The 137,011-nt window shown below is 37.1% G+C and overlaps 5 protein-coding genes, 1 long non-coding RNA gene and 2 other non-coding genes across 12 annotated transcripts; 6 read left to right on the plus strand and 2 right to left on the minus strand.

Annotated features, from left to right (window-relative positions):
- Positions 1-635: 635 nt before the first annotated feature.
- LOC149075826 (uncharacterized) lies at positions 636-24,422 on the plus strand. Its single transcript, XM_089243343.1, has 13 exons — positions 636-814; positions 3,685-3,911; positions 10,048-10,247; positions 11,289-11,522; positions 14,441-14,521; positions 15,611-15,694; positions 16,557-16,732; positions 19,357-19,497; positions 19,618-19,720; positions 19,841-20,029; positions 21,538-21,620; positions 21,780-21,891; positions 22,092-24,422. Exons 2-13 carry the CDS (start codon positions 3,686-3,688, stop codon positions 22,191-22,193), a joined length of 1,731 nt encoding a protein of 576 aa, XP_089099469.1. The 5' UTR covers positions 636-814; position 3,685; the 3' UTR covers positions 22,194-24,422.
- Positions 24,423-27,800: 3,378 nt separating this feature from the next.
- LOC149075827 (acid-sensing ion channel 1A-like) lies at positions 27,801-52,448 on the plus strand. Its single transcript, XM_089242146.1, has 12 exons — positions 27,801-28,141; positions 34,895-34,955; positions 37,013-37,158; positions 38,374-38,489; positions 40,309-40,475; positions 40,613-40,711; positions 42,566-42,686; positions 45,743-45,818; positions 47,624-47,678; positions 49,987-50,042; positions 50,153-50,228; positions 52,122-52,448. The coding sequence occupies exons 1-12, from the start codon at positions 27,801-27,803 to the stop codon at positions 52,416-52,418; spliced, it is 1,611 nt and encodes a 536-aa protein (XP_089098272.1). The 3' UTR covers positions 52,419-52,448.
- A 6,408-nt stretch (positions 52,449-58,856) lies between these two features.
- On the plus strand, positions 58,857-77,751 carry LOC149075828 (acid-sensing ion channel 4-A-like). Its single transcript, XM_089242149.1, has 9 exons — positions 58,857-59,332; positions 59,482-59,545; positions 61,447-61,533; positions 62,250-62,401; positions 62,562-62,677; positions 65,080-65,240; positions 68,418-68,516; positions 75,051-75,165; positions 77,672-77,751. Exons 1-9 carry the CDS (start codon positions 58,857-58,859, stop codon positions 77,749-77,751), a joined length of 1,350 nt encoding a protein of 449 aa, XP_089098275.1.
- A 1,042-nt stretch (positions 77,752-78,793) lies between these two features.
- LOC149075829 (uncharacterized) lies at positions 78,794-82,180 on the plus strand. Its single transcript, XR_016194196.1, has 4 exons — positions 78,794-78,844; positions 79,226-79,275; positions 79,667-79,742; positions 81,407-82,180. It is a non-coding gene; the product is annotated as an uncharacterized LOC149075829 (long non-coding RNA).
- An 8,728-nt stretch (positions 82,181-90,908) lies between these two features.
- Positions 90,909-108,240, plus strand: LOC149075830 (uncharacterized). 4 transcript variants are annotated; one of them, XM_089243345.1, is made up of 5 exons: positions 90,909-91,503; positions 101,984-102,028; positions 104,941-105,273; positions 106,580-106,717; positions 107,019-108,240. In XM_089243345.1, the coding sequence occupies exons 2-5, from the start codon at positions 101,990-101,992 to the stop codon at positions 108,075-108,077; spliced, it is 1,569 nt and encodes a 522-aa protein (XP_089099471.1). In that variant the 5' UTR covers positions 90,909-91,503; positions 101,984-101,989; the 3' UTR covers positions 108,078-108,240. The 4 variants fall into 4 exon arrangements, with proteins under 4 accessions (XP_089099471.1, XP_089099473.1, XP_089099474.1 ...); XM_089243347.1 differs by having other exon boundaries at positions 106,580-106,684; XM_089243348.1 differs by lacking the exon at positions 90,909-91,503 and adding an exon at positions 96,132-96,441 and having other exon boundaries at positions 106,580-106,684.
- A 1,940-nt stretch (positions 108,241-110,180) lies between these two features.
- LOC149075831 (uncharacterized) lies at positions 110,181-117,646 on the plus strand. 2 transcript variants are annotated; one of them, XM_089243350.1, is made up of 3 exons: positions 110,181-110,284; positions 116,174-117,522; positions 117,555-117,646. In XM_089243350.1, the coding sequence occupies exons 2-3, from the start codon at positions 116,270-116,272 to the stop codon at positions 117,556-117,558; spliced, it is 1,257 nt and encodes a 418-aa protein (XP_089099476.1). In that variant the 5' UTR covers positions 110,181-110,284; positions 116,174-116,269; the 3' UTR covers positions 117,559-117,646. The 2 variants fall into 2 exon arrangements, with proteins under 2 accessions (XP_089099476.1, XP_089099475.1); XM_089243349.1 differs by having other exon boundaries at positions 110,182-110,284; positions 116,174-117,646.
- Positions 117,647-134,216: 16,570 nt separating this feature from the next.
- Positions 134,217-134,290, minus strand: TRNAT-GGU (transfer RNA threonine (anticodon GGU)). The gene has a single exon. It is a non-coding gene; the product is annotated as a tRNA-Thr (tRNA).
- Positions 134,291-134,774: 484 nt separating this feature from the next.
- Positions 134,775-134,848, minus strand: TRNAT-GGU (transfer RNA threonine (anticodon GGU)). Its single transcript has one exon. It is a non-coding gene; the product is annotated as a tRNA-Thr (tRNA).
- Between the last annotated feature and the right edge of the window lie 2,163 nt (positions 134,849-137,011).

Here is a 137,011-nt window from a genome sequence, read left to right on the forward strand (position 1 = left end):
ATTCCAAATACGGGAAAATACGGGACATTGCCAATTATCGTTGCTAAGTTGCTAAATATTGTTGAAATTACGGAAAATCAAAATGGCGGGAATTGAACCATTACTGCAAATTAAAGTGGATTAAAATGAATTCCACGAAGAAAAACGTTCACCAAGACTAGGCTGACCATATTTCTTCGACTTCGAGAGAAATACGGGAAATTGGAAATTCCAAGTACTTTAAGACGGGACATCGCTAATTATCGCCAAGAACAACGCCAAAAGTTCAACAAGCTGCCAAATATTGCTGGAATTACGGAAAAATCGCAATGGCGGAAAATGAAGCGTTACTGCAAATTGCAGTGGATTAAAATGAATTCGACAAAATAAAACATTCAACAAATTAAATGTGGGAAATTAAAGTTCTTATTTGTAGCTGTAATTATCATAACATAGTTTATGAGTTGAAAAATAAATTCAATCTTTGACTTCAATAAAGAATTAAAATCCAAGTAGGCGTCACGTAAAAAGCGGGGAAAACCGGGACACTTTTGCCAAAAAGTCAGGACGACCAAAAAAACAGAAAATACCGGTATTGCCCCAGGAAATACAGGACGTATGGTCATCTTATATATCATCATCAGCAGCGATTCGTCACAATCACGGGATCTTTCAAGGTTTCGTCATTGAGTGACAGAAACCGGATTGTTTATTGTTGTGGTATTCATGCTGGTTTTTTTTTCCCCCTTTGTCTCAATCATTGAAGGTCCTTTCGTTTCTTGTTAAACAACTTTTATTATTCTGGTTGTTTCCGTTCGAGAATTTATCCTAGCAGGTAAGCAGTCGCATTTAAGTCAATCCATGTTATAAAAAATTATAGACTCTAATTGGTTTTTATTTTATCAATAATGTGTAGAATAAGGAAGAGTTTGGTACAGTTTTTCTAAACAATATACAGTCTGCCGCCCCCGGTATTCGCGGTCCCAGTTTTCTGGAAAACACTGTTGCAGTCAGGACCCCCACATCCACTATGGTGGAAGAGGTTTAGTATGTCAGCAAATACAGTACATGTTAGTTGATTGTAAACATGTAGTGACCTTGTGGTAAGGCAGCACTCGACAACAGTGTATGCAGGAAAACACATCGGAGGTTTAATTCATTAATGTGAACTTATTAATACATTAGAAACTAATCACAGTGCATTTAAAACGTACAGCACGTGAACACACATAAGCATCACCGCGGAAGACATAATGAAGAACAAGCAAAACAGTGTGCGAGAGAGTAAGCACAACAACCCCACAACACAGTTACACAGGATATATATACACATACAAAAATTCCAGTGGCGCCACCTAAGCGTTTAAACATAAATATGCAACATTCCCGGGTTGCTTAAAAAAAAAAAAAGTTTGCACTATAATGTCAAGTAGTGTCCTCTATTCCAAGTCTCTGCGGAGCTCTACGTATACGCGATCTTCTTCTAGGCACAAACACTGAAGAATTCGGAACATTGGAAATTCCCCTTACCTATCAAAGAAAAGATGTACTATTTTAGGTGAGAAATGTAATGCAAAATTCTCCATGGAATATCTTGCAATGAATGGTTTTTCTTTTCGCACTCTCATAAGAGCAAAATCATTGGTAATTTCATCAAAATCTAATTTCTCGGTTATCTCGGATTCAATACACAGTAAAGCTAAAGATGACAGTTTTTCCTGTAAAGAGACTTGAGTGAACTACTACTACTCAACCGTACATGCACCTCGCACACATACCTCTAAAGTAGCGGTTCTCAACTCGCGGAGCCCTTTCAAGTAAAAAAATTCTATGGCGGAGCCCTTTAAAGTAAAAAAATTCTATGGTGGAGCCCGTAGGCCAATTTTTTAATTATTTATCAAAGTTACTGATTTATTTACGCTATTTAAAAATATTTACAATTATTTTTTTAAAAATTTTCTTCGAGCGGCCGCGGAGTCCCTGGAGAGTGCACAAGGAGCACCGGTTGAGAACCGCTGCTCTAAGGAATTGGTACATATCAGCATGTCCATGTTGTGAACCTAGGGTGAAGTTTTTGTTTATGTTTTAATGCTTGTTATGTGTAATGCTGACATCTGCCATCAAATTTTCCCAACTATGAGTGAAATGTAATGATTGAATAAGTACCGTTGTAGGCCTGTCACTCTCTCTGCTGGGGGGAAACTTTTTAATGACTTGAGTGAGCTGATGATTTTATCGTTTATAATAATAAGAAGAATGAGCTTTCTCTCAAACAGTTTGATACTGGTGATGATGTCAATGATTCAATGCTATCTCAATATTTGGAAACATCTCCTCTAAACCTCTAGCGTTATTTAACATTTGTGGCATTGTGCCACCAACCTAAACAAAGGATGAAAAGTTTTTGTTAAAGTTCATCTGAAAAGAGTGTTTGCAAGATTGGATGCATCAAGTTTTGCATTGCAAATATACAGAATCTTTATGAACATTTGAGGATTCAGCATTCTAATTAAACACTTTGTGCAAATTGCATCCAAGTATTGAAATCATCCTGATTTCATGCATTCGTCTGTTAAACTTGCCGTAAAGGTGCTCTTGTTTTGATGATAGGTACAGACAGTGTTCACAACCAGGAAGAGGAGCAAATGCAGGAAAAGTCAGTCTTGGATGAATTTCACAGGTCTAATTACTGTTATATCTACAGCTGTGGAATGCTATAAATAGGGAAATAGTCATCTCGAATTGGAAAAATTTTTGGCCATAATATGTCCCTGAGGACAGATCCATTTCTACAAAGCCATCCGAAAAGTTAATGAAGAACATTGTTTCACAGCAAAACAGGTGGATTGGAAAGGGTTTAATGATGTGGATGTGGTAGAAGTTGGATAATTAATTACTTGATTAATTAATTCAGAAATTGACAGATTCAGAATAGATAGAACAAGCTGCTCCTGAAACTGAAGCAATACTTCATGAAGATGAATCAAAGTCATGAAATGTGTGTGGGGAAGGAAAGTTCATTATGAGCAACATGGCGCAAGAACTTTGTAAGTGTAAATTAACAATGGATTATTTCCACGACACAGAATCACCTGTGGCACATTTTCTGCATAAAGAAAAATTGGCAAAGGAAGCCTTGTTACAATACTCGAACGTATTAAATGAAATGAAGAAGAAACGGCTGACAGACATAATAATATTTTCAGAAAACAGCAGTGAGAATCACTGAACCATAAGCGTACGTAGAATTTTCTCAAGGAGGGGGGGGGGGGTTTCAATTTTTTTTACTTCTAAAGTGGGGGGGGGAGAGGTTTACCTTTTTTTCCCTTCAAAATGAAACAACCCAAACCCCTCTTTACATACGCTAATGCACTGCATGTCCCCTTCCACTCCTGCCACACAAAACAGATATGAAAATGTCCAAAAAACAAAAGTTTATGGTTTGTGTTATTTTTAGATTTTCCATATTCGTGGTTACCCTTGGAGCATGACCCCTGCTACTACGGGGGGGGGGGGGGTGGAACTGTATAGCTTATGTAATTTTCACATAATCTGTGATATTTTTATTTCCCTATGCAATGATTGAAGGTATCCATATCCTTTGTGGCTGCCTTGTATATTCACATGTAAGCTTGTTTATTGCATAGATTTTGTAAAGTACACAGTATACGTATACAAACATTGTATTTTTGTGGATTTTTCTAGTATGGTTAGCATGACATCTTTCGAGATAATTCCACCTCCTGAAAGTCCTACAGGAAACCAAGGAGTTCAATCTCCAAGTCTCTGCGAGACTTCCATATTATCTGAAGCTTATGAAAATGGTACACAAACAAGCATCAATTCGTTGCTGTCGTTATCTTTTGATAGCAGAGCTGAAGAAATGCAGAAGCAAGTCAATGACTTGATACAAGAAAACAATTTATTGAAAGGTAAGCTTGAAATTTATTTTGAAATGTTCACAAATCACTGTGATTGTACTCTTGCAGATGAGAAAAATGTACAGTGATACTTCGGATAATCAAGACAATTTGTTTCCGAATCACATTCTGTAGCCAAAATGCAATTTCCCATAAGTTTCAAATACAAGGCCCCAACGAGGTGGCTGAAAAATTGCTAATTTGTTGTAAGAATTCTCCAAAATTTGAAGATAAGTTTCATTATGCAGTAAAACACTGTAAAAAATAGAACTGCTATAGTATAATCCCTTTTGGTGATGTGTTTGGTGATTTTTTTGACAAGAAGAATGCCAAAAAGCACAAGAAGTTGCCAAGAGTTAAACAAAGTCATGCTTTTCGACGTCTTTCATGCCAAAGGAAAACATTGCCAACACATCACCAAAAAGGAACAATACTATGGCCATTAAAAAATATGACAGTAAAAAACGAAGAACAAAAACAATAACAAAACAACATTCTTTGAAAAAATAAGGAATCGAAATTAAAAATATAATATCCTTAACCAGATACGGGATTGAAAATAATCAAAACTTTGTCTTAAATATTACAACTATCCCTCGTGATATGTAAAGGTAATTCTCACGAAATTAGTCTAAATCGTGTCCTTAGCAGATTACGCATTAAATATATTTGACACAATTTTTTAGCCCCTCACTTTCTATTTATATTCCAGTTTGTGTAAAGTTGCCACTATGTTTTTAATTTTTTCATCAGTAGATTTTTAAAATTTGCTCGAACAAATTTACATTTGTTTAGGAAATGTCCTGGCTGTCCCCAGCTGATTTTTTTTTCAAATTTTAAAGTAACTTTGTATCCTAAAACAAAAGTACATTGATTTTTTTCAATAATATAAATTTTTAGGGCCAGTACATAAATACAAATACAACGCCACAACAGGCAAACTGCCCAACGAGGTGGCTGACTTACATAGCTGACTACATATTTTTTATTTTATTTTTATTGGACACAACACATAAACCATACAATCAAACTGAGAAAAACACAAAACAATAAACTCCACAAAAAGTGACATTACGATGACACAGACACTCTGTGACCCCAAGGGACTGATAGTCCTTCCAGTAGGTCAATATAAATTAAATTATATATACATATATATAAAGAGTTAATTGAATTCTGCAACAGCCTTGTTACAATACTAATTGGTTAATATTTTATGAAGTCAGATATATATTTAGATACTTTTTAACTGAACAAAGAAAAAAAAATTTAAATATAAACACATAAAATTAGTCATTTGACCAACACAGAATTCACGTACGATGTGTATTCACATGTATTTTTAAGTTGATCAGAGCTGCAACTAGAAGCTTGATCAGCAGGGGCAAGCATGCATTTTGGTGCCGCCCCCTTGCAATGTTGAAAGAGAGGTAAAAGTGTGAAATTTGCGCCCCTTCTGGTCCAGCGCCAGGGACGGCAGACCCGCCTGCTCCCCCCCCCCCCAGTTGTGGCCCTGAAGTTGATTATACAGAAATGGTTCTATTTTTTTTAGAACAAATTATTTTAATTGTGTTGTTTTATGATCCATTATTGTTGTAGTATATGGATTCTAAACTATTGTTTATTAAGAACTAGCTGATACCCGGCGACGTTGCTAAAAAAATTATATACTTTTAGCTTATTAATTATTTCTTAATCAAAAAAAATTCTGCATCAAGTAAGAAAAAATTACTTTATTTTAAATATTTTAATTAAAAACTGGAGGAAATCGCTGTGGATACACAATACTTTTTGTTTTCCCATCTGGTGTGTAGATGTACAAATTTTTGGGATTACCAACACGCGAACAGGCGACGAAAAGCTGTCCATGAGAAATACCCTGCCACTGCTAACAACTGGCCTTGCGCTTTGTTGATTGTCATGACAAAAGTTAAACGAACCGGGAACTGTAATCGCTTTAAAGTTGAATGGCATTTCTTCAGTGATAATTGGGATAGGGGCCATTCAAGTATTACGTAAGCAGATTTTCAGCCATTTTTGACCCCCTCCCTTCCCTTGTCAACACTGACCCCCCTCCTTTTGTCAGCAAAATTTCGTCAGCAGCTTAGAATATTCCATATCTTTAACTTTAAAAAGAGGTGGTTCATGATGTAAGCAACCTTCAAACCCCCCCCCCCCCGTCATCAAAAGTCAGCAAATTCAAAACCCCCTCCCCCCCCCCTCGATGCTGACATAATACTTGAATGACCCCATACCTGGAATGAAGACGTCTTTTCCTTTGGCACATCCAGTTAGAATCGGTACTTCGATGATGTAATTGTGCAATTTCTTCACGCAGAGTCTGCTGCCATTGCAGAGTCTCTGTGTCCTTAAATTTCTTAAAAGCGTTATTGGTGCTCCGACTTTGAGGGTCAAATTGTGTGGTGGCACACCCGGAATATCCAAAGAGTTCAGAAATTTTGCAGAACACAGAACTGTCTGCTCTGTGTCTGTGACAGTGTCAACCAATTTGTAAGATGTGGAGTCTCCCGGAATAATTTTTATGATTTTTTCGTTGATCTCGTTCACACTGTCATTTTTCGGTGCCAGAATCTCTCTCTCACAAAACCACTCATGGTTTTGGTGATTTGTTCAATGTTTCGGAAGACTTTGTCTGCAAGTTCTTGAACTTAGTTTAACAATTGGAAAAATCCATTTGGGAACGTAATGAGTCCAGTGCTTGGGGTCTCTATGGGAATTCTTCCATTGCCAAGTTTGATCAACTGATGTGAAAATGATAGAAGTGCTGAGTCATTTTTCAGTTGAACTCGCATGTTAGTGGATAATGATAATTTTTTAACTTCATGCCAGAGTGTTGATGATTTGAGGCAAGCATTGAGTTCATCAGCTGAATGAATGAACGCCAGGAGCTCTGCCACCGGACTTATCCCGTTGCAGAGATCTCTTCCAGCCCAACTTCGTGGCAGAGTCTGGTACAAAGTGTAGTAACACTAGCTACATGCTCACCTAACAGTCTGAGTGTGTAGCTAGTGTTTTGTTTGATATTTCAGTGCTGCCATCTATACTTCAAATTAGGAGTGAAGTGTAATGATTGAATATTTGTAACGTTGTAGGCCTGTTGCTCTGTGGCGAGACTTTTTAACGGGGTGATCGGCTCACATTCGTGCCTTGAAGCTGGAAACCACAGAAAACCAACTTCAGCCGACCACCACTGTGGCGCCGGTGGGGCTCGAATCCAGTTCCTCGCTATGTGCCTCGGTCACTACGACCACCATGGCGGCTGAGTTCATCAGCTGGCGTTAAACATTTTTATTCCCAATTTTGTCGTTGTAGTTGTTGTTCTCTGTTGTTAGCGACGTCATACGTCCAGCTTGTGCAGCGAATATTATTCAAACGCCTTTTAAGCATTTTTTAAATTGAAACTATACCTCTATGATGGGCGGTTGATGAGATAAAGGCCGCATTATCACTTACAGGATATCCTGTATATAGGCTAGCAGAAATACCCGGCGCTCTTCCTGGGTTTTCTTCAATTACTGGGAGGATTGGAAGAGTTAGTTACCGTTATAAAGGAATAAACTGTTATAATAACAGAATTAAAAGTGTGACAAACCATTGTAAAGGCATATATACACGTCTGAAATGCATTGTTGGAAACCACAGTAACCAAAGTAAACGTTCTGAAAGTAATTGTTGAGGCCCCAAAACCATTGTTGCCAGACAGTTTTCCGCCCATTTCGGGCATTTGCCCAGCTTTGATGAACTTTTAAAGTAGCCTATGGTTCAATCCCAGTCCTGTTTGATATATATGCAAAATCTGGTGACGATCTGCCTAAAACTGTAGATTTGTATAAGGAACAGACATACATACAGACACACAGACAGACATACTTTCACATTTATATATAAGATATAAATATATTGTGATTGGATCTTATGTTATTATTTGTATGATTAATTCCATGGTATTGGTTCATTATTTTCGGGGCAGTATATCTATAACTCTTTTGGAATAATGTTTTATTTGTTTTTGGCACTTGATATAAGTTATTAAATCTAGAAGAGGTTCTATTTTGTTTTGTTTCTAACTATTTATTTATTAATCTATAAATATAGTTTTGTTTTATAGTTAATTTGTGACATTCTGTTACGTAATTGTTTGCTGTAATCGTTATTTGGGATCTTATTTTATTATATATATAATCTAGTTTTTGTATATTTGTTTAATAAGCACCTCCCCAAGCAGTGATTCCATATGTTGCTATTGAGTATATCCAAGCATAAAGCTTGCACAAACATATCAGCATTTTTGCATTTCATCTTTTTTATAATTTTAAATATTTTCTATCAATAATTTATAGCCAAATGAAAATTTTTCTCCAGCTTTTTTTCTCCATTCGTGACATTTGAAAAACATTGGTTTAAATACAATACCAGTTGCCATCTATCCAATTTTGTATTGAAAAAGTTAAGAAGAATGTAACCATCACTTGAACCTCCTTTTAAATCAATTAAAATTGTAAATTAATTCACAAATTAGATTTATTTGGGGAAGAAAAGTGAGTGATTTTATTAAATAACTATTTTCTGGCTTTTTTATATATTTTTTTATGAGAAATATATAATTGAAAATTATTTTCACTTTACCGCGTGTTTCAGTTTAGAGACATCTATTTCTGAAAAACACGATTTCAACATGCTTGGTTTTTATTCAGGTTTCAAAACATATAAAAATATCTTTCTCCTGGCATTAAGTAATCAGAAAAAGGAAGGTTTGATCATAAGTTAAGGAGAAAAAGAAAATTCTAACTTCTTGACTGCAACATTAGCTGCAGTAATGTTTCATCTAAAGAGTTTGATTCGAGAGTGTCTCTCGTGCTCTATGAAAACAAAGATAAATTAGAAATCTGTTGTACCCATAAACTTGATGAAAAGGAGCAAGAAAGACAAATAACAAAACTTTTTCAGAGTATCAGTGTTTATCCAAGTTGAAAATGATCTACCAAAATAGATGGAATGTGTTGCGATGGTCAACCATAAATATCAAGTCAACTGCTGAAACAAGTAAAATGCCTCATGGGAAATTTGTCTATCTCTAACATGGTTAAATTATTTTTTTTTTCACAATAAATTTTTGACAAACATTGTTGCTGACTATAATTCATTTATTAGCAGGTAAGGAACTGACCCTAAGAATGTTTTTTAGATTTTTTTGGTAGACTTTTTTTTTTATAACCTTTTTTCCATTTTTAGTCTGATTTTGTGAAAGAATGACCCATAAAATAAATATTCTCTGGAATAGAAAGGAAAACAATATATATAATATGATGTATCAACAAACAAAAAAAAGCTCTTAAATGCTAATGGACTTGATTCAAATGTGATGCTACGTTGAAAAAACCTATTATTACTAACGACCTTTGACATCACCTTCACAAAATAACCAATAGCCTAAAAGGAAATGGTAACCTAGGAAGCCGAAGGATTAGTAATACAGTCGAATCCTGTTTTAACAAATACCGTTATAGGTTTCAATATAATATTTATTCTGAGCTTTTACGTGAGAAATACAGTAAAATCTCTCTAAAGAAAATCACATCTCGAAGAGAGAAAAAATTCTAAAGCGTGCAGTACTAAATCAATGCATTTTCAATTCTTTGTCTCCATGCATTTCTTTTAAAATCTTTTTATATCTTGTGAATCTGTCTTTTTTTTCTTGTGAAAGTAAAGGAAATACATTATTTTAAATACATTGTTTTAACAAATACCGTTATAGGGGGAAAAACAGTTTAACTAACACTTTTCTAATCCCCCAGATAAGTTTGCATAGAATCAATGCAAAAACTCGGAATTCCCTTATAACAAAATTTTGTTTCTACAAAGGGATTTCTTCAGTCTCTTTCAATTTGTTGTAACAGGATTCGACTGTAATAGCAGACAGAAAACACTCACACACACACACTTAAGAAAATGGAGGAATTACTCACTTATCACTGGAAATTACTTATCACTTATTAATCACTTATCACTGGAGGAATTACTTATCACTGTCGTTTTATAACTGCAAAACAAATAATGAATTTTAATATGTGTAATCTAACATACTGAACAGTTTTAATGTCAACCATTTGTTTTATTTGCTTATTAGATAAGGTCAAGAAGAGCAATATAGTGATGCTTGAGCAGCTGAATACAATCTCATCATGTAGCAAGGAGATAAAAGAGTATAAGATGAAACAGAATTTACTTCTGGAAGAGCAGCAAAACTCAATTGACAATCTAAAGAAAGAAAAAGAGGACCTGCTAAAGAAAATAGAGCAGTTGGAAGAGTCTGTGAAAGTTAATGATGTATGTGGTTCTGATTCTCTTTCATTTCCATATTTGAATCAATGTCCACTTCACAAAACTGAAAACTCAATCATTTTCAAGCGATTAGTGGAGCAAAATTAACTTTTTAAAATAATTTTTTCATATTCCTATTTTTTTATATTTTTGCAAGTATCAAATCATGTAATGATTCATGATGCAGGACTGCTGTAATATGTCTTTAAAACCAGCTTTGCTTTTTTATACATATTGCCTTGTGTCAGAATAACCCAGGGCTTGGACAAATCCCTGGCACCAGGTCGCCATGGCAATTAAAAACTTATTGGTGCCTAAAATTTTATTCGTGTAGTTACTAAATTGCAGGCTGAGAGCAGCAAAAAATGTTTGGAATTTATAGCAGTGTATCTGCCAACATGAAAGAGGGTCACTATGCCCTGAAAAAGTCAAAAGAAACATTATTTGGGACCTTTTTCCTCCGGGTAAAATTTTTTTTCTGGTGCTTAGGTTTCTTTGTGATTTGTCCAGCCCTGTAATAAACTAGCAGGGCTTGGCAAGTTATGTACCCATCATGGTTGAAGAAATATTATTTAGGACTGTTTTGCTTTAATAAATTATAATTTGTGCCTAATTTTTTTTGTAAATCCCTGCTGGTCAATTAATTATTGGGACGACCATTAGTATGCCTTTTCAAATTGCTGAGATTTAGAGTGCTTTTCATGTAGTCTGTCTCCAATTTATGTTATTTATAATTCAAATGGCATTGCTGAAATCACAAGCTAGACATGGGGAAAGGGTGTGCTTTATGTAGTTGGGGGAGTTGCTTTACATTGTATAATTGAGAATTTGTGTGTGTGTGTGTGTGGGGGGGGAAACATTTCAGCATCCTCATAATATTTAATGGGGGGGGGGGTATTCAAGTCATGTTCTGAAACTTGTGATCCGTGAATGAATTTACAAGACAAGTTAGGAAAATTCTAGGAATATTTCTTGAGATGTGAGTTTGTGTTGAAATTTTTCTTAGAATGCCAAGTCTCATTCCTAATTATTTTTTCACTTATTTAGAAAACTTTGTCAGAGGAAACACATGCACATGCTGAAGTTTTGGTGAAAGAGCAGACATTAAATAAAGAGCTAGTTATACAGAAGGAAGAATTAGAAGGAATAATCCACAGTTTAAATGAAGAGCTGGATAAAGTATGCAGTAAGTTCAAGGCATTGGAAATGGAGAACAAGGATTTGAGGGAGATCAGCAATTCCTTGTTTAATGATATTTCTCAGATGGAAAAAAGTCCTGTGGTGAGTTTAGTTAAATTTTGTTCTTTCTATGTTATTAAATTTTGTATAGATCGTCATTTCTCAAACCAAGATAGAGAGATAAACCCAGAGATGGTAGGGTAGTCAGTTGCAGGTAGACTGAGTAGACTCAAAGATTTAATTATAATTAAAATGAAAAGTTCCACAAATAAAAATGATATCCACAAATAGGTTCAAATGAAAGATTAGACCTATATACAGTAAGTTAATGGTTTTTTGAACTGTTTCATCGGTCTTCTGATTCAGAAAGTTTTACCTGTGTGGGGATAAGAATAGGGCAGTGTATGGTTGGTTAAGTAATTTTTTTGTAGCTTACTTTTTTGTATCTTTAACCCTCCCATAGGGAGATGGTTGACAGGGCTCCAGTGTAGAGGCTTGGGATATTTATAAATTAATACAATTTTAGTCTATGTCTTTGTTAAGCAGTTTAATGTCAAAATGAAATGCAGGCGATCAGTTTTATCCCTTCTTTGGAGATAGTGTAATCTCACCATTCTCACCAGTGTTAGTCCGAACTTCAGACTCCAAACCTGATTGAAATTATCAATAACCTATGACAGCTATGCTGCCCTGGGTCTAATGTTTTAAAAGTGTCTCACAGATGTAATAGATGCCCTTTACAATAGGGTTGAATGTGTAATTTCCATCAGTTGCTATCAGGGTTGTTTGGTTTAAACCAAGTGGTTTTTTTAAAAAACCAGTCTGGTTTTTTTTCAAAAAATCAAATAATCAAATAAAAATCATTCATTCCGATCACATTTTATATTCTTGGGGTATATTCTGATGGTACATCTGTAAATGGTGTAAGATGATATAAGCGGTTTTTTTTTCAAAAAAAAAAAATCTCATAAAAGTGGCCTGAATATAATTTTTTTTATATTAAGTATCTTTGTAGCTTAAAGTTATATATAGAAGCTAAAATTTCTCATTCTTGCCCATTTTCTAACTATTGGCTACATTCTGATTATCTTTAGCAAATTCATGAATAAGAATTGCATTACACATCTTGATGTAATTGTGTATTATCTCACAAGGTTGTTTTTTTTCCTTCAGAAAGGAACAGCAACAGTAGTGACATCATTATGCTAAGGACACACACACACACACACACACACAGGTGGCCTTATAATCCAATAAAGACACCAGCTTCCCCTAAAGCACAAAGACCAGTGTACTAGTAATTACATTACCTCATACACATTTTCATTTTATTTCCCATAAGAAGTAGCACATCTCACACTGTATGTCACCCAGCCTTAATATTCAATAGTTTTTTTTATTTTTTCACCATTAAGCCCAGTTAATCGAGGTTCAGTAGTAACAGCTTAATGGAAAATAATCAGCTATATAGAGGGTGATTATAATTAAAGTTTTGATTTCAAACTCTACAATAAGAGCTACTGGTCAGAATGACTTAAAAATTTGCATGGGACTCTGGAAATTTCTTTGGGAAAAGAAAAAAGTGCAAAATGTGCAAGTAGATGATGCTGTACTTGGCGAGCAATGTAATCTGTTTTGTGCAACAACATCATTTTGACAGTTCAACAGCATCAGTGTGTGGATAGCACCAGTGCTGTCTTAAGGCGTGAGCCCACCTGGGCCTCAAGTGAAGAGGGGCCTCACAAAAATGAGATTGGTTGAAATTTTTGAGAATTTGTTTGGTAGGGCTTCAGACAAATCATTTGGTCTGGGGGCCCATGATACTCTTAAGACGGCCCTGGATAGCACAACTTTTATCAAGATGCACATCACAATACCAGCAAAGCAGGTGCTGAAGACCCATTTAGACAATAACGGGATGGCATGACACCTGGCCGGCCGCAGTTCACCTGACCTTAACCCTTGCAACTTTTGGCTGTGGTGGTGGGGGGGGGGGGTACTTCAAAATGTTATGAACAGAAGTCAAATTTCAAACATTGGTGAATTGCAAGAACATCCACATCATGACCATGGCATAGTCTGATCTGTTGTTGAACAAGAATTTTTGTGCTTTCATCTCATTGCCAGATTACGATGTGGACATTATATCTAACATTTCTTGAGTAAGTTGTAGTTATTTGTTCAATTACTTCATTTTTTTTGTGATGTTTCCATGAATTATGAAATCGTGCAAATAATTAAGTTATCATTTTGCCCTGAATGGCCATCGTTCCCATTATGCATGCAAATTTGAGTTGGATGAGTAATGTTGCTAATTTTCCATTTTTAAGTATTTTTTTCCCTTTGCCATATAAAATTCCATTGCTTCAGGAATATTCATGTAAATTTTCAAGTCATTCTGACCATGGCTCTTCTTCTACAGTGTTTTAAATTGGAACTTCAGTTATAATCACAGCCTGTATATCATAAATCATCACTAATTGATCTGCATTATTTATGCTTCATTAAATACATTATATTCACCTAATTTTTATCACAGTTTTTGTAAAATAGCTTCCTAATTAAGCATACTGAAAGTAACTGGAGAAAACACCCCTTTATATTATAGTTAATAGTAACATTAACAATTTTCAAACACAGTAATTCATTGAGTTCAGCAAAAAAATAATTAAATTGCAAAAGTTGGTTTTTATTAAAATGTAAGAAATATTTGTAGATTAATTAATATGGGAATTGTGTTAATTGCATTAATAAACATTTTATTTCAGTTAATTATATATTAGAAGTCTGAATGATTTTTCAAAAATTTTATTGTTTTTAATGTTAATGCTATTTAAACCAAAAGAACCCGGTTTTTTCAACCAACCCTGGTTGCTATTTTAGGGGCCTCACAAATAATCCTTGGGGCCATCTCTAAATTAACATTACCTTTTTTGTTGAAATAAAGTTAGCAATTTAACTTGTAGTAAATGTTAAATTACACTTTATTTCACACTTTGCCATCATTTTTGATTCCCCAGAAAACTAAAGAAAGATCGTTTGCCTCTGTTTTTAATGATGATGAATCCGGTTATGCTATTGTGTTCAAAGAGGATCAGCTGGTAGGTATTCCTAGAAATGTGTTCTTGTATCAATTTTATCAGACTTAGAATGTTTTTTATTTAGTCACATTTATTTATTTTTTATTACTTGAATTACTCACATTTATCATTTTATTTTTTTACCTGTTTGCTTCATGAATTTTCATGAATTCTACTTTAAAGTCGTAAGTAATGTAATTTCCTGCATGTAATCTGCAGATCATGTGCTGGAAATATTGGAATCTAATCTCTTAGTGCAGATCATGGGCCCCTGCAGCTTTTTTTTTTTTTGAATGATTAGAATAAAAATACAGTAAACAATGCTTGATGTGATATCTGGAAGTCTTATTATAATTCAAAATGTAATAGTCAGCCCCTCGTATTCGCAGGGGTTACATTCTGGGGGTGTAAACCGAAACCATAGGTTTTTTATATATATATATATCTTTATTGAACATCATGAGAAAGAGCAGGGTGACACAGAGGTAGAAGGGAATGTAAAAGAGGATGAGGCAATTTTTGGCGATGTTTTCTGAAAGAACAGTGTGATTTCTGTTTGTCGTTTCTTCTTCATATCATCAAGTATTTATACCATTCTCAAATCTGTCCCACTTCAACATGCCGACTTCTTCTTACTTATCCCATATTCTTTTTCACAGTTTTTTTGAAATCCCATGCTGTGGTCTCCGGCCCTTATGTGCCACTGGGCTCACGTGCAATTCTTCTCTCTAGTCATTGGGTTCAGCTATCCATTTTAGTCAAATGGCTTGTACCCGAGAAACACATGGATCCCATAGGCGTTGTTTGGATTTCAGATTCCTTTTTCTTTTGATATATCTTACCGTAGATGATTCCGTAATAGCGGGCCACAGCAGCAATTGACTTACTTTAAGCATAGTTAGCATACTGAAACCGTGAATATGGAAACCGCGAATACGGGGGGTCGACTGTATTTACTTAAACTAATTCTAGTAAATACTACTAGATTGCTTTGAACAGATTGTATAAAGATCATAAATAGAAAATATGTTGTGTTTTCTAGCAAACCGAAATCAGTTTTTATACTTATGATTGAATTGATATATTGATATATTAATTATTCTCATCTAGGATAACATTTCAGCCCAAGAACTTCATGAATTGACTGCAAAATATATTCAGCTGCAAGCCGACTTTGATGACGAGAAAATGAAGGTATATATATGGTTTTTTTAATTATTTAGTTATTGCAGGCCAATGTAAAGAGGTTTGTGACATAATAATAATGAAATATTATACTCAGCTTATGATGTAAATCAAAGTCTTAATATCACTTAAGTAAGCAAACTTTAATGCAGATTGTATAAATCAAGTAAGAGGCCATTGAAGTATTGCGTCAGCGTTGATAGGTGGAGGGGGTGAAATTTGCTGACTTTTGATGACGGGGAGGGGATGGGGTCTGAATGATGCTTACGTCACAAACGACCCTTTATAAAGATATAATGCTCTGCACTTATGGGGGGGGGGGATACCAGCTAAACTGTTCTGTGTCCACTCAGCACGTCACATGCATTGTCCTTGGGTGATTTACTGGACTCCAGTGTATAAGCATAACTCTTTAAATGGGGGAATGACATTCATAGAAGGTGTGCATGGTGATCGAGGGAAATTGTCTACTTTCACCTGCCGCTTATGATAGTGATATAATTTTTTTTGAATGGTGGATCGTCACCCCCTTCTAATTATTGAAATGGTTGTTTTTTAGCAATCATCTTGCCATTGACTGATCAACATCTCTTGAATTTAAAGAAACCATGATGAAAAGGACTAGATCTCAATGCTCAAAACTTTACACTAACTAGCAATGGCAATCACTTGTTGTGTGCCACTCTTTTAATTAAAATCCTCTGGTCTCTAACAATATGTGATTTCTTTGCAGTTCTTTCCCAGTTATGATCTTTCCATTTTATGAACTAATTGTTCAAGTCTGTTCTAGTTTGTAAACGATAAGAATTGATTGTACTATGAATTTTTGAATTCTAATGTGCACTGATTTTTGAAATTTGTTTTGATGCAGCGTGTTGATCTGGAAAAGAAACTTGAAGAGAAGAACAAACAAATCGGACATATTACTGAGAAGAGAACCAAGAAAAAAAGACATGATAAATCTGAACAGGCCAATGCCGAAGATTATGAACAACTTTTAATGGCATTTATGGCTAAAACAGATCTTATTAGCCATTATGAGAGCAGGTAATGACTGAAAAACAGAATTTCACATATATTAAATTTACTTTTTTCCTGTAATTATGCAATATAATGAAATTATCTGTATTACTAGGGTTGTCAGATTTGCTGCTCAGGTAGATACCCATTTTCCTAGCTAAGCTGGAGACTTGGGGACGGGGTGGATTTTTTAGAATAAAATTGTATTTGTTTTTTAATGCATACAAAGGGGATTGTAGTGACCTTATGTTCTTCGAATAGTGAGCACTCATCATGACAAACATAAATAGAAATTTATTAACAAAAATATTAGAACAATAACATACACATGAGATGACGACGCTACTCGATCATTCTCAGATGCCCTTCCCACCTCTGTTTATTTTTGAATGAATCAATTTTGTTTTTGCAATCTTCCGTCTCCTGAGGCTTTTCTTCTTCTTGTGCTCTGGAGTCTTATACCATACTGTTACGTCGAGGTTTTCAACTGAGAGACGTGCTACAGAACACTACAGGGATTTTAGTAGTTTTGTTTTGAAAGCAAAAATTCAATAATACATTTGTATAAAGATTTCACAAAATTTAAATGTTTGGGTATCAGTTTGAAATATTAATGATAATATACAATGTGGGCAAAAGTCTTGCAGACATTTTAGAAATGAATAAAAATCAACCGATTGACATAAAAAAAAAGTGTGATTTGGTCCAAAATACTAAGGCGTCAGAATTTTTTTCATAAATAAAAGTTCAAAATTTCATTCACAGATGGCGCTGTAGTACAAAAGCTCAATTAACACATCAAATGTGACACAAACAGTGGGTAACTAATGTTCATTATGATTTGTGTCACCACATGAAACTAATAAATTTCAACAACAGCACCCTTTCACCCATCTAGCCTGAGCTGAAAAGGGCACTCATATTGAAATGTGATAGTTTTATGTAACAAAATTCATGTTGCAAACATGACTTATGCTCTGTTTGTTTCACATTTAATGTTTTCATGTTGATTTTTTTGTGATACAGTAACATGTGTGAGTAAAATTTTGAATTTTTTTTATGAAAACCATGTACTTTGGTGAAAACCACTATTTTGGTGAAACCCACACTTTTCTTCTGTTGGCTGATTTTTAAAATTTTTTTGTAAATGTATCTCAGACTTTTTGCCCACTCTGTATTACAAGAAATCATGTGTTATGAAAAATTGGGAATAGAATATTTATTCTGAACTTTTACGTGACAAATACAGTAAAATATCTGTAAAGAAAATCACATCTCGAAGAGAGAAAAAATTCTAAAGCATGCAGTAATAAATCAATGCATTTTCAATTCTTTGTCTCCATGCATTTCTTTTAAAATCTTTTTATATCTTGTGAATTTGTCTTTTTTTTTCTTGTGAAAGTAAAGGAAATACATTATTCTTCCTTAATGATAATGGATGTTGTCATTCGTAGCTACACAAAATTTGTAAAGTAGAGGCGGAATACAAAGCACATATATTGAGATTAACATTGAGAGTAGGATACAAACCGAGTTTAAGAAGTGTGATTCCACCTTCAGGCACAGAAGAAATCAGAGCCACGTTTTCGTGAAAGGAGGAGCGAGAACGAAAACATTGCCGAGGTTTATTCCTTTAGGATCATGGGCGAAATATCTCATCCAAACATCAGTGGAATAAATTCATTTTAGCTGTCTGTTTTTGTGACCTCTTTCCTCATCATTTCTTTTTTTCCTTTTCCCCTTCTTCCTTTTTTAATGTGCGAGCAAGGTTACCAGATTTATCGCTGATACTTCCAATAGAGATCATCCAAATTTTTTGCCAAAAGCCTGCACATGGTGTTAATTATTTAGTTAATTATGAAAAAAATGCTAGAATCAACCATTGTTTCTTATGTATATGTTACTGCCAAAGCCAGAAGTTCGCGAAGTGACCTGTCAGATTGCGAATTGGCCAATTTCGTTAAAAATTGTCCTGGCCAATGTTCAAGATTTGAACATTGACCAGCCAGTTCATGAGTGGTGCCGTGGTAAGATGCTTGTCTTCCACTATGAAGGTTCCTATCAAGGTCCATGGGTTTGAATCCGGGCATAGAACATTGGAAGCAAGTTCTTTACCTATCAAACCTGGGACGACCACTGATGGATGGAGCCTTCATTTCCCACCCAACTCCTCTGGTTAGAAATTGCAATATGTCGATATATGACTGGAGTTGGTGTGCGGTAAAGTAAAGTAGCCAGTTTACAAAGTGGGTGAGCTTCCCGGCGAAAGTGCAATAAAAAAAGAAATTTCTGAAAACCAGACTTTGGCCAATTCACAAAATGGCTGGCCACTTCCTGAATTGGCCACACTTCAGGCTTTGGCAGTAACATATACAACTCTAAATATTGTTTCACTGCATGTAAATGCATGAGCTATCAAGAAATTCGTTAAGTCAACTGTTACCATGTTACGTACTCAACTCTTGGACACCTCAAAAGTTAAAATACCATTGTACTTAGTTTGATTAATTGTGCTTATAGGTTTAAGGAAAGTTTTAATTATTCTTTCATATATTTATGGTCAAAATGCAAATAATTTTCTAGAAGGCGCGAAATTACTTTCTATCAGATTAAATGATGGTAGGTGGTTATTGTATTGATTTTTTTTATAGAGCTGAAGAGCTTGAAAAAGAGATGGAAATTGTAAAAGCTGCATTAGAGCTTAAAAAAGCGGAAAATGTGGCCATAACTGCTCAACTGGAAGCTGTCAATGAGTCTCTGAAGCGAGAAGAATACTCCAGCGGACTTCAACGGTTTGTATACTTTATTGTAGGGTTTGACTGCACTTACCCCCATAGTTTTACCATAATTTCTCTATGTGTATTAAAAAAAATCTTTTGATTTAATTCTTAAAAATTTTTTTTTGCTTTCAGAAAATCTTTGGTAGAAACGGAGAAGAACCTGAAGGATTTGAGCGAGATGCATCAAAGAGCCATGACATTGCTAAATGCCCAAGAGGAAAGAGAAATGATGAAAGTAAGAACGACATCAAATACAAGATGGCTAATTGGTTCATATTCCATTATTCCTGCATTTCTTTACTGAATGTTTGTGATCTGTGTATGAATCATGATCTATTATTTTTTGATTCCACAGAGTGAACAGATGAGCACTTTCAAAGATATATCTGAGCGATATCATCTTGAAAAGGTAGACATTCTTACAGCCAAGTTACTCAATACAGAGCAGTTGTTAAATATAGAGATAACTAAGAATGGAGTACTGCAGAAAGAACTGGATTCATTGAAACAAGTGCAAGGAGAAATACCAGTTCTCAACTCTGAAGTAAGCGATGAAGGGACTTTCATGACTATGGCATAATTAAAAGTGATTAGTTAGTAATAATGTGTATTATAAGGAAATCTTGGTGTATAAACATATTCTACTTATAAGAACAATTTTCTCATTAACTAATTTTTGTTGTATGATATCCTCATGAATCCTTTTAAAAAATGAATGTCAGCTTCATACAGAAAACTACTGTCTCAGATGTTGCAAAAAAAAACCTGCCATATGGAGTTTTTAGGAGAAAAAAAATTAAACGCAAATTTTGGGTTCTGATTTTCAATCCCAAAAGTAGATTCCACTTCTCCCACAAAAACAGAACTAACTTTGCAGCATCGTGGGGGGGGGGGGGGGGGGTTTCCCTGAACCGAGCCCTGGAAGTTTCACCAATTGATTATTAGTCTTGTGTTGGCCTAATAAAGTGGAGGAGAAAGAAGGAATGTGGAAGGTTTTGATTATAGTTTTTCATTGTAACTTATGTGTGTAATTTTTGGGAGTTGGTTTATATCATGGAGATTTTAAATTTTCTGCTTTCTTGAGAGATGGTTTGATGATGATGGTTTCTTGAGAGAAGGTAACTTAAATGCAAATGGGCTTATACATGAGCATACTACATCTTCCCCTTCATTCTAGAAACACGAATGTGCAATGTCTTAGGAAAAAATTAACATGAGTTTCAATAGGGATACACATTCACATTTCAGGCAATACTTAGGTAGCAAAATGAGCTACCCAACCAACTGATTAAAAAAAGTGCAAGTTTGCAGATTTGTTCTAGCGGGGGGAGGGGGGTGATGTGGTAAACCTATAAGTGTTTTGAATCATCATAATCATTCTTTATGGCATTATTTCTCGGTTTATGTTGTTGATAGATTGAAGTGCCTTTTGTAGGGCTTGTTTGATTCCAGGCACCATGTTGATATTGTGGCTAGAAAAAATTGACATTGGTGCCTAAAATTTTCTATGCTGTAATCACTAAGTTGAAAGTCAAGTTAACACAAAATTTTTGAAATTCATGCAGCCTACTAATATGGGAAAGGGGTTTCTCTCTCCAAGTCCTAGGAGGAAAACAAGTTATTTATGACGTTTAAAGGAAAAAAATGAAAATGTCTGGAAAAAAATGCTTGGTTGCTGAGAAGTTTGGCTGGTTTCCATATTTTTAAAGATATGTTGAGCTCTGTCGTACTGGTAGGCAGGGCCGTAACTCTTTTTGTCCCCCCCTCCCGGGGCAAACATTATTGTGGCCCCCCCCACAACTTTAAAATTTGATAGTTTTATAAGTGTTCTTTGTTCCCACTTAAAACTGCCGCCCGGGGCAGTTTCCCTCCTTCCACCCCCCTCTTGTTCTGGCCCTGCTGGCAGGTTAAAAAATTGAGTCTAAAAGAACGTACTGGTTTTAGTGTTGCAATTGCTTTTCCCTTTTTTTTCGCATTCATTTGATCAGTTGCAAACTGAATTATAAACAAATTAGTTATAAGGTTACGATTTTCTTTATTCTCTTCTCAAAGGTAACACAGACTGAATGCAAAAGGCCAGTAGAACAACAGAAAAAGCTGAAGAAAACAATTGTGGAATCTCTTAAAGGGCACAAGTGAGTTTTTAAATTTGTTGAGAGCGTTGTTGAAAATGTTTCCTCTCTTATCTTAGTCAAAGTCAGTTACATAAAGTGCTATGGCGATAAAGTGATACTTGAAGTTGTAATCTTCTACCAGCTTTTAAGTCCATTTTATGTCTCTTTTAAACCATGCAGGCGGCACTCCAGACATCACCATCACCCAAAAGGTCGCAGGGATCGCAATGGTACAAATACATCTGATCATGTTAGCAATAGTTCAGAAGATGCTGAAGAATCCCATGTTAAGGTATGTATTTGAAGAACAATGTTTTGATTGAAAATTGGTTCTGAATTTTAAGTATTTTGTTAGTTATTAAGTAAATTGGTTAGATTGAGTAAATACTGTATTTTCCCCTTTGTTTTGCCTATATAATCCGGATGATTCTGAGCATTTTATTGTGTTAGAATTGGTATATTAATTTTTTTTACTTCAATCTCAAATTCTAGGGTGAACTAGAATGTCCTCATTGCCTGATGTTGTTTCACGACATTGATTCCTTGCAAAGCCACATTGAGTTATGCATGAACGATGATATTTTTTGTGTTTGATTAGTTTGGATTGGTTATCATGAAGCATTTATTCTAGAAAGTGTATATCAAGAGTGAAATACATTATGTGAATTGTACAAATTCAACCACTGATTAACTAGTATATATTCTTTTTTTTTACATTATGAAGTAGTGTAATTTTCTATGAGTTAATTATTTTTAGTAATCACACCATAGACAATTAAATAGTCAAAATGGCATTTTTTGTTGTTGTAATATTTGCTATTAATACTGTTTCAGCATTCAGAAACATATGGAGGGCTGAAGCCAATCAGTGTAAGGCAATAAACATTAAGAATGATATAAAAGAATCTTTTAAAAGATCTTTTTGTTCCATTGTCATTATAAGTGGCACTATCTGCTGTTGAAATATAAAGATAAGGACTTGAATGTTTTGACAACTGAAAGTTTTTACAGTGAAGAGGCACTTGTAATGCAAAAGTTATTTTCTGAAAATTGACTGACACTGATTTGCTTTTGAGCCCTCCATAAACAGGGTGTTTCTAAATTCATGGGATAAACTTTAAGAGATATAAGATTCCTAAACAAGCATTTTTGATCATAAAATGTGTAACTGAATCACAATAGCAAAAGTGGTAGAGGGTGCTTTTAGAAAGTACACAACAGCACTTCACCGAAAGCAAATATCATATTTTTAAGATAGACTTGTTGCGATAAGTGCAACCTACCATTGGAGGATGTGGGGGGGGGGGGGTTCGTCATGTGGTAGGCATATACTCATGGTGCGACCTGGGTAACACAAATTCTACCACAAATCATTGTACTGCTTGGTCATTGCTTGGCATAGCGTAACCTTTATGGTCCTTGCACTAATAAGAAACAAACTCCAATACAATTTGAAAGTGCATATGCACTCTGGAATATTTGTCAGCATGTATCGCAGCAAATTCATTGAGAAAATATGATTTTTGTTTTTGTGAAGTGTTGCTGAACACTCCCTAAAAACCACCCTCTACTGTTTCTGATATTGTGATTTGACTGCACATGCTATGATCAAAAATGTGTGTTTAGATGTCTTACTTATATCACCTCTTAAAGTTTGCCCCATGAATTTAGAATCACCTTGTATATCATATTTGCCTGGCTATGAGACAATTTTTTTTATTTTCATTGCCATATTTAGGGGGAAGGCTGTGGTTGGTCTTGAATAAAAGTTAAAAAAACTATTTTATTACGATAATACATTTTTTCACATTCCGTGTTGGATAGATATTTCTGTTGTCCTCTATCAGGTGAATAGGGTTTATATTTGATTTCAATTTCAACCAGGATTTGAATGACTTTCACCAATTTGTGATGATATGTCAAAATTTTTATAAATTCAGGTGTTTTGGTTTAAGAAATTACATTAGTTTTGAATATTGTAGTAAAAACATTGGCATGGCTAAATAATTTTTGTGTGCTGCATTAGTTGCCTGAGCCAGTTCTGTTGGGTAAAATGTGCCATAGTAAGGTCAGTGAAAAATTTGTGTGCCATCTCACATTCTTTTTTTCCTTTATTCTGCCTCATAATCTCTCGATTTCATATCAAAGAATTGGACCAAATCTTTCAAATAGGTGCAATTGAAACTTGAGCTTCTAGATTGTTTTCCTTTTGAATTTATTAAAAGTTTTTCCCCTCTAAATTAATCTTCTCATTAAAATTTTGTGACAGTATAGTATTTTAAAATGAAATCCTAAGAAAAATTTGTTTTGTTGTAATGTTGGCTATTATGACTGAAGAGTTTTTAAGAAAACTTGTTACACAGGTATGAACTCTAATTAATGTGTGGCATTATGGAATCCAGTTATTCTATTTTTGTGTGTGAAAAAAAAATCAATTTTACACAAGGAAATGTATTGAAATATAACTGAATGTGATCACGGAGACATGAACGACTACAACTTCTTCAAGCGCTAAAATTTTTCTGTATTCTATGGCAATTTGAGTTTTGTTCACAAATATTTTGAATATTTTAGTAGATGTTTTGTGTTGTGCGTGTATTGAGAAAGAGATGGGAAACTAGAAGTTATTGGATCTCATGAGAAAGTTTTAAAAAAAAGGAAGTTTGTTTTCTTTCTATTTTAAGAGAAAATTTGGATATATATATATAATATATACTGCGATGTTGTCCATTTGATTATATGCATTTCATACATTATGTATTATCATAAGATTTGTTTGTGTTTAGCAATGAATAAATATATACTGTTCTTTCCTACAGTGCTATATATATTTCTCAATATTTTTTGTATTGAAGAAAATTTTTAAGTAATATTAACTCATGCGTGGATCCAGAGTAAAGGTTAGGAAGGGGTAATTTATTGTGTATCAATGGTTCTTCCCTGGATCCGCGCCTGCATTAACTGGACAGCAACGATGGGTCTGTGATCCCGCAACTAGTGTACCTTTAGGGCTTAAATGCTTTTTCTATTTTAAAAGACCCGTTGTTTTTAGGGCATTGCTGAAGCATAGGTGCCAATGCTTCCGATTTTTCAGCCTTATTAAAATCTTCCGGTCAGAAATCTAATTCTTCCTTTTATCTAATTCTGTCTTCATAGAAAATCCCCAAAAGTCTTCAAGTTGAGCTTTATTTGAATGGAAAATCCCTGAAGAAATTACTCTTTCAGAGTCCTTGCAATTTCATGCTGACCCCGTTTTCTTAGGAAAAATATGGGGAGTACGATTTCAAGTACGAAAAAGCAGTAGTTGTAGCCAAATACGATACCAAAAGCAAGCGAAGTGGCTAATTATAGCTAAAAAAATGCGTCTAGGAAAAACGGGATTTATATATTGTCATTCAGTGAAATTTCAAAAAAAGTGTCCGAGTTTTCTCTTTTATTTATTTGACATGTTTTCTTTTATGCGGAATGTATCCATCAAGTGATAAACTACAGATTTTTCAAGTCCGTGAATTGGCATGTATGCTAAAGTTCTTCGAGGTCGGGCAGGGCTTCTCACAAGTTATTTTAACCACTTCACGTACGAATTTGAATTGTCTCTATTTGACGAATCAGCGATAAATCTGATAACCTCGTCTTAACCTAACCGCACGTTAGAAAAAGGAATGGGGAAAAGGAAAAAATATAAAGAAAAGTATAAATGAAGTAGATAAGAGAGCTTTTCTTTAGAGTTCTATTTTCACCCTCTCACACACAACCCCTACGCGTGTTTTTATTATTTTTTCAATAAAATTTTTTTAATCAAGATAAATTTCGAGATATTTTCGATTGTGCCATTTCACAATATGGCAGGGGCTTCTTCAATGCCTGGCCCTCGGAGCTTTTTGTCATGGCCGCTGACCATTTTGCGGTCATAGTTACTTAACATTGAGAGACGATAAAAAAAAAACCTATAATAAAAGGTATTATAGGTTTTTTTTAGAGAGCTATATATTGCACTATTTAGAACTGTGAGATGCTTCCAGATTCTCCAGTAACGGTGCGTTTTTTATACGTCACCAGGGCCAGTTGAATAGGGGGGGGGGGGGGGTCAAACAATTTCAAGGTAATTTATTTCACATATTTCAGGATACTAAAAACGGCGGTATCTAAAAAGGTAGAGATTTTCACGAACTTTACAGAAATGGTAGAAAACATTTTAATCAATGAAAGAAGTAATTTTTTTTTACATTAATAATATATACAGGGTGATTATAAAAAAACTATCCCGACATATGGGCCCCTAACTATCATACCATTCACAGAAACTGAATGAAATTTTGGCATAAGGTATTTTGATGTATGCGCTCAAGAATGATATGGAAAACAACAGTGTCACTCTAACAGTTACGGTTACAGTGAGAAAATTTCGAAAATATCAAATGGCAACACCAAGTTTTTTGTATTGGAATGTGATCTCCATTGTGAAAAACCCTAAATAGCGTTCGAACGGCAACTGTAGCATGAAAATCACCGGCGGTAGATAGGCTAAAAGTGAGGACAACCAATAAGGACACAGAAGCGGCATAAAATAAAGCATTTTATTGTGTTTCACAAATTTTCCTGACCTTGTGGAGGACTAATCAGGCTGGGATCTCAGCCGAAGAAACGGTGTGACGAATGAAACGAACATTAATGCTCTGGTGCACGGCAAAGTCCTTTTTACTTTTTCCTTGCCTAGCTCCGGGAATTTTCGTGCTACAGGTGCCATTCCAACGCTATTTAGTGTTTTTCAGTATGGAGATCGCATTCCAATACAAAAAACTTGGTGTTGCCATTTGATATTTTCGAAATTTTCTCGCTGTAACCGTAACTGTTAGAGTGACACTGTTGTTTTCCATATCATTCTTGAGCGCATACCTCAAAATACCTTATGCCAAAATTTCATTCAGTTTCTGTGAATGGTATGATAGTTAGGGGCCCATATGTTGGGATAGTTTTTTTATAATCACCCCGTATATATGAATGTAAGAATCACGCACAAGGAAAAATGTGATGAATTTTACCGAGAGGAATAATTTGAGAATAAATATATTAGTCTTCAATAAATTTGGGCCCACCACTGGTATGTAACTAAGGGGGGGGGGGAAACTGCCCCGGGTGGTAAAATTTAGGGGGGGGGTGGCAATTTTAGGTGGGAACGAAGACCACAGTTACAAAATTATCGAATTTTAAAATTGTGAGGGCGACAAAATAATGTTTGGCCCTGGCGGCCGAATCACGTTTGCCCCGGGCGGCAAAAATCCTAGTTAAGACTCTGGCTCCCCGTTCAACTTAGGGCACGTCGTCCCATCCGTTAAGACTCCATATGGTGCATTACGAGTACTTACGAACCTGGATTAATTCTAATTACCACAGTATAATTTGGTGGACCGCGGGCCTCACGGAACGTTTTATTTAGGCTCGCGTTGTCAGGAGAGTTGAATACCCTTGCCCTAGGCCCCCCAGAGTATTGCGGTGGGGCGGTAAAAGCTACGGGTATAACAGGATCCTATGGGTTAGATTGCGATGGGAGAAAAAAATTTCTGAAGAAGGGGGCGATGGGACAAAAAAAAGTTTGGTAAACACTGATCTAGTGTGTCACGAAGCGTTCAGGACGCCTCGAGATTGAGCGCGTAGGCCGTGACGTGCATGAAATTCTAATTTTATTCACCACGAAGGGTAAGAAGTTTGGTAATCTCTGCCCTATAAAAACGAACCTCTCAAAATATACAGTTTTTTGTCAACATTTCACATCGTGAACGCGATTTTTTCCATTTGCCGTCGACAGGAATCATGAGTAGCTCATGTCAGGGGAAAAGCATTAGCGGTGAAATCAATGTCTGATCGATACGATGAACACTATACCAAATACTATATACCTTTATATCGTATGTAAATGAAAGTCATCTGTGAAGACATATTCAAAGCGATGAGGTCTGATTTCGTGTTCACACAATTGACTAGGATACGAAGTAGGCGTGTCCCGCACGACAGTCATGATTTTGATGACCATCGATGATTTGCATTTAAAAAAGACAAAATCTGTTGCTTTTTTTTCTCTCGCTATCAAAAATCATATCGGATTCAATGACAAAAAAAACGTGAAACGTTTCATTCATCTGTCCCGGAATTCAACACGCCTTTACGAATCTGTTCAGTCATATCGCGAGTCGTATTCCGAAGATGTACGGTATCAATGAGATGTCTGGCATCGATAATCTGCAACACTATCACAACGCAAGAAGAGATCTACATCAAAACAGGGAACAAATATCGGTGCTGAGGTTCGCTAAGCAGATTTTCAGGGTCTATTTCGTTAATGGAATCAGCCATATTGCCTTAGCTCGATCAAACTGTAGGAGGTTCATTTGGACGTGTTTCTTTACTTTGAGCTTTTGCGGCTGGCTCTATCAGACCACCTCGTTGCTGGAATATTACTTCCAGTATCCGACCCAAGTCGACATCAACGTCGTGAAACAGACGAATGCCGACTTTCCGGCCGTTACTATATGTAACGTCAACAGGTAAGCGAATTCCAGTTCAAGTAGCTCACATCGTCTGTACAAAAATTTCCCGAACTCAATTTTTTTCCCTTTTTTCTGTTACGCCATCTGTTAAACATCAATGGCACTTAATACTAGGGGACATTCAAGTTATGTCAGCATCGATGGGGGAAGGGGTTTGAGATTTGATGACAAGAGAGCGGGGTGAATGATGCTTACGTCATCAACAACCCTTTATAAAAACAAGAAATATTCTTAATGACATCTTTACTCTGAGAATGCCAGATACGAGAAAAACTTTTCCATAGTTTATGGGCACCTTAACTAACATCCCCCAATTGATAAGTATTCTATAGACCTCCTTCTCTAATATACCTCAATAGGGCCCCCGTCTTATCTCACATATAGGAAGGTGGGTCAGCTAACCTATTTTGTGTCCACTCAGCGAGTCACATGCTGGCCCCCGTACATAAGCGGATACATGTTCTTGAAAAGGAGGATGTGGTTGACCGAGGGCGTGTATGGTGATCGGGAAGAATTGTCCCTAAATCACTATTTGCAATGAAAAACTTTATGCACCTGAACTTGCAAACACTTTTTCAGACGAGCTGCAACAATTTTCATCCTTGGTTCAGGTTGTCGACGAAATGCCACAAAAGCTAAATAACACTAGAGGTTTAGAAGAGACGTTTACGAATGTTGAGACAGCATTGAATTATTATTGACAACATAAGGAATGCCATGTTCTAGAGCAGCGTTTCCCAAAGTGGGCAATATCGCCCGCTGGTGGGCGATGGAATGGTCCAAGGGAGCGATAGAACCTACTGATTTAACATAGGATCCTATGGGTTTACTTGAGTTGGGGGGCGATGAGAGGAAAAAAATTCTGATGAAGGGGCGATGGAACAAAAAGTTTGGGAGACTATGTTGTAGAGTATGGGTTTCTAACTTGTGTTCTGCGGAACCCTGGGGGTTCTGTGACAAGTTTTTTGGGGGTTACATTTGATCAAACGCTAAGGAACCCCTAAAAATCCTGGAATCCGGGTAGCTGTCAAAGAAGAAAGCTTTCTTGTCTCAATTCTCTTTGAATTTTAACGAGATGAGTGTCTTATATATATTTATATACAACCCTTTGCAACATGAATGATGTATCTGAATTCTACACGTTATATGAACAATTTTATAATTGAAAGTATGCCTCGAAAATAAAAGGTTTGCTAGCAAAAAATGCTGGGGGAATTGAGTAATTAATCATCCTGAATATATATCATATCACATGAATGTCGCTCTCCACTTGTTAATACAAGATATACAGAAGACTGGATGTTGTGAAGATATTTATTATTTGAGATGTTAATTTTTTTTTTTTTTTTTTTAAGGAAGGAGAGGCAGAGATGAGTTTTTTCCTTCCTTTTATATATATAAAAAAAAAAAAAAAAAAAAAAAAAAAAAATATTAACATCTCAAATAATAAATATCTTCACAACATCCAGTCTTCTGTATATCTTGTATATATCATATGTAAGAAACATCACTGAACTAGAACTGCTGCCGTCACCTATCGGGTAAAAAAATACAATTGTTGTGATTCTTCGATTGAAATTGAGATGACCGGTATTTGATTAATGTGCCTCATATAAAAAGTCAATGTAGCATAATATTTATAAATATTTTTTGAGCAATAATATCAATTGGTTATCGCATTTGATTTAAAAATTTTAACAGTTGATTTTTGTGTGCGGTAAACTAATATTAGTAAAATGCGCAAAACTTTTAGTAATTGCGAACGAAAAATATATACAAGTACAAATACAACGCCACAACAGGCAAAATGCCCAACGAGGTGGCTGAGAAAAAGATGCCCTTAAAAATATGAATGTGATATATTTAAAAAAAAACAACAGCAACCCAAATAAAAATGCAATTAACACAAATTATAAACAATATATATACATGACAAAATATTATACAATGCCCATAAAGAATACTTATGGTTGTCTTATTCTAAGAATGGATAGCTTCTCGATTTACCCCAACATGTTTATCATATTTTTTTTTAAACGTGTCAATTGTGTTACAATTTACTACCTCCGGGGGTAAGCTATTCCATTTATTAACAACTCTGTTAGAGAAAAATTTCCTGCGACACCATAACCTTGCATTGTCCCTCACCAATCGATACTGGTGTCCCCTTGTAAAAGCAGTCGATTGGCGGTGTACTAAAAGTTCATGGTCCATCCTATCCATCCCATTGAAAATTTGGAACACTTCGATCATATCTCCTCGACACCTGCTTTCATCCAATGTAAACACATTCAAAAAATGAAGTCCCTCTTCATAACTCAAGCCCTGTGTGCCAATAAGGACACGCATAGCTCTTCTCTGCACCCCTTCAACCAAGTCTATGTCCCCCTGTACCCCTGTAGGTATGGTCCCCAAAACCTTACAGCATACTCCAGTCCAGGACGAACTAATCCTCGAAAAAGCGGAAGAATGACTTTCGGAGAACGCGAAGAGACCTTTTTGAAAATGAGACCAAGCATTCTATTCAATTTTTTGACCACCGCTGAACAATGTTCAGAAAACCTAAGTCGCTCGTCAATGAGAATTCCCAAATCGGTGACCCTAGTTGCATCCGGGATAGTGACACCATTCAACTCGTAAGAGAACCGAGGGTTGTTCGAACCAAAATGAGCGACCATGCACTTATCAACGCTAAACGTCATGCTCCATTCATTTGCCCATGCTGCAATCCTGTTTAAGTTGGTCTGGAGCAACTCCCTATCGCTTTCATTCCCGATTACCCCCATTAGCTTCACATCATCTGTGAATTTGCTAGTAATCCCATCGATACCCTGATCGAGTTTATCGATAAAAAGTGAAAAAAGTATGGGGCCAAGGACACTTCCTTGAGGAACTCCACTTGTGACGTCTGTCCAACCAGAGAATTCCCCGTTCACCATAACTCGTTGCGACCTATCTCTTAACCACGATTCTATCCAATTCAGCAAGTTGCCCTCAATTCCAATCTCGTGTAAACGCTTCAAGAGTTTGCCATGTTGGACCCGATCGAATGCCTTCTGGAAATCAAGGTAAACAACGTTTACATTTTTGCTCTTACCCAAAGCCTTAGTCACGTGATCATAGAAGCAAAGGAGGTTAGTTACACATGACTTCCCCTTCCTGAACCCATGCTGATTATCCGACAATACATTATTCTCGTCTATCCACTTCACAAACTGCCTTTTGATGATAATTTCCAAAATTTTCGAGAGGGAGCTCGTCAAACTCACTGGACGATAATTTGACACCGCTTCTCTACTACCCTTCTTAAATATTGGAACAACATTAGCAAGTTTCCAATCCCTTGGGACGATACCCTCAGCAACACTACTCCTGTATATCTGTGCGACTGGCCCCAACAATTCATTAGCACATTTCCTGAGGACCCGTGGGATAGATATCATCTGGTCTTGGTGCTTTGCTTGCACATACATTTCTTAGAAGATTTAGGACCTCCACGTCTTCTACTTGAATATCGTTGAGGGTTTTATTACCCCATGCAACACCCGTATATCGAATATCATTATCTCCATTAACAACCTACGCGAAAAAGTCATTGAAAGCATTACACATGCCAACATTGCTCTCTAACCTAGAGCCTCCTATCCAGAGGAGGCCAACTGCCCCCTTACATCCATTATTGACACATCGAAAAAATGATTTAGAGCCAATGTTATCTGCCAACCTAGATTCAACTTCCTTTTCACTATCCCTTATCGCTTTCTTCAACAGTCTTCTTTTATCAGTAAACAATGATAGGTCACCTCTTCCACTTTTATACTCTCTGAATGCCCTTTTCTTTTCAAGATAAAGGTTCCGCACGTTATCCTTGAACCATAGTGGGTGCGATGTACAAACATGCTTTTTTCGAACAAAGGGTATGACGTCGTGCAAAACAGAGGACAGCTTCGTACTAAATTCTTCCCATTGACTTACCACCCCTACTGATTCCAACCAGTCTTTGAAAACTTCCGCTAACCTTCCTCTCAAAATATCAAAGTTAGTTCTCCGAAAACAAGGAACCAATCTTTTGTTATCAACCTTACCCGAGGAAAAGTTATAGTGAAATCTGGCGATACGATGATCACTGGAAGAAAACTCTTCCCCCACTGAAACATGTTCAACTAGATCCTCAGAACTAGTAAGAACGAAATCCAAAATAGCAGTACCCCTAGTGGCTTCTGATACAAAAAATTCTCGAGCACCAACTTAAAAAAGATATAAACCAGAATTAATTGAATCTTACTTTTGCGCATCTTAGATGTTAATTTACCACATACATACAGCAATTGCTAAAATTTCGAAGCAAACTTGACAATTCAACTGATATATTATTGCTCAAATAATATTTATCAATATTATGCTATATTGACTATTTCTATGTGGCGCAACAATCAAAAACCGGGCAACTCAATTCCAATCGAAGAATCACAAGAGTTGTATTTTTTAGTTGATAGGTGACAGCAGTAGTTCCATGTAAATGACGTTTTGCATGCAATAAAATATACGAAGTCGGCAAAAAGTCCGTAGAAACTTTAAAAATTCATAAAAACCGGAAAAATAACCGAAGTAAAAACAGTTTGCAGGGTTAGCATCGCCATGTCACGGGAATTTATTTAAGATAGGAAAAAAAAGCTAAACAAACAGCCGATAGGTGGCGCTGACGTACACAAGTCGAAGAAAAGGTATGCAAATAACGAACAGAATGCCTCCAAATCGTTTATTACAGCAGTATGTGTTCTACATTGCCGCTACCACCACAGGGAATCACGCATTGCAGGCGAGTCACAAATCCAATAACGGCAGAGTGCAGCAGGTCCGAATGTATACATGACACCTCTCAGCGGATAACATCTTTCAATTCCGACAGATTGGATGGACCGGATCGATACACCCAGGATTCAAATACCCCCATAGTCAGAAGTCTGCCGGCGTGAAATCTGGAGACCGAGGAGGCCATGGGAACCTGCAAAGCCTGCTAATGATTTTGTCTTTCTCGAACGTCCTTATCAGGAATGCCTTGACCGGAGTAGCAGTGTGACCAGTTGTTCCATCTTGCATAAACGTGACGGTAGAAAGCGCATCTCTTTCACGCAAACATGACACGACCTTCTCGGGCCCAAGCGTTAAATAACGCTGCGCATTCACCGCAGCCGTTTTCCACCCATTTATTGGACACTGCTTTATTGGACACAAAGAAGAAGGGTCCTATGATGAACGAACCTGTAAGCCCACAACACTGCCACTTTTAGGGAATACAATAGTTTCTGAATGAACTCACGTGGATTAGACGTCGCCCAGATGTGACAGTTATGGGTATTAACGTCGCCATGAAGCGAAAAATGAGCTTTATCTGTCCACAAGATGTTAAAGACCCAGGTGGGATTCTGTTCGATTCTGGAGAAAGCCCACCTCGCAAATGCTTCCCTCTGTACGGTATCCGCTGGTAAAAGTTCATGGCACGACTGTAATCTGTATGGGTACAGATCAAGGATTCCATTAAGGATATTACGTATCGAGGATTGTGGTAAGCCCATGCGTCTGGCAGCTTCACGAGCACTGCTGGTCACTGCGGCTGATTCGGTCGCTAACGCTTCCATTTCGGCTGCAACACGCGGCGAACGTGCCTTCCTTAAACATAGTGGTCCGCTCTTACACGATCCTACAGCGTTCCAGTGTCCTCAAGCCGCTAAACAAGCTTTATGAGGCCTGTCGCTGTTAAAGGCCCTTTTCCAGTCCTCACATTCTTCTCAACTCGGAATTTACGCCAGGCAATGGTCGCTGATTCCTGGTTCAAGTAAAACAGCTTCACCAACAAAGCTTCATACTTTGCACTCAGCATCCTTGTTCACATACACGGTTAACAACGGTGAACTGGTTGTGGATTAGGAGCGCTTTCTTATAAAGTTCTTATAACCGTCTCATCTACATGTTTCCACTGAAGTCGCTCGTACCAGTGCCACCTATCGGCTGTTTTTTTCCTGTCTTAAACAAATTCCCGTGACCTAGCGATGCTAACCCTGCAAACCGTTTTTTATTTCGGTTATTTTTCCGGTTTTTATGAATTTTTAAAGCTTTTACGGACTTTTTCCCACCCTATAATATACAATATATATATATATACTGTAGGCCGCACACTTATATTTAATATTTTCCAGAAGGCACATTATTATTGATAAAATTCTATTTTATCCGTTTATAGGTTATGAACAAAAGTAACAAAAAAAAAATTCATTTTTTCCTGGTGAATAAGTTTGTAAAGTAAGGACGTTTAGAGTCTGAAAGTGAGTGAGAATGCTTCCCTGCACAGAGATTTTGCCGAGCAGAGAGAAAAAATTTCGTATATTGTATGAAGTAGCATTTTATTATCATTATCGTGCAGATATCGAGATATCAAAATTCTGTGCACAGAGAAATAAAAGAGAATGCGATCACTATCTGAGAAAAAGAAAAAAGTTAGAGGGCATTTTTAAAATGCAGGAATAACGTTTTTCCTTTCTCCGTTAGAAGCGAGAATTTCGGTGCTTACCCCACCCCCAACAACCTAGAGCCAGGCTTCCTGGTTTGAGATATTTAGTGGGACTTCCTCCATAATGATTTTATAGGATTACTCATACCCTTTTGCGGGGGGGGGGGATTATGGTACTCACATAAACCATTGACGATGTATGCTTGATTTCCACTAACAATCAGTTTATTCTTCTTTCACAGGATCAGAAAGTCGTCTTATTGTGCAGAATTTCCCGAAAAATGCGAAAATGTGGACAGAATCGTAAGTATGGTATCTCCTAGGGTGGCCAGATCATGCAACTGCGAAACCGGGACAAATCTTGATAACAACCGAGAAATCTTGTAAAATATTTCCAGAAAATACATTGACGAATTGTACAGAAATGGGTGAAACTGCCTATTGGTGATGAAGCCCGATCCTTGTCTCACACACATACAACACCCACTGTAAATAATAACAAATCTACAGGAGTTATTGGTCTTGTGTACGCTTGCGCGTTTTATTCAGCTCAGTATCGGATTGTAAATCTACAATGCAGTAGAAATATTGTGCAATTACTTTGTATAGGCATTATGTTGTTGAGACGAATAAAAAAAACAGCGTTCGAGTTTGAGCAAAGCCAAATGGAAAGTATGAATTGAAAAATAATTTTTTTTATTAAAGCAAGACGCAAGACGACTTTAATAAATTTTTTTATTAAAGCTGCTCTAAAACCATGAAAACGTTTAGAGTATTTTGAATAATGTAACGAATTATATCGAAAATAATCTTTTCCATGAATCAATCCGCGATTATTTTCGCACTGGGTCCCACTTCTAATCGGAGCAGCCCTGAGTTTGAGTACAAAGTTGGCCTCTCTATACCATTACGATGCGTAACCTGAACTTTTCATCAAAACTTGCGGCTGTGTTGATGAAAGTCCACTAGATTCAAAGCTTAGAAAAAAAGGTGGGTATATACACTGAAGAGCCAAAAAAACTGGTCACCTGCCTAATATCGTGTAGGGCACTCTTCTGAACAGCACATTGCAAGGCATCCCAGATATGTTCAATAATGTTCATGTCTGGGGATTTAGGTGGCCAGCGGAAGTGTCTAAAGTCAGAAGAGTGTTCCTGGAGCCACTTTGTAGCAATTCTGGACGTGTGGGGTGTCGCATTGTCCTGCTGAAATTGTCCAAGTCCGTCGGAATGCACAATGGACATGCATGGGTGCAGGTGATCAGACAGGATGCTTACGTACCTGTCACCTGTCAGAGTCGTATCTAGACGTATCAGGGGTCCCATATCACGGCAACTGTACACGCCCCATACCATCACAGAGCCTCCACCAGCTTGAACAGTCCCCTGTTGACATGTAGGGTCCATGGATTCATGAGGTTGTCTCCATACCCGTACACGTCCATCAGCTCGAAGCAATTAGAACCGAGACTCGTCAGACCAGGCAACGTGTTTCCAGTCCTCAACAGTCCAATGTCGGTGTTGTCGGGCCCAGGCGTGGCGTAAAGCTTTGTGTCCTGCAGTCATCAAGGGTACACGAGTGGGCCTTCGGCTCCGAAAGCCCATATCGATGATGTTTCGTTGAATGGTTCGCATGCTGACACTTGTTGATGGCCCAGCATTGAAATCTGCAGCAATTTGCGGAAGGGTTGCACGTCTGTCACGTTTAATGATTCTCGTCAGTCGTCGTTGGTCCCGTTCTTGCATGATCTTTTTCCGGCCGTTAATTTTTTACCGATTCCCGATATTCACAGTACACTCGTGAAATGGTCGTACGTGAAAATCCAAATTTCATCGCTACCTCGGAGATGCTATGTCTCATCTCTCGTGCGCCGACTACAACACCACGTTCAAACTCACTTAAATCTCGATAACCTGCCATTGTAGCAGCAGTAACCGATCTAACAACTATGCCAGACAGTTGTTGTGTTATATAGGCGTTGCCGACCGCAGCGCCGTACTCTGATTGGTTCCATATCTTTTTATTTGCATACGCATGCCTGTACCAGTTTTTTTGACTCTTCAGTTTATATATATAAATGTAATTTGAAATTTTGTAACACAAAACAGTTCCACTAACTAAATATTGAAAAATGATTCAATTTATTTAATCTTCGACCAAGCAAATTTAAAACCTGGGAAAAACAGGCACTTTTCGGGACAATACGCTTTTTATCAAAAAAACCGGGACATCTGGTTACCCTTGTCTCTCACTGAAAAAGAAACAAAACCAAAAAACAAACATGCAAAATGCTTTCTAGGTGAATTGTCTCCACTTATGTGAAAAGCTACTGTATAAATATTTAAATTAATTTCTCCTAGGAACTGTCTGAAGATGAAATATTCAACATCTCGATAGAGTTCATGAAACACAGGAGGAAAAGGAGACTCGGGCACCAAATCAACGACATGATCATCAAATGCCAGTTCAACGGAGAGCCTCACCTCGAGACTACAGACTGCTTGAAGTGAGTTTTTTTTTTTCCATTTATGAAGACGATATCATGTTGAAAAGTTTTTTTTTTTAATTCGCCATTCACACATAATATTTGCGATCCAATCAGGCGCGGATTCAGGACGAAGTGACGGGAGGTGCGAATCGCGTAAATTCATTCGATCGTTCCGTATTTTACGGGATAGCCAAATTATCTCATATTATTCTCGGGTATTCTCTCGGCCGTTTTCATCGTCCCCTCCCCCTAGATCCGCGCTTGAGCGAAGGCAAACGTCTTGAGTTACGAATAAACACAGACATCTTCAGCTCAAATTGAGCGGAGACCTTAAGATTCGAATGGAGCAGGTTGAAAGCTTTAGCTACGATTGAAGCCGAGAAAAGCATCTTCAGCTACGATTGAAGCCGAGACAAGTATCTTCAGCTGTGAATGGAGCAGAGCTAGACAAGTTCAGATTTGAATGGGGAGAAGGTGGACATCAGCTGTGATTGAAGTGGAGGCAAAAAACATCTGCAGCTGCGAATAGAGCGGAGGCAAAAAACATCTGCAGCTGCGAATAGAGCGGAGGCAAACATCTGCAGCTGCGAATGAAGCCAAAGCAGAGCCAGACAACTTCAAATTTTAGTGGAGAGAAGGCAGGCATCTTCAGCTGCGAATGGAGTGGAGGCAGGTGGATCCAGGGTGATGTGATGCTTATTGTGTACGTGCATCGGATCCTCCTGTATTTTACAGGACAGACAAATTTCCCCCATATTGAGACAAGCATCTTCAGCTACGATTGAAGCCGAGAAAAGCATCTTCAGCTGTGAATGGAGTGGAGGCAGACATCTTCAGCTGCGAATAGAGCGAAGGCAAACATCTGCAGCTGCGAATGGAGTGGAGGCAGGTAGATCTAGGGTGATGTGTTGCTTATTGTGTACGTGCATCGGATCCTCCTGTATTTTACAGGACAGACAAATTTCCCCCATATTGTTCGGCTCTCCGATCTTCGGGGATCCGAAGATCCTCTCTGGCTCTTCGGAGGGAGGCTCTTCGGATCGTCCCCTCAGCCCCCCCCCCCGGATCCACACATGGATGCAATTTGGGTTCTATCATGAAACATATACGTATCTATTTGTAGTTTGGATTCGCCAAGAGCTAAGATGTCGATTCACATTCTCAAAAACGGACGTTGAACATGTTCTTCAGTTGTTAGAGTAGTTAGTTCATGGTATTTTTCCCTCCGCACAGGCATTTCTCATATTTTTACGATCCGAAATTGGGCAATTGCTTTTCTCTGGTCTCTGGAGGAGAAAAGGAACGTGTTCTCCGCGTTACTGAACCTGACGCCTGGCAGGACGTAAAAGGTACTTTTAAAAATAATATTTATTCCATATATTATCAACCGTTGAAACTGTTCGAGGAATATTCCGCGAATTTTTATTGTCCCCTCATCAGCAAGCACGGAATTGTCTGCAAATTGTTAATTATCCTTATCACCGAAAGAAGAATGATCCACTCGCGTCCTGGTTCTCCACAGACAAGCTTGCATCGAGAATCAGTAGTTAGGCTGAACCGAGACCCACTGCCTGTCTCCCAACATCAGAGAAAGAAACCAATACGGTCGCGGAGATTTGATGGTTCCGGCAGGCATCGTGTTGGATGGGCGCACTCACGGTCGCAATTGAAAGGAGCCGGCGGGTCTGGCGCCCCGGCGCTGGACTAAAGGGGGGTGTCGAATTCACCCTTTATATACAGGGGATGCAAAAAGTGCGTAGAAACTATAAAAATTCATAAAAACCGGAAAAATAACCGAAGTAAAAAGCAGTTTGCAGGGTTAGTATCACTAGGTCACGGGAATTTTTTAAGACAGGAAAAAAACGAAACAAACAGCCGATAGGTGGCGCTGACGTACACAAGTCAAAGAAAAGATATGCAAATAACGAATAGAATGCCTCCAAATCGTTTATTGCAGCAGTATGTGTTCCACATGACCACCACCACCACAGGGAACAACATATTGCAGGTGAGTCACAAATCGGTATAGAACGGTGAACTGGTTGTGGATTAAGAGCGCAAGTTCTTATAACCGTCTCATTTGCGTATTTCCACCGAAGTCTCTCGTACCAGCGCCACCTACCGGCTGTTTTTTAGGGTTTTTTCCCCCCCTGCCCTAAAAAAAATTCCCGTGACCTAGCGATGCTAACCCTGCAAACCGTTTTTTATTTCGGTTATTTTTCCGGTTTTTATTCATTTTTAAAGTTTCTACGGACTTTTTGCCCAGCCTGTATATAACTGCACCTTCTATATTACAAGAGAGCGCTAAAATTTGTGTTTGACAGGGCTGATAAAGTATCTTTATTAGGCGGGCCTGGGCCCACAGACCTCCATGTTTTTACCAAAGAATCTGCTGCAACTGCCAGTCATAGGGATGGCATCTTGAAGCCCTATGTTGGCTTTTCCCGAAGTGCAGTTGCCGCTGATTTAATTCTAATAGACGGCAACATGCGTTTATATAGGACTGATATGGTCGACGAATTTCTGGAAAGTGAAGATATTCACCGAATGGAGTGGCGAGCCGTATGTTAAGACCTAAACCCTATTGAACGTAATTACTACACTAAGGAGAGTAATTTGTACAGCTCGTCACCCCCCACCCCCAAGACCCCAGGAGCTGAAAATCTTTTCGCTGGAGCAGCAGAATTGACTGCCACAATAGAGACCCCCTAAAGAGTTTGATTTCCAGTATGAATTAACGTTGTACGACCTGTATAAGACCATACCCGTCCCCTTATTCGATTTTTTAAGCTCTGTGTTAGACTATTTGGCACTGATCACTTACGCAAGATCGTGCTTGTGTGCAATAACTGTTGTAGACCTATATTGTTTGTGCTATTATCAAACTATGTGCATACCAAATTTCATTAAAATTTGTCCAGAAGTTCCGGAGAAAATCGATCAAAAGTGAAAATTCTCTTAATTTTGAACACCGGCAAGTTTACGTACCTACTGTAGTTCCGTACACTGTTTTTTCACCAAATCCCACCATTATCTGTATAATACTGTCACATAAAAAACCAGTTTCGTTATCATACAATATATTTACTAGGTTTGTAATTTGTTTCATAAATTGAAGTCAAAATTTTTAAATCATTATTATTTCTCTATTCTACATGCTCATTCGAGACATGGATTTGGTGCTGAATGTGGAACATGACGAGTACTTGAGCTTGGTAGGTCATAGTATCCCCGGAATAATAGTGACGGTCCACGAAGATATGACTTATCCGGATCCTTTCTCGAGCGGTATTCACGTCTACGCTGACCACTCGTACAATATCGCCGTCGACAAGGTTATGCGTTGATTCAAATTAAATTTTCTGTCAAAAATTTTACTTTCGACAACAATTACAAAATTTTCAACATTTTACTAAAAATTTAGTTGTCATAAAATTTGTGAATGAAAGATTCACATTTCTGTCGTCTCCAGATCTCAGTGTTACTGATGAAACCACCTTATCAAACGAATTGCACGGAATTCGAAGAACTGCCTTTCTATCAGCGAGGAAAATTCCGTTATAGTCCAAGGGTAAGTCATTCGTTGTAATCAAATTTCGGTACAAATCACTTCCAATCACAAAATCAATGGCATACACATTAAAAGAAAAATTACAAAGTGTTCCATACAAATCTTCCGATACATGAAATCTGTTAAACGTTTATGTGAAGGTTGTTATATTTTCTAATCCATATTATGGTTGATCTTTCGTTCCCTTTGTGTACTGCGTAAACTATGAGTATCCACAAACTTTGACCCTTGGAGGGGGGGGGGAAGGCAATCCATGTTTTATATTCGTATTCGGCACTAGAGGAAGTAGTTAAAGGAGGGGGGTTTTCCACTGATGTCATTATTTTTTCCAAACGCGTTTGAGGTTTGCGGTGCATTTGGGGATAGATTTACGCCACCTTCCGTAAACGTCGATTTTTCTCACATCGTCACTATCGATGTTCGTTATCCTTATCGCTGTCAGGGGTCAGGTAACGAGGATTGAAAAGCAGTCGTTGAGGTCACGTTACTGAAATAAGCATGTCCACTCGCGCGTACATTTTTCGACGAAGACAAAAGCAACGGAGACAAATTAGCAGAGTCGAAAATTGTTATTCATTATTAATTTATCAAGTTGCGCCCATTAATTAACATGATTCGGAAACATAATTATCGTTGATACTTAAAATATTATCTAACTACACATACAGATTAAAAAAAATATTCACAGTGAAACCTCGCTACAAAGGCACTCAATCATACGATAAATCCCTCTACAACAATTTTTTTTTTGAACCTTGTTCAGAAATGTCTTTATTCTAATGTTGAACTCATCTCAATGCAACGATATTATTTTACTGGTAAATTTCTCTATCGTGATATATAAGGAGGGGAACAAAGTTCTTGCCAGAAATTTATTTTTTGAAGAAAAGGGATACAGCAAAAAAGAAGTAAGAGATATCTTCTCAGAAATAATCCCCATCATTATTTATAGCATTCAACCCCATCTCTGTTTCAAGTTTTGGGAAGCTCGTTCAAAAACAATCGTTACTGCGTTTAAAAAAATCATTACCACAGAAGTGTTACTGGTTGAAATTTGGACCCGCTACCGACTGAAGTTAATGCACATTCGCAGTCGTTTCGGTAAAGGCTTTCGCGACCGTTGCTAGTTGTTGCGAGTTTCTCAGGGTAAAAAGCCGTCGTCGATATACGAGTTAATTTTTTTTCTCACTTTTTCTCCAACACTAATGGTTAGCGCCATCAGATGTCTAAATGGCCACGAACAAAACTTTCGCTACAGCTAATTTCATAACTCGATGCTTCTTGCCAAGCAGAGCCATTTAGATATACGGATGACGCTCATTGAGACATTAAGTTAAGCAACACCTGAAAAGCTGAGAAAGCATTCAATCAGTGAGCCGTTGATAACTGTTTGACTTGTGGCTGCAAACGAATCTTCCAATTCAGTATCCAGTAATACATCTTGGACTAGCTCTTCCACGCATAGGCTCACCCGGGCACGGCCCGTGGCCTTAAGAAAACGGGATTTGGTTGAGAACGTTCGACAGTAAGCACGTAGATTGGTAAACAGGCATTTCCATCCAGGTGAGGGCTTCAGAAAAATCACTTTGGGGGAAGATGATGGCTGTGCGCCTCAAGATACTCTTTTTCGATCAAAGTCGTATTTTTACACAATCCATGAGTAAATGTGAAATGTATTAATTTATTATTAAACAATATTATTTGAGAACTTTGAATTCGATGAAAAAAATGGCAGTTACTTTTTAGAGTATACATACAATGCAAAAATAACAATAATGAACAATTTTCAGCAAACAAGGATTGTTGATGTTAAACCCTAGGATACGTAACCATCTTTCTACTTTTCCCCGACAGATGTGTGAAGTGGATTGCATGATATATCTTCAGACCACGAAATGCAAACATCAGTATGTAACGGATAACATGGTTCTCTTCTCCAAGACATTTCCTTACGATGCCGATGACATTACCGAAGGTGAGATGAATAGTTACTTGGTATATACTTTAGATTCATTTGACTTTCTAGCTTCGAACGTCCCGCAAAATAACTAATGCGATGTTTTCTGGCTAATGGGTTGTTGCAAATGAAACAGACAATAGTGAGGAAGATTTGGAAAATTTTGTTTCTAATTTCTTGTTTCGTGAATGGGTGAAGTGTCGCAGAAAATGGTATTCTATAAATGAAATCTATTATGAAATGTATGGGGGATGGGGCATAAAATTCCGTATCTGAAGTTGCTGTACGGGTGACACTTTGACATTCAGTTCCCTCCTCCTCCTTGGCGAGATGAAAAATTTTCACTAGTTCGTATTCATAGGTCGCTACATTGGCGTACGCAAGGGAGTTTTTGGGGTTCTACCCCCTCCCCCCCCCCGCCAGTCAAGATTCTAGTGTTATTGTACAAGAAAAAAAGTAAACCCCCTCAGAAGGAAAAAAATTGGAAAAACCCTCCTCGAGAAAATTCTGCGTACGCCTATAGGTCGTTATATACAGAGTGTCCTGTAGGTCATGATCCGGCCTTTTTATCTAGTCAACCGTTCGCCGTAGCAGTATGGTTCTAATTTAAAATATGCTCAAAATGTGAATAAAAATCACTATGTACTAGTTTGGGGAGTGAAAATACAGTGTGTCATAAAATAAAAATCTAAATTTTCATTTGCCCCCCCCCCTCTCCCCAAACACCCAACTAACACGTTAATTGCGGGGCCTAATAGACAACTTTCTATCCCTACTGCTAGCTTTTGTACCTAAGATTAAAACTAGTTTTGTACATGACGCTACCATGGCGTCATTAGCAGTGAACGTGTTAAAGAGTTGTTTACCCTCTCTTCTGAGGAAAAAAAACGTTTATAAGTGCAATATTCACGGTATCGTCCAACTTTATGGATATTGTTTTTTTCGTTTGGCGAAGGGGGAAAAAATTCTTAAAAATTTACCGATAAGTGGCGCATTGGAAATTCGTTCGCAGAATGGAAACAATAGTCAGAAAGGGCTCAACTAACGTCCTGAAATTTCACGATCGGTACACACAGCACCCGAAGCCTTAGCTAGTTTGGGAACTCGCAGTATTTATCAGCTCAAGAGAATCTCCCAGACCATTTGTTTGAGCAATCGTAGGAGAATATGTTTTTTTCTTCCATTTCCACAATATTGTACAAAAAAATAAAAAGGATTACAAAAAGAAGAAGAAGATAATCGTCGGATCGCTTTATGAGACAAATCGTCACCTTACAATGAAAACCAGTAAACATGAATTTTTTTTTCTTTTCAAAAATGACTTTTTGACAGTTTCAGAATGAGAACATTATATTAAAGCTTTTGAAAAGAAAAAGAAATCGGCAACGATCTGCTCTCCATAAGAAAGAAATGAACACCTTTTTTGTGTTATTCATGGGACATCTCATGCTTTTCTGCTCTTAATGTAAAGTTTGGAATTTTTGATGTACGGGTTTTCATTATAAAAGGTGACGAAACATTATTTTCTCTAGTTCCTTACAATATTTTTATTTTCACAAAAATTTTCATAGTTGAATTACAACCATCTCGTTTCATTACATGTATCCTCGCTTTGAGCGATTTCACTATAACACGGATATGGACTTGCAAATTAAAGATATATAACATAGTTTTAAATTCTCTGATTTGATGATATAGCTGAGACAAATGTGAGAGAAATTCTCAGATACAACTCACCAGATCTCATTGATGAACAACGTTTGGTAGCACATTTACAACGCCTGGAGAAATGTATTCGAAAAAAAGCGGTTCCAGTGAAACTGTAATTTTCATATTTGCAAGAAATACGCGCTATTCTCTGTATGTGTGGCTTTGCTACTGAAATTTTTTATGAGACGAAAAATGTGCTGCTTGCCAGCCGAATCTCGACTGTATCATTAAAAAGAGGGGCCCGGTAGCCCATGTCGGTAAGATACTCGACTAAAGTACCAACGGATGTTTAGAGGTGTCACGAGTTCGATACCCGGTTCATCCTTGTCAGAAAACTTTCCTGACCCAGGGGTACAACAGAAACGGCTACATAACCACAGAAAAAATGCTACCACAGGGAGTCCCCCATCGAGAAGATAACGCATCAACCTCGGGATGAGTATAAAAAAAAAAAACAAGCCTGCCGTTCGGAATCGGCAATAAATTGTAGGTCCCGGTCCAATTAGCCCTCGTGTGCAGAAAATGGCCGTGGGGCGACGAAAATGATCCAGAATGATGATCATTAAAAAGAGTTATCAGCTTGTATGCATACTAGATTCTTCATGAAGGAAAACATCCTCACTCACTAGAATCAATCAGTAGTAAGTAGTGAAGACAGAAAAAGTATTAATTTCATTTATTGACTAAATTCACGGGATTTGTTCATAAGTTGAATAATCGATTCATTAAAGCAAGTCCCTTCTCTATTGGGTTAAATTTTTTTTGAATGAAATCAACCTCCCACCCTCCCTCCATCCCTATCTTCTTCATGGTCAATTCAACTCACTTAACCCTATTTTGGCTTACGTGACTATTTTGCGGAACCAATTAATCAAGGGACACCTGTATTACTTAATTAATTTAAAATTAATATTCTTTGTAACAACAAACCAATGGAGAGTGGATTTCCCATCAGTTGTTTCTCCACCGAATGCTTGTTAACGTTTCTAATATTGCTGCGGAATTTCCAAAAAATAAGTTCCTAATTTTCAAATTTAAATGGTATACCATAACGTAAAGGTATAGCGACCTTAACTGTGCAGGTTCCTTGATCGATTTGATGTCGGTAGCATTTTAGCATTTAATTCTCACAGAGCAACAACAATTGCATCACCTCCGTGTGACATTGTCACATGACATAAAAACTTTTCATAAACCTCAGCGCTCTTGCCTTTCTTAAGCAATAAGTGACGTCATTCAAATGAAATTTCTTTTGCAACGATCCAATATTTTCGATGGAATTTGGATATTTTTCTTACTGACCGAGAACTATTAATAACTAATTACATATTACGTTTTTCACCTGTTCTATTTCATATTTTCAGAAGACATAGCTTGCGCAGAAGGATTTCTGGAAAATTCCACTGATTATTGCAATTCACTGTGCAACATACCCTGTCGGTATGTTTATAATGCCTTTGATTTTGAAAAGTTTCGTTTCTTTTATTGATGCATCCTCATGGAAATTCAGTTATATATGCCTGATGTAAGAAGATCACACTTCATGCTGTAATATTGATTGCATTTGAGCAGCGTTTCGTAACAAGGAGGGCCCCACAGACCCCTTGTAGGTCCTTGTGCGTATTTCAGTTAGTTCATGAGCTTGAATGAGAAAATTATTGTGCATTGAGTCTTACGGTATTCATTGAAAGGGTCCGTGACCTATTGGTAAGAAGGTTACTAATAGTCCCCTATTGGTAAAAAGTGTTCCGGCCTTCGTCTTACCGGTATAAAGGGTCTGTGGAACACAGAAGGTTAAGAACCTCTGCATCAGAGATTTGACGGACGCCATCAGTTTCTTTTTTTTTTTGCCTTTGCAGAACTCTCTCTCGAAGTATGAAACTCTAAAAATTAATGTTTTATACCTCTCACATTAAAAAAAAATGTTCTCGGTGTTCCCCTATCTAAAACTATTAAACTAACCCATGAATCCTATTTACAGCTTCTCTGTTTCTTTTTCATACAGCACGCTCAAGGGGCGATATCATCCACTTTAGCGGACACTGCCAACAAGTGTTATGTGGAATCCTGGGGTTCCGTAAGAGCCTCTCAGGGATTTCGTGGTATCAAAAGCTGTAAAATTTTTCATTGGCGTTTTAATACAAGTACTTACACATATTGGAAAAATATTTATGTTCGATTGAGTTCTACAGAGTTTCGTAATTATCGAGGGTTCCGTGTAACAGTCCCATAATCATCCATTTTGGATTATGGACTTGGCCGTCGTTCGGTTGGCCAGTCTCATAATTGTCCAGAGTTCCCCGTAACAGTCTTGTAATCATATAAAGGGTTCTCTGTAACAGTCTTGCAATCATCGAGGGTTCCCTGTAACAGTCTTATAATCATCGAGGGTTCCATGAAATAGTCCCGTATTCATTCAGGGTCCTATAAAACAGACTCTTAGTCATCCAGGGTCCTATAAAACAGCCTCTTAGTCATCCAAGGTTGGATTAAACCGTCTCGTTAATCATCCACGGTTGGATGAAACCGTCTTCTTAATCATCCACGGTTCCACAGAAAACTATGTAACCATCTAGGATACAGTATAACAGTCATGTAATCATTCGGGAGTTCCGTGTAACAGTCCCGTAATCACCCAGGGTTCCATAGAACAGTTTCGCAATCATCCAAAGGTTCTATAAAACAGTCTCTTAATCATCCAAGTTCCACAGAACAGTTTTTAGTAAGTACCAAGGGGCCTACGCAAACTAAAACTTTAAAAACCTCTACTACAGAAGAATGAAAGAATTGTTTGATGACTTCTATCATAGTTTCTCCGTCCATAAAACGCCATCTTGACCACATTCCAGAGACTATGCATATCTAGGCTATGTGTATTAGAGACTATGAATGTGTATCAGTCACTGGTTATGATAATTTTATTCATGGTAATCAGTTCAGCAGAAATGAAAGCTGTTGCAGCTACCGATGAAGTCAGTGAGAAATTTTCCTTATCTCAGGAATGATGTAATTCGATTTTTTGACGTAATGAGCGAAAAATGTGCGGTTTGCGAGAAGAAAGTCCTTGCTGGTCCTACAGGGTTCGAATGAGTGAAAAAAAACCACCACCACATGAGTCGTTGAACCTTGTTTTCTTTATAATTTATTGAGAACTCGTTTATTTCATTTTATGAGTTTAATCAGACTGTAGTTGATATTTTTAGGTATGAAACAACCTGTGACGTTGACTTTTTTTTCCATTTCAGCGACGTGATGTTCTCCCTGAACATCGATTCTTCGCCGACTTCCGAACACAAATTGGTAATTATTATTCGGAATATAATACACTTTTTTCAGCACTATACTTGATTGCAATCGGCTTACGAAAACTCAATTGGTCAATAATACGGTCACTCACTCAATCACTGATACGGTCACTCGATCATTCACATGGTCATTCACTCAACCATGCAGTAACTCATACTCACACGGTCAATCGGTCACTCATACAATCACGCACTTAGTCACTCACGTGGTCATTCATTCAACCATGCAGGCATTCACACTCGCATACTGATAAGATTACTTACTTGGTCATTCATACGGTCAATCACTGAACCATTCAGTCACACACACTCACATACTCATATGGTCACTCACTTGATCATTAATTCAGTCACTCGGTTAATCATGTGATCACTCACTTGGTCACTAATACGGTCACTCATACTCATTCGCACACTCACACAGTCACTCACCTAATAACTTGGTCACTCACACAGTCAGTCAATCATACGGTCAGGGCAAGCGAAATGTCAGGTGTGAGTGAAATTTCCAGGGGTGAAACTTAACGGGGCGAAATGTCAAGGGTGGAATTTCCCTGGACGAAACTGCCAGGGGCGAAATGTCGGAGGCGAAATTTCCGGATCCCATTAAAAGCATAGACAACTAATTACGAAGACACACTCTCTCTCTCTAACAATAACTTATAATAACTTATTAAGTGGCATGAGCCACTTGCGTATTCATTGATACGTAAACTTTTAAACATGGAGATACTATTTGGGATGATTTATTTCATGCACAGTTTAAGAACAAAATTGCTTCTCCGAGAGTCAAATATGGATAAATTACATCACACATACAATTTCAACGTACAGTAAATTCTTGTCAATGAGCCCCTGGGACGTATAAGCCGCAGTAAGAAAAATAACCGAGAGAGAAAAGAAAGTTTTCGCCCCCCCCCTTTTTTCCCAGAAACGCTGCTCTTTTGTTTTGATCCCGCAGCTTCGCATATAAGTCAGGAGTCTTCAACCTATGGCCCGCGGACCAAATGCGGCCCTCGGAGCTTTTTGCCGTGACTTTACTAAGCAACAATGACTTTTGGAATGTTTACTTTGGTTACCGTAGTTCCCGAACAATGCGTTTCACATACATTTTTGTTCCTTTACAATAGTTTGTAACTGCTTTAGTGCTTCCAGTACACAGAGAAAACTCGAGCAGCTCCCGGTATTATAACTATGGGTTGAATTATGAGTAGATCGTTTTCTAATCCAAGTTCAGGAGCCCAATAAGCACGGAAAACGATGAAATAATCGGTTCAAGTGAAGATGAGTTCGATTTTTCGTTGATGAAAACGAAATTACGTCTATACAGCGACTAACGAGAGGAAAAAAGGAAAGCAGTGATGAAGATAGCGATGAAGTAAGAGGTGTAAGAAGGCGAAAAATCAGGGTGATAGATAATGAATGTGAAAACGACAGTGATTTCGCAGAAGAGACAGAAAATTCAGAATGGATAACGTGCACAGAATTCGAAGAAATACCGCAAAGAATACCGTTTGTATCCGGCAGAAGAGCCGCAGGATCGTCAGTATCTTCAGACATAAAGAAAGAACCATTAGATATTTCTTTAAGTTATTTTTTATTTATTTATTTGAAGTATAAAGATATATAAAATGTTAAAATATGAAAGTTTTAAACATTAAATTCTATGTGAAATCATTTTAAGTTAGCTATAAGAAATTTACCAAATATGTGGAAAATCGTCTCGAGTTGCTGGTTCGCCCGAGCGAAAAAGGCCTCGAGTGCAAACGGTTAAAAAACTGGTAATTAAAAGATTTTTATTGCCATGATACTGACAATCAAAACCAATGAAATATTCTATTTTAATATGTATTACAGAAGCAGAAGTTTTTAATTTATGCGAAAATTCCAATGAATTTAGTTTTTAAAATTAGTTTTTTGTGCTTAGATTTACACACATATTCGGCTGAATGCCGAAGCATTACTCGGCCAAATCGAATATTCGGCAAAAGGGCCGAATAGCGGTCGAATATTCGTTCCCATCTCTCAAGATTTCTTGAACGTGTCTATTGTGAGGAAGATATTTTGAGCATTTTTTCATGTGACCAATGCCCTAGTTAAGCACTGTATTTTCCCAACCTTTTCTGTGTACCGGGTACGACGTCAATCAATTTTTAAATTTCACTAAAAAATCTTATGAGTCGTAAAAGTCGGTTGTCACTTTCATCTACACCAAGTGAAACATTCTTGTTTTGTAGAGTATTTTTTTTTACGGCACACGTTTTTTGTGTAAATTTTTTTCGTTTGTTGATGTTTTTCCTTAGGTAATCGATAAGGAGGATATTGAAGCATATTGGGAACGGACTTCACGAAACAGGAGGTTTGTCTGGCAACATTCGCCATTTGCTGGTTCTTATTCGTAATCGCATACGTATTATTCAGAGCTTTGGTCGTTTCACATTCTAATTCTAGCTCTTTTGTGTACTGCAGCGTCTATCCTGCTGATGTTCGAATTCATTATAAAAGTATGGACCACCGGATGTACATTCATACTCCAAAATTCAATGTAAGAGAACACTTATTATATTCATATATCATGGATACTCAATTTTGGTTAATCTGAGATGTGATATCATATGTAGTTTTAGGGCGCGAACGTAGTGTACGCCGGTTTCTCTCTCTCCGATTCTGCGAGTTGGAATGCTACGGATCGGTAGCAATTTTATCAATCTTTACGCAGGGGGAGGGGGAGGGCTCGTTCCTTTCCCCCCACCCCCTCCTCCACTTCTGATACGAAACGAAAAAGAGGTGGTTCCCACATACAGTGAATGTCTACTTTCAGAGTGCCTAGACATCGGACAGGTTTCCTGCGAGTTATTTGAAACTATATGAAGGACAACAAGAATATAGAATCCCGGAATTTCAATGTTAGGGTGTGAACATAGTGCGTCCGTATTTCAGATTCTGGAAAAACCCGCGTCGTCTTCGATTGGTTAAAACCCGAATTTCAACTTTTTTTTTCCAGCTTGAAATTTGGGTTTTTAACTAATCGGAGACGACGCGGGTTTTTCCAGAATCTGAAATAAGGACGCACTATGTTCACACCCTGAGAAAGCACGTCAGGTAAAAAATCGCCAAATAGGAAACAAGAAGTTAAACGATAGAGTTATTCCACAGCAAAGTACGATCCAAGATGTTTCAAGCTGTGTTTTACTACACCCTCTTGCGACTTATAATCTTGTTTTACGCCAATAATCGTTCTATTCTATTAATATCGCTAATAAATTTACCAATGATTAATCCTTCGCGATCCAGAAATATTTTCTGTACTTCGTTTAACATTTACCACAAAATATTTTTTAAAAATTTCAAGCTTTAACTGGTAAATTTGAACAATTTTCACCAAATTCGATAAAGGCTACCAAAATATTTTACCCCCTCGTAAATTTGAAAGATCTAGAGTCCGATATTGATTGTAAATATTAAAAACTCATGAAATGATGAATATTTCTATAAACGACTAAATTTGTATTTATTTGTTTTCAAAATCTGTTAAAGACCAGGTGATCTAACTTTACCAGGTGCATATGCATATAATACCGACAATCAATGAAATTGGTGAGAAAAAGCAATATCAGTAAAAACAATAAAGCAGATCGCACCAACGAACACAAGTGTGGAGGAATAAATAAAAAGATGACAGTATTAAAAAATCCCATCACACTACAAACAATAAAATAAACATGCACTCCATATACAAAATAAAACTGAACATGTAATAAATTAAAAAAAAAAGCATAACATTTCATTTCAAATTCAAATAATCAATGAAATAAGAGGGGGGGGGGATATCCGCAACATAAAAAAAAACCAGTAAAAACAATAAAATAGATAACACACGAAACCCAAACAAAAGTAAAAAAATGCATAAAAAGATGACACTAATTAATATGTTAAAGAAAATGAAAATAAAATTCCCCGAACACAACACAGGCGATAAAATAAATACTATGCATAAATAAAACTCAATACACATTAAATACAAATCCTCTCATAACTGTCACCTCCAGAACAACGGTAACCTCTGAACATCGGCAATATTTTCTTTGAACCGAACGCATCCCATTGGATTAACATTAAGGTCAACCTCCAATTAGATTTAATCTAATCTAAATTATGTTTCAGAAATACTATACCTCTCAACAACAGTAACCTCCCAATAACGGCCACATTTGCTCGGTCCCGTTAGTGGCCGTTTGTGAGGTTTGGCTGTTGTGATAAATTAAAAAAGCATAACATGTTAAAAATGATGAAAGATCAGAAGCACTAAGAGAATGACAAAATCTGTGTTATGAGGATGAAAGATTTGAATTATTATTTGATTTGTATATGTCTAAATCACGAAAACATAGTTGATGAATCCGATTTTAATTCTTTTTTTGTTTTCTTCTCTTGAAAGACTGAGGTCTTGTTCAGTTATCTTGGCGGAATAACTGGAGGCTGGCTCGGGATTTCACTGCTGGAGTTCGTGGCTTTCCTGGAAAGTCTCCTGAGTGTATTCGTGCACATCGTGAAGAAGTGTATCTACAGGTACCGATCTAGGAAAAACAACGACAACAACAATAACAAGAAAAAGAAGAACTACAAGAAGAGAGCTTTCCTTAAGATCAGTCCATATCACGATGATTACCCTGTCGGAGGAGTAGCCACTGTATACACGAAACATGGACATTTACCTAACTTACACGATTATTGAAATCATTATACACAATAGTCATCTTAACGTCTAACGCAAAATTTTAATTTTCAAGGTAGATTTGCTCTTATGTCACAAAAGTTTATAGATTCTTGTTTTTTGTGTATAACTTTTGTAGCACGTAGTGTAATGAAATACAATTTTTCACAGAAAGGGAAAAGCATTTTTTTTTTCAGTAACATAGAAAGCATTTTTCACAAAATAATAGAAATTGTATTTATAATCGATAATTTGTTGAAATAAAGTTTTCCAAATGTTTATGGAAACTATTGAATACATGCAGATTTGAAATGGCTAAACAATCACGACGGAAGGCTTGAAATCTATAAATGCAGTAGGATATAATAAGTTGCGGGAGAATCTATTGTTTACAAGACGGCAAAAGCGACGTCGCTTACTGTGGACGAGATTAACAAACTTCTGAGGTAACGGAAGTTGTGCAAAGTAAGCCAGTAAGCCTATTAAATATTTTTCGAAGGTCTTAAATCGTTGCAAAAAGCATAATTTACCCTGTTTTAGCCAGTGATACGCCTTACTATCAAAAATCGCGTTCTGGAAGACCTCGATATACGACTTCACACGATGAGAGGTTGATAAAAAGAAAATGTTGTCTAACTAGGTGATGTTTGCTTGTGGAATTGCTTGGGCCTGTGGTTTGGATATATCGCCAGATACGGCTTTAACAAGAATTAAAAAGCAAAAAAAAAATGGTTCTATGGTGCATATGAAAATTTTCTGTCAAAGTTTGGTCGTAGCGACGGACTAACATCATAGTGGTGGTCGGCTGAAGTTGGTTTTCTGTGGTTCCTAACTTCAAGGCGTAAATGCGAGCCGATCTCCCCGTTAAAAAGTCTCGCCACAGAGAGCAACAGGCCTACAACGAAACAATTATTCAATCATTACACTTCAGTCACAGTTAGAAAAATTGATGGCAGATGGAAGCACTACACACAACAAGCATTATACAGGACAAAACTTCACGTAGGTTCGTTACACATGCACGCATATTCTAACATGTACCCAATTCGTTTGAAGTTCCGCAGAGGAATATGTACGATGTGCACGTATGGTTCAGCAGCAGTATAGTAGCCCTGTCGAAGCACCACATTCAAACACACAGTACACCACATTTCGAGAGGTTAGAGTGGATTCACGTAGCTTATACAGAGGCAAATGGATCAGGGTTATTTTCAGTGACAGAAAGAAATGCAACTTAGACGTTCTTGATGCATGTACAAAGTATTGTGATCATTTGAGGAAAAAGCTAAGCTCATACTTGAGCAGACCTCAGGGTGGAGGTTCTATGATAGTATGGGCGTCCTCCACATTCACTATATACACATCTTTAGCAATCTTATTTTAGATAGGAGACAGAGCGCACAAAAATACATAGATACTAGAAAATCATTTCATTCTTTTTGGTTAAATTTCGGGGTGGGGGGAAAGGGGAGAGCAGAACTGGTATTTTTCAGCATCACAATGCTCCCATGCATATGTCCAACGTTGCGAAAACCCGAAAACCTATTTCAAAATGAAAAATGTGACTCTCCTTGACTGGCCACAGATGAGCCCAGATCTCGAACCGATGGAAAATGTGTTGAGCATAATGACCCATGAAGTCTACTCCAATAGGAGGCAGTTCAACTCAATCAACGCCTTGAAGCATGCCGTAGAAACTGCTGAATGGCACAATTCGGGCCTTACAACTCCTAAAAAGTTGAAATCTTTTAATGGAAGATATAATATCGGTCAAAACAATGATAAGTTTGTAATTAATACGCGTTTGTCAGAAATATTGTAATGCATTTGATAATTCTATAAACTTTTGGGACAGCCTTCATTTGTATTTGTTTTTTACTTCATATAATTTTTTTCTTCTTCTTTCAAATGAGATGTTGAATGGCAATCGCAACTGGTCTGTAATAAAATATTTTTCGCACATTCATGCATTTATTTTCATTCGTCTGAAAAAAAAAAACCTTTTCTGAGATCCTATAAATTTTTTGGACAGAGTGTAATGTGATCAATGATACTGTATATCTTGTAGAAATGGTTTCCAATGTTAAAACCAAAAATTATTGGATCGTCGAATATTATTTGGAAATGTGTAAATATGTTACAGTAAATTTTGTCACTGAATAGACACAAATTTTCATTTACGCTAATTGCGCATATGTTACGGCAAATGTGATAAATCTGTGATTATACATAATCGCCGGTTATTATGCATAATAAACAACCGTCTCGGTAAGATTGATGAATTTTCCTACATTTATCACTTTTACCGGTGATTATTCATAACTCCCGAATGAAGTTGGTAAGTATGATAGATATGAAAGAAATCATCCGGAAATATCACTTAAATTCAACTATTTATTGGTTTCTCCCGTACGTGACGGTTGCACTACACATATTTTGCCATAAAAATTAAATTAAAGTAATTGTTATAAGTATAATAACTTATAAATAATTATCAGCCTTGTAATAATAACTTAAGGAGATCTGTCAGTATACCGTGGGTCACTTAAGGGATGTGAAACTGAACCACGGATCACTTAAGTTATCGGTTAATATGCAGCTCAGTTCATTTTTTACAAAATTCGGTATGAGGTCACGAGCCACATTAGATTACTACACCAAGGGCCATTTTGGACCGTGGGCCATAGGTTGAGCACGTATACTGTACATAATGAATACTCCAAACGAAAGAAATAAAAGTAATTTTATCATATTAATAGTGATGAGGTTTTTATTTCTCGAAATAATAAAGTGATATGCTGTGTAACTATTAGGTCATCCAGGAAGTTCTGAGTGTTTTTGGTAGACACATGTTTCAAACAGCTGGTGAAGTTTTCATCATACGGCAAGGTCTCGTTTAATGTCTATCAACCGAGTCCTCTATTAACCGAGACACGTGGCCAAACCAAGGCCGACTAGTCACGTATACCTTCCAGCGTGGTTCAAGACGAATAAGGAAACACCTGTCAAACTTGCGATTTAAAAATGGTTGTACAAAATTCAATTCACTTTCATTTTCTCCCATTAATTTCCTTTGGCTATCGCGGTGGAGGGGGGGGGGGGGAAAGGGGCCACGATAAATTGAAAGTCCCCACGAAGCCCGCGAGCCACTGACTCATATGTGAAGATATTTCTTTTATTACCAATTTCGATTAGTTCTGAAATCACATCTTCTACAAATTCTGAAAAAAGCTTTATAATAAATTATTTCTTTCAATTATTCTGCAATTTAAATCTGTAATTATTTCTTTCAATAATTCTCAGATTATTTCTTTCAATAATTCTCAGATTATTTCTTTCAATAATTCTCAGATTATTTCTTTCAATAATTCTCAGATTATTTCTTTCAATAATTCTCAGATTATTTCTTTCAATAATTCTCAGATTATTTCTTTCAATAATTCTCAGATTATTTCTTTCAATAATTCTCAGATTATTTCTTTCAATAATTCTCAGATTATTTCTTTCAATAATTCTCAGATTATTTCTTTCAATAATTCTCAGATTATTTCTTTCAATAATTCTCAGATTATTTCTTTCAATAATTCTCAGATTATTTCTTTCGATGGGTCTTTAAATTTTTTCTTTCTGTCATTGGTTCTGAAATAATATTTTTCACTAATTCTGGAATTATTTATTTCAGAAATTCCAAACAATTATTTCTCTCAATAATTGTGGAATTATTCTTCTATTCATAAGGCATTTTTATAAATTCTGAAATAATTTCTCTAAAATAGTTTCAACAATTCTAAAGTAATTCTAAAATAATTTCAGTTTATTTTCCCATCGAACATCATTGATTGTACAACAGTTTACAATTTTATATGTAACATACACTGTCACCTCTGTCAAATTTGTCCACCGCATTCTCTTGTATATAGGTTTCGGCTAAGCAATATCGAATAACTAAATAAATAATTTCAAAATAATTTCTATAATTTCAAAATAATTTCTATAATTTCAAAATAATTTCTATAATTTCAAAATAATTTCTATATTTTAATTTTTCATTCATTAATCTATGATGAATGAATGAATTTTTTTTCATTAATCAAGCGCCTTTAATTACGCCTTTCCGAAACAATTTCGTATAAAAATTCTGAATTTTTGTTTCGATAAGGAAAAAAGTCAGCATCCTTCCCAACTTCAGCAAACCCATAGGATTCTATAATTTACACGAAGCTTCAATCGCCCCGCACCATACCATCGCCTCAGGGGACGGTACTTTCTTTCTTTCTTTGCAACTGAGAGCGCAAACAACACAACCAACTCTATAGCAGAAGGCTTCCGCGCGAAGATCGTGACGTCACTGATCATCATCTCACCTATAGCCATTGGATACCCGATGGATTGGATACCATGTTTACCCTTTTTTGTAGAATATCCAATGGCTATAGGTGAGATGACCTTCTTGAGTGATGTCACTAGCTTCGCTCGGAGGTTTTGCTTTGGAGGTTTCGCTCTTCGCTTTTTGCTATAGACGGTGTTGGCACAACTCAGGTCTATTGCCATGGGCAATTTACTACCTGGTGAGTTGTGCCGGGAGTGTGAGTGTGTGGGCCTAACAATCTGAGTGCGTATATATTGTTGTGTCTGATTTTTCAGTTCTGCCATCTATATTTCAGAGAAGTGAGTGAAGTTTAATGATTTAATATTTTAACTTTGTGGGCCTGTTGCTCTCAGTGGCGAGACATTTTTAACGGAGAGATACGCTCGCAATTGCGTCTCGGAAGTTCGGAACCACAGAAAACCAACTTTAGCCGATCACCGCTGTGGTGCCAGTGGGGTTAGAACTCGGGACCTGCCGATGCGATGCGGGCGATACTGCCCACTTTGAGGAAACACGTTCCTCGTATTAGACGTTGGAGTACGCCTTTGGGTATCAAAATCCCCACATTCTCTCTATTTTTTTGTAAATGTTTTATGGTATGGCATAAATGGCATAAAAATGTTTTATGAACTTTCGATACCAGGTCGTAATTACACTTTTGTTTGCAATGATAAAAGAGAAGATGAAATGCAAACATTTCAATTTTCATTGAAATGCAAAAAACAGTTCGGACGTCATGCTCCTTGTAGCCAATAATAATATAGGTTTCGTTACCCAATTTTTCGATGATCTGGAAAAATCGAAAAACCTTGAACTCGTGAGAAGACGTTTTAGGTGAATTTCAATTACGTAAGTAGGTTGGCGGAAATTCGAGGGAGAATTATATGTATTCTGTTTTTTTACTTTCTCTTTTGTATTCCGTCTTGATCATAATTCGATTGCAACTGTCGTTTCCCATACGTGAAATTAATTTCGTGGCCATCAATTTTGATTTTGACACGATGACGTTTACATCAAATATAACCCTTCAAAGTCATTCTGCATTTTTATTTTAATGAAAACGATGGCGTGTTTCATTTCAGAATCGATGCGCAAAATTCTTTTTTGTCGCCATTAGGCTGTATATAAAAAAAGAAAAGGTAATTTAACGAACAAAAAAAAACTGCTCTCATTTTCTTCATCGAATGCAGACCATTTGTGTGATATTTACTTCTTTTCCGTTTTGATCCTTTTTCGCCGTACTTAATGCCCTTGAACACAGTACCCGGCTTTTAGTAGTGTCCATAAAGTCGTGAAACTGACACGAGTGGCCGAAAAGCTGTCTGGTGACCACTTTACGATTTTTTTTCCCATTTGACTGAATGAATACGCGTTTTTACGAGGTGCATAATTCCATTCTTTTTAACGATTTTTCGTGTAGGAGGCTAATTTTTGTTTACTTAGATTTTCTCCTTGTGTTTATGGGCCATGTTTGATGTAAGGGGCGTGTGGTACGTCGAGAACAATGGTTTTTACAAGAATCAATCGATTATTCTGCTTCTGTTGACTTTGATGGACAGATGTAGTGAGGTGATGGACATTTCACTTGAGGTTGAGTTGTAGGTAACACATTTCAGTCCAAGTATGTAGAATTATAACGGTAATACCAGTTAACTTTATATACCATAAAGTTACTAATTGGAAGTGTCACAAATCACAAAACTGTCGCAATAGGATATTTAACAATAGTGAGTTGTTTTTATATTCCTGACCATACACTTTCTTTTATTTCACTCCCACTTTGAATAGTGAAAAGCGAAGTTGATGACTAGAAAGATGCAGGTAGTTGCATTTTAAGTGGGTCCAATTGTCCATTTCTAGTAGGAGTTGTCGAAGATCGAATCTGGCTTTCGACTGATTCAAGAAATTTGATTAATTTCAGGCTCACAATGATTACACATATTTTACATGCCTTGAAAAAGAGTTTTAAACAATCAAAGGCATAGTATTTAACCATTTCAATCGAAAGCCATTGATTCATCTACAAATGCAACATCATAAGTAGCCATAATAATTTTTTGTGCTGATAAAAATTCTCAATACACCAAACCATGAGCAACAAAGTGGAGCTCCATATCATCCACCACGGCTGTAGAAAGCCGTACTGTTCTACGAGAGCGAATAACAGTAATATCAGCTTGGTGTACGACTCATGGGACGAATTTTATAAGAGCAACGGTTCCTGGAATCACGAAATCCCGACGAAGAAGTGCAGACCGAGGAAGAGGTTGCATCATACGAGTGGTGAAAATACGGATGCGAAGAAAAACGAGGGCATCTTGAAGTTTTTCAGGACAGCCTTGAGCAACTCGTCGATATCTGGAGTGAACTATATTGCCGCTTCTTCAAGAAGCTCGCTATCTCGAGCGGTTTGGTTCCTGGTGTTGATCTCTTGCCTCTGCGGATTCGGTTACCAAGCGTTCAAATTCGCTGCACTTTACAGAAGTCGCCCCAGCATCGTCCTCACGCAGATAGAGAACGATGGCGATACCGAATTCCCAGCTGTAACGGTCTGCAACATGAATAGGTGAGGATATTTATTTAACATGGGTTTTTTGATGTTGCTGTTGTTTTTTCGATAGTAAATTTTAGTCGTACAAATCTCATGCCGTTTTTCGTCGAAGCTTGAATGTATTTTTGATCAGGACACAGTCATTTACTGCATGTATTTTCCAGGATACGAAAGAGCGTTTATTGCGGCCACTTTCCAGAGCGGTGTGAAGGGAAATACGATGAAGTGGTAAATTCATAGTAAATTTTTGTGTCAAAGCTTTTCAATTGTTAGTTTGCACGATTTATTCACCTAATTTACTCACATAAATTGAAAAATCAGATTTTAATCTAACTTTAAAAATCAATTGGGAAAAGAAGCATTAGTGTTATTTTAGAAACTCTGCAGAAAAGTCTTCGCTGGGAAGTGTTTAGAGCAGTAATTTCTCAACCTTTCTGAATGCAAGAAGCAGTGAAATATCTGAAACAATTCGACGGACCACATGTGTCCCGTATTACGGGACATTTCTGTATTTTTAGTGGTTCTGAATTTTTTTAAATACATTTGTCTCGTTTTTTCAACGATGTTTGTTTAAATTTATAATCTTCACTAACATCGTTAATAAACAACATTTTTATAACTTATGATAATATTTTGGGTATAAATACAAATATTCATCTCACGGTGTCAAATTAAACTTTTTTCCTCAATTTCTCAGCAATTTTAACTAAAATTGGGGATTTTGCTGACTTATGGCAATGTTTTTCAGGACAATTGGCGACGTACCGTATTTTATAGTAATCAGGCCATTTGAATGTTTTTCCAAAAAATTTTTTTGTTTACTGTGATTTGTAGCAACCTTTTATTTCTCCATCCTCTACCTTTTTTTTACAGTAATTGGCAAATTTGTCGTAAAATAGCAAATTTGGGCTGTAAATTTGTTCGTGTCCGGAAAATTCACCGCCAGCAATTCACCTCCGGAAAATTCACCGACCAACAATTCACCACCATGCAATTCACCGCTAGGAAATCCCGTATTTAGGATCGCAATTTCCCGCATTTTCCTTGATGAGGTATAATGAACATAAGTATGCAGGCATCATTTTTTCATGGTGAATAAAATGAAAAAGTAAAAATTTGGACGTTTAGAGTCTGTGGTGGGCTTCCTGTATAGCGAATTTATAGAGTGTAAAAAAAGATTTGTCTTGGGCCACCGTACTAGATCCCTGCCATGCCTACCCATGAAGGTCGGTCATGGTGCTTAAAGCATTGAGAATGGATGCTTGTTTCGTACTCAGGAGATATTTACCGACAACTCAGACGAACACCCTGTGATTCTATGATTCGCATCATGATTATTTTAATTTCAGTCACAGCGCTTGTATGGGTGCTTTTCTTCTGGTGATGGTTACAATAAAATCTCTTGATTCATGAATATGTCTCCCAATAGGCTCACGGGACACCAACCTGGTGGTTACGCATATACTCTGGGGCCATCTTGAGAGCATATTGGGCATTCCGGCAAATAATGTTCAGGTGCCCCTACCTGGTTGAAATTCAGTCTACAGTTTACATACTTTCTTTCCTCTTGAAAATTATACTGCCGGATGTCAAATAATCATTAGACTCTCCTATGCATCCGAGGCAACCCCCCTCCCACCGCGGATAAGGTGCATGAATTGAAAAAAATATCGAGAGTCCACGCTTATCACTATAAGAAATATTCAAAATATCCATTCTCGAAGACAAATGGGGGGGGGGGGGTTAAATCTTTTGCAATAGTTCATTTGAATTCTTACAGGTCAGAAAACCTGTAAATAAAATTCCAATTTTTGACTGACACTTTCCCCTCCATTATGAATTTATAGTGTGAAAAACAAAAAAAAATGTTTTCCCCGGGGGGGGGGGGGTCCGGGATTTAGCACTGTCAGCCTTACTCTATTTGTGGGGCGATGCGGGGACATCAGTTCCATCGTGGAAGCCCCTTCCACGATAAGATCTGGCACAATGATTTATGGCAATAAATCTGTATATTAAGTGGTGGTGCCCAAGTCCTCTTTCATTTTGCCCTGGAGCTATGATGCTGCTGAGACAGCAGTAGGGACACTTTTTTTTGGATAAGTATTCAAAAATTTGTTTGAGTTCCTTAGAACAGGATCATTACCATCAAGGGTTTCACAGAACAGTCTTATCAAGGGTACCACGAGATGCTTTACGTTGAAAACCCCGGCACTAATGTATGTAGACATAAAATAAATTAGAGAATTAATTAACAGCAATTCCGAAATCAACGGAGGAGGGGTTAATCGAGCTGACTGCTTCTGAAATAGAAGCGATATCCCATGGGGATGTTTGAGATTGAGAAGTAGAAGCTAAGTTCACTATGGGCAACATAACAAGGGCTTCATAAGTTTGAATTGGCCATGGAGTGTTTCCACGAAATGGACCCATCTGTGGTAAGTTTATCAGATGTAGAAAAATTGGTAGAGGAATCCTTGTTACTAAATTGTAAAAGATTAACTGAAATGCGGAAGAAACGGCTAACGGACATCATGTTGTTCTTTCAGAAAACATCGCCTAGATCCACTGGACCTCCCTCCCCCCCGTTCCACTTTTCCTCCACAAAGCTGATACTGCATAAACGAGATGCCTAAAAAAACATAAGTTTATGAAGTTTGTGTTATTCACGGATTTTCCGTATTCGTGGCCATCCCCGGAGCGTAAACCCCCGCAAATACCGAGGGACGACTGTATACCAATTCCTTCAATTTTTATGGATATTTAAACTATTTGCGAATTCATGGGACACCCTGTACATCTCAGCGGCTTATTTAACAGAAATTATGGCAATCTATTTGCAGATTCTTATTTTTCAAGATATAAAACAGTAATTATAGTTTCATATTGTAACAAATGTACATTTATTTAAGCTTTAAATGTGACATAATTACAGGTGATTACCCAGGATGAGGTAATGAGCATAATGCATCATCTTCTGAAAACGAATCATTCAGAAATGAAGCGAGATTTCGGCCATGGTGAGGACATGATACTCAGCTGCGTCTTTAATGGCCGTCCACCAGTTGGTGAGGATGAATGTAAAAAGTAAGACGCAAAATAATCTTTGTCCCAGAGGTTGCACGAACTCGATAACTTCTATCTCTCACTATTATCATTCAGTTTTTCGTAATCAAAATCATAAGAAATACATTTTTGTTACATTTTTTCACGCATTGAATTTTAATTAAACCATTAATTTCTGCAGCAACTTGGGGTACTATTTCGATCCAGATTTTGGGAACTGTTTCAAGATACCGAGTGTAAACAGCAAGGGTCAGGTCTTGCAGGCTAGCGAAGCCGATTTCTGGCAAGAAGAAAACGGTAAGTTTCTGGTTATTCAATCAGTGCTGCTGTAAAGGCGGGCTTTCCTAAAAGAGCAACCCAATAGAACACTGGTCTTTTGTCAAAGAAGTTACCGATATCTATTCAGTAGTATTTCCAAAAGTGGTCTTAAAATAGAAAGAGAGTATGAGATAGAAAGCTCCCGGGAAGGGGAGGGGATGGTGAGTATACTACCACATCCCTAAACACATTCTAATCAAATCAAATAGATCAAAATTAATTAAATCAATTTTTCCAATAGCTTCCACTCAAGCATTCCCAAAAATTGAAGCCATTTTTTGCATCCGCAGATTGCTTCACATTTAGTTTTTCCTCCCCGTACAATTATTCATTGGAACAACCTTTCATTAAATTCTGTAGACTGTACTTCAATCTCTGATTTTGCATGTAGCTTCAATCACCAATGTCAAATCCCATCGCAGCAACCTGTCAACCAACTCGACAATATAAAGTCACAATGCATGAACTTCTATTAAAATATTTCAATGGAAGTTCGTTTGGTACGTTCAACATTTTTATCCAGTTCTGTTGAAATTGCCATTGTTTTGTTAACTGAAAAACGTTTTCTTCTCAGATGACCCGCCCCAAGACATAGCACAAACTTAAGAAGTAATTTTTGCATGCACAAACTTAAGCATGCGGATATCACAATGTTTTATGATATCGGTTATTCCAGTGTTTCTGAAAGTGTCAAAGACGGATTAAGGTCGTTTGATGCCCGGGCGCAGAAAAAAATATTGCCCCCCCCCCCCTAAATTAGAAAAATGGGTAAAGTTGGGTGTTGACGGGCAATACAGAAGTTGGGGTCCAGGGCGTCCGCCCGATGCACCCACCGTTACATTCACCTGATAATTGATAACTTACTTAATAATAACTGATAACTTGATCCGCCTCTGCAAAGTGTGAGTCGTGCCGAGTTGGAGGCATTGATTTGTTTGCCCATTTGTGAAATGCGCAATGCGAGAATTTTATGCCGAGTCCTGCCCTCAAGGACGCCTTGAAGTGGTTCTTTTATAAGTGAAAATATCTACTAAACTATTCGGTAGCAGCAGATGAGGCTTTAGTGCGTCCATTACTCGAAAAAGGAATCGATTCCTACTCCACCTTTTTTTGTTCATCTCAAAAGAAGAGTGGGAAGGTCCAATCTGGAAGTCAAATCTGTGGATTGCGGTTTTGGGTGACGAAAAATACAAAAAAAAAAAGAGAAAAAATTAAGGACTGAAACGAATTCGTTACATCAAGAGTTTTTATTCGTTAATACTTGTACTACTAATTAACTTGATTTTGTATTTATGATTATTTTTGTGTTTGAATTTATGTATATATATATATTTTCCCATGTAACGTTTGTATCAGTTTTTAATTTTTTTTTCATGATCATAACCCCAGTATTGGCAGCCATTTGCCTCTTGGGTAGTGTTATTTTTGCGAATGTAACTGTTATATTAATAAAATAAATTGAAATTGAAATAGGGGTTTAATCTTTACTTTCATCAGAATTGCATAGAGAAATTCGTTAAATCGAAGAATTGGTTATATCGGGGTCCGGCTGTATTTTCAGCCGTGATACGTGTTTTAGTGCAAATCGCACCTTTTTATGTCAATTGGTTGCATTTGTTATAACAATTATAGTTATTATTGTTATAATTATTTTTATAATTACAAAAGTCGTGCAACATCTTTTCTCACCCCTTTTTGTAATTCAGCAAGTCCGCAATGTATTGTCTCTCGCATTGTTGTAGCTCGGCAACGCCGTATTTCTTCAAAAATAATCACCCAATTAAAAAAAAAAAAATCATAACTATTCAGCTTTTAATCTGTGTTGATCGAATAATGTATAGGTAGAACGAGGGAAATCTCGAGTTTCACGCAGTTGCCGACAGGTAGCGCCAACGCTCTTCTTTCGGCCGCCACTCTGAAGATTGGCTTTTCCCACAGTGAGAAACCGATTCGGATGACCATTTTCCAGCCGGACGGGGCACCACACTAGAGCTTGGACGTTCGAGAATTTTTGAACAATCACATTCCTAAACGATAGATCGGCCGTACGAGACCTGACGATTCAGTTAAACATCACTGATCTCCAAGATTGCAGGACCTCACAGCGTACGATTTCTTCTTGTGGGGGGTTTATAAAAGACCCCCCCCCCCCCCTCCAGCTACAATAACCGAACTGAAGATACGCATAACAGCAGCCGTGGAAGCAGTGGATGCAAACATGCTCGCGAAAGACTACCGTATAGACATATGCGGTAAATGTTCATAATGCGGTCCATGTTCAATATTTTTCTTAATATACGCACTACAAATCGGGATATTCTTTTTGAAACACCCTGTACAGTAATTTTTTTAGTGATGAAGTTATTTGGTTTCGATTTCAGATATGTCGATCCTTCTGTTTACCGAACCGGAGGAATTCACGGATGCGATCAGATCTTCGGGTCTTCAAATGACATTACACTTAGGAAAATCATTCCCGGACATACATACCGAAGGAGTAGCGATCGAAGCCGGAAACGCCTATAATTTGGCTGTTCAAAGGGTAAGCAAAAGGAAAAAAAATCAAATGAAAATTTTCTGATTCTGTATCATTTTCATAACAAAGACAAAAAAAAAATATATATATAAATGCAGAAAAACTTGATTTTACACTTGAGATTACTTGACAACATATACATACATATCATATAGAACGTTTTACAAAAAGTATCCGGAATGAGAATAAACATCATATAGGCCAGTGGTTCTCAACCTGGGGTCATATGGCCCCCCTTACGGTCCTGGGATATTCTAGGGGGGCCACGGGAGAAAATCAGAAGAAAGGTGATCCACGACAGGTGCTGAAGGGAGTTATAGAGAGCTGTGATTAGAAAAGGTTTAAAAGTGAAACATGGTTGAAAAATATTACTGCTTTCAGAATTCATCAGATCCGTCCATAGAACCAGGGGTATCTTAACCCTTGGGTCTATGTGGGCATGATCCGTGTCTTCATGTCTATATGGGATTTGGTACTATGATTTTCATATGTAAGCTGTTATTTCCAGATAAGTATGGAGGGCCGCCAAAGCAACATTTGATGAGCTGAGAGGGTCGATTTATCGTGCATGTTCGTTTGATCGTGCAGTATTTTACACAGACCATTTTTTACCATATAATTTGACTCCTGGGAGGGATGATAATCCACTATTTTTGAATCCGTGCTTAGCCAGGATTCCAGAGATTGATTTGATTTATTAAAATTCCATTCATAAGAAAAAAAATAGAAAGTATCTCACTCTTGAATGAGGGTAGAGGGGGGCCCTGGATAGGACGGGGGGGGGGGCACGAGAAAAAAGTGTGATCCATAGGGGGGACATGAGCTGAAAAAGGTTAAGAAACACTGATATAGGCGATATTTAAATTAAAATAAAATATGAGAAATAATTTTGAAAAAGTAAGAACCGTAGCCGGTCAATTTGTCGCACTCAACTCGTCGCGCTCAACTCGTCGCGCCTCAATTTGTCGCGGTACAAATTCGTCGCAGTACAAATTTGTCGCAGCTCCAATTCGTCGCGATACAAATTTGTCGCAGTGTCAATTCGTCGCGATACAAATTTGTCGCAGTGTCAATTCGTCGCAATACAAATTTGTCGCAGTGTCAATTCATCGCAATACAAATTCGTCGCAGCTCCAATTCGTAGCTGTACAAGTTTTCCGCCGTGTCAATTCGTCGTGACGTCAATTTATATATTACAGTGCAGAATCAGGGCTAGTGTGTGTAGCCAGCCTATCAGCCTATGCCGCTTCTGCTTCTTTGCATCAGGGGAAAGCGAATATTGGAAGCAAATATTTGCGAATGACTATTGGGCCAAGATTGACACGAGTGTGGCTCTGGCTTAGCCAAAAAAAAAAAAAAAAAAAAATAATAATAATAATAATAATTTCTTTTTTCATATCGCAAAAGGTATCTCGTAATGTTCCATTTTCCGAGATATCGGATTCAAATTCTCAAATTCAAAAGTTTTACCACATTTAATGTGCGAAAATTACTTTAAAAAATTTGTTTCGGAAATATGGCAAAAATTAGTAATTTAAATCAACAAAATATTGGTGAAGTTTTATCCTAATGTCACTGGGAAAATTTCATGCAGTGGTTGTACCATGAAGAGAAGCGCAATTTTTACTAATTGAAGGGTTCGGACGAATAATGGTCTATGTTACATTTTAGCTGAATCGGATTTTTGAATGTTCCTTTTAGCTTATGTTACTGGTTCCTTAAGCTAGTTCCAGCAGAAATCCACACATATTATGTGGATGCGATGCCATTTTAAACAGCTGCAATCGTCAGTTCTATACAGGCTTCCTTGCTTTACGCGGTATCGCTATAACGCGATTTTTAAATTTGATTTTAGGAATTCCAACCTGCAAAATTCGGCTTGGAGTTTAACTTTAATCCTGGAAAAGTGTCTTGCAAATATTGAAGATATGTTATAGTTAAATCTCCTTTGACGATGAAATACCTGCGATTTAACAACGCCATGAGAAATTTAATCTAAAAAAGTGGTTCCTTCTTCGAGAAAGGAAACAGCCCCACTCACTAGAATCAATCAGAAGTAGTGAAGATAGGAAAAAATATCAATTTTTATTCATTCATACCGCCCAAATTCCCGAGATTCGTTCATAAGTTTGAGTAATTAATTAATTTAAAAAAAAAGTTATTTTGCTGTTGGGTTCAATTTTTTAAAATTCTTCTCTGAAGAACCCCCACTCCCCCCCTCCCCATCCTTATCTTTCCCATGTTAAGTTTAACTCTCTTTACGTGATTTCGTCTCCCGCGATTATTTTGCGGAACCAATTAATCGCGTTAAAGCGATGGACACCTGTAATTGGAACAACGGTCTATGTTGCCTTTGTTTCTCAGTTACTTTCCCAGACGGAAAAAACGACCCATCTAGGCCTATCTCTTAAGCCAATTTCCCTTTTTCATCGCTTTTGATCCGAATTTTATAATTATCTCTCGGATTGGAAATCACGAAATCTTCTGGAAATTGCCACCTATTTTCAAGAAGACCTTTATTTCCCGATTGCGAGCTGATAAACGCTTCCCCCTCCAAAAAATAAAATAATAATGATAATAAAAAAAAAAAAACAAGGAAGAGGGAAAAACTATCGTTTTCTCCAAGAATCTTCCCCCCCCCCGCTCCCCTTCTTCTATCAGACTATGAACAAAAGCTGACTCCATCCATTGACGGGACGGGGGTGGGGAGAAAAACATGTTATCAGGGGGGACTGTTGTACACAGCTAGCTGGGCTCGACAATGCCGAAATGAGAGCGTCTTAAGAATCTGAGATATCTCGGGATTGTCGCTGTAAAGGTTAATTGCGTGTCAAGGAAAATTTGAAAAAAAAAGAAGACATGGACCGTTATTCGTTCGAACCTTTCAATTGACATATTTGCTAAATGAATTTCAAGTTTTATATTTCTCCAATTATTTTATTTTGTGAAATGATATATCACTATCTCAGTTAAATTTTTCTCGTTCTGCTGATGATTTTTCACATTATATTCGAATGCTGAACTAAATTGCAGAGTTTTTATTTCTTTTGGAAACTCTCGTGAAACAAACTGCGTGCCATACATAATATGGCTATTGTAACTGCTTTCTAATTTTTGCAAACATAAACTATTGAAATAGAATTAGTATTAGTTTCATTCGATTTTATCTTTTGTTTGGAACAGACATCGGTAAATCTCCTCCCATTGCCATACAAAACGAACTGCACCGATTTCTTCAAATTACCCTGGAGTCCACCTAATGGCATGAAGATGACAGCAAGGGTGAGTATGATTGAATGAAGAAAACAAAATCGCGGAAGCTTATTACTATGAGTCAGTCATAGATGATGAATTAACTAAATCTGGGGTTTTCAATGCATGCTCGCGCGCCGAATTTTCTGTAAAATAAATGTGATTTATGGCACTGTTCTTCAACCGGTTCACGGAACTCAATTTCGCCCGACAGATCTCTCTCATTTTTTTTTTTGCTGGTTCTCAAATTATTTCTCTTATTTATGGTATTCATTTTTTGCGGTTCGTAAGTTATGCTATTACTTAATGTTCCGTTAAGAGAATAGCAGTATTAGAATTCTGGGTGTCTCGCGGTTTCTCCAGTATTAGAATTCAAATGCAAAAAAAAGTTTGTACTTGAACTCTTCAAAGGCAGCTACTAATTTAAATTAAAAACATGCGATAATTAAAAAACAGCCGTAATTATACTTTAAAAAGGTGTCGTTTTTAGCGAACAAATGAAAATTTTTTGATTATAATACAATTATTTACAGGCATTTTCTTTTCTTTTTTATTTCTTTGCAAAAAAAATACTAAATTTCCGATTTTGAAACTATTTATTTTTTCGAAATTTCGATTTTTATTTGCGAAATTCACGTATCCGTAAGCATGACATTCACTCAGCATCTCCCCAGTGTTTTTGCTAAAGGTTTATATATTTTTTTTATTTTGAACCAGGAGGAGTAAGTTAAATTCATGTTACTTTTTCTCGATGGACACTTGAAATTGAAGGACATAAAAAAAAAGAAATCGTGTATAGTGGTGCTATATAGTTTCAAAATGACGGAAGTCAAGTTGTTAAGTCGATGAAGCATCCGTCTTTTGTTCGCGAGCGTGAACATGAACAAAACAAGAGAAAAGATTCACGAGTCCGTTTCAAACGACGGTCATTTCCTGTTCCTCATTTGACTTCTCGTCTACGCGTTCCTTCCCTAATAACGGGTTACTCCGAATATAACCACTTTAACGAAAATAACCTACAAAGAAATTATTTCGTCCTACTCTAAATATAGTAAATATCTCTCGTGAATCGCCATATTAACATCTTTTCATTATAGATATTATGCAATATTATTTTAACTTTTAACATTTTCATAATCTTTACCTCCTTTGTGGGCCATTTCTCCCTCTTTCGAATTTCTTAATTTTTGTTTTGTGATTTATTATAGTTCTAGTTGTTTTATTTGTATATATACACTCATGTCCATAAATTAAGGATAATGCCAGCTCCGGCAAATAAAGGTTCAGAAACAAAACAAACGTTACTTATTCATAAAGCCCATTTATTAAACAAAAGATAAAGAACAAAAACGATGGTGTATGTATGATACCATTCATAAAAACTACGATTTTTGCTCCCTGGAGCAATTGTAAAAAATATCTCCTTTACAGAGAGCAAATATCTCCTTTTCGGAGAGCAATGCATCTCCGAACTTCCGGTACACATGTAGGATGCGGTTGACGGGCTGCAACTCGTCGGCCAAGCATGTCCCTATGGGATTCAAGTCAGGTGAGAATGCTGGCCATTCCATACGGGTTATATCCTCAGATTCAAGGCATTCGTTTACGATGTTTGCTCGGTGAGGACGGGCGTTGTCATCCATAAACACAAATTCTGCGCCCATGGCACCCTTAAACAAACGTGCATGTTGTGTCCCGATAAATTTGGGCTTTCATGGTTCCGTTTTGAACATGCAGATCTGATCTGGAACCCAGTATAATTCCACCCCAAACGAGCAATGCTGCACCACCGTAACGGTGTCGTTCAATGATGCTGTCTTGGTGGTAAGGGGTACCTGGCGTTCTCCATATGAAAGTCCGACGTGAATCAGACTGCAAGCTAAACCTGTGCTCGTCGGAAAACATCACACAAGCCCACTGTGACGATGTCCACATTGCATGTTCTCTACTCCAGGCTAATCGCTGCCGACAGTGAGTTGCCGTGAGCGGATCACATCTGACAGGCCTGCGAGCATATAGACCAATATCTTCCAAACGTCTGTACACGGTTTGCCTTGAAACTGTGGTACCAGTGGCTGCAGATAGCTGACGAGACAGGTAGGATGCTGTGCTCCGTCTGCTTCTTTTGGCAGTTACTGCCAAATACCGGTCTTCATTCGGCGTTGTAACTCGGGAGCGACCTGTACTGTAACGTCTACTGACATTTCCGTTATCTTGGAATCGTTGCCAAAGCCTAGAGATGACACTTTGGGCAATTCCAAGTTCCTCGGATAATTCCATCTGAGTACGCCCACATTCCAGGCGGCCGATAATTCTACCACGTAAAAAATCATCCACATGCGTCCTCTGTGTCATAACTATTCGCTTATGGCACTGAGCACCTTACAGAACTCTTGTGAACAATTTCACTTCTTTGCCACCATTCCTTATATACCCCCCCCCCTCTTCGTCTATGTGTGTAATAATTCTACAGGTGAAATTTTTACTTTAGATTTCGATTTCCGTGTGATTCTGAATTATCCTTAATTTATGGACATGAATGTATATAATTAAACCACAAAAGGTAACTTATGATGTTGCGCTCCATCATGACACAGATATTTACTCGGTATGTGAACACGCAAATATACATACACCGCATACAATACAGAAGCGTAAGCAGGAAAGAACAGCAATAATAAAAATACTGTGTACGTGGGGGATATGTAAATAATTACAACATATACAGTAGCGCTCAAATGTCTTTAGACAAATGCAATAATGTTTGTAGTCCCAGTTTTCATTTGCATGCACTGCCCTGATCTCGACATACGGGTAAAACAGAAGGAAGATACTTATCGACACCTGGTAGCTGAAATTTGTTCGTTTGGCGTTAGTGAGATTTTATTGTCTAATTTTTGTTTTTGGGCAGATCGAAAGAGTTTTTGACAAATACAGTTTAATCAAATATGGAAGTAACTAATTCTTAATTAATATGAATTTATAGAAGGATTATGCAGAACACATAATGAAAACGTTAAAACAAAAAATTTAGGTGGATTTTTTGTGAGAACCGTAATTAAGGCTTTAAGTAAGGGATGAAACCAATCTTAAGTGGCAAGTAGTTTTGGTATTTCAAGACAGTTCATAAGTTTGAGGAACCATACCATGTTCAATAATCTCATGAACATGTAAACAGCAATTTTCTCACAATCAGACCAGAGAAAAGAACAGGTAGGACAGACAGAACAATCAAAATGCAAGCTTCGAAATGTTCACTAGGCAAAAAACCTGATGAATTTAATTCGAAACACGGACTGAATGCACTGTAAGGGGTCATTCAAGTATTACGTCATCGTCAATGGGGGTGGGGTTTCCGATTTGCCGACTTTTGATGACAAGGGGGGAGGGGGGGGGTTGGATAATGCTTACGTCATCGACCACCCTTTATGAAAATATGAGTTAGGATTCAGAGGGGCAGAGCTGATGACGAAATTTTGCTTACAAGGGGGGGGGAGGAGGGGGCAAAAAATGGCTAAAAATTTGCTTACGTAATACTTGAACGGCTCCTAAGTATATCACTTGTAAAACTTCGGCTTGTATGGTTGTCTTCAAAGTGGGGTAACTGAGAGGGAAAATTATGTCTATCCTCCTATTGACAACAGGAACAATCCAGGGTATAAATAGGTTGATACAGTGATACCTCGGCTAATGAAGATGATTCGTTCCGGAATCGCGTTCGTTAGTCGAAATCTTCGTAAGCCGAAACGTGATTCCCGATATGTTTCTGTGCAAAATAAGTCGTTCCAGGTACTGCTCAAGATTCGAAAATTCAACAATAATTTTATTAAAACATCAAGAAACACTGTGTATATATATATATGTGTGTGTGTGTGTGATGCATATATACAGCGCAATATTTTATATACATATATAACTGAAGAAGGCTAAGACGAACAGCTTCAAAATTAGATAAATGAAAATTTACAGGTAGATGAGATATTGGAGATGTTTTTATTTTACACTGGGTTGTGTCCACACAATCCAGTCGAGTTCGTAGGTGTCCCCCATCCATTTGTGAGTAGGTCAGCTCATTTCTGTGTCTGATACATGAAGATAGAACAGGTAAGTTAATAGAATGTCCAAACTGTTCAATGGGATACTAAAAGTCTTGCACTGAAAAACACGTACTCTGAAAATATATGCTACTTTTTTTTCAAAATACATTTCCTATTAGCTGAATTTTTCATTTTACATGAAATGGTTCAAAAACTTTCAGAAAGAAAAGTGGAAATACATCTGGAAAACTATTCCGTGGTGGACATCCATCAATAAATCAAGCTCGAGTGACAGTTAGCTCTGATGTTATAAGTGCTAAAATTCAGCTTACGGCACGCCGTTTTATATTAGTGCGTGCAATCTAACGTGAAGTCTGTTTCTGTGTAACACTTATTATTTGAAGTACTATCATCTCCCATCACATCCATATCACCGAAAATGTTCGTTTACCGAGGCAGAAAAATCACAAAAAAAATCTTCGTTAGCCGAGATATCACTGTATATATAATACACATATGAGGTATTACAGGTTCTTATAGGCAGTTATAAGTTAAAAGGAAAATTGTTAAGGTCTCTCTCTCTTACTGAAAACGTCTGAAAACTGTACTGAGAAGTACTGAAAACTTCTCTTACACGAAGGCAAAAGTGGAGATGCTTCTCTGCTATCGGTGTTTCATTCTTCCTTCTTGGAAAAAAAAAACCACAAGGGACAGGTTTCGTTACAAAAATGTATTCCATAACCACGTCTTCTTTTACGACGTGACACGCGCCGCGATTACCGATATTCCAGCACGACAATGACCATAAATATAGCTCAAAAGTTGTTAGACATTACCTGAAGGCAATTAAATAGGAGTTATATGGGTGTCGAAGTCAGCGCTATAACTTGAATGCCATCAAGCGTTTAAGGATAGAGTTCAGTGGACGGGTAGGAGCCAGAAATTATCTGAACTCGATGGGTTTTTTTTCAATTGATAGAAACTGACATGGGAAAAGCTCATTGTGTGTTCGTGCAAAAGAAAAGTAATTATGCAATCGAACGGTTTTCCAATGAAGAGTTGACTTATTCTACTTTATTATAATGCCTTTAACATGACGGATTTGACTATTTACTAGTTTGTTTGTGTTAAAAGACTTTTGACCCAACATAGAAGTGGTAACATTTTTTTCTGATTTTACAAAGTGTAGATAAGAAATTTTTGAGTCACAACATAATGTAATGAGATTCAATTTTTGGGTTTCATACTATAGATTTCATTAAAAAAAATGTAAACATGAAATTTGTAGATAAAATTATTGTTGTCCAAAGACTTTTGAGCGCTACTGTATGTATAAAAATTATCGGAACGGATGCGAATAAAGGAATACCAGTAAAGGAAATTGTTTTCATTTTACTGAACATATCGGGGTTTAATAAATGTATGGGGAGAGACTCTTCCCCCCCCCCCCCTAAAAATTCACCATTTTCAGGAGTCACCCAATGATTACATTCATACAATGACAAGGAAAAACTATTATGGGGGAAATACACTTCTCAAAAGCGTATTCGATGAAAGCGTAGGTGAAAATTATAGATCCCACGGCCCACGAATAGGTCACCGCTTTTAGTACTACTACTACTACTACTAAACCAGACATGCACTTCGTCCATATTCCTCTGCGGAACTTCTAATTAATTGGTACATTTTGAAATGCGTGTGTACGTATAGTAAACCTTCTGTTTGTTTCTATGTAATGCTTGTTATGTGTAGTGCCGCCATCTGCAATCAATTTTTTTTGAACTGTGAGTTTTTTTCTCAACTCATAGTGTAATGAATGAATAATTATACCGTTTTAGGTCTGTTGCTCTTTTACTCTCTGACGCTTTTAAAAAATTTACATAGGCGTCTAAGATTTTCTTTGTGTAGTTACTAAATTGCAGGCTGAGAGCAGCACAAAATGTTTGGAATTTAGAATAGCATATCCACCAACATGAAAGAGGGTCACCTAACAGCTGGCTGATGCGAAGATATATTTTGAAAAGAGAGAAAATTCAACTGCTTCTTCGGGGAGGCGAACCCACGTCCTTTCACTTTCCGGGTGAACGCACTAGACTACAGAGACAACGAATATCTCAATCTTTCTTTGGAGCTCGTGTGCACTGAACGAGACCTAACTCAGGCCAAAGCTCACTATGCCCTGAAAAAATCAAAAGAAGCATTATTTTGTACCTTTTTTCTCTGATAAAAAAATTTTTGGTGCCTAAAAATTTTTTCTGGCGTCTAGGTTTATTGTGCGATTTGTCAAGCCCTGGCTTAAATTGTAATTATTTTTATAATACCGTGATTAGTTTTCATTTTGTTCGTGGATAAATAAGTTGATATCTGACTACATGTGAAATTTTCAATAACTATCAATCTAATAATATGCTTTTAAATTTATATATCAATCATGCTGAATAACTAAATGTTTATGTTAGGTGGACAAATTTATTGACGTTTAACTGAACTCATAAATTACCACAGTAATGTATTCGTTATGTTTCAGATGTGCACTGTAGGCTGTTCTCAACATCACCAGTTGAGTAAGTGCGGATACGTAACGAGAGACCTCAGCATATTTTACGAATTCCTACCGTGGAATTCGAATAATATTACTACAGGTAGAATACCATATTTTTGTAATTTCAATATTTTTTGCTAATGAAATATGTAAATCATACGCTTTTTCGAAACTGTTACGAACACTCTAAAGAAAAATGGAAACCGATTCAGACATCAATCTCGTATCTGTAAGCAAACAAACTTTTCTTTATAAAATGACGGAGATCTATTAAATATTGCTTTCCATTTTCCTTCACAATATCATTTCGCGTATAAAATTAATTAGCAATGGGCAGTACAGTAATTTTACGCAGAACAAAAAGTAGTTTGTCTTACGAGACAGTTACAGCAGAGTGCAGCAGCTACCAATGATGGCTTGTACTCGTTTAAGGCGCTAGACCATAGTTTCCCAAACTTTTTGTTCCATCGCCCCCTTCATCAGAAATGTTTGCTCACATCACCCCCAATTCAAGTAAACCCATAGGGTCCTATATTAAATCAGTAGGTTCTCTCGCCCCCTTGGGTCATTCCATCGCCCACTTTGGGAAACACTGCGCTAGACAGCTGGAATTTACGTGTTTTGGATGGGTTTTTCTCATTAGTTTCCAAGCTCACATAAGTCAAATATTTCAATCATTTTAAGCGTGAATATTTATTTCTCGCGGTTATGATAAATCAGGGGTGTCCAACTTCTCTCTGTTCGAGGGCCAACATAATGATTAGAAGCGGTGTCGCGGGCCGCACCACAGGGGACAAAAAACTTCGGTATATAATATATAAGCCGCATGCACAAGGGGAGAGAACTCCAGTCATGTAAACCGCAGACATCGCGGACCAAAAATATTTTGACAGGATTTATCAACTAATTACCTAAACTATTCATTTAATTTAATATTAATTATAAATAATTATTAATAAATTATTAACTGAACTCTTCATTTTTTGGGAAAGAGTATTTATATGTTGTCTCATAGACAGTGAAATCAGCACAGAAAAAATGTTAATAGCTTCAGCGTTTACTACAATTTCTTACCAGACCAGGCTCAAATGTTTGTCCCCTACGCTAAGCTCCCAGGGCTGATGGTGGGATTACAGACAGCCTAGGAAGGTGTATTTACTGTATGTCAGAAAGTACAAAAGGTCAGTAAGTAAGTAAAAGATTGGGCCGCTTCCGGCCTCTCACTGGATATAATTTTTGAAGAGATTTTGTCAAAGTTGGGAGATACACTCCGCAAGTCCGCAAAACGGTTTTTTTGACCTAAAAAACAATTTTAAGGTTGACACATCTGGGAGGTGCTGCCGTGCCTCCGCCAAGTCGAGCAAAACAAGCACGGTCGTAACATCCTTTTTTGGAAGCAACTTAGACACTTTTGGGACCTCCATATCTCTGTAATGAAGTTACTCAGAGAATTTAAACTTGGTATATCTAGAATATTTTACAAATTCAATCAAACTTCTGAATTTCACTTTTGTTTGGGGGGGGGGGGGGCTTGAGAGGGCATTCGAACAAGATGCCGAATTTGAGGGAAGAGCAGTCAAGGAAATTCCATCAAAAATATTTCATGTAAAAAATGAAGCCAAGTCTCGAGATTCTTTGACAGTAAAGTCGTGATATCTGATGTAGATCCAAGTCAAATGCTGTTGTCAACTGTGAAACATTTTGGAACTTGGCAATTACACAGCACATATTACACCTTGCCATGTCATGTAAAAATAAATAAACGTTGTAAATACAGATTTTCTTACATAAACAGTATTTGATGGAATTTGATTAATGGCGTGACTAATAAAACTTGACCGATTGTGCAAGAAAATCTGCCACTGTTACTTCTACTGTTACTCCAGCAGTAGGTTTTTGAAATCAATCGTGTGACTTGTGTGTTTAAAGAGGTTTCGTGTTTGCGTGCTAAAATTACAAATTGTTTTTGTCAAATCAAAGTAATTTTTGTTTCTACGTTAACCGCAATTTCGTCGTCAATCGAAACTAATATCAAAAAATATAATAGTTTTTCATTTTGTTGCTTGCGACACGTAGCCCGCTGTTGGCCACCACTGTTCTAAGTAAATAACTAGTGTATCTTTGCATTTTTAATTTAAAGTTTGATCAGAAAATTTAAATACCATGTAATGTTTCTACACGTTCGAATGAAATAAACGAAGACAAATTAATCGGCTTTGAATCGATCATAAGTGTTATTATTATAATATTATTATTGGATATCATGAAAATTTAATATGAAGTATGTGATATTTGAATAGCATATTTAAATTTCCCACATGTTATAAAACTCGATGACATCAGATAAAACATTTAATTTATTATCAAGTTAACGTTATGGGAATTATTTCGCCCCCCCCCTTAATTTTTTTACTTTAATTTCTTAACCTTCCTCTCATTAATTAAGTAATTAGTTTCAAGTTTGCTATTTTAAATGGTTCTCACTCGATTGTTTTAGAGTTAAATGTACTGTGATGATTTTTTAATACTAAATTACACTTTCCTTGAATGTCATAGGAATTAAATCCATGTAAAAATATCTTATATTACATAATTTTATGCGTTAGAGCAAAAAAAATGCGCCGTCGAAGAAGAAAAGAACAGTAAGACCTACTGTAGGCAGATTTGTGGAGTACCTTGTAGGTAAGATTCTGTGCTTAAAGTACATCTATTCAAAATTCACGCGTAAATTTTGATATAACATGCAAGATGTGAATTTTTATGTAAATTTCACTGCCCTACTGCCATATAAGTTTTGCATATGTATTATGTACTTATAATTTTATTTGCTCATTGTATTTTGTTGTTCATACTAATTTTCTTAGTATTTAACATCATTGGTAATTTTCTTGACTCCTTGATAATATTTTCTCTTTTCCTATTATTATTTTATTGTGTACTTGTACAGCAATAACAATTTCAATTTGGAAAGAAAAAAACATTATTAATGCAAATAAGACGCATTTGTCACGGTAAATGCGTTTACTATACATACTCACAAAGCATTTTGGTAAGTTTGATAAATTTCCCTTTTACCGGTGATTACGCATAGTATCCAACCGTCGTTGGTAAATCGAATAGGTACTAAAAAATTTTACTTTTATCGGTGATTATGTATAATATCCAAGCGTCGCGATTTATCAAACATGATAAATCGTACTATATGATATACTATACATGATAATTCATACATGGATTGTATCATTATATCGGGGTCCAGCTATATTCATCGCATGATAAACTCATTTGGAATAATTTTCATATTTATGAAATTCATCAATTTTACTAGGGTATTGTGCATAATCACAAATAAAGGAGATAAGTTTAAAAGCGATAAATTCATTAAATTTACCAAGATGATTGGTATCATCTATGATTGATATAATTGATCATATCAATTACCAGATGATTGATCTATTCTATTCTATTCAATTCTAACGTTGCTGTGCATAATAACCAGTTATTATGCACAGCAACCGATTTATCACATTTTCCGTAGAAAAGATATCCAATGAGCTTTAAATGCGGTTTCTGAATAATTTTTGAAAACATTTTCTGCATTGTCAAAATAATGTCGAAAAATAATAAATTGTCGAAATGAGTCTTATAAATGGTATTTATCGAATATTTTATGTTTCTTTTCAATTATTGTGACTCTTTTCTTATTACGGAACTGAATTTTCAGGGACACTACTTTTGAAGTGTCAATAGGAGTGAATGATATAGCAGACAGAGAGATTGTAAGTTTCGATATTCCATTGCGGCCATTACAAATATGTTTTTTTTTACTTATTCATTTGAAATGAAACTTTTTTAATGATATTCAAGTAGAAATCCTATAGGCTAGGACATTGGTGGGGCCCCCTTATAGTGACTTTATGGTAAATTTATAATTTAAAAACTTAAAAATATACAATATCAGTCCTCGGGCAACCTGGTTCGGACATCCTAATAATTTTTCCTTTGTAGGAGCCATACATTCGAACCTTCGAATTATAATTTATCTCAAAAAGAAAACACAAACAACCGCGTAATTCACATGCTTTAATTTTTTTTTTTTTTGAATAGTTGATGAAATATATACATATTTTGAATAAAAACAGGGTGTTCTTGTGTTTTAGAAGTCTTTTCATAATCACAATTGGACGAATAGACCCTGGCAGGAAAAAATGTAAGTTTACGGTTTTATATTTCGATAAGACTTTTAGTTGATAAAGATATTCTTTTAAAAGAAAGAGATTTTCTGGACATTAATACCGAGATGAACTGCGAAAAGAGAAGTTATTTGTCTCTACCGGGAATCGAACCCGTATCTTCTTGTATACCGGTTCGATTACAAGATTACAATGCGCATACGCAAGAGGTGCCGGGTACGATTCCTGGTAGAGACAAATACCTTATCTTTCCGAAGTTCATCTCGATATTTAAAAAAATCCCTTTCTTTGATATGCTTTAGGCAGGAAAAAAAAGTAACATCTTTCTCTATATTATTCTATTGTTTTATCAGTTTTATTTCATTATTTTCATTTATTCTCTGAATATATTATTCATTGTATTTCTAGAGCGAGTTTAGCGTTTGTACGAATCTATTTCCGAACATTGGAGCACAAAATATTTCAGCACACGCCAAAATATGACGTACGTATATTCACTCAGAATAAAATACTATATGCAGTTATGTTTTACTTGAGAAACTAAATTGTTCGAGTTTTATTCATTTATATATTATGAATAAAATCCAGTATGTAAAAGGTAATTTATTGTGATAATTCCTTGCCCATAATCCGCCAGTGGATAATAATTCGCATGAAATTTCTGTTAGCTAATCTGTATCAACATTAATGAACCATTCAGCAATGAAAGAGGTTGATAGTCATGTAAAATAAAAACTAATCATTCTACTTGCGCATTAGGCCAAGATATCCTGAATTATTTATTCTTTGTTTAGCAACAGGTAAGACGCATCGGTATACATATACAGGGTGGACGTTATCGACCGTCCAATAATTACACACGTGATTCCTTGTCATAAACTAATTCGGAAAAGTGTTCTCAGTTTTTTTTTTTTTGATTTGACCAATAATTGGGGAGTTATAAACCATTAAAAATTTATGACGTCACTTCCGAATCTTGCCAAATTCACCGAACGTACACCAAACGTATAACTTTGGCGTTTTTAAGCTGATAGAAATCATATAACCCCGAGAGTAATTAAGAAAGTTAATGATGTGCCAGCCTGTTCTTTTTCTTTCCAGGGCTGTGGTGGCACGATCGGGTAAGGAGTCAGGTTAGTTCTTTTTCCTTGCCCTTTCCCTGCAAAAAAAATTTGAATTAAAGTGAAGGAAATAAAACTACCACTGATTTTGGCGAAAAAGTGTTGAGTTTGCGAAAATATATAGTTTTTCCAATAGATCTCGTTTGGCTAACACTTTACGAATCTGGTGATAAATTTTTCAATATTGGACGAAGGTAGCACGTAATAACAAGGTTAACATCACACTATACGAAGAGGAAAAAACGCCAATCGTGAAAGAAAATAGCTGAACTTGGCTTCTAACGGGATCGAATATGTGTCAGTTTATTTCCAATTAGCGACAACCCGCTGCAGGTGTGGGGGGGGGGGGGTCATTTTATTTATTTTTTAGTGTTTGGCGCGTAACTGACCGTTAGAAAACTGACACGTCACAAAACTTCAAAACGTTATAACTCCCTTAATATTCGTCCGATTCTGAAAAAGGCAAAGGCTTTTCCGCATCAGTTTTTCACAAGGAATCACGTGTGCAATTATTGAGCGGTCGCGGGTGTATAACCATGGGCGGAGATACGGGGCAGGGGCGTGAGGAGACATTGCTCTCCCCCCCCCCCTCCCAGCGTCAAAGGTGGAGTCGATTGATCTGATGATATATGTATATATGAAAGGACATCATCATCATCGTGCCCCCTTCGAAACACTGATGATATCTCAAATTAATTCTGATTGAAATATTTCACGCAAGTTGAAAATTTTTTGCATTCGTGGTCTGGACCAGGCATCTTCAAGCCGTTGCTCGTAGAAATATTCTAAAGAAATACCATCTCAACACATAGACACACCCGTACAATGCTCAGGGGTCCTCAAGTAGAAATAGGAAGACATCCAGAGATTTGATACTAATGATATTTAATTAGAATAATTTTTGAGCCTAATGAGATTTGGCACTCCAGTTGGGCAAACCCCTGGTAAGAGGGGGTTTGCCTCTCTTCTTTGTAAACAAAGAAAACAGTAGTCAAAGTAAAACTAAATTTCTGTATCGTTCAATTAGACAATGGAGTTGTTCAGTTACATGGGAGGATACAGTGGAGTTTGGCTCGGATTCTCGCTGTTAACCGTGTACGAGTTGATCGAGATAATCGTGGCAACCGTTCAGTTCACGATCGGCAAGTACAAGGCCCAAGCAAGGAAGAAACGCTTCGTCGATGCGGCCATGCGTGCCGTTCGGTCGAAAAACTCCGTCCATAAAATCCACACGAGAAGTCATCGATGAAGTTCTTCAAGTAATTTTTACCTCGGTGAACTCCTTCATCCAGTCAACTTGAAGTGAATTACGGTAAAAAAAACATCAAGTTCTCTCGTTCTTGCGGGACCCGTTGAACCTTGTCGACCTCAACGTCTTCTACACAACAATCACCGCCGAGTCAAGTTCACGTGTGCCACGATGAACTACGTACTGCATTATACGAGTGAGGGGAGTTGTCATGTGAGTTGTAAAATTCAATTGTGATGTGTGTGTGTGTATAGTCGTATATGGATTCTTTACCCACAAAAGAAAAATTATTGTTGTTGAGGCATAAGATGTACTTTTATTCTCATCGTCGAGTGTGTGTTTGTATTGTGTTGTTTCCTCTTTTATCGGAATCCTATTGTGAACGGATCACCGAAACGTATGGTCTACCGAAGTGATGAATTCTTAAAATCCGTCTTTTCTTTGTCACCTCTGTCTTCTTTCAAGAGTCCTCCATTTTTTACGGCCCATTGTTATAACGAATTCTCTGATTTCTTTCCCTTTGATCCTTTTGTTATGTTTTTGTTTCTTGACATACGCTCAATGCAATGTTCTGGAAAAAAATCATCATATATATTTTTTTTCTACATAATGTATACATAATATTCTACATACGTATATGAATACGTATTCATTTATGAAGAGGAACTGAGAGACATTTATTTGGTTATTATTAAATTGTACGAGAAATTATATCAGTGAATAAAATATGAATTTTAATATCGGAAGGAGACCATTCTTTCTCTTGATTTCATAATCTATATATATAAAATTGATTTTCTGTGTGTCTGTGTGTCTGTGTGTGTGTATGTTCTCTATACAAATCTACAATTTTAGATCGATCGTCGCCAAATTTTGCATATATACCAAATGCGACCCGACTTGAACGATAGGCAACTTTAAAATTTCGTCAGACCAGGGCAAATGCCCCAAATGGGCAAAAAACTGTCCGGCAACAATGGTTTTTGGGCCTTAACAATCACTTTCCGAACGTTTACTTTGGTTACCGTGGTTCCCTAGCAATGCGTTTCAGACGTGTATATGCCTTTACAATGGTTTGTCACTTCTTTAATCCTGTTAGTATATGTATGATAGTTTATGCCTTTATAATGGTTTGCCACATTTTCAATATACTCTCAGTAATGAGGCTTTTTGAATAGACGTCATAATCATCATCAGCATCGCTTTGAGAATCAGGAAAAGGGTGATCCTCATAGAAATCAGTGCTAAAATTGCCGATTCTACTGTATAAATGCGGAAATTTAGTGGGGTTTTCTGTCACATCAATAATTTTAAAAATTGTATTGAAATCTCGATTTTTGAAATATTGAGGTCGCTTAGAGATAGATATACGAAGCCCAGGAGATTAAATACGAAGTAATTAGCCGGACCCACTTTGAGTTGGACATTCATGCAATAACATTGATTTCAACTTTTTATTTACATCTTCTCAAGCATGAAAATTAATGTCTCCGTATTGTCTTTTGATATTCAACTGCATAAATCCATGTGGGTTAGGATATTCTAAAATTAATTATGGGCCCGTAGAAAGTACATCGTAGAAATTCCACAGCTTTAATTAAGCTTTTTTGGAAGCTGAAACAGGCAGATGGATAACTTGAAGTTCACGGTGAGGGAATCGAAATAAATCTAGATTTGGTTATTTCATGAGTCGCACAGGAAGTCGCCATATTGGTTAACTTAGACACGGTTTGCATGTCCCTCAAAGAAAGAGGGAGATATCACGTGTTTCTAACAGCCCCATTGAAGAAAACCCGGGCAACGCCGGGTATTATAGCTAGTTTATTATTAAAATGGAAAAAAAATTCCGAATTTTACTGAGTTGAACTACTGCATGTATTCTGACGATAATTGCTGACCCCCGCAAGGATGGCGTCACTCCTCGCTATCCTCACGAAGGTTTTTCAACAGCTGGTTGATGTGCGAAGAGGAGTTCCGGGAAGAAAGAAAAATCACGGCTCTTGCGGGCAGTGCCGTAACTAGCCATTCCTGTGCCTTATGCAAGAATTTGCATTTAGACCCCTTCTGGTCTATTCTTCGGCCCAGACTGGGCCTAAACGCTTATTCTGCCGCCCCCCCCCCCAAGTGGGCCTTGTGCGGGTTCAGCTGTCTAGTTACGTCACTGCTTGTGGGAAATCGAACCCACGTCCTCTCACTTGTCGGATGAGTGCCCTAGATCACTAGACTACAAAGGAAACGGATCTCAATCTGTCCTTAGAGCGCGTGTGCGCTGAATGGGACCGTAAGTTAAAAACTTTCGAATGGATTACGGAGCGTGACATTATCCTTAGATAAGTCGCCATGTGGTCAAACTTGCTCCTCTTTCTCAGCGACTCCCCGAAAGTTGAATGGTCTACGTAAATTCAGATCTACATAAATTCAAGGGAGTTTAATATTTTTCTAAACACCAGTTACCCATTACTATCTGGGTGCTGCATAGTCCCTTTCAGATTGAAATTACTGTGCAATACGTACGTTGTAATCCTGGAAAAAATATTAAGAGGTTGCGTTTTCTTGGAAGGGGAGAGAGTGAGAAAAGAGGGTCTCTCAAAAAGCAAATTCGATTACTTTCAATACTTCGGATTATCCGGAAAATGGAACTTTCGGGGGTTCGGATTTTTGAGACTACTGCACCTTGAAGCAGTCGAGAGAGAGTGCTTGATGCTTACTTATGCTCGGTTTCATACTTTGAAGTACCTACGGCTCAAGAGCAAATTTTAACATCTATCGTAAGCACGGGAAAGAAAGAGTATAGTATTTATATATATATATGATCATCATGTATTCCCAAGAGATCTTTTTGATCTGTCCAGGGAATTTGTTAGTGCGTTAGTAAACATCCATGCCCGAACCGGGATTCGAACCCAGACCTGCACAGTCAGAAGCTAGCACCCTAACCACTGGACTGCCAGGCGGCAATATGCAGTAAGAAATGAAAAAAAGAAAACTTTGAAGAATAAAAGATGAAATTTAACAGCCCCCCCCACCCCACACCCGTGAAAAAATCCTGTGTACGCCATTGATTTTAAGACACTATTGAACTTACATGCAAGAATAAACATAATGGTTATCTGAGTTTGGGAATATGTTGACATTTGTATTTTCTACATGATGGGCATAGACCAGGGGTTCTCATACTTTATTCACCCGCGGCTCCCCAGAGCAGTTTAACAAAGAATCTCTTCGAAAAACCTTTGTCATGGACGCTTTTCCGCGGCGCACAGTTTGAGAAAACTGCGCATAGGCGGTTGTTAGTGACTCAATAGAAGATTGAAAACTATTGAACTGGATTGTCGTGAATGAAAGCCGAAACAAGAAAAATTGAACATCATAATGCAGCTATCTATAGTAATGTTTTAACCGATAATCTCTACACAAAAAACTAAATGGCTGTTCCATCTGTCAACTCCATTTTTTCCAAAACATTATTGCATTGACAAATACATAGAAAAGTAACATGTCATAGAAGAAATACAAATAACAGTGAAAAATATTTCTTTGCTTATATTTACCGCTGGGTTACTAGTACGACTCGCGTCAATATATCCATTTGCATATTTCGTGGAAGGGGCACATCAGTGTGAAAAAGTCGAGCTGTTCGTGGATTTGTTTCGGAATTCCAGCAGGTTTATACGGTCCCATTAACCCATTAAGATATCGTGAGGAATACAATCGAGGAAATTGAGACGTTTGTTTCAGTCACGCGAATCGATTTATTCGTAAAGGAAATTCAAAATGGCAAAATAATGCGTGTATTCGAGAAGCTATCACTATCTCTATTTCAAAGTATATGTCTCAGTATTTTATCCCGAAAAATTATTCTCCCTCATTCTTTATATCACTGAAAATGGAGTATTTTGGGTCAACGAAATTCTTCTGATTCTTAATATTTATGTTAACATATTATACAAAGTTTCCGATATCAAATATATCTCGTCAAATAACGTCTGGTCCCTCTGTATTTTGAAAACCAATGAGTCTACACAAGAATTTCGAATTTTGTTTATTGTAGAAAAAAAAAATATTAATGGTAATGAATTATTACATTAATAATTCTCTATATATATAGAGAGAATTATTAATGTAATAATTCATTACCATTAATAAATTATTTTTCGATTTATTATGGCAAGAGTTTTTAAGCTCTGCCGGCTTAAAAAATCCCGCTGAAATGAGTAGAAATTTTTATTTCTTTGGTACCAAAGATCCTTTTCATTTTCCATGTAGTGGGCACATTCTCTTTCATGTCACCTGCACAGATCTGTTGTTTCTATGCGTACAGAATTCCGATATTTGTGTGGAATGAAAAATGTCACGCTACCTTATATGGGGATTTTTTTTCCTGCAGAGCAAAAACTGTGCTCACGGAAGTATTCTCAGTTAGTCTCTGACTCAAAACGTCCATATTTTTCAAACTTATTCATCATGAAAAAATGGTGCCTTTCTTAGTTAATTTCGTCCATTTGTCTATAACCAACAAACGGGTAAGGATAAAATTTTATCAGCCAAAATATTGCCTTTTATAAAATAACGATATAATAATACACGGTTGAGAAACATCATTAAACTGGAATACCTTCTGCCACCTATGAAATAAAAAAAACAACTGTTATGATTAGAATTGGTGACCTGTTTTTGATTAATGTTCCGCCTGAACAAAACACAATACATTATGATATTAATAAGTATATTGATATTGTTTGTATTAGTGAGAATATTTTATATATAAAGGGTTATATATAATTAAAAAAAAATTACTAGTGGTTGTTTTTGAGCAACCATTTTGCCATTGACTGATCAATATCTCTACCTAAGTAGAGAAACCAAGACGAGAGCTCAGTGCTCGGTACTTCGCATCAACTAGCAACGGCATGGTTGTGTATAAACCTCAGAATCAAACTTGTTTTTTATATGATCCTTCACTACAATCACGGGAAGCCAATGAGGGAAAAAATAAGTTCTGCTAACGCTATTTTATAGCAAACAAACAACAATGGTTTAAATTTCGAGGCATATTTAACAACTTGACTAATGTTATTGCTTAAAAATATTTATTAATATTATACTATATTGTTTTTTTTTCATACGGCACATCCATCAAAAACCAGTCAACAATTCCAATCAAAGAATCATAGCAGTTGTGATTTTTATTGGATAGGTAGCAGAAGGAGTTTCAGTTTAATGGGATTTTTCTCAGCATCCTGTACTGTACAGTTACCTTCTAAAAAGCATATTTTGGGCTAATAAAATTTTACTTTTACCCGTTTGTGTTGTGGTTATGGACAAAAGTAACCTAAAAGGCATAATTTTTTTAATGGTTAGTAAGTTTACAAAATATGGACGTTTTGAGTCTGAGAATGACTGAGAATGCTTCAGTTTACGTAGTTTTGCTGCGCAGGAAGAAGTTCCTTATTTTATATAAGGTAGCATGTTAGTTGTAGTTATGGACAAAAGTAACCTAAAAGGCATAATTTTTTTAATGGTTAGTAAGTTTACAAAATATGGACGTTTTGAGTCTGAGAATGACTGAGAATGCTTCAGTTTACGTAGTTTTGCTGCGCAGGAAGAAGTTCCTTATTTTATATAAGGTAGCATGTTATTTTATCATTCTGCACAGATATTAAAATTCTGTGCGCAAGGAAATAGGTGGTTGCAGGTGGGCCGATGTTACTGACATGGGCGATGTGGCCAGGGTATCCTCGGTTTCACGGTCAGTGCAGGTGAAATAAAAGACAATATGCCCCCCTATCTGAAAGAAAATAAAGTTAGAGGGCTCATTTCATGTAGAAATAAAAGTTTCCTTTTCCCCGCGTGCATCTCGATGCCCATTATGTTCTCCCTCAGCTGACCAAAAAAAAAGTCCAATATTCCGGCAAAACAAATATATCAAAATATCGAGGAAAAAAATATACCTTTTATGTGAATATTTTAATACATTTTTTAAATTTTAATCCTTTTTTGAAGGGTGGTATCTCAAAATTTCTCTGCAAGACAATTTTTCACCCCAACCTTTTTGTGCCCTCTCCAAAGCTCGATCCTGCTTACGCCCCTAATCAAGAGGTGGTGTCTAAGTCCTCTTTCATTTTCCTTGGGCTATGATGGTGTTGAGACGGCATCAGGGGACACTTTTTTGGATGATTATTCAAAAATTTGTTTGAGAGTCCGGTAGAACAACTTCATTTTCTTCAAGCGTTCCGTTGAACATCCTTATAAGTTATAACTATCATGGGTCCCGCGAGAAACTCCACATTGGGAACCCTTGAGCTAGGGAGAGTGGTTTGATGCACGTATGTAGGCGATCATAATGCGCAGGCCTGCAGAAGCTACTAGTCACCGGCCGGCAGATCGTCAATGAGTGAGGAAGTGTAAGCGAGCGCCGTCGCATTACCGTTTTTGACAAATCGGTAGAAAAATTAAAACTACGCTACTACATTAATTGTGATGAAGCTGCCAATTGCATGGTTGTGCCATGCGGTGAGTACTCATGATGAACTTCTCCACTGGAGTCAAAGAAAACGGTCAGCATGACTTGGACATTGCATCTCCTGAAGACCAAATCGTCACTCAAAATATAATGAACTTGTCCAATGCTAATGCCCGCCTCGTCTGCAAGTTTTTCTATCATGATTCGATGATTTTACATCACCAGAGTCCTCACTTGCTAATTGACGATCTAATTTCTGGACGTTGACGGCCTACCTTCACTGTCCATTGATGTGCTTCATCTTTGAAGTGGTTGTAAATCCCCTTTATCGGTGTGTGGTGCCCATTTTTTCATTTCTAAAGATCTGTTGAATCTTGCGGATTTCTTAAACTCGGGAATCACCAAGTTTCACACAAAATTTAATGCAGGAGCGTTGTTCAACTTTTTCCTGCCATTTTGTTACGAACGAGAATTCGACGGCACTCACTCATACTTTCTCATTCAGCATCAGTCTGCCGGCGACTGGCAGCTTCTACAGTCAGGAAAAAAATTCAAGCATGCGCACTAGGATCAAAACCACTCCTCCCTAGCTTCATAGGTTTGCAAACGAAAAATTATGGTCAGATACATTTTAAACAAACCTCGTATATTTAGAAATTTGTGAGTCCACCGTAACTACGGACAGCTCGAATTTGGTGAACCTTATAGAGCAAAGTTCAGCTATATGTGCTGCGTTACGCTGGATTTTTTGCACACCACTGAAACCGAATACTAGTTTTTCACCATGCAAAGTGATCATCATCACGATATTCATACAAGAATGCCTCCACAGCATTGAATAGAAGTTATAAAAAAATATTCCAAAAAAGCCAAAAACAAACAATGGAACATTTTAATCACTGTTGCGAATCTGAGGAGAGGTAAAAGAGAACCCTTCTAAGAGAAATATCCTCTTGAAGGACGTCAGAGAGAGAGAGAGAGAGAGAGAGAGAGAGAGAGAGAGAGAGAGATTCCCCATTCTCTATACGTAATACAGCATGACCCTTCTCCCCTCGTCCATCATAGCAACACGCCATTCGGGAGGCCATTGCAGTAAATGGCAAGAAGAAGAGGAAAAAAACTTGCAGAGCCAGTTCAAAGAAAGAATCAGGTCAGATGATGGAAATTCAATAGCACGAATATATCCGAGTATAAAAAAAAACAGATAAAACAATTTTTACACTTGGCTGAAACACGATCGTAAAAAAAAATGTGAAAGAGTGTGATCTTGTGCTTCTGCAATCCATCCATATGTTTTTGTCAGTCAGTTGCGTAGGCTCAGGGTTGAGCATCAACAACTTTTTCTCATAACGCCATGTAACACGATTTTAGTTCGCTGGTAACCAGCCCCGTTTCCCAATCGCTTACGGCTAAAAAGGGCAGAAATTAATTTTGTGTTTTAAACTAGTGACTTTCAAAATTTTTTTCTAGTCACGAGCACTGCCTGTACCCATCATTAAAAAAAGAAGAGCACCATCACACCAAGTTTAACACACGTATAGCTGAAATCAGTATGATTTTAATCCTTAAATTTACATTGACATTTGTACAAGGTGTTTAATTAGAACGTTTATCAAGTGCTCGCGAGCACGAAATGGGGCACAAGCATCGAGCACTCTAGGTGCTTTAGTGAGCACCGTAGTGTTCACGAGCAACAGGTTGAAGATGATGATGCTTATTTTAAACTTTCCTTTTGAACTCTAGAGAGTCAATTTTTGTTCCTTGGGGGGTGGGGGCCAAATACCTGAAATGCAGGATTATGAGAGTTGTAAGGAATATCATGAAAATATTATACAATAAATATGACAATTTTTTCCTACAGTTGTCAGTTATTGATCACACAAATCACGAATACTCAAGGGTTGCCGTATTTCATCGGAACTAAAGCGGAACATACAGGCAATCATCGCCAATAAATCAACAAAAAAGTCAAATTGCCTCCCATCACCAAATCAAAGCTAAACCAAATAGCTGATTTTTGAAAGCAAAAACTACAGATATACAGGGTGATTCAAAACTCAACGTAGAACCTTTGGGGGGCGGGGGGGGGGGTAGAAAACACAAAACTAAACAGAATCACACTTTTTTTTTTTTTTGGCATGGCAAGAACCCGAAGCACTCTGTGAAACTTGACGTGTACACATACTGTCCTCATGTAAAGTATCGCTAAATAAAGAGTTTTTCCAAACATTATTGGCTTATCATTTCTGCACCTTCGTTTATCCTCCAGCTGATCAGGTTAGGGTTTCCGGTCATACACTCCTATGTGATTCTGTTTTATATTTTCTACCTCCCCTAAAAGTTTGTACGCCGAGTTTTGAATCACCCTGTATATACAACGGTATAATCACAAGTCTCTTCTCATTCCGCTTTGTATCATGAGATGCTAAAATTTTTAGAGAATACCAGCATTTTAATTATTTCACAACACCGGAAAGTACTGATGTCACCATTACGCATGGAAATATTTGTCACGTTAAATAGTTTTTCGCAGTTCTAGATGAGCAATCAGCAGCATTAACACACCTACAATAATATTGTAGAAAACGTAGAGAACCTATTTTTTTCAGTTAACACAGTGTAATCTCGGCACTTGTTGATTTTCGATGGCTGTGGGAATTAAATTCCCCCAGCAGCGTCGATTCAACTTTATTCAGACGCGTCTGCTTTACGAATTGCGTCACCCGGGGAATAAAAGCCTCCTCTACCTCATCATCTTTTATTATTATTATTTCGAGCCGAGTTGTGTATGTACTTACAGCTGGCTCTGATCCAGCCATCCAGCAGTGAGCCAGCCGTCTGACGCTACTCAAATGCATCGTCCGCGTATTTACTCAGTGATTTTCATTTGCTTCCAGTCGTTAGTGCGACTGGTCCAGTAAAAATAAAAAAAGCTTGTTTTACACGTTTGGAGAGAGAAGGAGAAGTATGATGGACTAGAGCGAGAAGCACAGTCTCTCTTCTTTGAAGAGTTTTTAGAGAAGACTGTTTTCTGACTTGGCTTTTTATATCAGACACTAGATGAATTAGATTTATTGCAACAAATAGTCAATTTTCTTCCATTTGTGGTCAGATTCGATAAAAAATGGACGTCGTTGGTCCGATGCCAGACGTCTATTGGTCGTGCGTGTGTATTGCGTAAATTGCCGACGTCTAGGCGTCGTCATCGTTAATATCGGTTTTGATATGCTGCTGCGGCGTCCGAGTAAGCTCCTTCTTCAATAAGGAACAGTGTTGTGTATGAGTGTGTGTGTAGCTTGAGATTTGCAATAAATCACTTCTAATAAACAGAATTGGATGTTCTCTTCTTCCTTCATTCGCTGTTTGCTTCGCTTCTGAGAGTCGACAGCAGGAATGGTGCTTCCAAGGATAAGTGAGTGTTTTATCGAATGTTTTGTGTATTCGATTACCGTATCGGTCTTTCATTGGATTTATTTTTTATTTACATAATTATGTGTGTAATTGAGAATATTGGGAAATTCATGGATAAGGTAAGAAACTTGTAAGTCGTAATCCTCCGATGCATCGTGTAACTGAGAGAGAGTCTTCAAATCTATTTGTCCTAGAAACTTTCTCAGGAAAAAATGTCTTAATGGGACTTAATACCTTTAACACATGGTGAAACACTATGGCCCTAATAAAAATATCATTAAAATATTATTTAATCATTGATTTATTTCCAATTATTTTACACATATGCTTAATTGTATGTACTATCCTATGCTGGTAAAAAGTTTTACATATCTTTGATATTTAATTCTTTGTAAATTTTCAAAAAAAAAGCATTAAAAACAGCTTAATTGCAGGAACATCAATGTGATTGAATAAAAATTGATTCAAAATAAATAAAACTATTCAGTTCATGAAATGGGGGGAAAATTTGAAATTTCATTGACTCAATATTATTTAAAATTGAATTTTAAATTTAAAAAATTTCTGACATTTTAAATAAAATCTTATATTTTAAATTAAAAACTTTGGATATTTTAAATTAAAAACTTTGGATATTTTAAATTAAAAACTTTGGATATTTTAAATTAAAAACTTTGGATATTTTAAATTAAAAACTTTGGATATTTTAAATTAAAATTTTTGATATTTCAAATTTAAATTTTAAAATTTAATTTTAAAAAAGACTGAGTCGATGAAATTTCAAACTTTTGCTTCATTTCATGAACTGAACAGTTTCCTTCATTTTGAATCAACTACATTGATGTCATGGTATTTTATAATGTTCGCAAGCTGTTTTTAATGCATTTTTTTTGAAAATTTACAAAGAATTAAGTATCGAAAATATGTAAAACTTTTTACCAGCATAGGATAGCACATACAATTAAGAACATGTTTAAAGAAATAAATTTAATTGAAATAAATTTTCAATATTTCTATTAGACCATGTTAAAGGTATTAAGTCCCCTTAAGTCTCCCGTTATACATTGTACGTAGTATCTGTAGCACATAAATATAATATAATATAATAATTCAATTTTAATGATTGGTAAATAAGAAATCGGAGATTAGGAAATTTGTCGTCCTTCCAATGCGTTGTATAAAGCTAAGAATTTTCAAAATTTAGTTATCCTTCTGCTCAGAAGAAAATTTCTAAACACTACCCCCCCTCTCCTTCTGTATTATCTTTGCAGTTTTTACCACCCTTCTGGTCCGTACCAGCGCCTCTAACAGGTGATGCCACCTTCTTTGGAGAAAAGTTCGGTGTAGTGGATAAGCTACAGTCAATCAATACAATCAATGGAGTACGACATTTGATTCTCACACACTTGCTTTAAAAACTTAAGCGGCATAATATAAATCACTAAATCCTCTTCAAAGTGTCATATCTTTTTTTAATTAAGTAAACTTCCTTCCGATTTTTAGCAGGTGCAGATTAATGGGTATCGTAAAGTGGAATGCCTTGGGTACAGATTTTAGACATTTTTTTGAATTATCTCCCTTATTGAATTGTCATTTTTTATTAAAAGTTGCACTACTAGAGATAGAGAGAGAGAGAAAGAATGAAAGAAGTTTGTGTCTATGTTTTTTTATGCAAGGGTTTTGCAACGTATTATAATGGAGAAAAATGAATTCAAAGTCGTACCCAAGTCACCCCTTCAGGTGGGGTGACTTGGGTACATTAATTACTCTATTACCTTGATATTTCGCCTTTCGAAGAGTATGTTCTCATCGTCTGCCTTAGTGTTAATCTTTAAATGTGATGTTAATTCTTAAATTGATTGAAAAGTTAATAATTCTATGTAATTTCTATAGGACCTGGGCCTAGCATTTTCTTATATGTTTGCGACATCTGTATAACTGTGGGTACCTGTAACGAATATAGAATACTGTTCTCAAACCACCCCGCAATACTTAAAAATTCCACCAATCATTCAACCCTTAATTAACAAGTTAATTTAATTAGAAAATTTATCCCCACGGTTGAAACAGTAGATATACTTACCAAAAAAACTTCTATCAAGATTGAAAGATGTAACCACAAAGCTCTGCAAGCAAAGTTTTGCAATGGTTTCATGAAACCTTAAAACACAGGTAGGCGTAAAAAAAAGTCGTGATAGTTATGAGAGATATGGGAACAATTTTGAATCATGGAGACTAACTCTTGCTGCTATATCTAGAATCACCTCTCTATTTAATTCACAACAGCTATGCCGTCATCTAAAATAAAAAAAATTAAAGCATATCACCCTGCTAGTCACCTAGTCACCCCATTTTACGGTATAGGGAAAAGTATTCCATTGCAAAATCCACTTTACAAAATATCTGGGTTTGTCAATGCTAAAATAAGAGGCTTTTAAGTAGACGAGTTATCTCGTCAATGCCGTTTGAAAAATAATGGGATAATAGTGATAATCTTGAAAAACATTTCTATTGTGACATGATAGTTGGGAAAACTCATTATGACTGATTCATTCATGCATCAGTCATAATGATGCATAATTAATGCATTTTGAATAGAATGACTAGTATTTATATAGAAAATCAGACATTTTTCAATGGAAATGTTCTTGTTTTTTTTGGTGATGTTTGTATATGTAATATTAATTAGCTTTTAACGATGTTATTCGCTCACAAAATCTCTTGATGATGTCGTGAAATAGCAAGTCATCTTTATTTCTAATTTGATTCTCACTCTCTATACGCGTCTCATTGTAATTTACATGTTCGGGTTGATTTGTCTTCAATGTTAAAAGGTCATTCTGTTTCCCTAATCGTATTTTTTTATGAATTAATTATTATTGAACGAATGAAAATTTCAATTGGATATAGCAAGATTAGAATGTTGCCGTATTGAGCCACGCCTGATAGTTTTGTTAAGGTTATTAACATGATTCCGTAGAAATCAAGATCGCCCGTTTTCTCAAGGGGACTATGCAAAAAATTAATTTGTTAATTTTTCTTATGAATACACGACCCCTCAATTTTTTTTTAGATTTTTAAGTAATTGAATGCTATTTGAAAACTTTTCGTAATTGTTTTTCAACTCAACGGCTGCAGAGTTGTGCAAACCATTTGGGGTAGAATAGTTCATGCTTATCCCAAAACTACTTGAAAAAATTTAAAATTGAGAGAAAAAAAACTCCCGTACTTAGTTACACCTGAAGTTTTATATTATACTAGCTATAATACCCGGCGTTGCCCGGGTTTTCTTCAATGAGGCTTTTTTGGATCACGTGATATCTCCATCTTTCTTTGAGGGACATGCAAACCGTGTCCAAGTTCACCAATATAGCGACTTCCTACGCGACTCATGAAATAAACAAATCTAGATTTGAAGAAACGTAAAAAAAAATAAAAATTAATATATATATTTTTCTTTTTTTTAAAGGGTGCTAGGTATTCGATCCCTCCCCCCCCCACCCCCGAACTTCAAGTTATCCATCTCTGCCTGTTTCTGCTTCAAAAAATGCTTAATTAAAGCTGTAGAGTTTTTTCGATGCACTTTTTACGGGCCCATAATTAATTTTAAAACAACCTAAACTGTATGAATTTATGCAGTTCAATATTAAAAGACGATACGGAGACATTAATTTTCATGCTTGAGAAGATATAAATAAAAAGTTGAAATCAATGCACGAATATCCAACTCAAAAGTAGGTCCGCCTAATTACTTCATACTTAATCCCCTGGGCTTCGTATATCTCTAAGCGAACTCAATATTTAAAAAATCGAGTATTTAATACAATTTTTAAAATTATTGATGTGACAGAAAAAACCCCACCAAATTTCCGCCTTTCTACATTAAAATCGGCAATTTTAACACTGATTTCTGTATTATACATATACTGACAGCGTTGAAGAAATGACAAACCATTGTAAAGGCATATGCACGTCTTAAACGCATTGCTAGGGAACCACGGTAACCAAAGTAAACGTTCGGAAAGTGATTGTTGAGGTCCAAAAACCATTGTTGCCCGACAGTTTTTTTGCCCATTTGGGGCACTTACCCTGCTCTGACGAAATTTTAAAGTAGCCTATCGTTTAAGTAGGGTCCCATTGCAAAATTTGGCGACGATCGATCTAAAATTGTAGATTTGTATAGAGAACACACACACACAGACAGACAGAAAATCAATTTTATATGTATAGATTTGTGCTCCTTAAAAATCCTAACCTGAGAGTCAAACCTTAGGACGTCGGGTCCTTAACCCCGTTTAAATTACTTGAAACGATTTCCTCTAGCAAAGTTTAAGAATATCATTTAAATTTTAGTAATAATCCATCTCCAATTTACCCCAGATAAATCTTATACATAAAAGAGTAGAAATAAAAAGTGATGAATATATTTGATTTAAAAAAAAAACTGTATAAAAAACTGAAGTAAACAACTCGCACACACACCCGTGTACGTGAAGACATTTTGTTTTATGATAAAAGCATTGCATCACGATTTTTGACCCTATGTTTGTTCTGTGGTTGCGCAATCTCGTTATCGAGGGCCACGAGTTTACGAAATATCTCCGTTTTGTTTGCTTTTATTCCTATTTGGTTTTTCTTCTCTTTTTCGAGTGATTATAATGTCTTCCTTTTTTATTTTTTTCGTTACATGTTTTCATTCGATTTACTTCGTGTTTCACATTCCCCCAGTCTTTTTTTTGTTGTTTTTCTTCACTCCATTGGATGGATGGATGATTACCCGGATGCCGATAATGATCCGATTCAATTGGAATCTCCTCTGCAGAGTTTTTAATGACTAGAACGAACTTTTGTGATCACTCTGTGTGATTCTAGAACTTTTGTTTTTTCAGTTCTCGCTCCGTGGGCCGTGGACTCGATATGATGGCGATGCTACCAACAAGCAAGTGTTCCAACTACATTCTATAGTTTTCATTGATAACGTATCTCTCCAATTGTTCCCGTTTCTGTTTGCGTATTGTCAAAAAAATCCGTATATTTTTTGTGAAATGTTATGACTTTTATCATGTATATATATATATTGTTTGCAATTGCATTTTCAATTGGGTTTCTGAAATATATGACATCCACATTTGTTATGGGCATCTTTTTCTCAGCCACCTCGTTGGGCATTTTGCCTGTTGTGGTGTTGTATTTCTATTTTGATCATCTCTACGCAATCTATCAGGCTTTAGTATTTTGCGGACCGGTAAAAATGTACTTTTTGGGTTATTGAATTCATAGTATTTTGATTATATCATGGTTTTGACAAGCATTTAAAGTCGAAATATGCCGTTAATTTATTTTAATCCCGTTTTACCTCTTGGAGGCAGAGCCGCCCTTAGGAGTGTGCTATCGGTCACCTCACTAGTGGTAATGGAAGTGAAAAAAAAATCAACTTATTTGTTAAACAAGGTGTCTGAGCTTCAACTATGACAATATAAATGCTAATATTCGTGAAACTTACATTATTATTATCACTATTAATTATCCGTCTCACGAAGGATAACTCCGCCAAGCAGCCATAACTACGCATTTTGTTTTTCTAGTTGTGGACCCAGAGCTGAGAACCAAACAAGGGACCGATACTATTAAAGGCTTTCCATTCTTAAAATAATTACTTCCATTAGTTCTTAAAATAATTACTTCCATTAGTTCTTAAAATAATTACTTCCATTAGTTCTTAAAATAATTACTTCTTCTATTAGTTCTTAATTTTCATCAACTCTTGAATTATTTCTTTCTCATTCATTCTTCTTATTTTCGATTGCTCAATTTAAAATTCTCATCCGTTTATGAATTGTTGCTTTCATCAATTTAAAATTATCTGCAGTCTTGAATTTTAACCAATTCGAAATTTTCATTAACTTTTCTGTTAATTTATATTTAATTGTGTGTTTAAATTTTTTTCTGTGCGGATATTTTCACCATTTCCTGTATATTCCGGGAATGATATATGAATTTTTGAATGCATGAGTTCATATCTCCACAAAACACATAAAATCGGGGCAAAAGTAGTCCTAAACATTTGGGGCCAAGAAATTGTCAAAAATCTCGTAGTACCGCTGCTATTTTCGCACCGAACCCCGCGTGTGGTAACGACGACCCTGCTTGAGGAGATTGCATACGTCCGGCACCTGCATGGAAATAAATTGGTACGCCGACTTACGAAATTAATTCACATTTCCTTTGATGAAGTCTATTAAATATTGAGCACAAAAGAACCCTTCCCCGATGTTTTCGATAACTTTAGCCATGTTCGTAACCTGAATTGCGCGCAAATCGAGACAATCACATGAGCTCTGTCTCTGTGAATACATTTCTTTTCTCGGTAAATCCTTCACGGGATTCGATATGAAAGACATGGTGATATAGGGAACAGGTTTTTGAACATTGCTGGAAATTGAAATTACGCAATAATTTTACCATACAATTTATGCAGATGAACCCCCACTATAACTAATCGATTTTACGAGAGCGAACGATCTACGTATAGATTTAACCTCTTAACGATCAAGGACGATATATCTTTTTCCTTATGTAAATGAAAGAAATCCATTCTGGCTCTTTCTTTCTTCCTTCATTGGTAACTCTATATATAAAAGATTTTTTTTTCTTTTCCTTCACCTCAACATTTTTGTTTGTTTTTTCGCCCTCGCTACGGTTTGATCAAAAGAAAAATATAGTGGGCATATATAAGGTACATAAAAGAAAGCTGAGAGAGAGAGAGAGGTAGAACAGTAACCTGCTCTCCTCTCTTCATTCATTTTCCATACATTTGCAATTATACCTGTTTTTGAGATTTAGTTCTGCTAGTTCAACAGCACATCGTCCAAATTTTTTGTTAAAAGCCGGTATGTAAAAGGGGTTTAATAATACGTATTGCGTGTATATTAATGAAACGGTGACCATAGTGAGTAGTGATATAGAGCAATGAATTCCGATATGTTCTTCGGTGCGCCAACTCCAGTCTTCCTGCCTTCGGAAATGGCTGCCGATTGAATTTATTAGAATTCATTCACGTTGGAGTAAGATTCCCAAACTTCTTACTTTCACGGGCATTCGTGTCCGATCTGGGGTGATTTTATGGCACCCCCTTAACTGCTATCAGGAGCATACGTAGGATCGACCTTTGGAGGAGCACAGGGAATTTTTTCCAGGGGAGTGTTGAGCCAACCTTCAAAAAACATTTAAATAAACAGAAAATGGTTAAAATAGCATATAAAAAGTATTTTCTTTGGATATTCCAATTTTTTAAATAAAGTATGTTAATTTTTTTGGTTGGCTTGCGGGGAGGGTGGCACGAGTTCCCATGAACCCCCTCATCAACATTCATCGCATATGCCTCTGAATGCAATGACATATTTATTTGGAAAAACACATTGCAGCACTACTGACTGATATCAAGAACCTGATACATTAGGCAACCTTTAGTATCACTGGCAACCATATCGGGTCCTTGGGTCCGTGAATATTCTAACGGGTGGGTCCGCGGGTGAAAATCAAGTAGAAAGGGAGCCTTTCACGGAGGTGGGGATACAAAGAGTTGTGAAAAAAAACAAAGATATGAGGCAGTCTAAGCGAAATTATAGCGGGGAAAAGTGCGACTACTTTTACAATACAGTAGGAACCCCCCCCCCCCTCCCCCGCATAGGAAGGAGCCTGACGGGTATCTAGACAGGGATGAGAACAAACCTTCTTATTTATTTATTTATTTCTTCTTCTTCTTTGAGTCACAAATTTACTCAGAAATTAATATAAAAAGTAGACAGGGTCTCGATCGTGGATCTGGAAGCCCCTGTTAAATGCAGGGCCACAAAACTATGGTCTGAAGCGCACCATTAGCGAAACAAAGGAGGAAACCATTGCTTTATAGCGGTGGTTCTCAACCTGGGGCCATATGGTCCCCTTAAGGTATGGTATTTTTGAGGTGTGTTATCTAAGAGGGCCACGGATGAAAATTGAATGCAAGGGAGCCATGGTAGGTGATTGAGGTTGGCTATAGAGAGCTGTGGAAAAAACAAATTTGGATACGAAGAAATCGAGCTCGTAAGTGAAATATGGTGAGAAAAAATGTATCTACTTTCAGTATATAGCGGAGCTGCCCGTAGAACCGGGACTATTGGAGGCCTACATGATGAGGTCTGGTACTATGATCTTCTTGAATAAGTACATATATTGATATGCAAGTTGCTACTTTCAGCAAAGGGTGAGGTCCCTAGACTTTGCCCAGGGACGCATGATGTTGAGATAACCTGTACAGAACCCCACTAAGAAAGAAGCTCGCTGAACACTAGTCCATGGTAGGCGCGGATCCAGTGTGATATGACGGAAGGGACGATTTACCGTGCAGGTTCGTTGAAGAGTCCTACATTTTAGAGGACATATCCATTTTTTCCTATATAATTTGGTTCTTGGTAAGGATAATTGCCTCGATCGCTCCCCTCTAGAGCAACACGCGCGTGACCCAGGGGTTTAGAGATGGAAAAAGTATTTCATTATATATAAATGTTAAGTTTTTCTTTCTAAATTCACGTCAATAAGAAGAAAGCGTTTCGCTCCTGGATTGTGGAGGTTTCCCGTAATAGACGTAATAGACAAATCGGCCACGAGAAGAAAAAAAACTGGGCCCATGGGTTAAAAAATTGTTAAGAAACACTGCTCTAGAGCAAAGTTAATCTAGAAATTCCAGAGCTGTTAGCATTAATAATGTGAGGCTCTCTCACCTCTCCAATGAACTTTTTCTCGTACGTGTCAAGTACGTAAGTTGAATGTGGTAAAAACATTAAGAAAACGAGCGTGCAAATGGGGCACTCGCAATCAAAACGGCCCTGATCCTTAAAAGATTGAAATAATGTATCAAGATTAGGAGAATTATCGAAGAAAACCTTCTCCTTGTAATTTGAGATAGAAACTTGATACTACATTTATAAATTTGTCTGAAGTGGACTCGAGTGGCGATATCCTTTTCTTCTTAAGAAAGGTCAAAGTTCTCTTGAAATGAAATCTATCTGATAGTGGTCTTCACACACAAGTTTAACCGAATATCGTCATTGCGGTCAAATGTAGGCTCGCGTACGTTTACGGATATAAAATTCAATTTTTTGGAAAGGATAGACTAATATTAACTACATAATTGAAAAATATTAAATAAAAAATATAAAAATCACTCATCCCTAATGACAGTAACATGCAGGCTGAACTTTTGCTTTAATTCGAACTTTTACGAAATCCCCTTGAGTTTTCCATCAAATTTAACGTTGAAATTTCTTGTTTAATTTGAATTGTTTTCAATTGTTTTGGATAATTCGATGTTGGAAGGAAAAAAATCGTGGTTTTTGTATGAGCAAATTTAGTTTGGAAAAGTTCAGCAGCAAGACTTTGTTTCTCTCGACCAAGTTGTTATACAACAAATCTTTGAAGACCAAAAATACATAATTTGATAATTCCGACGTAATTTCAACACACTACGGATGCCTTTTCATCGATCTTGACTTCGGGTTTGAACTGCCACAACTTAAAAAGAAATGTGGAACCACTTCTAAAGATATATCCAGGTTTAATTAATGAATGACTTGATAAAAAAAACTAGTTCTTCTTTCCTTTAAAATGGCACCCTTTTGTATGCTTAAACGAACGTCGGAATTTAATTTGCTTTTCGCGTTAGATTTATTTTTATAGCTACTCAGTTCGACAAAAAAAAAATTGCATTGCTATAATTTACACCGAAATCCGTGGCTACTTTACACCAATGCTGAAAAAAGGATTCAACGTTAACTGACGGCTAATGAATGATTCTAACAAAATTCTAATGAATATTTCCATGAAGTTTCGATTCTGCTCGACAGGAGACGTTATCGGTCAACTCATGCATTTGAGTTTTGCGACTGAAAATTTAACCTTTTCTTGACAAAAGTGAGTAGCGCAGATATATTTAGCAAACGATATCCGAAACGGCGGATGCATCAGCAACTCAAATACCTGAGCTGACTTATAACGCCTCTTGTCAGGCAAAATCAAAACTCAATGAAACAGATATTTTCTGGATTTTATGCCGAGGTGAACCCGAAAAGAAAAATCACCCGGTCTCCGCGTGGGACACGAACCCAGGTCCTCTTGCATTTCGGCCAAGCAACTTGCCCAGTACCATACCAGATACGATATGGCTTTTCACTTTGGTGTAAAATCCAGAACATGTCTGTTTCCTTGGTATATTGGGCTGAGAAAAAGTCGTCTATCTCTAAAATCAAAACTGTTTGGAAATATTTATTAGAATAGCCACTAGTTACCGTTAAATCCTTTTTCTCATCATTGGTCCAAAGTCAACCCTGTAGGTGAAAAGTAGTCTCGGATTACGGTATGGTTATTGATTAGTTTCATCGCTTAATATCCTATGTCGTTTAAACTGCGATTTTCTAAAAAAGTAATTTATTCTTTTATTTCAGGCCCTGATGGAACCGGAGATATCCGATGGTTCTAATCATTCGTCGGTAAGTTTCATTTACACCTTCAATACTTATGGTCATTATGAACGACCTTTTTTTATGTGCAAATTTATCTCATCTACACTCTGATAAGAAGAATGCACTTCAAATAAAACCTTATACCACTACTACTGCCGGAAAAAAAACAGTAATAAAAACAGAAATGTCTAAAGTATCTTTATTGAAATAGCTGATAAGCAATAGTCATTTTAGCGCTCTTCAAGGAAATGGACCATTCTCCATGGCTGCCGGTAACACAATATTTTTTTTCGATTTATTTAACATGTTAGGCTCTGTTTGTGAAAACTTATTCCATTTGATCATATTTTTTAACGTACCACGGTCATTTTCTACACACGAGGGCCAATTAGACCGGGACCTACAATCTATTGCCGATTCCGAATGTCAGCCTTTTATTACACTCACCGAGAGATTGGTATGCTAACCCCTCGATGTGAAACTCCGTGAGGTAGCAAATATTTTCTTGTGGTCATATCGCCGTTTCTGTTGTACCTTCGCGTCAGGAAAGTTTCCGACAAGGACGAACCGGGTATCGAACTCACGATACCTCTAAAACATCCTTTGGTACTTTGTGCGAGTATCTTATCGACCTGGGCTACCGCGCACGAATTTCCTCCACTGATGTTGGATTCATTTGTGATCATGATTTAGTTGTTGCTGTCTTCAGCATCCGGCTTCCGACTCGCAAACGAGGAAGGGCAATGTCTGCTAGCTTGCTAGCTCATTCGCTACACATGGGGACGAAATTAAATAGCGACGCATGCCTATTCTATCTCCCCTTGACCTTATATGCCGTGCGTTTGTCTGGAATTTGGAGCGAGACTACTTTCCATTGGAATTGCTCGTTTCCTTCCTTGATGCATGGGAACAAGTGGGCGGGTCGCGATTCCTCAAATCTTCGAGTCATTTAAACTGGCATGCTACATTGAAACTGGTTTTAGTCACTCATCTCTTCCTTAAAAATGAATAGTGATAACTGAACACAATGCTCTAATTGTTTTAGAAAAATTGTTTATGTATCAGATGAGAAAAGTATTATGATCTTCAAAAAACATTGAAAAATCTCTCTGTGAATTGCGTATAAGAAATGATGAGTGGAGATGACAGAATTTAGTTGATAGTTTATTTAGCATCACATAAAATTCTTCCCAATCATGTGAAAAATGAAGTCAGAAAATAATAATTCAAGAATTAACATGATTGCTGTTAGAAAAAAAGGACTTATTGTTAGGGACTGTTACCCGGCCGACTGTTGTTATTTTATCGATGTTGTGTGTTTGTGAGTATATGCGAGGCCCCAGCGTATTCATGTTGTCAAAATTATGCATGTTTCGAACTTTTACTGATGCCGCCATCTATTTTCCGTATTTTGAAATGAAAATAACAGATGCGTATTTTCGTATTATGTGAGTATCGAGTTGAAGAAAACACTATATTGCTGTGTTATGGCAATTTTTGGATAGCGTTTTGAATGGTTACAAAATTTAAACGCATCAGAATAAATATTATTTGTTCGAAAGATTGTCTGAGGGGCAGGGGTTCTCAAACTTTTTCCACCCGCGGCGCCTTTTCCCCCTATTAAATGCTTATTCACGAGCTCCGCCGGCTCCCCAGAGATGTTTAACAGAGAATATTTCCGGAAAACCTTTGTCAGAGTCAACACTCCACGGCACCTCTGACAAAGGTTGGAAGCGCACCAGGGAGCAGCGGGGCATATTTTGAGAGCCCCTGGTCTGAGGCTTTAATTACTGTCGTTGAATGTAATGAATAAAAACTCTCGGCCGCTGGCAGTACAGAATATGGTCCAACAGCCCGGAAGTTTTACATATTGCATATCCTCTGTATATAACGTGTTTAGGATGACCAAACTTTACAGCGGTGCATTATTATCGGTACATTGGTTGTGCACGTAAATAAACGGTGTTTCCGTCTTTGAAAAAATAAGTGCCGAGGTTTTTATTGTCTTTTACACCTTCCAAGTATATGGCACGATGTGTTATATCTTGGGGTTTGGTATGCTTGGGCTAGTAGGCTTTTGCAATTTAGGGACCTCAAATTTAAACATGGTAAATTCGTTGACTAGCATTTTTTTACCTTTATTTTGATGAGGAATTTTGATGTTTACTTGCCCAGGTCCGCATCCATTCGAAGTCAGGTATTGGCTGGCCCTCATTGTGCCTGCATCGTGTATGGAACTTCTTTAAAACAAATTTAGTATATTCATTGCTTCTCGGTACGCATTGATTAACATAAAATTATTACCCTCGTTAATTTCATTGGGCATGTCGTCAATAATAATTAACATTGAATGAAAGTAATGACTTTAAAGGTTTCATTATTGTGCTATGGAAAATGTGGGTCATGTTAATATGCGTGAATATGTTAACCCCTTAATGATCAGGGACTACTACAAGATCAGGGTCTATTACAAGACATCTCTTTTTAACGGAAGTGGAAGGAAAACGTTCCATCTCTCTCTGTGTTTTCTTTACGCCTTTTCTCATGGCGAAGCTTCGTTGTAATCATATGAACATAAGTGTTTTTCCCCTCCCTGTTCTTTGTATACTCCTGTTTAGTGATTCCTTCCCCCCCCCCCCCATATGTATAAAATGCATCTTTGTACTATATGTCATATGAGAGAGAAAGATATCGTATAGGGGACGGTTTATCACGAAAGAATATATTGCACTCATCTTTCTCTCTCTCTCTTCTATTTTTAACATGCGGACAGGAAAAACAGTTTTTTAGGATCTATCGCCGATACTTTAAAAATGCAGATCACCCAAATTTTTCCCAAGCCTGTACGTGAAGGGATTACAAAAACGGAATTAAAATGACATTTATGAATTTTTTTGTTGTTTTCGACTGTTTTCGTTGAGATTGCTATTACATTTTAGGCTCCGAAATCCACAGGTGAAGAAGACAACAATTTCCAAACGAGCGAGTTGCTCCTCGATTACGATCTTCCAGATCTTTTAGAGTTCAGTGCTCTCGAAGATATACTAGAGGGAAGCGATAGTCCACTCTTTCCAAGGAAACAAGCTCTTCAAAGATCGATCGCCGTCGCAGAGGATGAGATCGAACTGAACGACGACGAAGACAAGAGATTTATATTCATCTGCAAAGTCTGCAAGGAATCCTTCTATACCATCAGAGCCTGCGAAAGGCATATCATCAAACGCGGTCACACGTATCCTCTGATAGCTCTTCAGAGTTCCGACATGAACGGAGTAAGTTTTATTCCCATTACATGCTACTTAATGAAATCACTAGTCCACACATTCGTGCATTTATGTCATTTGATCTACTCGGAATGGAACCATACAGGAAAAGCCGCAACTAGAAGCTCGGTCAGCAGGGGCAAGCATGCATTCTAGCGCCCCCTTGTAATGTTGAAAGAGAGGCAAAAGTGTGAAGTTTGCGCCCGTTCTGGTCCAGCACCGGGGCGGCAGACCAGGCTGCTTCCCCCCCCCCCCCGGTTGCGGCCCTGCATACAGGAATATTACAGGAGAATCATTTCATTCTACTAAGGTTAGTTAAAGTTAGTTAAGTTCACAACAAAAAGTTGAAGAGACATAGTCCCGTCACTCACCAGGGGGAATTGAGTGCTTTGGGCGGAGATTTTAATGTTTTGCCAGTTGGTGCAGGGCCGCAACTAGGGGGGAGCAGGTGGGTCTCGTGCCGCTAGACCCGAGGGGGCGCAAATTTCATTCTGAAAACTCTCTTTCAACATTACAAGGGGGCGTCAAAATGCGCGCGTGTCCCGGGTGACCAAGCATCTAGTTGCGGCCCTGAGTGTGTGCATACTTTTCTCAAAGAATTTCTTGAGCTGCCATAGCTACCGGTCCTACACTTCCGCTCCAGAGGATTACCCTATCATTTTAGATGCTTTTTCAGTGGACCTAATAGGTAGAAGCCATACTACTAAACAAGACATGCACCTCGTTCATATTCCTCTACGGAACTTCTAACGAATTGGTACATTTTGGAATGTGTCTGTATACGTATAGTGAACCTTCCGTGAAGGTTTTTTCTGTATAATGCTTTTTACGTGTAGTGCTGCCATCTGCAATCGATTTTTTTAAACTATGAGTTTTTTTCTTCAACTCATAGTGAAGGTACAACGTACCATAGGTAGCAGCCATAGAGTAACAGGTACGAATATCAAGGTGAATGTTCCGGTACTGAAATTTGGCAAGAAGATTGCTTATTTTCTGGTCCATATATGGGGTGAGCATCAGGGGGCGTGTGTAAAATCAGCCTTTGAAAGGGCCTTTCACCGAAACCTATTCACCGACTGTCAACCTTCCCCTTCCCGACACATAGCTCTGGGTCCCCTCCAAAGCTGCATTAAGAGAACTTACAAGCGGCTTTGGTCCCCTCCTACTCATAATCCAAGTTTAAAGGTAACGTGAGCCAGGCATATAAGTTGAGAATAGATGAAAACACGATATCATTATGTGATTTATTATCATTACAATCGAAATGTTGATATAATCATTTGTTGTTGTTGTTGTTGTTGTTGCCTATTTGCAGGAAGTGTGCGAGAGCCTAGTCCTTCCCGATTCCCTGGAAGAAAGGAACTACAAGACTCTGCCATCTTCGAATTTCTCACCGATATACATGGGCAAATGGTCGAAGGTAATCTGTGAGTTAAGACATCGTTTTGGTCAGGTAAACAAGTCAAGATGATGCTATTCAGGTGATGCCATCGCGGGAAGAGTCGAGCACGCGATGTCATTCACCTACGTAGATAGATTAGATGCGACTCCTACGACAGAGAAGTTCCATTCATAAAACACTTTTGCTAGCAATAAAAAAAAAATTGTAATTTGGGTTTTAAGGCAGCTTTTTTGTAGTCTAAATTAACTAAAAGGTGTTTTCTTTTCTTTTTGCCCTCTTTCTTTTATTGCGCATGAAATCACGACTATGAAAGGTTTGCCACATACTTACATGTTTATGATTGTCTTTGCAGGAGCCCGAGGGTGATGGTATGTTCTGCAAGGACCTCTTGCATAGTAATCATCATCATCATCCTGCCGATCGTTACAGCCAGCCTGACGTCACACAGACAGAACCCAAAGCTCCAGAAGACGAGATCGTGCAGACCATGAAGAAACTGAACGAATGTTTCCAAAATCTGGTCTCTCTGCCCGAGAGCGAAATGGGAACGAACGAAAATGGTTTCGAACCGAATCCGACAGTCGAACAAAGCGATACGCCTTCAGTCGACGCTGCGAAAGAAGAAGAATTGTATAATGGGAATCAAGTCGACGGGGAAACGTACAGATTCAACGGCTCTGGAACATGGCCCGACATTCGTAATGATCTCACTGAAAACGAACGCCATCAGGAAGAAGAGAAACTGCCCAGAAACGAGACTTTGGACGATTATCTTCACAGAGCGGACACGTTGCCACGAAGTTTGACCAAGCACAAGATTTATGTCGACTTCCTGGCTAACGAACTCCTGTGCGAAGGATGTGGCTCCACATTCGGTTCGTTGAATGAAGCGTCCGATCACTGGAAGATTTTCGGGCCTGCAGGTGATGCGACAGAATCCAGCGTCGACGTCACCGACGGCAAAGGCGATTGTAAGAGTACGAGTGACGCCGTTGATGGGCCGGAACCCGAAAGTGCATCGAAACACCTCCAAGATTCTCCAAATGTGGAACTTTGCCAAACACTGAAGTCGGATGACGTGGACTGCTCCGGCGGTGACGCTCCAGGAAACGACGGCGGTCCAGAGGAGTCATCATCGTGCAACAACGATCCCGAAAGCGGATCCAACCACGTCTTTGGCAATGACGATTCATCCAGAAAAATGTCGGGATTCTTGATCCCTTTCGACGAGAAACAAAATGGCGGTGCCAACTACGGCACGGGATTGAGCGAAAAAGAGCTTTTGATAATCGATGACAAAAGGCGTAACAAGAAGAAGAAAGATTCCAAGGGCAAGAAGAAGAAGAAGAAGAACAAGCCTCTGAAGTTTATCAGGAGGGCATTTATGCTCACCCTTACGTTCCTATTTTAGACTTGCATCTCCTTCCTCGCTGTTGAATTTGTAATGTGTACTGTATTTGTATTGTTGTGTTTTTGGAAGTGCAATGTAAGCAGAGATCTTTTTCTGCATTTAAGCTGTTGAATGTAAATTCTTTCTTTTTCTCGTTTTGCAAGTAAATCTCATGGTTGTATAACGTTGTCTCGTGTGATCATTCACACACAGTCATGACTCATGGCCTTTACGAGATTCGAAGCTTTGTCCAAGATTGGAGTGACCCATTTCTCACTTCAGAAGATTACTGTTCATGGTGACGAATTCCATTTAGTAAAAATTCCAACCACGAGGTACAAACCTTTAAGATACATCGTTTTTTAACATTTCTGAACCCAACGACCAATCAAATGTCTGGAACAATTAAAAGGACCAGTTACTTACAGTTAGAAAGTATCTTCAACTTAATACTATCATAACATGTGGAAATTCAAGTATATACAATCTTTACTTAAAAATGTGGAATACGGAACAGTACCAGCAAGAACACGAAACAAGCAAAGAAGCAGGGGGGGGGGGGGGGGTCAGTAATTTAGAAATAAAAGCAGAGGGCCAAAAATTCTGAAAACAGTTAGTGGTCAGAAATTCAGAAAAAAGTTGAGGAACAGAAATTCAGAGAAAAAGCTAGGGACCAGAAATTCATTTCAACAATAACAGAGGGTGGGCGAAAAGTCCCTAACACATTTTGACAATTAATAAAAAATCAGCCCTAACTAACATAGAAACATACGGTTGGAGCCATATTTCTGATCGGGCAGTGTTTTTTTTTAAATAAAAAATAGTTCAAGATCTCACTCACAGATGGCACTGTCACAAAATGTTGACACAACACAAAAAAGTACGGAATAAATATTTTAGATGGCGCAGCAGATCAATCATGAAATTCCCCTGGTAGTGGTTCGTTGATGGGATCGCGCTTTTATGTAGCCCTCTCGGCATGGCCCCCACATCCTGAAACAGGGCCCCCAGGCTAGGATCTTTTGCGGGCCCCTTTTATGATGAATTTATAGCGTAAAAAAACAAAAAATGGTGAAAATTGTCCCGGGCCCCAGGGCTGGAGCCTTGTCAGCCTACCCCTTGTGGGGGCCATGCCTCTCGGTCACCATTTTTAACACCTCTCGATTTCGTCCTGCTGGGATATGTCAAGGTCAAAGACAAAGTTTATTCCTCACGTGCAATAACTTGAGCGACCCGCCGCATATTTACCCATCACTGTAAGTGACTGCGTCACGGTTCCAGACCACTCAAGCTGCCCACGGCGCATTTACAGATCACTTAGTTAAGTGTCCCTTATTCAATCATTACACTTCACTCATAGTTAGAAAAAACTGGTGGAAGATGGCAGCACTACACATAAAAAGCATTACACAGAAACAAACTTCACATCAGGTTTCGCTATACGTACACGCACATTCCCGCATGTACCAATTCGTTAGAGGTTCCGCAAAGGAATATGGACGAGGTGCATGTCTGGGTTTAGTAGTAGTTAAGTGTCCCTTGAAACTATTTCAAATCAATGAAGTGCCCGACAAACCAGTCACGGCCCAGGCTCTGTCCCTCCAGGGATATAAGCCTTTTACCCTTACGGGTTGGGTCGCGCTGGGGAGGCAATGAAGTGCCCAGCACTCTCTCCTAATGCAAGGTTGAGCACGCACCCCTGCATTATACGTTCGGCGACATCATGAAAACAATTATTATAAATCGGGTGAAAACTCATGCGGCATAGAATATTATTTATTGTGAAATTACATTACATCATTAATATTGTTTCACCCATACATATATGTAATAGAGAACATCACAAATGAATATTATTCAAACAGAAACTAATAATGAATATCATATAATATTTATTACTGATATTTATATTGTCAGTAAAAAAGGGGAAGGTAAACATTTGCTTTCTCTTATCCAATATTTTTATCGTAAGTACAGAATTATATTTAAGATAAAACTAAACTCCGCGATTCCTTAGTTACCTTTGTTCGAATCATTGATAAAAACACATTCCTGTATTGCATTGGATGGACGATTGGCCAATCATCTATCAGTTCCTGTTTATATCAGGGAAGTAATTCATTCCGAAAAATTAAAAAAAAAAGAGAGAAATCGAATTTTATGTAAAAGTCAGTGTTTCACTGATTAAATCAGTCGCAGGGTCGTAAGTGGAAGATCGCACAGAAAAGGTAAGGATGCATGAGAAGCATTTTTTTTTTCTACATTTACAACCCCCTGGGAAAAGTATTTAATAATAGGACAAGAAGTCCGAGAGAGATGGCGAAAATATAATTTTATTAAAAACCAGTGAATGTGAACCGAATAAACTGAAATTACTAGAATAAGATTCTATATATGTAAAACCCACCATGAGAACGTTTTAAAATTAGATAGATATAGCTATACAGGGTGTAGGGCATTTTACTGGCAAAACCCTTCATTATTTGAACATTTTTGTCGCACCACGGTCATTTTCTGCACACGAGTGCTAATTAGACCGGGACCTGTAATTTATTGCCGATTCCGAACGGCAGGCTTGTTTTTAATACTAATTGAAAGGTTGGTGCCCTAACCCCTCGATGGGGGACACCCTGCGGTAGCAGTTTTTTCTGCGGTCACGTCGCCGTTTCTGTTGCACCTCTATGTCAGGAAAGTTTTCTGACAAGGACGAACCGGGTATCGAACTCGCGACACCTCTAAACATCCTTTGGTACTTTAGGCGAGCAAACTATTCATCCTAGTTGTATACTTCCAATTAGGAAAAAAAATCCAAATAACGAATAGTACTCAGATATGTCACTCATGTTTTAAGGGCTTGCATAGTTATAAAAATGAAGCAAATAACTTTTCATACAGTGTTCCCGTGTGCTCCAAAACCCAATCGAAAGTTTAGTTGATATGAATAAGTGAGATAACATAAAACGGGCGCGTCGTCAGCTGAGTTTTCGTGCCAATCAAAATGAATCGAATGAGTAATATTGTCACTCGAGCAAGATTAATATTTTAAACGCTTCGGAATCGCTTTCCAGATACACTCCCTGTTCCTCTTTCAGAAAGATTTTCCTGTAAAATAATTGATTAATTAATCTATGAGAAAATACATTAAAAAAGGAAACAAGAATTAGATTCGAATGGTTTTTTCAGTATATAATGTAATTAATACCAAACTGAATAGTCTGGACTTTCTAGAAATTTCCATCTGCATGTGTGTGAATAAAGAAATCAGCTAACTTAAAAAATACCAAATAGCAGCACACCACCTCTTTTTACACAACTTTTTCCTTTCACTATGGTTCACACGAATCCGACTGAATAGTGTATACAGCGTAAAATAAGAAAAATATGTTCAGTTTTTCATGTTCCTTTTAAACGTGAAAATGTAATTTATTGTTGCCAACTTACTTTTCAATCATTTTTGCTAAATGCACAGTGATATTTTTACTACACTCATTATATATATATTTTTCCTCCAAAATACAAGAGTTAATAATTGTCTTTGCTTGGCTTATCAACAAATAGGAGATATATGTACTTCTGAATGATTTTGCCGGTGATTGTAGAAACTTCATGAGCAAAAATCTAACTCAGAGAAGTTGCTTAGAAGCTTCAAATACCAAAAAGAGCTCAAAATATAAAATGCTTCTGCGCGAGAAACGTAAGAAACTGGCGTTACTTGAGAGCAACACCGTCGAATGAAGTATTAAATGATGCTTTTCGAATAGACGTCATAATCATCATCAGCATCACTGAGGGACAAACACTGGATGATCCCAATAGAGATCAATGCTAAAATTGCCGTTTTTAGTATAGAAATGCGGAAAGTTAGTGAGGCTTTCCGCTACATCAAGAATTTTGGAAATTGAATTGCATTTCCGATTTTTGAAATATTGAGTTCGCTTAGAGATACGAAGCCCAGAAAATTAAATATAAAATAATGAGCCAGACCCACTTTTGAGGTGGATATCCATGCAATAACATTGATTTCAACTTTTTATTTATATCCTCTCAAGCACGAAAATGATGTCTCCGTATTGTCTTATACTATCCAATTGCATCAATCCATATAATTCAGGGGGTTTTGAAATTAATTATGGGGCCATATAAATTTACATTGTAGAAATTCCGCACCTTTAGTCAAGTATTTTTTGAAACCAAAACAGGCAGATCGATAACTTGATCGAGTTGCACAGGAAGTCTCCATATTGGTTACCTTGTATGTCTCTCAAGAAAGAGGGAGATATCACGTGATCCGAAAAGCCTCATAGAGCATTCGAGTTAGAAGATAACCCCTCTTAACGGCCTAATAAAAGTATCCCGGCAAAAAGTTTATTTAAATAATGCATTCCGAACCCCCTTGTTAAACGGTCACGGACACCATTTTCATCATCCGTTCTATTGGACTAAAATTCCTATACGGACACCAATAGTTGCAATTTCGGTTCGAATTGTACTCACTAGATAGCAGCAGCGACATTTAAATATTTGATCAACTTTATTATATTTGGATACATTTGAATGAAATTTTGCTTGGAAGTTTGTTAATGTTTGGCACCTCTGATGCTTGCTTAGAATCTAAAATCATGTGTATTGCTGATTGTTCTCCTATATTTTACAATATTGCCCGCTGTTTAATATGGTCACCTGGCATTCATGGAGGAAAGAATAACAGGAGGTGACATCAGGAACGAAAATTGAAGCCGTTGTGGCAACCCTATGGGCTGACGAGTAAGCCCAAACAAACCGCTCTTTTCCCTATACTTAACATGTGTTTTGCCGGATCAAATTATCTTAAAATATTAATAACTAAATAAATTTAAGCACCATGACCCTTTAATGCGTCTTCGGGTAATCTGCATGATCCAATTAAGGGGGAAAATAAAATCTTATCCTTATATAAGGGGTTGTTATATTTTTAATTTATTTTTGAAAAAGGGGAAGATCATTTTTCACACTCGACTCGTCATAAGTTTTTAGTTCAGTGCTTCAATTTATTTTAAAAATTTGATGCATCACATTAATGTCTACGGGAATTTGATTAATTAAAATAATATGAAGCTGCAATAAAATGCAATTTCATAATTTTTTTCTTTTAATTGTTTATTTTGCCTTTTTGTTTCGTTCATCATTATGATAGATCCGGGACATTTCGGAAGTGTTTCAGGCCCGTGGGCGCTCGTCTTAAGCTTTACATGAGGAATTTGGATTTCGGAATCAATTCTCTGAGGTGCTCGAGCACCTTCTGACAGGGCCGTAGCTAGGATTTTTGCCACCAGGAGCAAACATGATTCAGCCGTCCGGGGCAAACAGTATTTTGCCGCCCCCGTGACTCAAAGCACTGGAAGTGCTCGAACGTCGTCCGCCACTGTGTATTTATGGTTTTGCTGCCTGTAGGCTGTACAAATTTCGCCACCCTTCTTCCGTTCCACTCTCATATTCTTGAATACGTATTACTGGAAATATATGCCGCCCATCCGAACTTTCCGCTATGTAGATGTATTGAGAAAAAAATATTAAAAAATAAAAAACTTTTTTTACGAGCCGCGATAAGTCATCTCTCTGGCCTATAGTATTTAGAAAAATAATCTGGGCTGTTTTTTTTCCTCTTCATTTTGTACCAGTTACTTTGCTTTTAAAGTAGTATGTGTGTACGAAAATTTGACAAAAAAGTTTCGAATTGAATTTGAAATCTAAAATTGTATCTGTGTTCGAGTTTTTGCCTGGAATGGAGAAATATTTCTACAATATTTTAATATAAACAGCTGAAAGGCATTATATACGGTAATGTTTTGCATATATAATGTTTTTCGCAAAAAAAGTCAGATTTTTTCAAACACCGCTTGTTCAAGTGTCTTTAAACATTGTGTCTCTCTCAGCACTGAGGTATTACATGCTTTGGCATAATTTTTTTTTAATTAAAATGCCGAGAAGAAATTTTGCGGCACAAGATATGGGTAAATTTTGGTTAATTTTGTAAAAGGTTCCATGTTGTTGAAGTTAATATTCGAAAACAAATAACGACTAAAATTATAAAAGCTCTCGTTCAATTGTATAAATATATCCAAAGAATTTGAGGGAAAAAAATCGAGTTCCTAAAGTGAATAGCAAATTTTTAAATGATTTTTAAAAACGGGGATGTTTCTCATAGGAAAGCATGGGAAGCCACGGTTTGTTTGGGCTTACTTGGTCCCTTTAATAGAGCGATCACTGGCTTCATCTGGCAACTCAGATTCCCCATGCTTTCTCAACGGAGGCGCTGGTCGCGTCACCTCCTGTTATTCTTTCCTCCGTGAGTATAATTGATGCTCTCTATCACTAAGAGAAAAAATTGATGTCTCAAATACAGTGAAAAACGTAAAATTGGAGTTCGTGATCTTGCAAATGAATTCAATGCATTGATCAATACATTTTCCTGTAAACGCAATGACGGAAAGTGATTAGATTTAGTCTTTCAGCTTAAAATACATTTTGAAGGAGTTGAAATACTCAGCAAAACACTCCACACAGCGACTGATCAGTTTTTCCAAAAGATATTAATTCAGTACGTAAACTTTATACAATATGTCTCTTATAATTTTAATTTCGTATCTATGCAACAATTATGTACTTTCATGACTTTAAACACACCTCATATTGTCGGAATTTCATTCATATTCAAATAAAGAACCATTTTTCAGTTACTGTTAATACTATATTATACAATTAATACAGGAACCCCTCTCTGATACGGTCGAATATTTTTTTGTCCCGCGAGTGTCCGCAAAAGAGGGTTTTTACTATATCTTAGTGAAAAATTAGAGAATCTCTCGGTTATTAGATCCACTTGTAATCCCTGGAAAAAAATTATGAAATCTGAAGGTTCTACAAAAATTTACAAATTCAAAAAATAACGTCTTATGAATATGAAATGCTCCATATATATACTGGGTACAAATAGTAAAGAAAAGATAATAGATGCACTACGTAACTACCGTTATAAATGACTGTACAATGAGAAAGCTGGGGATCAGCATAGAGAGTTGCATATATTGAAACTTTTTAATTAATTTACCTTCTTTTCAACAATGAAAACAATGAATAATCAATCAATTTACAGCGTACAGAATCACGGAGGAGAAAGATCTCCACAACGGTTTTTTTTTTTTCATGAAATTTTTAAAATCTCTGGATAAAAGTTTTTACATTGGACTGTACATTAAAAAAAAAATCTGAATTTTTTTATACAGATTGTATAATGCTACTGCCAAAGCCCGAAATTGGCTTGTTCGTGAAATAGCCGATTTCGTTTTATCAAATTTGGTTTTTACACTAATCACATTTAACTTTTTACATTAATCGTATTTGACTTTTTACATTAATCGTATTTGACTTTTTACATTAATCGTATTTGACTTTTTACATTAATCGTATTTGACTTTTTACATTAATCGTATTTGACTTTTTACATTAATCGTATTTGACTTTTTACATTAATCGTATTTGACTTTTTACATTAATCGTATTTGACTTTTTACATTAATCGTATTTGACTTTTTACATTAATCGTATTTGACTTTTTACATTAATCGTATTTGACTTTTTACATTAATCGTATTTGACTTTTTACATTAATCGTATTTGACTTTTTACATTAATCGTATTTGACTTTTTACATTAATCGTATTTGACTTTTTACATTAATCGTATTTGACTTTTTACATTAATCGTATTTGACTTTTTACATTAATCGTATTTGACTTTTTACATTAATCGTATTTGACTTTTTACATTAATCGTATTTGACTTTTTACATTAATCGTATTTGACTTTTTACATTAATCGTATTTGACTTTTTACATTAATCGTATTTGACTTTTTACATTAATCGTATTTGACTTTTTACATTGTAATCACATTTAATCTTTTACATTTAGTTTTTTACGTGCAGCAAAGTTCCTTTATTTTTGCGGATATTGTTTTATATTCTACTTTTATTTTAAAATGAAATACACAATTTTTGTTGTGGTTTCAGACAAACAAGTCTTCGTTGAACTTCCCATAAATATGAAATTTAAAATTTTTATTTTTCATTTTTTGCACAGTGGAAAGAAGCAACCTAGGGAATCGTTGAAGAGAAGTTCGTTCAGAAGTACAACGACTGCTTATTTCGGTATTGACTTGTTGTCAATCGCAAGACCATGGAGCAACCACCAGGATCTAGCAGCGACGGAGCCGAAATCCACGATATATACGTCAATTTCCAGTTGCTTGTTTTTGCGTGCAACCGTTGCGGCCGGTCATACGATACGGTCGCTGAAGCTGTCGAGAGCCACGATACAGAAGATTGCTGTCCTTTGGCAACATGCGCTCCAATGGAATCATTCGTATTCGTGAATTTTCCGTTCTGGAGCTACGTTTGCTTCGGATGTGGCATCGAGATACGCACTCTGGAAGAAGCTTTGATCCACACGAAGGCTGGAAAATGTGTGAAACGCGATAAGCACGTGATATATCTCGACTTCCAATCGAGAAAGCTGTTCAATTGCAGAGAATGCGGTAAAACGTTCGGCACAATCAACGAAGCCATGGACCATTGGAAAAGGGAAAACTTCTCCAGGCCAGATCTTTTCGCCGAACTTCCGGCGAAGCACATGATGTCCATCAATCCAATTGCCGAATCCTTCGTCTGCGCGACTGGCAGCGAGAAGTTCAAACGCGTCAATGACGCTTGGGCTCACTGGTCGAGCAAACACGTCACTCGGCTCCAGCTGCCAAACTCCTGGATCGACTTCAACAATAAAACGATGATTTGCGGTCGGTGTGGATATTTGTCAGAAAGTTTCAAAAATGCTCAAAAACACAGTGCCAGTCACTCACCGGTCATTCACACCATCGGCATAGATTTGGTCACTAAATCTATGAGCTGCTGTGAATGCTCGGAGACATTATCCTCGCTGACGGACGCCGTCGAGCACACCGTCATCGACGCGTTCTTCGTCAGTGACGAAGACGTCTCTGTCGAGTCCGGGCACGACGTCGTCGCCGACTTCTCGGCCCGGAAGATTCGATGCGATTCCTGCAAACTGTGCCTGCCTAATTTGAAGAAGGCTGTGGTCCACATCAAGTCGGAATACGCGGGACATTACATCAAAGCCGAGTACGATAAGGCGACGATGAAATGCGATGGCTGCGAAGAACGCTTCTGCACCCTGAATGATTCCGCGAAGCATTTCAAATACGAAATGTGGCCATTGTACGTGAAAAAGTTGAAAATTTCTTCGAATCATAGGATAATACTCGACTTCGAGTCGGGTGAATTCACGTGCATGAAATGCCACGGAACCATGTCGACGCTGGAGGAAGCCGCAAAGCATTGGAAGAAACATAAAGTGAACAAATTCGCTAAAAACTTTTGGAGGATGACGTGCCTTGCTTCTACGGGACCTTGCTTCTGATCATAACATACACTAGATACCTAGGTACCTAATCATAACATATACTAGGTACCTAGAGCCATGGAAAAATATGTTGCTTTGTTCAAAATACAAGCGTTGAATAAAACAGGTTTCTTTTTTTTGACAGGTAATGCTTTTTTTACCAAGATCTCTGTGGTATTCACAAAATTCATGAAAATCGATGTATGATAGGGTGACCGTATTTATTTATTTATTACATAAAACCATAAAACCTGTGAAAGACCAAATGACTCTGACTACCCTAGGTGCGCAATACAAACAATCAATCAAATTTTATGGCCATTTATAATTAGCTATAGTTGATCATAATGATTATGGTTAGCTATGGCAACCCTAACGATCGATCAAAGGAATCTGAATATCGATATTTTAGGGATTCCTATATATGGATGTATACGTACAGGGATCGATATGTAGGGGCCGGTGAAAGCCCGAATTTCGGACATTGGCCGGGTCAACTGGGCTGGCCCCGTCGCGAATCGGCCAACTATAGGCTTTGGCAGTAACATATGTACAAATGAAATTCAATATATAGTAAAATAAAATTAAGGAAGTATGACACGGCCCGTAAATACCACAGGGTTCTGTTGACTTTGTATAATGATATCGATTTCAAGCGACAGTAGAGGGCTCTGGAAAGTATGAACATGGCCAAGTGTGTAGCGGAAGTCAATTTTGATAATCTTAAAATCACTTTTTTGTTGTTGTTGTCTTTTCTATAATTAGAGAAAAATGGCTCTGACAAGGGTGGGTCTGAGAGGGCCAGCTCCCGACAATTCTTATCTTATTTTTTTGTTTTTTTTTCACGCTATACAGGGTACAGAAGAAAGCCCCTTTATCCTGGGATAACTCGCGCACCGTTGGTCCTAGGAGTATACTTCCCCCTTGTCATCAAATGCAAGCAAATCCGAAACCCCCGATGCTGACGTAATACTTGAATGATCCCATATATATTAACTACAACCAAACCCCTTGCAATACGAATGACGTATCTCAGATCTACACGTTATTTGGATACTTTCTCCAATTGAAAGCATGCTTCTAGGATCAAGGGTTCACGAGTTATTCCCTGATGAAAGGGATTTTCTACGTACCCTGTACCCTTATTTATTATAGAGGGCAAGCGTAGACAGCCTGGTCTCAGGGCCAGCTAAAGATGCTTCCGCAGGATGTGGGGGGGGGGGGGGTCATGGAAGAAACATCAAAGTCTACTGTCACAGATCACGCTAATAGTGATCCCCAACATGGAGATGTAGATCCTCGTAGGTCTGTCTGGCTGGCGCTCTACATCGGTGGATTCACGGTCGCAGTCACCATGTGACCCGTTTTTCGCGGGACAATCCCATACTTCCCCGTAATTTCATCCTCCCCGACTTTTTCATAACATTAACCGACATTTAAAAACTGGGCATTTTCTCCAGCTTTTTTTCGCATGCTTTCAACGAAGCCAACGTACATTTTAATTCTTCTTTTCTGAAATCAGGGATTAAAATTATTATTAAAATCCGGCGCATGTGTCAAACAAGGGTAGCGTCGGATTACCGAAATCACCGGATTTCTGGAATGCTGTCCGTAAGTTGAGGGCTTGTTTGTCGGAGAATGGCTGTTTTTATAAAAGTTCAGTTACAGCCCGCAATTCCCAAAAAATTCCATTCGCCTACCTTCTAAGATTGAACTTGTTCGAGACGTGAGAATTCATTATCGATTGGATATTGTTTATTCTTGCCATTGTTCGATTGTCATACAATTTGAAGAAAAACTCGATAAGATAAAATAAAGTACAAATAAAGATATGGCATGTCAGCATCTTACGTGGTACATATTTCGTTCGCCATTACCACCCAAGAGGATTACAAAACTATCGGGTTATCAACCTTATTGAGTCTATCTAACGCTCTGAATAAGAGTTCGATATCAGTACTCCACCTCAATAAAGCAGTAGCCTTATTGAGGTGGAGTACTGATATCGTAACTCTTGTTCTGAGCTTTAGATAGGGTCGATTTTTATGATTTTTGCCACTCCGGGATGTCCAAAGTTTAATAAATTAATATCGACTTATTTTTGTGAAATACTATCTGAAAATTTTAATTTGATATCTCAATAAATTTTTAAAAAACTAAATTTATGCTTGAAAAAGTCAGACGACTTTTATAATCTAATATTTTAATATGTAGTAATATGTAGTATATGTTAATATGTATTAATACCATAATTCTCGCTTTAATCGCATTTATTCGAGTTTTAATGCCCTTGACAGTGTAACGTTATGTTCTTTCCTTAATTGAATTCACCATGATTTTCACATTAATAGTATCGGGACCTTGATTTTCGCATTAATAGCATAATCGCATTTATTCGCATGTCCTTGATAGTGTGACATTTTTTTTGTTCTTTTCATTGCATCCGCCGTAATCAATTGCATTAATCGCAATAATTCACATTTTCATAAAGTGATGAGAGAAAAAAATTCATGTGAGAAAAAAACAAAAACGGATAGGAAGCAGTCAGGATACAAATAATACTGAGATGAGGACGAACTATTGTAAGACATCAGAGTAAATCATACGTCATGATGTTTTTCCTTAAAAGTCAAAGGAGAAGAAAAATATATAATGTTATGACCGATTCTATGTGTAATGACTAGAGTGAACATGCGTCCCGTATTTGCCAGGACAATCCCGATTTTTTCTGTTTTTCTGGCTGTCCCGACTTTTCTTTTTTCAAAAATGTCCTGGTTTTTCACATTTTCAACGAAGCCTATTCGACTTTTATTCTTCAAATAAACGATTAAAATTATCTTCCCAACTCACAAATTACATTACTATAATTACGACTACAAATAAGAATATTTATTTCTCATATTTGTCTTTTTTTAAAAATTCACTGCAATTTGAAGAAACGCTTCTTTCCATCGACTGGTGACTTTTCGTAGCAAGAGTTGGCAACTTTGCTTACTTTTGACATCATTTTGGCGATAGTTGTCAATGTCCCGTATTTCGAAGCCTAATTTCACGTATTTTGCTCGAGCAAATATGGTCAGCCTACCTGATGAATTACGAGCCTACTGAATAATGACCGAGTGTGCTGCAACTAAATATTTTAAATAGAGCTTAAAATTGAAAAATTTAAAAATTCTTAAATTAATTCATGTTTTTTTCCCTAGGGAAGTTAGAATAAATGATCCACCATTAGTGATGACAGAGACCTAGAATTTGAACTAAATTGGATCTATCCACTCAGCTATAAGAAAACCTTTTCTTTAAAGAAACCTTTCTTTATCAATCAGTAAGTCTGGCACTCTACATAAGTAACTGATCACGGTTACGATTAGTAATATAAGCTGGATGGTTTGAAATCATATTTCTTCGTATTATTTTAGCAAAAATATGGTTAGCGTACTAATGTCGGAATATTTTCACAGACATGTACATAGGCTGACCATATTCTTTTGAGAGAAATACGGAAAATTGGGATGTCGATTCGGGAAAATACGGGACATTGCCAATTATTGCCAAAAACGACGCCAAAAGAAAGCAAAGTTGCCAAATACTTCTAAAATAACGGAAAGGTTGCCAATGGTGTAAATGAAGCACAACTGCAAATTGCAGTGGATTAAAATAAATTCCACAAAATATGTGGTGTAGATATGTGGTGTCACATATTAGACATGGTGAACATATCTAAATGTGAGATCAATGTTCTTAATTATATTTGTAATGATAAAATATAACTTATGAGTTAAAAATAATTTCAATCTCTGATTTTAATAATGAATAAAAATTCAAGTAGGATTTGTGTAAAAACCGGGACATTTTAACAAAAAGTCGGAACGGTCATAAAAACAGAAAAATCCGGGACATATGGTCACTATTATGTACATAGTGTTTGTGAATGATATGTGTCTTGTATTGCCATCTAGTGAAAAAAATTAAAACGACTACTGGTGACTAGTAGATGCAGTAGATGGCAGCATATGTCTCCATCTTGAAATTTCGTGTTTTTAGACCAATATTTTCTCTTCATCATCTGAAATGAAGAAAAATGCGCCAAGTTTGAAGCCTTCTTTATAATGGTTATTACAAAGGCGGAGATAAGGGGGAAAGGTAAGCCCCCTCAAAGGTAAAGCCGACTAATAATATATATTTGCGTGTATACGAATTGACATCTCTCTCATCATGCCCAGCAATCATCTTTCACGTCTATCTCCGCCTATGGGTTATTAATTGAGCCCGGAAGTTCAGGCACTAAACATTGCCCAAATAGGCAGACAAAAAAGGCACTAAAAATGCCCAAAATTGGTATTAAAAAGGGCATTTATAAATAATGGGATAAAAGGAAAAGCAACTAAAAGCTACGATATTAAGTGTCTGTTTAATACTTGGAACTGGCACTGCATTTACTGTATCTACTGTTTGAATAATAAATTATAATAATTGGCATGGAAATACAAAAGAAATATAGAAAATGCTTATAAAATATATAGAAAGATAGTATATATACATATATATATATAGAATAGAAATTCCACGTTAATAGAAACGATACAAGAAACTTACATTTCGGAATTAGTTCATGATCATGAGCCGGAAGATAATCTCGAGACAATCTCGATACAGTCGATCCGGCTTATAACGTTTTCCAAAAAACCGTCATGAAGAAAACATCGTATTAACCGATATTTCACTATATCCGATTACTTTATAAGTGGGCACAACTTATCGAAACAATCACTTATTCTGTAAATTATTGAGAAATTCGTTTCATCGTTAAAAAAAGAAAAATGGAATATGGAAAAATAGGACCAAAATTTATACGTGCAGAACGAGGAAAGTAATGTTAAAATTCAAAGATAGATGACGCTAGAAAACGAAACTAGTTTATTTAAGCGCGCACGAAATCGAAACTTAAACTCACACAAAATGAAAAGAAATTTGTCCACCGACTGAATTACAAAATAAAAATTTTATTAACTGATATTTCATCGCACACCAAATTTCTCTATAATTGAGTTTAACTATGATTAATTTTATCAAAGTTATAACTTAGAACATAAATTCTTTCAAAAGATGAGATAAACATATTTCTATAATGTTCATTAATTCAGAAATTAATGTTTCAAGTCAATAGCAGAGGACGCTAGTAAAAACATCTTTGGCAGGCGAATCACATTTTTGATATATAGGTCTTTCCCCCGATTTCTTAAAACTAATTGCACATAAATTTTACATATGATTACTGGTTACTTAAAAAAAAAAAACCATGTTTCAAAGTTTTATAATACCGCCCCCCTCCCCCTACATTCTCTCACCTACAATGAGGAAAATCAAAAGACTGGGGGCAATTTAGTTTGATTATCTCTTACTATATAATTAATTTAAGTTATAATTTCTTCGTTGTGAGACAGAGCTTGTTCTGGTTAGGAGGAGGAGATTGGGGCAATCGACTTGGTGCAAGAACGCGATTGAAATTCATACCCTTTCATCTAGGATTGGATTCTAGGGCATAGTTCCTAAACTTTTTGTTCCATCGCCCCCTCTTCTTCAGAATTTTTTTCCCTCACCGGCCCTCCAACTCAAACGAAACCAAAGCATCCTATGTTATACTCGTAGCTTCTATCGTGCCCCCCCCCCCCCCGGAATCTGTGAATATTGCCTGTGAATAAAAGACAGGGAAAATTCAAAAAAGGCATAAATCATAATACATTTTTTAAAAAAAGTTTGAAAAATAAGTAAAAAAAGCATATATATATGTATATATATATATATGGGCATTTCGCATGAACTTCTGAGCTCTAGTTTAGGCAGTAGTTTCACGGCTACTGACGATATTGATTTATATCTATACAGTTTTTTGAAATGATTCTTCTTTCTAGATTGTTCCAGGCCGCCTTTAGGCAGGGCCGTCTTAAGAGTATCATGGCCCCCGGGCCAAGTGGATTTTTGGAGGCCCTACCCGGTAAATCGTAGAAAATTTCAACCGGATCTCATTTTTGTGAGGCCCCCGAGCCGTGCCCGGGTGGGCCCATGCATTAAGACGGCACTGCCTTTAGGCATGGCCCCCGCAAGGGGTGGGCTGACAAGGCTCCAGTCCTGGGGCCCGGGAGGATTTTAATCATTTTTTTGTTTTTTCACGCTATAAATTCATCATAAAGGGGGCCCTGTGAAAATCTAGTCGGGGGCCCTGTAAAAGATCCCAGCCTAGGGGGCCCTGCTTAAGGATGTAGGGGGCCATGCCTTTAGGTATATGCGACGTAGGATAACTTAATCTGGGGAAACTTCCAAATGAAGACAGGCTCATATCTTTGTGCCGACTCATTTACCTCTGTTCACAACAGATGGCGTTGCTACTCAAAAAAAATTAATATATTTTTTTCCTTTGTTATAAGGATTACCAGAACTAGAAACTCCAAAATGGGGACGCACGCTTGTACCACCTTTTACATTACTTAACACCTACTCATTTGCCTATTAACTACACCTCAAAAGGTGTGAATATGCGCGCGAAAACCAAATAAACACATACTGATGTGAACATATTTTTGTTCAATAGTGCGTTTTCTTTCTGGAAAGGAAAAAAAATTGCGGAACACACCACATGAAAACGAGGACAAAAGTGAGAAGTTAGAAAAACGCACGAGGACGCTTGAAATGGTATCTAAATTGAGGACGATTGATAAAACTAGTGTGACAGGTTCAATCACACCGCGTCCCGCTTTTATGGGGGACCCCTCACACTCGAAGTAACAGGAATTGAAAATTTTGATTTTAAATTTAGAGGTTTTCGATTGATAATAAAACAAGGCGGCACACAAACAAGGAAACACATATAAAAATCTCAAAACATATGTAAAAAGCTACGTAATATCACGAAGCGGCGAATATTATTCGTACCGTAAAAGAACCTCGTTTTGCAAGACCCGACTAATACATGGTGCCTTGGACAAAGCAGGAATTATCCCCCCTCCTCCCCGCTTCCAGTGTGACTAGGGGTGAAAGATCTTTGGCTAGTTAAAGAATATGTATTGCAAACATTTTGGGACCCCACTTGTTCATGTAGGAAATCGAACTTTTTCAATCGGACAAATGGTGTGGTAAGAGCAGCCCTGGATCTTTCTGTGAAACGGTATCGCGGATAAGCGATGACAAAAGCAAAGAAGCTGTAGGTAACAAAAAGTTTAAGAATAAGTCTTAGTGGGATACTTTGGACGAAGAATCTAGAAATAAAATAAAATTATACAATGTATTGGTTGAGCCTTTATTTTGACGTGAATACGGCTTTTAAATCACCTGACGACACTAGGAGTATCCGCAAAAAAAAATGCGTGACTTAAACGCTCATAACTCAGGACGTACCTGACGCAAGTCAAAAGCAAAGATATCGTCAGATGCACAGGGTAAAAGTGCACCCAATGATATTACTCTGGTTTCAATATCTCTTCCCGCCTGGGCACCAGGATCGCTGCCCTGACTCGTAGCAAATTGTTTTCTGCTATATCTCGAGCAGTTCAAACTTACGTCCGTGTCTATAGCACATTCTACACCAATTTTTTCATTTGATAGTTACGTAATGGTTTATGTTCCTGTTTGTTTATGTAAAAATTTCGTTTACTTGCTTTCGATACTTTCTTACTAGAAATATAATAGACACCATGCAAAATTTGATAGCAGTTTTTCTTGAAAGGCTATCCATATACTCTGACAACTACAGAGCAAAAATGTAATTAATAAAATTCTGCGATTTAATCAAGGAAAAAGAAGAAAAAAATCACCTTCCCATTTCATTGATGAAAATTTCAGTACTGTTGATGGAATTTTCACATGCAGATTATACGCCGCTGCAGAATATACACTACTACTTTACCTCACACCACCTCCGGCCATATCGATGTACTCAATTTACTGCCATTAACGTGTTGGGTTGGAAATTACGCCATCTATCGGTGGTCACTTTGAGCTCGTTAGGGAAACCTTGTTATTTATGTTCTTGTTCTCTATATTCTCCCCCCAGACTTGAATCTTAGACCTGACGGCAACCTTGACGATGGAAGATGAGCACTGGTATTTTCCCTCAAATTAGCGAATTTACATCTATAGATTATAGTCCACCGCGGATTATACGCCGGAAATTACACAGTAATTAGTTCATCTTTTCACCATGCCGGAAAAGAGCTTGAAAAGTCTTTTTTTCTTAAATTGAGAAAATCACCGGTCTATAGCCATTATAATCAGTTTTCTATCGTTCGGGGTTGTGAGATGTGCCATAGAAGGGTGTTTCTTTAACTGACAGTTTGCGTGTGTATTTACTGTTGTGCGTGAAATTTGTGAGATACCATCTATAATTCTAATAGTGAATGAAGTGCTATAGTTGAATATTCGTACCACTGTAGGGATTGTTGCGAAACATTTTAACGGAGAGATGAAATCGCTCGCATACACTCCTCGAAGTTAGAAAGCCACCTATACTTTCTGAGTGCGATATTCACCGACATGTTTGAGTTCCAAATTGACTAAAATGAGGGACAGAACAGTATATATATCAAAGGACGAACTCGAGAAAAAATTCGATACATTCTTTTGAAATTGTTGTTTATTAAAACCTTTTTTCAAATTCTGTGAGAAGTCCCCTTAACTTTCAATCAGTAATATCTCATCGAGTATTGCACTTAGCAATATGGGGTTTTTTGTGGCTTTGGGGGGGGGGGCTGGCGGAGAGGAGAACTCAGGAAAAAACTCTATAAAGTGGAAGTTTAAAAACAGGAAGAGAATATAAAAATTAAACTTTTTATCTTAGCACACATACGGTCCATATTAAAATGATTTACAAATTTAAAATTGACATGTTATTTGGATACTTTTTCTAGTTGAAAGTGTGTTTCTATCACCAACAGTTAAAATAATAAAAGGTGTATATATAAAGATGAGACCTTATACCATGTATATCTATGAGCAATTAAATGTATAAAAAATGAAATGTGAAATAAAGCGGAAAAAAAATGGTAGAGGCTGTGTCACATGACATAGACGCAAGTTTAAACGCGAATGCGTCGATGGGGCATATTTAGTCTGGTAATTAAATCTGAAGAAGTTGCTTTTGCTTGCATAGGGTATTGTGCAATTTTTTCTCAACAAGATCCACGTTTATCTTGTATATCCAAAGACACAACAAAGTAAAACAACTTCGTTACGAATCAGGTCGGCGGACCTGGTGCTAGGACCGGAATAGGTATTAATATTGAAATAGTGCCATGGGATTGATATTTGCAATATCCATCTGACGATACGAGTATCATTGATTTTAATTTGCGTTGCGTACTTTCTGAGACAGAGCGTTTAAAGCATTTTGTTACGCAACATTTTAGTGATACACAGGTTATCGTCAGATGACTTAATAGACGTATTCATCGCAAGAAACATCCGAGCAATATAGAATGTTAGTATCCATACAGGGTTCTAACTTAAATCAAGGAGTGATGAAAATATTTTTCGTGACTGTAAAGCAGGGGTAAAAAATGCTTACTTCTGATAGGGGGGTTGTCCCAAGAAATTATTATTTAGCCATAAAACAGGGGTTACCATTAAAAGGGGTTTCACTGTACTAGCCTGTTGTAGCTGCATACAATGATTGCTCCACCTTGATTTTCTGTAGAAAATTACTTCTCAACATTGATATAAACAAAATAAATCGGCATTAACACATGTGCATACACTATTTCCTTCGCAATAATTTTTTATTACCGAGACACTCCTCATATCGAAGTGTTGTTAAAACTGCTGACGTCTCGAACGACAATCTTGAATTACCGAAAGCTTTTTCCTTCAAGTTTTAAAAAATGTTAGTAATTTTCTTGTCGTACATTTATACGTATACGAAAGGTAAGGAAAGGTAAACAAAAAAAAATATTCATCTCGGTGTATAATGAACGTTGAAGAGTTTCTGCTACAGGTATAGCAAGCAAGATTTAGTCTCAGCGCAAATCAAAACTAAGTCTTCGCAACCCTTTTGCCTCATCTTAGAAGAAAGAAGTTGGGGGAGACACTCCTGTTTTCCCGAAGGAGTTGATTATATGCGTATAAATAAAGCACAAAATTTTTCACGGCGAAGAACAAACAGCAGCTTTTAAAATTTTGTCGACGACCCGCCGCTTGTTAAAACGCCTAGAAAAGAAACGCGCGCGCTCTCTCGCTCTATAGTTAGGCAAAAGCGGCATTATGAATGACTTATAAATTACCAGTCGGTACAAGAAAAGAGTTCTGCGCCAGAAGCAAAATTTGTGTTGAGTACAAATAAGGCGTAAATATTCTTTACTGGTAATGAAGTGATATGGAAAGGAGGGAGAGAGAGAGATAGATAACATCGCGTTTGCATGAGAATTACGCTTTGAAAAAAAAAATCAAAGAAGGAGACAAGAGACTTTTCCATTCTATAATATTAATAGGCAACTAGCGTAAACGCTCTAGACGAAGTCACAAAAGCCCTTGGTCTGTACAGTACATGTTGTGCGCATATATACACGATACCATTGCAAAAGTGAAGAGCGTTAATTTCTCTTGGGATGGAAATGCATCAAGTGCAAATAACTTGGCTCCGAAGAAACAGCCAACTTTTCCGAATGGGAGAAAAACGAAAATGATAATAATATATATAAATAATAATAAAAACAGCAAAACTGTTTGCGACTCGGAAAAGAACCTTCATATTAAGACCTGGGTGCTGCTGCTATAGAATATAGAATTTAAAAAAAAATGAAATTTATACCTTCGATGATCATCGACTGCTAATTTTTGATGCTATGTGTAAATTCTCTCTCTGTCTCCTTGTAGAATAGATTGGAAACCTAGAAGAAAAAAAAAGAGTTCATCTCTCCCTCCTCCTCCTCCTTCTTCTTAATTTATTTATTCCGAAGCATCGTGTAAATATATGTTAATTAGAAGAAAACAAGACGGCGTGTGCATCTAAAACTTTACACGTACCTACGTACAAATTTTTGTATGTACTCAATGTATTTGTGTATTGCGAATAGCAAATGTGGATGAATATGGTTTCGCTTCTGCAAATTAGCTCCATGTCTTGGGATTTTTGCGATTCTTGGATGATACGATTGGGGGAGGGGGGAAAGCGGTAAAATATTTGTATGCTCCACTTTGAAGCTTTCATGGTAAAAGTAAAATATCTTACTGAGAAAAAGTAAACACGAAACTCTTCTTTAACGAATACATACAGAAGAAATTTATTACTGCTTTGCTGATAATGTCAGTTATAAGATCGATTATTCCATTGAAGACACAAAGAATCTGCTATCTCATAGTGAAGGACGGTAAGTTGATTTTAAACATTCTGAAAGTATACATTTTTGTTTTGCTTTTGTTATCTAAAAGTAAAAGCCTTTAGTGCAGCAAGTATAGGCAGGAATTTTCTCAAGAGGAGTCGAAACATAGCCATTCTGTTTTTTTTCGGAATTAATCGTATTTTCTCACAAATAGTGTCCGAAGGGAATAAAAATTCTAGTTGATTCTAAAATTGAAATGAAATATGAAAAAGAAAGCAGCATTTAGAGCAAAATCTATCAATGGTAGCAGTAGCACAAACAAAAAATGATAGTTTGAAGAAATAAATATTTAATAAAAGTTAAAATTTCGCCGAGATATCGGTGATTGAAATATTTAGATATTTTTGCGTCTTTTCTTTAAAAAGACTAAGTCTACAAAATTTTCACGCTAGAACGTTAAGACTGGCGAAAATGAAGAATTTCAACTAACGATGTCACGGACAGTTATTATAGTACAAAGAAAAAAAATAAGCGAGTTTTACAACAAATTAACATCTTTTTATTGTGGACGTAAATAAGGCGTCAATTTCAATTTTTCTCAAAAATCACCAGCGAATGAATCAAATATATAGAAAATAGGAAACTCCTAATGCATTTCGACACACAGTGGGTGCCATCTTCAGAGGAAAAAATATATTACCTCTAATCACGCTGACAGAGGATCCTACTTGGGTTGGATACCAAATATTAACTCTCGGTTGCTTAGCGCAAAAAAGTACGGCTGTTAACTTGAAACATCGTGGATCAGAAAGAACAACAGAGAAATTTTTTCCGCTGAGCAGTCAAGAGTGAAGATTTGGTATCCAACCTAAATGGGATTCTCAGTCAGCGTGATTAGTGGTTATACATTTTTCCTCTGAAGACGACACCCACTGTGTATTGAAATGCATCAGAAGTTTTCTATTTCCCGTATATTTGCTTTGTTATTTGGTGATTTCTGAGTATTATCAGGCAAAGTTTATCTACTCTCTTCACAAATTTCAATTTTTACATCTCTCTTAATTTTCATTTAACGCAGTGATTCTCAAACTTTCGTCACCCACGGCTTCCTTGCCTAATTCATGTCCCATCTGCGGCTCCCTAGAATAGTTAGAAGATATTTTCACATTTATAAAAGAATCATTTCAAAGTATAAATTGGCACACGAACCAATGTGTTCAGCTCACTGCGACGTCCCTAAGAGCCGCGATGAACACTGTAAGAAATACTGACTTCACGGAAATGTTATTATCTACCAACGATAATTTCCCCTCTTTTTAATGATTATTTTTTTTTCACATTTATTTTTAGTTTTGTAATCAACTTAGAATTGTTATTTCCTTCGGGCGAGAGCTTCGTGCGTCATCCTGTATGACCATGGTGCCACTGAAAAAGATCTAACAAAAGGTATCAAAGTTAATGACAGAAATGAAATAACTTAAAAATGTTACGTGTTTAACTTAAAAATGACGTGTATAAAGTCCTGTTAAAGGAGTCACGAATTTCGAACCATTTTTCGAATCATTTTTCAGAAATTATTCACTGCGGAATTAATTAAAAGAAATGCGTGCCGATTGGACGATTGCCTTTTTTTTTTAAAAATTAAAACAGAAATTAATGAAAGAGCTAAAATAACAGTTAAGAAAAAACTTGGAACGTGATTTTGTCAAATTGCAAATGGGGAGAAGTTTGTTCATCTACAAAAAACTACAGATATTTTCAGAGAATATTCGTATAATATGTTATGATAAAATGAATGCATTATGTTCTGGATGTCAAACTATTTGTCTGGAATTTGATTAAATTAAAAATTTTATTAAAAATTTTAAAGAATCTAAAGATATAATTTTAAAAAAGTAAATAGTTTTCATTGAAAATAGAATTTAATATTCGTACATTGCGAAAATGAAGTTCCGTTTCATAAAAACATATCGATTTATTTCAAGCCATAAAATTAATTTTTAATTTTCTGTTTCCTCTTGTTCTCTGTTAATTATCGCAGTAAAAATGGGATAAAGCTTCAACATGAAATATCAGAAATATTGGATAAATTTTTAATTTTTGCTAAAATATTAGGCAAACAGAAATTTTAAAATGAAATCACTCGTGAATACCCAAACTATTGTCGAGAGCGTGCAGATAAATGTATTTGAACCAATTAAAGTAGATTTACTATGCCAAAAATATTAATAATTCGAATATGGGAGTGTATTTTACTTTTGAACCGTAAGAATCATGAAATCTGCTTAATAATTTCCACATGTGAAGTTTCTGTAAATCTCTGCCATAAACTTAATCCATTAATTTGACTTATTCAGGTTGCTAGAAAGACAAGGTGGTTTATGAAGACACAGTTTAATATGTGCAGCATGCACCGATACGATTCCTTTTAATATTAAGGGCCATATCCGCACGTGATCGCCAATGCCTCTAGATGTGCACGTCATGCATCAAAATCCAATTTTACTCCTCCAAATTTTATTGAAGTATGAAAATATTCCTTCAAATTTTAGGTTTTTCTTTTGATAATGTTCATTCTGCTTTCTCTATTTTTGTTTTTCTGAGAACAAAAAGTATATATCTTTTCACAAATCTATCCCTCAAAATTTTAGAGAGGAGTGAAATCACTCTTCAAAATTATTTTATCGGATAACACTGGAATATAACATTATGTGTAACGTGTAACAAACTTTATTGAACCGGAGCTGTTACTGCCACCTATCATATAAAAAAAATACAACTGTTATTAATTCATCGATTAAAATTGATGACCGGTTTTTGATTGATGTGCTGCACAAAAAAAAGTATGGCGTGATATTACAAAATATTTTATAAGCAATAATATTAGTTTCATAATTCAGTTTGCTTTGAGATTTTAACAGTTGCTATTTGTGAGTTGTAAAATAACGTTAGTAAAGCAAAATGTAATCCTTTATGAAATTGCAATCTGAAGAAATGTAGACTAGAAACCGGTCGATTCTGGTTTTTCCTTTCGATTAGAATAACAAAATTTAAGGAGAAATTCATTTTGCTTTACTAACGTTATTTTACAACACGCAAACAACAACTGCCAAAATTTGATAAATAAACTAATATTATTGCTTATAAATATTTAATAATATCACACCGTATTTTTCTTTTTTTGTGCGGCACATCAACCAAAAACCAGCCGCCAATTTTAATCGGAGACAATAACAGTTGTTGTGATTTTTATATGATAAGTGGCAGTAGGAGCTCCAGTTCAATGATGTTCCTTACATGTTACATAATTCTGTACTGCATTTAATTGTTCACCTTGTTTCCTTGTAACGGGGCAACTGGCCCAAAACAATAAAAATTATAAGATATATTACCGTACTGCAGTGTTGCCCGATAAAATAATTCTGAAAAGTAATTTCACTCCTCACAAAAATTTGAAGCAGTAGGAAGTTTAGTAAAATAGAGAGAGATTTTTTTAATATTGTTTGGCCAAGGTCTATACTCGAAGGTGCTGTGATGGGACTTGACATAGGCGATTGATGCTACGTGCAAAATCAGAGATTGAAGTACAGTCTACAGAATTTGATGGAAGGTTGTTCCAATCGATAATTGTACAGGGAGGGGGGGAAATTAAATTTGAAGCAATCTGTGAATACAAGAAATACTTACAATTTCTGGAAGTGATTCAGTCTATTGGAAAAATGAAGATTTGATTAGAATGTGGTTAGTGTCAATGTTAAAATATAGCCGTAGGTAATTTTGAAAAGTAATGATAAGCGAGCGATATATCTCCGGGAGGTAAGTGGGAGGATATTAAGTTGGCGTTTGAGTTGCGTGATGGAAACAGAGGGACACCAGCAGTTTAAAATAAAGCGGGAAGATTTATTTTGTATAGATAAAAATAATTCTATTAAAATAAAAACCTGAAATCTGACGGAGAATTTGGAGGAGTAAAATTGAAAATTTTTTTTTATGCGTGAATTACACATATAGATACGCATTGATGAATATTGTTGTACTGCAGACCTATAGTTCACCGTTGCCACAGTGGTGGTCGGCTGAAGTTGGTTTTCTATGGTTCCTAACTTCGAGGCGCGAATGCGAGCCGAGATATCCCCGTTGAAAAGTTTCACCTCAGAAAGCAACAGGCAAACAACAATACAATTAGAGAGATATAGATGGCTTTTTTCTCAGCCGGAGATATCAAGGAAACAGTTATTTTCCGGATATTATGCTGAGGTGAGCTCGGAAAGAAAAGTCATTACGTCTCCGCCGGGACTCGAACCCAGGCCCTCTTGCATACCGGGCAAGCATGCTACCATCTACACCACTCTGGAGACACATGAATCTGCCTTCCTAATTTCACGCACTGTGTCGTGAGGCGCTGAAGTAGAGGCATTAGTAGCCTCTCTTAACTTCAGGAAATGGCCCCCGGGTGGGACGGTTTAGAGAGATATAGATGGCTTTTTTCTCAGCCGGAGATATCAAGGAAACAGTTATTTTCCGGATATTATGCTGAGGTGAGCTCGGAAAGAAAAGTCATTACGTCTCCGCCGGGACTCGAACCCAGGCCCTCTTGCATACCGGGCAAGCATGCTACCATCTACACCACTGGAGACACATGAATCTGCCTTCCTAATTTCACGCACTGTGTCGTGAGGCGCTGAAGTAGAGGCATTAGTAGCCTCTCTTAACTTCAGGAAATGGCCCCCGGGTGGGACGGTTTAGAGAGATATAGATGGCTTTTTTCTCATCCGGAGATATCAAGGAAACAGTTATTTTCCGGATATTATGCTGAGGTGAGCTCGGAAAGAAAAGTCATTACGTCTCCGCCGGGACTCGAACCCAGGCCCTCTTGCATACCGGGCAAGCATGCTACCATCTACACCACTCTGGAGACACATGAATCTGCCTTCCTAATTTCACGCACTGTGTCGTGAGGCGCTGAAGTAGAGGCATTAGTAGCCTCTCTTAACTTCAGGAAATGGCCCCCGGGTGGGACGGTTTAGAGAGATATAGATGGCTTTTTTCTCAGCCGGAGATATCAAGGAAACAGTTATTTTCCGGATATTATGCTGAGGTGAGCTCGGAAAGAAAAGTCATTACGTCTCCGCCGGGACTCGAACCCAGGCCCTCTTGCATACCGGGCAAGCATGCTACCATCTACACCACTGGAGACACATGAATCTGCCTTCCTAATTTCACGCACTGTGTCGTGAGGCGCTGAAGTAGAGGCATTAGTAGCCTCTCTTAACTTCAGGAAATGGCCCCCGGGTGGGACGGTTTAGAGAGATATAGATGGCTTTTTTCTCATCCGGAGATATCAAGGAAACAGTTATTTTCCGGATATTATGCTGAGGTGAGCTCGGAAAGAAAAATCATTACGTCTCCACCGGGACTCGAACCCAGGCCCTCTTGCATACCGGGCAAGCATGCTACCATCTACACCACTGGAGACACATGAATCTGCCTTCCTAATTTCACGCACTGTGTCGTGAGGCGCTGAAGTAGAGGCATTAGTAGCCTCTCTTAACTTCAGGAAATGGCCCCCGGGTGGGACGGTTTAGAGAGATATAGATGGCTTTTTTCTCAGCCGGAGATATCAAGGAAACAGTTATTTTCCGGATATTATGCTGAGGTGAGCTCGGAAAGAAAAGTCATTACGTCTCCGCCGGGACTCGAACCCAGGCCCTCTTGCATACCGGGCAAGCATGCTACCATCTACACCACTGGAGACACATGAATCTGCCTTCCTAATTTCACGCACTGTGTCGTGAGGCGCTGAAGTAGAGGCATTAGTAGCCTCTCTTAACTTCAGGAAATGGCCCCCGGGTGGGACGGTTTAGAGAGATATAGATGGCTTTTTTCTCATCCGGAGATATCAAGGAAACAGTTATTTTCCGGATATTATGCTGAGGTGAGCTCGGAAAGAAAAATCATTACGTCTCCACCGGGACTCGAACCCAGGCCCTCTTGCATACCGGGCAAGCATGCTACCATCTACACCACTGGAGACACATGAATCTGCCTTCCTAATTTCACGCACTGTGTCGTGAGGCGCTGAAGTAGAGGCATTAGTAGCCTCTCTTAACTTCAGGAAATGGCCCCCGGGGGGGATCCCACCCGGGGGCCTGTTTCCTTGATATCTCCGGCTGAGAAAAAAACCATCTATATCTCTCTAAACCGTCCCACCCGGGGGCCATTTCCTGAAGTTAAGAGAGGCTACTAATGCCTCTACTTCAGCGCCTCACGACACAGTGCGTGAAATTAGGAAGGCAGATTCATGTGTCTCCAGTGGTGTAGATGGTAGCATGCTTGCCCGGTATGCAAGAGGGCCTGGGTTCGAGTCCCGGCGGAGACGTAATGACTTTTCTTTCCGAGCTCACCTCAGCATAATATCCGGAAAATAACTGTTTCCTTAACAATACAATTATTCAATCATTACACTCAGAGTTAGAAAAATTGATGGCAGATGGCAGCATTACACATAACAAGCATTACATAAAAAATTTCCCATAAGGTTCACTACACGTACACACACATTCCGACACGTACCAATTCGCTAAATGTCCCGCAGAGGAATGTGAACTAGGTGCAAGCGTGGTTTAGTAAGTAGTACAGTGGAACATGTCTTAAAGGGAATCAAAATATAATTCGTTCAATGATTAGTGCTATGATTCGCACCTTTATAAAACGGAAATCTGCCTAAAACGAAATATTATTTCAGTGCCTTGACGTTCCGTCTGGTGCAGGTTTCACCGCAGTTTTACTGTATAATTGTTTCCAGTATTTTCTAAAAGTCATATTTTTGCTGAAATTTTTTTTATTTTTACTCGCTTATCAAAAGTAACTAAGGAAAGCACCACATTTTGATGGTGAATACGTTCACAAAATATGGACGTTTTATAGTCTGATAATACTGAGTGCTTCCGTGTACACTTTTTTTTTCTGTACTGAAAAAAATTCCCAATATTGAATGAGGTAGTATGCTAGTTGTCATTCCGCTTAGATATCGAAATTCTGTGCGTGGAGAAAGAAGTCTGTGCAGGTGAAATAAGAGAGATTGCGCTCTTTTTAGCTGCAAAAAAAAGTATCCCTGGTACCAATATTTGCTGTTACGCATCTAGATGCATAATTCAAGCATCAAAATTCAGTTTTAATCCACCAAACTTTGTTGAGAAGTGAAAATACTCCTTCACATTTCATTTCAGGTAATTTTTTCAATAGGGTTATTTCTCATTGATAAAAAAAAATGTCCTTCTTTTTTTTACAAAAAATACCCCTTTACAAAAGTGAAATTACCCTTCAAGATTATATTTTCGTATAACATTGCGTACAAGTATTCATTTAGTCCAGGGGTGCGGTGCTCACCTTTTCGGAAAGTACGGGGAAGTGCGGGAAACTTGAGTGATTTTGGTCTGGGGCAGTGTTGCTTTGTTTGATAAACTGCCATTGGCCGCAATCAAATAAAATGTTTCATAACTTTGAATGCTTTTATGTCCTACTAGCTATAATATATACCAGGCACTGCCCGAATTTTCTCAATATACTGGGAGCATTAAACAAGAGACAAATAAATCATCATTTTAAAAGAATAAAAATGTTTGACATGTATTGTTAGGGAACCACGAAGTAACCGCAGTAAGAATTTCGAAAGTCGTTGTTGAAGCCCACGAACCATTGGTGTCCGACGATTTGTCACCCATTTCGGGCAAATGCCTCGCTCTGAGGAACTTTTAAAGTAGCCGGGTTCTTTGTCGAGTATACGCGAAATTTCGGGACGATCGGTCTAAAATTGTATATTTGTACTGTGCATAGAACGTACATACAGACAGATGCACATACACAGAAAAACCAATTTTATAGTAAGTCGATTCAAAAATTGCTTGTCCGTAGGGTTAACTGTGTAACCGTTTACTTTAGAAATGTACACTTCCAATAACAAAAAGTTTTCAAATGGCCATGCGGTTTCTTTAAATGACGCAATTTTTTCAGGGATCGTACGCATAAAAAAGTAAAAACGTGAACTTACATTTGGCATCCATATTTTTATGGGCACCTTTTTTCAGCCACCTCAGTGGTCAATTTGCCTGTTGTGGCCTTTGTGTTTGTATTTGTATTTATACAGTTCCAGTGTGCTAAATAAGGGATCGTTCAAGTACTACGTAAGAAAATGTTT

This window comes from Pholcus phalangioides, unplaced genomic scaffold, assembly GCF_987345545.1.
Source record: "Pholcus phalangioides strain wild (caught in Gottingen) unplaced genomic scaffold, Ppha-v1.0 ptg000015l_1, whole genome shotgun sequence".
NCBI classification, from domain to species: Eukaryota; Metazoa; Arthropoda; class Arachnida; order Araneae; family Pholcidae; genus Pholcus; species Pholcus phalangioides.

Excerpts from the sequence above, each read along its gene's own strand:
- LOC149075831 (XM_089243350.1), top strand. The coding sequence starts at position 116,270 with ATGGAGCAACCACCAGGATCTAGCAGCGACGGAGCCGAAATCCACGAT.
- LOC149075830 (XM_089243345.1), top strand. The coding sequence starts at position 101,990 with ATGGAACCGGAGATATCCGATGGTTCTAATCATTCGTCG. Across the intron at positions 105,274-106,579 it reads AGAGTTCCGACATGAACGGA|GAAGTGTGCGAGAGCCTAGT; the intron begins GTAAGTTTTATT and ends GCCTATTTGCAG. Across the intron at positions 106,718-107,018 it reads TAAGACATCGTTTTGGTCAG|GAGCCCGAGGGTGATGGTAT; the intron begins GTAAACAAGTCA and ends TTGTCTTTGCAG.
- LOC149075826 (XM_089243343.1), top strand. The coding sequence starts at position 3,686 with ATGGTTAGCATGACATCTTTCGAGATAATTCCACCTCCTGAAAGTCCT. Across the intron at positions 15,695-16,556 it reads TTGATGACGAGAAAATGAAG|CGTGTTGATCTGGAAAAGAA; the intron begins GTATATATATGG and ends GTTTTGATGCAG. Across the intron at positions 19,721-19,840 it reads AGGAAAGAGAAATGATGAAA|AGTGAACAGATGAGCACTTT; the intron begins GTAAGAACGACA and ends TTGATTCCACAG.
- LOC149075828 (XM_089242149.1), top strand. The coding sequence starts at position 58,857 with ATGAGCAACAAAGTGGAGCTCCATATCATCCACCACGGCTGTAGAAAG. Across the intron at positions 59,546-61,446 it reads AAGGGAAATACGATGAAGTG|AACAGGATCATTACCATCAA; the intron begins GTAAATTCATAG and ends TGAGTTCCTTAG. Across the intron at positions 62,678-65,079 it reads TTTCTGGCAAGAAGAAAACG|ATATGTCGATCCTTCTGTTT; the intron begins GTAAGTTTCTGG and ends TTTCGATTTCAG.
- LOC149075827 (XM_089242146.1), top strand. The coding sequence starts at position 27,801 with ATGTACGGTATCAATGAGATGTCTGGCATCGATAATCTGCAACACTAT. Across the intron at positions 37,159-38,373 it reads GAGACTACAGACTGCTTGAA|GCATTTCTCATATTTTTACG; the intron begins GTGAGTTTTTTT and ends CCCTCCGCACAG. Across the intron at positions 40,712-42,565 it reads AATTCCGTTATAGTCCAAGG|ATGTGTGAAGTGGATTGCAT; the intron begins GTAAGTCATTCG and ends TTTCCCCGACAG.